Source organism: Phocoena sinus, chromosome 4, assembly GCF_008692025.1.
Source record: "Phocoena sinus isolate mPhoSin1 chromosome 4, mPhoSin1.pri, whole genome shotgun sequence".
In the NCBI taxonomy this organism is placed as follows: Eukaryota; Metazoa; Chordata; class Mammalia; order Artiodactyla; family Phocoenidae; genus Phocoena; species Phocoena sinus.
In genome coordinates this window covers 116,277,388-116,421,566 of record NC_045766.1, presented here as the reverse complement: position 1 = coordinate 116,421,566, position 144,179 = coordinate 116,277,388, and the positions used below count along the sequence as shown (strand labels likewise).

Below are 144,179 nucleotides of genomic sequence, written 5' to 3'. Positions count from 1 at the left end.
CCACCTGCTTCTCTTGGGGAAATCAGAATTCATTAGCGTATAGGGTTATTACTCTTTGACAGGAGCTGGTGGGCTGGCAAGAAAGTCTACTTTTCCCATCACAATGAGCTGAGGTTGCTTCTGCTTCTTCTTCGTTGCATTCTCATGGGGGGATAAAATCTGTTTTCCCTGAGAACCATAATTTTATTACAGTAATATACTGGGGGGCCTGCAATGTGCAGTCTCTCATCTAACTTCAATGATTCCTGAAGTGCCCTTTTTTTTTTTTTTTTTTTTTGCGGTACGCGGGCCTCTCACTGCTGTTAACCAACAAAGACATACTCTATAGCACGGGGAACTATACTCAATATTTTGTAATAACCTATAAAGGAAAAGAATCTAAAAAAGATTCTTACATATATATTCTTTAGTTATATACATAACTAAATATAACTGAATCACTGTGCTGTGCACCTAAAACGAACACATTGTAAATCAACTATATTTCAATCAAAAAAAAGAATTATGTGCCAAAAATACTAAATTATTCGTATTAGTACTTTGATAAAAGTATGCTTTCTGAGTTTTTTGTTTAGTAGTGGCATACAGTATTACATTTCTCTAGCCACTCTCTCTTCTGGCCAACAGTTCGTTTGTGGGATCTCTGATCTAGATGACAGGTAGATTTTGTATCTGTGTAGTCAAGTATTGAAGTAGCATTGTGTACTCATTAAGGCATCAGGCATAAAATTCCAGTTTTACCACTTACTAGTTATGTGACCTTAGGCAAGAATTTGACTGCTCTGTGCCTCAGTTTATTCATGTGTAAATTGAAGACAAATAACTGTATAAACCTCACGGGATTGTCGGGAGGATTAAATGAATTACTCCATGTAAAGCATTTGGAAGTGTGCTTGATAATCCATAAGTGTTCTGCCATTATTATTTCGCAAGTGTGTTAAATCAAGAAATTAGAAAAGCTATAAAAGTCTTGTCATTCTTAGTAACTTGCTTTAACCACCTGGGCTCAAACTAGCTATATTGACTAACATTTCTCTTTGTGGTGTGATCTACTCGATAATTTAGGAGACTTCTTCATGTGATTTTTCTCCACATGTTTGTAATCAGGTGTAGAGGCAGGATGGAGGACCTCATAGGTGGCAGGACTCCTTCACATGGGTGATGGTTTGTTATCCAGCACACAAACTTCCTCCTTGTTTTGAGAACAGAGCTGAAAGCTGGGTATACATTTTTTCATCTCTCTGGTGGCTTTTCAGTGCACTGCAAAATTAGCCCACTTTATTAAATTTGAAGCATCGTAAGCATCCTCTTTCCAGATGTCTATTAGAATTTTTTTAAAGGGAAATTCTGTGAATTTCCCTTTCTTTTTTTGAACACCTGTGGGAACTTCATTGAGGCCTAAGAGGTTAAGAAATGTCCAGACATAAGCTCATTCAGTTTGGATGTGGCATTCTTGGAATCACAGTATTTTGATATTAGTTAAAATAATTTTAGTTATGCAAGTGAATTATCTTTATTCTTGCAAGAGAATGAGTTGAATAAAATAGAAACTGGGTTAGCTTATTTGAATAAGAAGTTATATGTATGTATGTATATGTGTGTGTGTTTGTATTTATGTTCAATTCTTACCTCATTATCAGAATTCCATGTAATCATTAATGAATAATCAATCTAATCAGAAGTAACATCTGTAAGTATCTTCAGTGTGTTTGGAATCATGTAAGGATTTTATAAAGGCTAGCTCATTTAATCTTCAAAATTAGGAAAATCATGGAATCCAACAGGATCCTGAGAGCAGCGGTCATTGATGGTGGATATTTGAGAGAAGAGCCACTTGTAATTCTTTTTTGACTCTAAAAGAGTGTCTGGTACATAACGGATGCTCAATAAATGTTTGTTGAATGAACTATAAATCTATGAATGAATGAATTATATGATTCTAAAGAATACATTAGAATGAAAAATATGACTAACATTTAACCAAGGTAAAGCACTGTATGTATGACCCTAGACACGTCAATTTACCATCTGGGACTTCAATTTATTCATTTGCAAATCAAAGGTCAGATCTCATCAGCTCTTCAGTCTTAAAAATTCACCATGGAATTTACACCATCATTTACTGTCAGTCATTATTCTCTGTGCAGAAATACCTTTCACATTTCCATTAGCTGGTCAACAACAACTCCTGACATATTTTTCACTTCATTTTTCCTTTTGACTTTGTGATTTGAAAGTAAGATTTAAAAACGAATAACACAAGAAACAGGCACATATTAGACTCAATCCCAAAGGACAGTCAACTGTAACCACTGCATGAGAATAGAAATATGGCAGTTGGTATCCAAAATTTCTCTATTCTTTTAAATGGCACCTTCTCTCTCTTCATTTCTAATTGTTTTTAAATTTTCCTTAATTTGACCTAGTTTCATAGTTATGTGAAAATGCTTTGCTCCTAGAGCCTACTGTCATCTACTTGAAAAATAACATAGGTTGGACATATTCTTCAGTTTCTACTGGCCCATTTATAATAATTTGTCTACATTTCATATTTTTTTATTTTCCTAAAAATTGCCAGGGTTAACAATTAAATTAAGCCACAAACTCCCTAGTGAATGAAAGGTAAGACTAATGATTAGTGCTTGACTTAGGGGATAATAAAGGCTAACAGGAGCAAGTTTTAGCTGGTATTGATGGCAAGTGTCAAATTAATGGACTAGACAGAATGATTTCACTGACTCTCTGAAATGGTATTTTCCTTTCGTAGTTCAGAGTATCACACGCGCACACGCACACCCACACACACACACACAGACAGACACACACACATAGATATAGTTCTAAAAATAAAGCTATGTCTAGTCCTTCTTGACTTGCCCCTCCAGAAATAAAGAACCTAGGGTCTGAACTCCAAAGTACATGACAGTCTGCTTATGTAAGCAGACTGCTTGGTACAAGAAGTACTAAAAATTGCTCAACCAGTTCAGTAGTCATCTACAATTAAGCAACACCCAGGGAACAGAAGTCTTATTCTTATAAGTGGATGCTGCCCTATTTGAGTAATCCCTTTCCTTCATATAATCACACCTGAGACTGAATTTCGTGTGCTTGACTCTCCCTACCCTCTTGTAGGAAGAAGGTTACCTAAGGAGAACTACATTAACTCTTTCATCTTAATAAGGATTCGAAAGAAGTTTTAGCTCAAAATCTTTTTCAAAGTATTCATTACCAGAAAACTCTTTAATAAAAGATCCCCAAACCTAAGCTGACTCATTACAAGCAAATGTTGGATGTCCCGGATTCCAGTAAAATAGAACAAAGTAGGTAGTCCCTAGAGAATGTTGTGACAAAGTATGTTCTAAAAATAACCAGTCTCCATCTATGGTCTTATGAAATTCTTTCAAGTCTTGGTCCAGATGTCTCTAAACCTCAGCTCAGAAGCTAATTGTGTCCCTTTCACTACAATCAGTAACTACACATATTTAACCAGTTTTGGTCCAACATCTGATTTTATTAACTTAGCTAAGGCTTCACCCAGCTGAAGCCAGAGGTGGTGCTTGACTAATATGCCCTCCGCCCCAATTCAAGCACTTGGGGCTCAACTGCACATAAGTTTTGTGTCATCTGGAATTAAATCTCTTTGGTAGCAAAAAGCAATGAATTATTGATACAATAAGTGGATTCGAAAAGTACTATGATTCAAATGATAACAAATACAAAAGATATCTAATGTTTCCTATCTTTCTTATTTCAAATCCATCTTCTGTACTGCTTAACTCCGGACCAGACACCTTTCCTCTTTATACTCAAAAGAGGTAGAATTATTTTGAAGAGTGCAAGATTCACAATCCAAAGAAATTTATCTAAACTCACATAACAAATTAATGAGACTCATGACAATGGATTCTGATTATTGAGACATAACTGGCCCAAACTGCATAGATTATGGGAACATGGAGTTTGCTCCTTCCTAGCTACATTCCAAATACGTGTGACAGGAAAATGCTACTACAAAGGTGGGTGGCCATCCCCTTTCCTGATGACCCTCACAAAGCTTGTGTGTCCTCTGATTGTGGTGAAAAGGATACAGTTAGCTTCCGGACTCAGGTTTGGAGACTTCTAGACCAGACTGAAAAAATTTCATGAAAAGACCATGGATAGAGATTGATTATTTTTAGGACCCCTGATGACAAAGCACAGAGAATCGAAGGAGTGATCAATCTAACCATTAAGTCCTCAAAGTCTGTTGATATCCCAGTTCACCTCAGGGCTTGGTTCGTGACTCCCACATTTTTACCTTCACCCCCACATCTCTTCTATAAGACGTTGTCCTCTAGGTGATCCACAGGCATCTTAACTTGGCAAAACTTGTTTCTCAAGTTGGGGACTGATTATTTCAGTACATGGGTTTTCAGTTCTACCCAACAACGTGAAATAGGTAATTCAAATTGTCTTTGAAGTTAAATCTTGATAAAAACACAATAAGGGTTTGAGAAAGGTCCCCCTCAGTTACTATGTAGGGGAAAGCTTCTCCTGAATTTTACAGTGCTCAGACTAATACTGTCAACTATTGGAATAATAAAACCAGCTTTGAGTAACATCTGCAAAAAGAATACTGAATCACTATGCTGTATACTTGAAACCAATGTAATATTGTAAGTCAACCATACTTTAATTAAAAAAAAAAACTTCCCTTTTTCTGATTTTTGTTCACCACTCCTTCCAGCCTTTGCTTTTCTCACTACGTGGAATACTGGTCTCAATGTCCTTAACTACACAAATTCCTACCTCGCCAGACAAAACCCTTCAGAACATGCTCTGTTGCCTATCATATAGTAGGTGTTCAAGAAACACTGAACATCAAAAACATAAATGGTTTTTGAATGAAGGAGTGGATGAATGAGAAAGAGAATCTGAAGAGTTCTTAAAGGCGCCTGGAAGCAGTTTAAGCTCTTTCGAGGATGGTGGAAAACGTGGCAACATATTTCTCCTGCCAGAGTATAAGGGGTTTTACATAGCATCAGCGGCTCTGAAGAAAAAGGTCAGATGAATCACAGGTGTATTTCAACACACTTAGGGTATTGTAATAGGCTACTTTCCATCTTTCTTAAAGAAAGGTAATGTAATTAACATACTCTGGTATGTGTCTCTCCCCCTGGTCTTGGTGGGTTGAAGGGGGATATAAACTTGAGGCTACAAGGATTTAATTACAGGTTTTTGTTTAAAAGACTTGCTCACTAACTGTCACGGACTTACAATAAGGTAAACATTTATCAAAGTTACAAAGACAAAGAGAGGAAAAAGTAAAAACTAGAAGCAAGATTCTACTAAATAAATTACTAAAATACAGTCATTTTACTAGGAAAAGGCAAAATGAACTGCATTTGGATTATACTCAAAGATAAACTATACTTGAATTCTCTGATTTCTTGGGGTAGTATTATTTTATTTTACTTTTTATTTTATTTTACAGGAAGTTTCTCATTTTGAGAATGCAAAACCAGAAAGAAAGTAAGTCAAATTTACTTTGAAAACTTTATGTTCTCTTAGTTCTACCATGTTGAATGGACTATTTTAGTGGGTTTCCTGTCAAAGTGCTTTTTTAAAAATCGTCATGTACAAATCTAAGTATGCTTTACCCTGCTAACATTTATGTTTATGCTGATGCTTAGGAAACTTGTGTTGTGACATTCCTGTAGACAGGGATGTGAAAATTAAATTTTCAGAAGAAACATGTGTCTAAACTAGGCTCAGATTAAAGTGGAAGCCTACTCGAAAACATGTTTCTATCGGTGAACTATTAATCTTTTGGAGTTCTTCTAATCCAAATAAAAATGTGTTTGCAAAGAGATTTGGGTTATTTAGGTCAGGCTTGGCTTTATATCCAGCACATCAAGCTGCCAGAGGACGTGACACACACATGTTGCATAAGGTAATGGGATTTTTAACTAATAAGCAGGAAATACATAGCAGCCGGAAGTTGGTTTATGGGGAAATTTCCAGATTGGTTGCTGATGATACAGAAGAACAGCTTCCTTGCACTCTGGAATGGTCTGAGACAAAATTGTTAACATGTGAAGTTCTTTCTGGATGTAGTCTTTTTTGACAGCTCTTGCCTCTCCTCCTCCCCCAACTACTTCCTCCCACAAAACACTTTGTGCTTTCATAGTCTTTCCTTCCTTTCCTGCTCAAAGCTTTCTCCCAGTAAGGATATAAAATGCAGCCATAGTAAGTAGATAATTTCATGATTAACAGTTTAGAGCACCTGCCAGGCAAGGGTAGTTGCATTTTAGTCAGTTACCTACTTAAACTACATCAGTGGCATTTTAAGCATGAATGGGAGTAAAGAGGGTTTTTTTTAGCAGGGTTCTTCTCAGTCTTAAAAATCGCCCTACCTATGTAGCTGTTTATTCTATCCATGGATAAGGAACTCACTAATCCCAAATCAAATACTTAAACAAAATTACAGCCATTGGCTGACGATTGATGCTTCTACAGATTAGATGATACCTAAACATGGAGGGGCAGAAGGAATTAGGAATCCTTAATTATTAGGATTAATTAAGGATTAGGAATTAGGAATCTTCAAACATAAGCCAAATCAATTAACACGCTCCTCGGATTCCAACCAGTTAAAGTTGAAGACTTTCTTGAGTTCCTCAATTCTTTTGTCCATCACTCCCCTGAAGGGAATAACCTCTCCTGTCGTTATGCACCTACTTCACTTTATAATATTATAAGTAGCTTTATTGGGAACACCTGTTACTTCCCAAGAGTTGTCCTGAATGAGCATTTTGTGTTAAAAATTAAAACAAACCAAAATAGAATGGTTAAGAAAAAAAGAAACATTATATATGTAAGTTTTTGCTTACAGCCCTGAGCTTAAAAAAAAAGGTGAATAATGGAAAACACTCCAGCTCTAACAAAATTATTTACATGTACACTATGTGTGTGTGTTCACCCAATGTGTAAACTGATTAACATAATCAAGTATCAATTTATAGTCAATCTTATTTCATCTCTACCCATCTGACTCCCCACTCCCACCCCCCTCACTGGGTTTTGTTTAAAGCATATCAATTTCATGTTCCAGAATATCATTAAGAAACAAGAATTGGTTTTTTTAAACATAACCACAACACCACAGCTGTACTAGAACAAAATAAGAAAAATAACCTAATATCACCAAGTATACAGTCAGTATTAAAATGTCTCTGATAGCCTCAAGAGCTTTTTTGACAGTAGCTAGTTTATTTGAATCACGATCCAAAGAAGATCCATGTGATGCATTTTGTTCATGTTTCTTAATTTATAGGTTTTTCTCCCCATTTATTTGCTGAAGAAGCTGGATTATTCGTTCTGAGGAATTTTCCATATTTTTTAATTTTACTGATTGCATCCTTGTGTGTGTGTGTGTGTGTGTGTGTGTGTGTGTGTATGTGTATGTGTGTGTTTGTGTGTGTTTTAAACATGTGTTCTCTCTTCTGTTTCCTGTAAATTTTTAGTTAGATCTCCAGGCTTGATAAGATTCAAGTTTGATTATCTATCTATATATATTTTAAAAGTAGGTCATCAGTGACTGTATATTTCCTGTTGCATTACATTGGAAGCTCATATATCTGGTTGTCTCTATTTTTACAACTGTGAAGTTGCTTTGTGGGTTCAGATGGTATCAGACTGATCCATCCAGCACTAAGTTGCCCATCGGCCTTTCAATTAAAAACTTTAACAGCAACTGGTAATTATTGCCCCGATTTATTGTTTCATTAGGGATTGTACAATAGTTATATTCAATTTGCAATGTTCTTTCTGTATTTATTGAATAGAATTATTTGAAAAAGAACTTTCCCATATGAACTATTTGATTACCTTGAGATGCATTCATGTAGAAATGGCCTACCTTTTTTTTTTTTTTTTTTTGCAGGGGTAGGGGTGGTGAGATTCATGAAAGTTAGTTTCTTCATATTGCACGGAAATTTCCAGGCAATATGTATTAACTGTACTTTACCATCCAGAGTCAGGAAGATTCAGGCCCATATGTAGAACTTAGAATTTATTCCTGCTCTCCAGGACATTGCACACATGTCTAAGTGATCTAATTTCTGTTCACTTAAAATATAAATGATTAAATCTAGACTTAAATATTGGTTTCTTTTTTTTTTCTAGGTCAATCCAGAGATCTATGTCTGAAAGCAAAGTATTTGGTTAGTAATTCATAAGATTACTCATGCAAATGATATGTTCTCTTTCTCTAAGAGTGATTTTCTGCTGCTAATGCCATAAAGCAACAGAAAGTCATGGATGAAAGTCAAATTGATTTGTCTTTGAATTTTATAGAAGAAATTTAAAAAAAAGAAATGTGGTTCCATTCTAATTTTAAATGGCTAAGACAAATAAACCATTGATTTATTCAGAATAATTTCCTTTTATATTAAAAAAATAATTCTTTTTGGCTTATTGGCTGACTATCTTCCAATTTCCCAACTTTAGCTTGGAAGGTCCATGGTCAAGATGATCTCTTAGATATCTTTTCATATCTAGGAATCTAGGAATGAATAAAAAAGAAATAAAAAATGGTTGAATTATGAAAGACTTTCCTCAGCATTTCAAGCATCAGAGCTTTTCTTCAGTTTCTGTGGTTACAGTACCCATAGTAATAATAGGGGCACTTGGCTTGATTTGTATTTTAATTTTAAAGTAAATATCTAATTATTTTTAGAAAGATAATGGAAGATATCTCTCTTTCCTTTACAGAATACAGAAAAATAGAATGTTTTATACTAATTGTAAAACATTTGTAGTGACAAAACAACTGGATTATTCAGTTAATAATTCATTTTTTATGCACTTCATCAAACTTGGGGGTACCCTTTTTCCCCAGCAGCACCTAGAAGTTGGATGCTCAAATCCCCTTTTTCCTTTTTTCAAAACCAGGTTCCTGGATAGGGTATGAAAAGCACACTCAGGCCGAAGTGATGATCATCTGTGGATGCATCTACCAAGGGCATCTGCATTTTAATTGGGTCTGATATTCTTCCAGTGGCAACATCTCCAGGGGCTGAGTCCCATCTCATTAGTCAAGGCCCTGTGGGCAGTAGCTGCTAAATATTTTGAATACTAGCCCTGATTTGAATAGTGCATGATCTGAAATAAAAGGAAGTAGTCACTCTTTTATTTTCCACTTATATATGCCCTTCTCATAGCACATTCATTTTGTGCACATAGGACGCTAGGTGTGTCCATGCTAAAATAATTCTTGATGATCACCTGCCTTCTCTGTAGTCAAATATGAGAGCAAACACTGACTTTAAAAACAGCACAGCAGGGCTTCCCTGGTGGCACAGTGGTTGAGAATCCGCCTGCCGATGCAGGGGACACGGGTTCGAGCCCTGGTCCAGGAAGATCCCATATGCCGCAGAGCAACTAAGCCCGTGTGCTACAACTACTGAAGTCCGGGCGCCTAGAGCCCGTGCTCTGCAACAAGAGAAGCCAGCACACCGCAATGAAGACAAAATACAGCCAAAAATAAATAAATAAATTTAAAAAAAAAAAAAAAAAAAAAACAGCACAGCATGCTGAGTTTGTGTGATGCTTTTGTCGCATTATTTAAAATTTGCTTTATCAGTGGTGTGATACATCATGTGGGATGATTAGTCCTCAGTAAACAGATTAGAATGGATTCCAGTTCTTTATTCTGGTGCAGTTCACTTCTTTACAACATGTCTAGACCCTGCTCCACGTGTTAAAAGGACAAGTCTGGGAAAATCATGGTTCTCGCAGTCAAGGATCTTAAGCGTTTCTTGAAACAACTCAATGTTCTCTCTACACGCTTAACCATTTTGTTAAAAACAGTGGAGAGGGCTTCCCTGGTGGCGCAGTGGTTGAGAGTCCGCCTGCCGATGTAGGGGACACGGGTTCGTGCCCCGTTCCGGGAAGATCCCACAATGCCACGGAGCGGCTGGGCCTGTGAGCCATGGCCGCTGAGCCTGCGCGTCCGGGGCCTGTGCTCCGCAACGGTAGAGGCCACAACAGTGAGAGGCCCGCGTACCGAAAAAAAAAAAAAAGAAAACCCAACAGTGAAGAATGTGGAGGGTGGAGCTACTTTAATTGATGTATAAAAAATAAGTGGTTATTAATTCAAGAAAAATACTCCAAAGAATAATGTAATCAAAAGCTATCAAGAGGTATTTCAGTAGCAACCTTCTACCATCTATGCTTGAATGCTTATGTAGTTTATGGAAATAAATGAGAGCCCACAGAACATCTGGGAGTGTCCATCAGGGACCAGAACTCCCCAGAACCGACCACAATGCTTTCTTTTTTGTACGAACTCATGTACTCTGCATCGGCAGGCGGACTCTCAACCACTACGCCACCAGGGAAGCCCCGCAATGCTTTCTTAACATATTACTTACCAAGTTACAACCGTGTGCTGAACTTGTTTTGATATCAAATTTCTTACACAGATGTTACCGTGAATTCTTCTAACCAGTCTTCTGCTTTGCTTTAGAGGGAAAAACTGTGAATGACACAACTTGGCAGGAACCCAGCAAGCCTGAGAATGATTCCCACATCAGAAGACTCTGTCAGCTAAAAGGTAATTGCTAAATTTAGTTCAGCTGACTTTGCATTTTCCCAGAGCAGTTTAAAGGGCAGGTAAGAAAAATTTACATCTTTCTTCATTAAAATAAGCAGTGCACTGTGGTCTACTTAAAAAGGAAAAACTAATAGAATAGAATGTATATATTCTTAATAGAATATATACGTGTGTGTGTGTGTGTGTGTGTGTGTGTGTGTGTAGATACACACAGACATGCAGAAAGGAAGTAGAATGTAATTAAGTTGCCTGTTGAAGCAAAGAATCAGTTGCAAAAATATTTGAAAGTCTTTAATGTCTAAAAGAATGCAAAAATATATTAACAGTTGTGATTTTTGGGTTTTCCTTAAGAATTTAAGAGAAATAAACTTGACTATTAATGCAAAATTATGTCATTTTATGATTTAAAAAAATCCCAAGAAAAGCAAATTAGCAGTCAGGCATAGGAAAATGTATTAATAATGAAAGACTTCATAATTAAAATTACTTAACTTTGGGAAGGTAATGAATAAAACAGAAAGTCGTAAGAGTTCAGAAAGATGAACAAGAACATAAAAAGTTGATCTGCTTGGTATTCTCCTTCCAATGTTAGTGGAACAAGAAATAATCGCTCATATTAGTTATTGATTATTTAAGAGTTTCTGATTTTTAATTTTAAAAGATTTTTTAATATTTGGGGACAAAGGGAATTATAATGTATTTTTGTAGTCAGGAATTTAATGGTTTGATTATACACTCTGTTCAGATTTTGCCTTTTGAGCTCCATGAAGGAGCTCATAGATTTACAAAGTAATTATTTATGAAAATAATCATTTTCCTTTGAAATATATCAATTTTATCCAAGATTGAATAATGTTTTGGTAAATAGTTTTAACTTAATTTTTAAATATTCACAGGTTTCTCCATTATAAATAAATAAATAGGTGAAACATTTTGGGATTATTTTAGATATTTTCTTTTAATTATAGGAAATCTTTTATTAATATTGTGTTTTGATTGGATTCTGTCTTCACCTCATGAATGCTAGCTGTATTCATTGACACCTCAGTTAATCAAACATTCATCCACCCATCCATTCATTCATCCATCTCTTTAATAAGCACGTGTTAGTTTTAGATTATTGTACATTAATCTGTGAATAAAGAAGGTATAACTATATTACAGATTATTTTTAGTCATAAATTTTGCCATAAAACTCTTCAAGTATTCTATTTTCTTTAACATCCTTTTTGTAAAATGCTGTGGGTTTTGTTTTTGTTTTAAATTTAGCAGTAATAGGTAAGTAATTCTATTATAGCTACACTGACAAAGCAGCAAAAAATCTTGGCCTGAGTTGAAGTGCTTCTGATTAGTGATCTTTTCATTGTCAGAGAACAAAAAAGAAAGCCTTTAAAGAAGACTTTTCAGCTTTGATATTTCTCAGATTTTTAAGCACCCCTGTGTTCAGTCTGTGTATGTGTGTGAGTGTGTGTGTGTGTGTGTGTGTGTGTGTGCATGTGTGCCTAAGAAGTTCAGCTGACATTTCAGCAGTACCAGCTGAGTCACAGGACAGTTCTTAGGGATTAATGCTGTGCTAGAAGGAGTTGATGGCCTGAGACCAAGGCTGTCGGTTCCATTGTAAATTGAAGGGAGAAATTTAGTGGGAGAGGGAGAGCCACAAGCTGTGGACTTGAATTTTATAGGTGTAGTAGTTTCCTTTGGAAGGCTCAGAGTATTTCTAAGCAATCTGTGCCCTACATACCAACCTATAATATTTCTTTCTCAATTTAAACGCTACAATTTAGCTGTTAATTGCATAATTACTCAAGAGTGGTTTACTGGGCTTGAGGATAGGCAGACTGTGAAGTTTACTGAGGTGAAGATAGGTAGGTGCATTGTTGTTATCATCCACAGACCGTGTTTTTATTGAACACTAATGATGAAATTGTAAAGACCATCTTTCAATAAAACGGAAGAAAACATATAGGGAAATGATAGGAGTGACATAAACTCCTAAAGAATCTATTACATACTTCAAGAACAAAAAAAGTCCATTCCTCTCAATTTCAATATCAAAATGGTATTTCCACATGACACAAGTTATATTAACAGCAATTCAGTCCTGAAGAGTATTGAGCCTGATGAAAGAAACTTCCACAGGCTGTATTTAGCCAAGGATTTGTGCCTGGTATTTTAATCCATAAAGATATTCACATACCCCAATAACATGATTATGTTATGTTGCTTAAGACAAATTTTATCACAATAGTTGAGAGCCAGAAGCATTTTTAGTTTATGTAGTCCATTTCCTTCTTCTAAGAATACTTTCATCTAAATCTACATCTGTGATACTGAGACTACATCTGTAAAATACATGTAGCCTACATTGAGTGCTCAGGACTTTACAACTGAAAGATTGGCATAATTTAGGTATCAAGGGATATTAATCTATAATTCGTGTTAATTGTTTTGTTTTTAGCATTCTAAACAGGCAGAATATTCATAATATTCATTTTAGTAAAATTAAAATCGATTTAAAAAATCTTTAAATTTATTTTGGCCTTGGTTTTATGGGGGGGAAAAAAGCCTGAAAAGAATAAACTTTGAAATCTATGAATTGGAATTTACCCAAGATCAAGTTATGATTTAAGTAAAGATATTTTCAAGAACAGGGTTTTCCTTATTTTATACCAGAAAGTACAAAGAATAAAAACAAAGCAAAATTTAAAAAATGGTAAAGACAAAACGCACTTGGAGATTTAGAGATTTTTTTCAAATGGTGTTACTCTGATAGACTATTCCATGAAACAGAAAATATGTGAAAATAATTGACTATGTTTGTAAAGGATATAAGGGGCTGGATACATTCAGGAAACACGGTTAGTGATGGAAGGAAAATTAACTCTACTCATGCTGCTGCAAAATTATTTTTAAAATGAATCCTCTTTACATATGACTTTGATGAGATTCATTATAAAAACCACATTGGTAAAGACTTTAGGACCTTCCAGTTTAACACTGGAGTTACCATTAGTTTGAAATATTCCTTCTTGAATTCTAGTCAGTACCATTATTTGGCCAGCCTTTTCAGAGTAAGCATAAGCATATAAATATTTCAGTTTAACTTCTCGAGATCTTGTTCAGTCTTCTTCTTTACTGGCTTGATACCCTCATTTTCAAGATGGTGAATGTATAGAGTCACAGGTGCATTTACCGTTCTGCTTAATTTTCAGGGGCCACAATTTGATTGAGACATTATTTCCCAAGAGCATGTACTTTAACTCTGTTTAGACTGGACTACATGAGGAAGGACAGAGAGAAGTCTGATCTCACACCAGAATGTCTGCTTGTGATGCGGGAATAAACTTCCTAAGCAAAGGCTGCTTCTTGCCACAGCAGGCCTCTTTTATTTCTAAGGAAGCCTTTCTGAATAGAATGACAAGAGCACTCTGAGTTTTAGTGTTTTATACAAATGAATCTTGGTATCCCTTCAATCCTTTAGGAGAGTTCGTACTAGAATTATAGTTACCTGAGTATGGTCCGAAGTCTAATTTCCATTAGAATCACCTAGAAGCTGATTAGAGATATTGGTTTTTTAATCAAATCCCATTTTTTTTTCTGCATCTGAAGGGCGGGTGGAGTCTGAACGCTTATGCTGGAAGATACATTCTTATGTACACTGTCTTTTGTGACCCGCTGATGTAGTTCATGCATGTACAGATAATCTGTTGCTACAACAAACCACCCCGAAACGTAATGACATAAAGCAAAATGTTATTCGGCTCATGGATTTTGCCAGTCAGAGATTCAGTCAGGGTAGTGCTTCACGACGTCTGAGGCTTCCTCTAGGAAGACTTGAATGACTGAGGAAGACTTAAATGTCTGGTGGCTGGAGTCATCTAGAGGTTTCTTCACTCACGTGTCTGGTACTTGTCTGGGTTAACTTCAGGTTGGGCTCAGCTGGGGCTGTCAACTGGAGAACTAAAATGTGGCCTCTCCATGTAATTTGAGCTTTTCCCAGGCTAAAGCCTGGGTTTCAGGAGGGAAAGACATGAGAGGGAGCTTCACACATCACACAAGGAAGTGTCTTGAGAGTGAGTATCACAAGAGACCCAGGTAGAAGCTGCCAGCCTTCTTCTGACCCAGACTTAGAGGTCACAACACATCACTTCCACTGCATTCTCCTGTGACAAGCAAATCACTATGGCCAGTTCATTTCAGCAGAAGGAGAATTAAACTCCATTTCTTGGTGGAGGAGTGCTAAGGGCACGTTGCAGAAGAACATGTGCTATGGGAGATATTGTTGTGGCTGTCTTTGGAAAATATAACCTGCATATTGCCTAATTCAACTATTGCCTTTGTTGCTGCTTCAGACCAAATTGCTCCTATCTTTATAAATGTTTTTGGCAGGGTAACATTTGGGAGGTTAGAAATAAATGAAATGTATAAGATTACAAAACAAAGAGTTAATCTTCATAAAATGCTATTTTCCTGGTGTCCCTTTCTTCGTCCAAAACCCTCATAAATCTCCCATTTTTTAAGCAGAGGCCACAAATGGGTAGTTTTAGAAATAAAGTTATTTTGAGAAAAAGCTTGTTTAGGCCGTACAGTATTTTAAAAATCAAGAAATTTTACCTTAAACTTCATATATTTATACTCTGTTGAGAAACATGAGGGACATTGCCAATCCTGGGTCCAAAGTCTAAGGTGATTTCTGTTGAGAGAGCTGAGAACAATGGCTGCCCGTTAGCAATGGCGGACGGATCTTCACCTCACCACAGATCTCCCAATGTCTCCTTGACAAAATTCACTTCATTGAGTTAAATTACTTATTTGCCTTCTGTAGATGTTTATATTTGCAGCACTGGTCTCGTGGGTTATGTCCACATTCCTCCACCTGGCACTCAAGGTCCATTGCCATTTGGCCTTACTCACCCACCCAGGCTCACCTCCTCTTGTGCAATATCTAGAACTGCCCTCTGACGTGACCAATCTCAATTTCTACATTTAATTAAACATGTTCCACTTATTCCACACTATAGGCTGGTGTTCACAGCATTGCTGCTGTATCTGTAACTTTTCCTTTTCTTCTGCCTTTCCAAACAATCTCCATTCTTCAAGCTTCCACTGAGGCCCTGCATCTTCTGGGAGTACTCTGGGTCCTGGTGCTCTCTTCCCACCGTAGTGTATGAATCACTCATTCTACTGCCTTGCACTGTTATGTACGTGATATAAATGCATTGTGCACATCCTTCACTCTGTGGCTTCCAGATTCGAGAGTACAGGAGTCTATTTCACTGGTGTTTTCCTGAGCCCAAAAGAGTAATCATAGAGGGAGCTTTCCAAAATTCAGTTTCGAGGGATCAAAAAAAAAAAGAAAAGAGATGAAAAGGAATATAGGAACAGAGGAAAGAATTTTTTTTTTCTAAGTACAGAAAATAAATTTTTTAAAAAAGTGTAAAATCTCTGTTTCTATCATTCTGACTGTGTGATGGCAGATCTTTCTTCAAAGAACCATCACAAAACCAGCTCATTTTAAAATTTCAGCATTTTCTGGAGCCCTGTAGTGTGGTGACTCTGATGTGAAATATTAACTAAGTGGTGTAAATAATTCTGAGACTGAGCTGTGAATTTAATAGATCTTTTAACCATAGCTATAATGGGGATGGGGGGATAAACCTGCTTCTGTTTTTCACTATGCGTGGAAGGTAGGCCTTGCCTCTTCCTTCCTCCCCCTCAGAATACAAGAATGAGGAATAGTGGAAACTTGAAGTAGTAGTAGTGACTGGGGGAGTGAAGGTGAAAGAAAAAGTCATTGGCCTGGAGGCCAGGTGATTTCTGTGGGTCTCAGTATCCTCATCTGTAAACTACGGGGCTTGGAGTAAGTGATCCATGAAGTCCTGTCTTCGCGCACTGTGTATGTCAGATTTATATAAATGGAGCCCCTTTTACAGGGCCTGAAAGGGAAATGCTGCTATCTTTTGAAAAGGTTTCATTTAGCTGCAAGCAAACGGATGACACACTCCAAAGCTTTTACCAAAGCAGGCAGAGAAGAATTTCAACATAAATAATTCATGTTGAGAAGACATAAGCTAATGAAGCTCAAAATGCCAGGGATGGAAAGCTCGGTTTAACAGAAACAAGTGAGGTGATAACATTACCTCATAGCATTTTGGAGTTAGAAGTGGTTTAGTAGCTCAGACGCTACTCTTCTATAAGTGGGAAGGAAACTGAGTCCCAGAAAAGTTCCATGGCTTACTCAAGGACACAGCTGGTCAGAGGCATTCTTTTTTTTTTTGTTAAATTTCTATTTTACTTTGATTGGTTTCTTATAAGAACAGTGTATCTTTAAGAAAGTAAACGTTCATGGTCTAGTCAATATAAGGCCTTAATAGACTAAAGAAAAGTATTTAGGTATTCACTTTCACTTAAACTTCTTAAGTTTTGTAATTTCTGATAATCTCTGTGTAACACTTACCTCTTTTCATAGATCTAAATGAAGATGATTTTCTTTTGAGTAATAATAGACATACTCTTCAAGGAAGAAAACTCCAAGGCATTTCTTATCAGGTAATGTAAATAATCAACATTTACACGGTGTTTTGTGAAAATCATCTTGTTATTGATGTGTACGTAGTGTACAATACTTAGCCTTGTAGCTATTTTGTATTTAGTTACTGCAGGCTGTTTTGTAATTCATATGCTTATGTCTCTGTGAATTGGAATATAAATGAAAAAATTAAATGATGACGAGTTAATAAACCATTTTGATTATGCAAAACATCATGCTCTATAGCCTTTTGATAAGTAACTCTGAACTTGGTAAATTAATATACTGGGATTTTCTCTGGCAAAACCTGTGCTAAGTGTTTAGAACTATCTGGCAATCTTCAGTGAGGGGCATGTCCCTCACGTTTTATGCTTGATGTAAAAACATATACTGTGATTTCTGACATAGCCCTTTAAAACTTGCATTAATTAGCCCAGGAGTTCAAGCAATTAAGAATGTCTGAACCTTGGGCCTCCCTAATAATAACAACATAGCATTAATTAACAGCCAAATAATTGCTATTCACCCTGTAACAAAAAATCATATATGAGTCAATAGGGCCAACTCAGTCATCATACTGATTTTTGATATTTTTCTGACAGCCATAAGGTTCTCTTTAATCATTCTGATGGTTTTATTAGAAAATTCAGAACTGACCTTCCTCAGCACAGTAGATTGATCAATAGGCAGATGGTATGTAGCATATGAATTATGAGGGGTTGATTTGGTGAGGAAAGGGAACTCAAATTCCTAAATCCAGCCTGATTTCTGAGGCTGTCGGAGGTCCTCCGATGAGTTAGACAGTGGACCATAACTTTTGATCAAGCACAGTTCCTGCTGGCTGCTCTGATGCCGCCGGAGTTATAGAACTATGCTCCCGAGAGAGGGCTGCTGCACCAGCTTGCACTTTGCCGGGAAGTCTGTCAACCAATGGGTTCTCCTGCAGTGTACGGTTGAGAGCTCTGAAAACAGACAGAGCTCTGCTGGAGTCTTAGTTTGGCCCTCGTAGCTATATGACCTTGGGCAATTTACTTAATCTCTCGATGCCTCAGTTTTCATCATCTGTAAAATCAATCTATAAAGAACCTATATCTCATGGCTGTCATGAGGATTAAGTGAAATACTTCATTAAAGCACTTAGCCTCATGGCTGGCATTTAAGAGATGTTTTTAAAAATCTAGTTGTTGCTATAGAGCCTCGTCTCTTCTCTTTCCTCTTCCTTCTCCTCTTACTCTTTGCAAGAATTTAATGACCCTTTCACGAGCACAGCTGACAGATTATCTCTGAAACATGCAGTTTCATCCTCCCAAATTTAGATGAGCTTAAGTGAAACACTGTCTGATAGCAAGGAAAAAATAACAGCTGGTTTATAGTAAGAGCTCCCCTGACATGTTTTGTGCCCAGAGGAATTCTTCTTTAGGTCTTTAGTAGAAAAATAGAACTATCTCTTAGAAATAAGAAAATGATATAGAACATTCTTAGACTAAAGGGTTAAAGGTAAATCTTTAACACCAAACTTTCTGTACAGTTTAATTGGCTAAGAAATGATTCTTCTAGAATGGTAACCATTCAAATGTACTATGTAGTTTATCACTAAAGATTAGTTGAGGGAATTCATACCCAGTGACAGACAGGCGGGAGCTATCTAATCTAGAAATCTTCATTTGAGAGTTGGGAGGTGGTCTTATCTATCTTTAATATCCCTCTTCTTATTCACAGTAGGCATTCAGTTGAACTTAGTTAATTTAGAAACGCTTTTTCTGTATGACAGAATACTTCAGTGTAACAGAGTATTATTAAATATTAAGCAGCGCTATGAAAATTATTAATATATTAACTCCTTGTGACTGAGGAAAAGAAAAGTAGAAGCAGTTTACCCTTTGAGAGATGAAGGAGAGAGGGAACCATTCTCTGGTGTGGAGGGGAAACTGGCCCTTTGGTGGAATCCATAAGAATGGACTTTGGCACAGACTGTGGCCTCTCATCATGTGAGCAAATGACTTACCAGAGCATTGTTTCTCCAAGTGTGGCCTGGGGACCATCTATATCAGAATAACTTAGGGTATTTGTTTAAAATGCAGATTTCTGGGCCACACCCTGGTCCAACTGGATTATCATGTCTGAGGTCCAGGAATCAGTATTTTTATGTGAGTTTTCAGAGGAGGCTCAGTACATGAACCATGAGACTCGGGGAACCAGATAGTTGATGAGAACTTGTCTGCAGACTTGATGTCTCACCTTATTTTCACTTTACAAGCCCCAACTAGGTTCAGGTCTGGTCTGGGAAGAGAGCAGCCTCCTGGAAAAACCAAAGTTGAGAGTTGTTCCATATTACAGGAATGATATGCATTCATTACAGAACTTTTTAGAACTACATAAAAGTAGAAAGGATCAAAATACTGAATAATATCTTAAAAGGGTGAATATATTCATATCACTGGCAATTTTACTGAATATCATTAACATGGGATAAAGTTCATAAGATGTAAAACATATTATAGTTATTATTACCCTAGGACCATGCCTACAAAATATATTTTGGACAATACAAACATTCAGAAAAAAAGATTTAAACATGAATTGAATTTCCAGCCAGAATACATTCAACCAGACATGTTTCCTTCATGTTCTCAAACTGAGAAGATGATCTCAGAAGTAAAAGAAAGTACAAGAAACCAAGTGGCCGGAGTGGGGGAAGATATTTATGGAATGCTTTCTCCGATACTGCCTTTACTCCGTGAATATTTTTGTCTACTTGGCCTGGGATTAGTTTGTTGGAGGACCAGGCTTGCAGGAGAAGTGCTCAAGGGGAGAGTTTGAAGCAAAGCCAGCTGCCTGGTACTGTGATCATTATAACGACCATAAAGAACGTCTTGCGGCAACTTGACTCCCAGCCTTGATTTTTGTATCCTTGTTCTTGTTTGTTCTTTTCCTGCAGCATTCAGTTGATGGCTCAAACCTTTTGTAGCATATTGAAAAGGGTATAAAATATGCAGTAATACGGACTTTGGGCTAATATATTTTCAAAAATGTTTCATGCCTCATTTCTCATGTAAATTCTTTGGTTGCATGCGGCCTTCAGAGCACCATTCATATTCACGATGTAGAAGAGGGCTAACATTTATTACTTTCAGTGCTAGTGGTTTTCAGCACTGTCAAGTACCTCCAGCCAGGAATGCACCAAAACATTTTCTCCCTGAGCAACTTCCGTGGAAAAAGTGTTGCTGAATTTTTTAAATATTAAAATAAATATTTATATTTATACACAATATATTTATAAAATATATAAATATATTTATAATATATTTACATATAAATATATAATAAAATTTTATTATATATATTTGCATGTAAATATATGTTTATATTTTTATAAAAATATATGTACATTCCCCAAAACCTTAGGTTCCCTAAGGTTAGAGTGTTAGATCACTCCATACGCTTTCAATCAATTTCTTTCTTTCTTTCGCGGTACGTGGGCCTCTCACTGCTGTGGCCTCTCCCGTTGCGGAGCACAGGCTCCGGACGCTCAGGCTCAGTGGCCGTGGATCACAGGTGCAGCCGCTCCCGGGCACTCGGGATCTTCCCGGACCGGGGCATGAACCCGTGTCCCCTGCATCGGCAGGCGGACTCTCAGCCACTGTGCCACCAGGGAAGCCCCCAATCAATCTCTTTCTTGATGTTCTTTTCTATGGCAACTGTAAGGATAAGTATTTGAATCGTCAGCCTCCCCTGCAGTTAGGGGTGGTCATGAAACCCAATTCTGGCCAATGAGATGTAGTCAGAAATGCCTGGGGAGGGCTTTCTTTTTTGAAAAAAAATAAAGCAAATCTTCATGAGGAGAAAGCTTTGTCCTTTGCCCTTCTCCCTCCCTGGAGCTGGAACTTGATATCTGGTAAGTTAGCAGCTATCTGGCAACCCTCAGGGCAAAAGGCACATGTTAAGGATGGTGAAGCAGGCAAATGTGTGGAGCTTTATTCATCATTGACGTTCTTGAGTAACTGCATCAGCATTGGACCACCTATGTCTGGACTTCTTATTGTGTGGAAATATAAGCCCCATACTTGTTTAAGCCACTATTGTTAGGTTTTCTGTTCCTCAAAGCTGAATGTATTCCTAACTGATATACTTTATTTTTAAAATGGTTACTTCTGCTAATACTGAATCCTAATTGGTTTAAGATATTAGACCCAAACTGTGCTCACAGAGTTGGATGATGTCTAGAATCAGCTCTGACTGTACAATCTAGACTAGCCTCCTTCAATTCTCAAGCAGTGTAATCACCATCTAGAGTTGGGAGTTAGTCATTTAGTCTGTAAGATGAAAATTAGATTAATAACAAAAAATCTATGGACTACATACAGTTCATTGGCTATATATATACTTAAAACTGTATCCAGTACAGCACAGCATTGTTGGGAAAGGTGTGTATATTAGATCAAAGCAGAATTGCTTTTTGGTGAGCTTAACTGAGGTCATGACACCAAGTGACTAGGGAAGAGCTTTAAGGTTATGCTGTGATCCTCTTGTTAACAAGCAGCAGAGGGAGGTCCCTCATTAGGTTTCATCAGACAACTTTTCTGTGGTTCTAAGCAAAGTTGTGAACAAACCATAAGGCAGGAAAAAAGAAAAAGAGGCCAAAATGACAGATTATTTAAATAGCTCCTGAAAGTGTCAACTAAAAAATAGTCCTTACATGTGATGTGATCACTTAAAGATGAACTAATGATGTTGTGCATTGTTCTTATTTTCAAGTACTTTCTTCTCCATTATATAACTTTAGCTACTATATTATCTGTTGCTGCATAACAAATTACCCCTAAATTTAAGGGCTTAAAACAGCAAACATTTATTATGCCACAGTTTCTGTGAGTTAGGAGTTTGGCAGTGGTAAAGCTGGGTGATTCTAGCTCAGGGTCTCTCATGAAGTTGGAATTAAGATGGCATCTGAAAGCTGCCTAAGCTGAAGGAACTGCTTCCAAACTCCCTCTCGTGGCCGCAGTCAGGAGGCCTCAGCTCCTTGTGGGAGGAGCTGTTTGGAGGCATCGGTCTCTCACCATGTTGGACTTCGCATGGGGCTGCTTGAGTGGCCTCACAGCATGGAATCTGGCTTCTCCCAGAGTGAGTTGTCTAAGACACAGAGTAAGAAGGAAACCAAAATGCCTTCTAAGATCTAGTCTCAGAAGTCATATACCATCATTTCCAGCTTATTTTTTATCTGTTAAAGGCAAGTTATTAAATCCAGCTCATACTAAGGGGAGGGGCCTTATGACCCATCTTTTGAAGAGAGCAGTATAAAACAATTTGTGGGTATATTTTAAAACCACCAGAGCTACCTAATAATATTTTGAGGCTACAGGTGGAGGTGGATTCCTGCATCCCAAGACCAATATTATAACTCATTTCACAAACAGAGAGAAGTAGAATTCTATTTGGTAGCTAGAATAGAATGTAACCTCTTTTATTTTTTTTTTAACTTTAAGACTTTAAAGAGTGGCTTTAATTGGTATTAAGAAAACATTGAATGTTTTGTAATGTACATTTTTGTCTCTGGTGAAATGAAGTTAAAATCAGACTAGATCTTATTTCAGTATCCAAAGTTATACTCTATCTATGTATCTATCTATATTCCCTTTTAAAGCAAGGAAAAGAGCTTAAGCAACCTTCATTTTAACTTTTAGTTTATTCACAGAAAAGGAAATGGCTGGTAGTAACAAATGAATTTTATGAATGAGCTGTGTTATCTAGCCAGGTTCTAATTCTAAATATCTGTGGGCATTTTCACCTCTTGATCATCTAAGAGGTTGATAGGAATTATTTGGGTATTTCTCAGTATTATTCTCATTTTTAAAAATTAATTAATTTATTTATTTTTGGCTGCGTTGGGTCTTCATTGCTACATACAGCTTTCTCTAGTTGCAGTGAGCAGGGGCTACTCTTCATTGTGGTGCGTGGGCATCTCATTGTGGCGTCTTATTGTGGAGCATTGCCTCTAGGCACGAGGGCTTCAGTAAGTGTGGCTCGCGGACTCTAGAGCACAGGCCCAGTAGCTGTGGCGCATGGGCTCAGCCGCTCCACGCATGTGGATCTTCCCGGACCAGGGCTCGAACCCGTGTCACCTGCATTGGCAGGCGGATTCCTAACCACTGCACCACCAGGGAAGTTCCAGTATTATTCTCATTTTTAAAAGAATTATATAATTTAAAAAATGACTAGCAAACATATTCTGGTAGCTTAAACTGTGCCAAACTAGTTGATATCTTTAAAAGGGAACACAAGCCTGAAAATGTGGGCCTAATTCTTTAAAAATCCACATGCTACACTCAATGGCAAAATAAAATCCAGTCACTCAGTACTAGTTTCCATCACTTCAGCTACTCTGTCAGTTTCTACATTTTGCCTCTTGGCTTTGGTCTAGAACTTGTGGGACTTCTGCCTAGCTTTGGTTACTATAAAGTAACCAAACTTGCTTTACCTTTATATGAGTCATAACTCTTGACTTTGGAATTGTTTAAACTCTCTGTGCCTCAATTTCATTATGTGTAAAATGATGCTAAGAAAAACTTCTTATGATTGTTATAAATATTAAACGAAGCAGTGTATGTATACTACCCCTAGAAGATATTCAATGAACGTTTATGTCCTTTCCCTAAACTCTTCTTAATCCCATTTTAAGACTTCTCCTCAGAATAAAAGTTGAAATTCGTGTCTGTTTTCTATTATAAACTCCATCCAGTGCCTTTTGCTGTAGGCTTGTGGTGCCCTGGGTAGAAACCGTGTTTAATGCCAGGTACTTGGATTTTTCAAAAGAGTAGAAGTTGACAGTAAGGACCTTACATTGACAGGAACCAAACATAATAAAAATATCCTGTGCTATTGATGCAGGAAGGGGAACCTCTTCCAGGGCCCAAGGGTGAGCTCTTGTCTAACACTCAGAAATGAATTGCCTGAGGAGACACACGTGCTGACAAAACAAGAGACTTTATTGGGAAGGGGCGCCTGGGCAGAGAACAGCAGGGTAAGGAACCCAGGAGAACTCTGCCACATGGCTTGCAGTCTCAGGTTTTACGGTAGTTGGGTTAGTTTACTGGTTGTCTCTGGCCAATCACTCTGACCCAAGGTCCTTCCTGGTGGCGTGAGCATCACTCAGCCAAGATGGATTCCAGTGAGAGGGATTCTGGGAAGTTGGTAGGACATATGGACTAGAGTCTCCTCTCTCCTTTTGACCTTTCCCGAATTCTTCCCGTTGGTGGTAGCTTGTTCCCCATTCCTTACCAGGACCTCCTGTTGTAAGATAACGCATGCAAGTGGTTACTACGGTGCCTGGCCAGGGCGGGCGGTTTCAGTCCCCTAACACTATGAGGCCAGATATGACCCAACTCCAAATGTATATTTAGTTTGAGTTTAAACTCCATCAGAGTTTCAAAGAGGGATAGCCATTATGTACCCAATGATGGAGGGCATTAAGGGAAGAAGGAATAGACGGCTTCATAAACCATTTTTCTGACCCTAACTTTCTTTCTACCAAACTTCTTCTGGGCTTTGGACCTTGTGTTGGGACTTGAGTAAGTGAGGGATGGGGAGTGAATTCACTATACACATAATATATATATATACTATATGTACATACATCCACATACGTATTCATCTTTGTATACATGTACGTAATGATCAAGTTACCGATGAAACATTAATCACTGTACTTTGATAATGTGATAATTTTGGTTGAGGAAATGAATCCTTTCCCAGTTAGTTATTCTGGTATCTTTGTACAGTTTTGTTTTTGTTTGTTTTAAAGAATCTCAACATCAATCTTCTTTTCTTTTTCTACTATTAAAAAGGGTGACATTTGAATGTTGAAGTTCTTCTCACTCCCAAGACATATTAAGCCTCCTGTATCATATTTAAGTGGTTTCTCCATCTCTTTCCCAATAATTTTAATGCCATGAGCATTGTTTTCTATAGTTCTTTGTTACATTTGTTTTCAGCTGGCACATGGAAGTGTTTTTAGAGAACATAAAAAGACTTGTCCTTATTGAGAAAGTTCCTGACCCAAGAGAAGCATTTCCTTCAAAGAAGGATGAGTTTTTAATGTAAAAAAACTTTCCCTAAAATTTAGCAATTTCTCCTGAGACATGGAAAATTTTTTAGTGTTATAAAGTATATCACCTTTGTGTGCCGACCCTCTCTTATGACATTGAAATCCTCAGATCACGTCAACCACCTTCCTTTCCTTGTTGAGCTATTGCTAAACAGAGGTTCAGGGAAAGGACATGTTTTAGCAGGTATGGAAAAATTTCCAGGACACTCATGTACAGCAGCAAGTCTTGTAGTATTATGGGCTTGAATAGACTGTAAATCCTCTTTGCAGTTCTTTTTCCAGATTGGCTTTTGGGAACACTATAAGCTAAATTATATAACTTTCTTTGATTATTATTTCCCAAGATGTAATATAAATTTGCAGAGTCTGTGGCAAATAACCATCTATAACAGATCATTTTCTTTATGTAGGTACAAATATAATAGTTTCAAGATATCTCCATTTATGGCCTGCTCTTCCCAAAGATAATTAACATGTTAACATCTAAGTTTCTATAGTTTTCTTCTCAACAGTACTTTTTTGTCAAAGGAATGATAGCTATGCTAGGTAGGAAGACGTGATGGAAAGGTACTATTTAAATATTACTTCTATTCCCTGAAAGATTACTGTACCCTACCTTTGCTGTTTCCCATGCCTTCTGAGTTTTTAATGACTAGTTAAAATATCAAAGAGCTGTGGGGAAAAAAACAACTGAATCTCAATGAATACTAGAAGGACTTCCCCGATGAAAATAAGGCTATGCGTTTGGGAAGACTAAGAGATAACTTAATTAGAACAGAATCAAAAGAACTGGATCAAAGGACCTGGAGCTACCACTGACTGTGTTCTTAGGCTATGAAATTCATATTTCTGTGTCTCAGTTTTCTCACCGTTAAGTTGTTGGACTAGATGAATACAAAGACTTTTTCAAATGCTAATAATCAGTGATTAATAGTAGCTCATTCCCACTTTTTCCTTGATACTCTTCTGAGGTCCAAGAGTTTATATAAGGTAGCGAAAGGGATACATATATAATGTAATGTCCCTAAACTTATTTGAGCAGCAATGCATTCCTATGATCCAGCTCCTCATTTTGCAGACATATAGGGAAGTGAAGTGGCTTGCTCAAGTGCACGTGTCTAGTCACAAAGCAGAGCATCACAGCAGAGCAGTCACTTGTCTGCAGTCCAAGGCTGGTTCTATTAAACCAGGTTTTCCTGACACTTTTCATTTATTTATTGTGTATGTTAAATTATAACTCCTAGATACAAAGGTTGTATTTTTTCTATGTAATTTACTATACCCATAGCTCCTTATAGTGTTAGGAATCCAACAGGTGCTTAAAAAAAATTAATTAATTTGTATACTGGCTCTTAAATTTCTTATCATTCACATTTTTTGGTCAGCTAGAGACTGTACCCCCCCCACCAAAAGAAATGTGCTTATGAACTGTTCCAGAAACTTCTTCAAAATTTCAAAGCAGAGGATATTACATGGAAGTAGGAAAGATATTGCTTCTGCAGCCTTTCCCCTTAAACCAACACAACCTCATTTGCATCTCTGACTTGTGTAATCCTGGCAGCTTCCAGATGGCTTGGCAGTGTCTCCACGTTAAAAGATAGACCGCAACCTACGGGTCAATGAGCAAAGAGCAGTCTTGGCTACTCATACAGAAATGGGGAGAGATGGCTGTGAACTTGTAACTTCCTTGCGTCTTGGAAAATAGAGCCTAGGTGACACATTATTCCAAGACCAGAATTATGCACCCCAAAATCTGCTTGAGAGGGAGAAGAAGGAGCCAGAAATCTGTTAGAACTTGAGTGGGTGATTTGTATTTATCTAGTGGGATAAGCCTGTTACACAAAGGGCTTTATTAGACATGCTAAATTACATTGCTTAGCTATTTGAATGCCTGCTAATCCTCTAGGCAAATGCATTTCCTTTCCGCACCTTACTTGGTGCAGTCTTTCCTGTGAATAACCATCACATTTTATTTGTATTTCTCATATGACACACATTCACCTTTTCCTCCAAATGTATTTTTCACCAACTGTTCAGTTCCCATCTATTTATTGAGCATGTTAGAGACCAGGGTTGAGATGTGCAAAACAGCTCTGGAACCCCAAAGAGCTCACCTTTCAGGGGAAGGGACAGACACAGAAACTTAGGTGACTGTTTTCTAAAATCACTCATATTAAGCAATGAGCATCACAAGGCAGACAAAATATCTTATTCTCTTTTGCGTCTCCCAGAGGTTAGGTGCTCAGGAAATATGTGTTGAATGAATCAGTAAATATCTTATAAGGCTTCTAGGAGAATATATTCTATTTCATTAATTAGTGTATGCACCTGCCTATTCAATGACTTTTTTTTATTGTGCCAACCCTATTTTAAGTGCTGATACAGTCTTCATTTCATTTCAATTTCTATCACAAAAATAATACATTTTGTAATTATAATTATGTAAGTATATTTAACATCAACATGGCAAGTTTTCCACCAGTTATTTCTTCAATCAATATTTCTTTTGTGTAAATGAATTATTTCCAAATTGTCTTTTTAGCTAGTTGTAGTTCCAAAGAAAGCAGTGAAATAAACCTCTGAGATGAAACTTGTTTGCATTGATTGATTCTAGTTCATAAGCCTCTTGGTTTTATTACTGTCCATTGAGTTACTAAATGTTAATTGATCATTGTGACCTTACAAATTATCTTTTTAGAGTATGTTTTAGGTCATAAATAGAGAGTAATCACTTTCACGTGAAAGAGAATGGAGATACAGTTTTGGCAGAAATAGATTTGATTAAAACAAACCTATATTCTTAATACATTTTTTAAATTATATAATTTCTCCCAATTATAGAAGTAATATGTCTTCATTGTAGAAAACTTGGAAAATGCCGAGTATATAAAGAAGAAAGAAGGCACTTAGAAGGGTGTTTATACAAATTTGCATTCTGATTTTCCACTTAACAGTGTATTGTGTGCATTAAAAAAATCATTTCTAAAGCCCTAAGAATTGGCAAAATTTGAGTAAATATGTGAAAAGTCATAAGACTATGAGGTTCAGAGAAATTGTCAATGCAAAATACATGAAACTACTTGAGGTTTCACTTCAGGGTGTTCATTAAAGCTTCCTTTTAAAATAAACCAAGATAATAACTTTTTAAAAACCTCTATTTCCTCTGTTGAAGAAATTATGTGCTATAGATGTCAGGTGATCTGGTTTTTTCTATTTGAATACTTGCTAAAGAGATCACTAGGAGGAAAAGTTTTCTAAATCAGAAATTAAGAACAAAAAAAGAACAAAGGGAAATTATTTTACTTCATTCAAGGTCTATCATGTTACTTTCCAACTTCCTTTTCATTAGTAGCATAAAGAGATCGCAGTTCATACAGTTAGATGACTTGGATTTACTTAGTCTCCATAAGCCTCAGTTTCTCCTGTGTAAAAGGAAGGGGATAAAATTAGAAGAGATTTAAATTCCCTGGTAGTGAAATACATATATGAAAGAGAACACATGTATAAATATATGTGATATTAAATATTCATATGTATTATATATAAAGACATATATAAAAGAAGATATATATTATATATTATATTATATTATATATATATATGAAGATAGGCCTATAAATCTATATACCTGATAATTATCCTCTATATTAGAGAACCCGTATTTAACTTATAAATCAAAACTCTGAGTTTGGTTGGTCTTAATTTGACCATCAATACCAGATAACTAGTAACTAGATAATTAGTTGGTTCCTAAAAATCTTGTGAGAAAGAATATTGGATTAAAAGTCAGAATACTTGGGCTTCCCTGGTGGAGCAGTGGTTGAGAGTCCGCCTGCCGATGCAGGGGACACGGGTTCGTGCCCCGGTCCGGGAAGATCCCACATGCCGCAGAGCGGCTGGGCCCGTGAGCCACAGCCACTGAGCCTGTGCGTCCGGAGCCTGTGCTCCGCAACGGGAGAGGCCACAACAGTGAGCGGCCCGCGTACCGAAAAAAAAAAAAAAGTCAAAAACTTGGTTCTCATCCTAGCTCTGTTATTAATGAATTATCTTTCCCTGGATAAGCCACTTATCTTCTCTGGGTTTTCTCTTTTTTTAAATAGGGTGGTAGACTAGAAGTCCAGTAATTTCCATCCTGGCTCATAAAATATGATTGTAGGACTAATCCAGTTCAATAATTCATTGGTGCTATTTTCTAAAAATTGTTCTATCATCCTAATAGTCAAGCAAAGTGTCAGAAAATGAGGTGTATTTAATCCAACACTTGTAACAAAATTTTTACATTATTTAAGGAATGTAAGCCAAGTGAACTAAAAGATATGCACATTTACATATAAAAATATAGTATATAAATATTAAAATATATTATGAAAATATTAAATTTATATTCACATATAATTACCATTTTGTTGAAGGAAAACAATAAGTAAGCAAAATACAATAATTTTTAAATTTCCTCTCATTTCTCAATTCCTAATCCTGTTTTTTGCATCATTACATTTTGAAGAAATAGATAGATTTTACCAAATCAAGTCCTCATCCATTTATTCATTCATTCATTTCATATTACTTATTTATTTATTTATTTATTTTGCGGTACACGGGCCTCTCACTGCTGTGGTCTCTCCCGTTGCGGAGCACAGGCTCCGGACGCGCAGGCTCAGCGGCCATGGCTCACCGGCCCAGCCGCTCTGTGGCATGTGGGATCTTCCCGGACCGGGGCACGAACCCGCGTCCCCTGCATCGGCAGGTGGACTCTCAACCACTGCGCCACCAGGGAAGCCCTCATATTATTATTTTAACTAATTCATATGGAGTACTAACTGTCAACAATGTTACAGATACTAAGGATACTGCATGATACCTATATAGAAGGGTATGGTTCCTACCTTCCTTCAGTTTAGAGCCTATTGGAGAAGAAAGACATTTAACCAATGATGACACAAAAATGTAAATCTGAAATTGCAGTGAAAGACAAGACTGTAAAAGAATGCAGACCTAATTTGGAGTTGGGAGTCAGGAACGATCTGCCTGAAAAAAATGACATTAGGCTGAGGCTCCAGGGGTGAGTAGGAAGCAATTAACCAGGTCAAGAGAATGAGAATAAGCATTCCAGGCAGACGGAGCAGCATATACAAAAACCCTGAGGAAGGAGAATTACAGAGATTAGGAAACTAGAGGCCTGCACCTGGTGAGCCAGTGGGGACCCTAGAGAAGTGGGCCTTATGGACCCAATTAAGTTTTGGATTTTATTAAAAGAATACTTGGGATTTCTGCAGTCATTTAAGAGATAGTAATATCACCAGATTTACATCTTTCAAAGAGAGCTCTAACCTTATATTACAAATCAACTAAAGGAGTACAAAAACTAAAAGAAAACCAATTGGGGACTTGGCAATAGTTTCAATGAAAGAAAATTAAACTAGGGTGATAACAATGGAAATGGTAAAAAAGAAACAGCTTCAAGACACATATTGGAGAATAGAACAAACTCGGTAATGGGATAAATATAAGTAAACAAAAGAGAGGTAAATGGCAAAGGTGATAATCTGATTTATGGGATATGCAGGAGGGTGGATGAAGATGGCATTCAGTGAGTTGAAGAAGACCAGATGAGAAACATGTTTGGGAGCGGGGCGGCTAGAGGTCACTCTTGATCAGGCTTATAAATCATTTTAAATAGACAGTTGGAGAGGTGAGTCTGAAGCTCTGAAGAAAGCCTTAGAGAAATAAATTGGAAATCATCAGCATATAAGTGGTATTAAAAGCTGTGTGTGTGTATGTGTGTGTGTGTCTCTGTGTGTGTGTGTGTCTCTGTGTGTGTGTGTGTAGATGAGAAAAAAAATGATGGCAATGTTATATAAAGGCCCAGAGCTAGTTCTAAAGGAATTTAAGCATTTAATTTTGAGAGAAAAGGAGGTGCCAGCATATAGGAGTTAGAGAAAAAACAGCCAAAAATGGTGAAAGGAAAAAAACAGGAACATATAGTCACAGAAGCCAAGAAAAGAAAGTATTTCCTAAAGGTCATCATGGTCAATATTGCTGAATATCAAGTAGTAATGGAGTTTGTGGAGTTCATTGGACCACAAAAGCAATTTAAATGGAATAGTAGAGACAAAAACTGATTGATGAGTACATGAGATGGGTTGAAAGGATGAGAAATTAAAAAGATTAAATTAAAGGAAACATACACAGTTAGCTTTTTTGAGAAGCATGCCTGGGAAAGGGAGTAGAAAGAGTGGTAAATAAAAGATTGTGAATTAAAGATGGATGAGATCAGAGCACGTTTGAAGGCTATTGGGAAAAGTCCTTTAAAAAGGAAGATGATCAAAATTCAATGAAGAGGGAAGACGAATAAAAATATAAGCCAAGTTGTGTCACTCCTCTGATTAGAATAAAATATATATTCCTCAGCCTGCTTTAAAAAATCTTCCTTGAAGACTCCTAGTTAAATCTCCGGCCTCATTTCATGCCACTCTTCCCTTCTTTCTCTTCCTTAGGTATACAGTAAGAATTCTCCCGAGAATTCCAGGTTTAGAACCTTTGCACAGGTTGTATCCTCTTCCAGGAATTCTCTTCCCTCTGCAATTTGCCTAGCTCGCTCTTTTCCATCAAAGTTTCAGCTGAAATGTTCTTCCTGACCATCCACTGAATCCAAAACGATCTCCAAATTTTCATATGTCTGGTTCCTTCTTGTCATTCAAGCCTCAGTTTCAGTACCCTCAGTGAAACCCTTCTGATAACCTAATGTAAATTAGTAACTCCCCCATTCCCTTGCCATCACCCTGTGAATTCTTAGCACAGCACTTCTTATGCCACATTTTATTGTTCATGTGCTTGTTTATATGTTAATGGTATGTCACTTCTCTCTAGAATGTAGACTATGAAAGCAGGGATCTCATCTTACTTGCTCAATGCCGTATTCCCAGAAAGTGTGATAGTGTTTGGCATATAGTAGGTGCTCAATAAAAGTTTGTTGATTGGTTGAATGGTAAGTTTAATTTACAGGTCGTTCTTCTTAGAAAATATCTAGAAATTAAAAGGCACATTACGGAAATTTTAATCAAATTCAGTCTAAATATACAGGTAACAGATTAGAGGATTGTAGTGAATAACACTATTATTTAAAAATATTCTAGAAGATTTATTTTTAATAGAAAATCTTAGTGATTCTATACCTCTTATAATAATATTAACTCTAATTTTCATGCATCAGGTATATACAATCTAATAGCAAGAGAAAGTTTTCCAGAAGTACTTTGCTATTAAAAAGTAGCCAGCCTAATATAAACAATTTACTATGAGTAATCCATTTGGTAGATAAAACATAAGTATGAAGCCAAGAGTATATTTACATTCAGCAAGCATTTATTAAGCCATGCAAAATCCTAGGCATATCGGATTCAAAAATGAATAAAATGCAATAGACTGATCTCTAATAATTCAAATATGAGTAAGTGAATAAAGATATAAAAGTTAACAATACTGTGTCTTAAAAAGGCTGTAATAGGGCTTCCCTGGTGGTGCAGTGGTTGAGAGTCCGAACGGGAGAGGCCACAGCAGTGAGAGGCCCGCGTACCGCAAAAAAAAAAAAAAAAAGGCTATAATAGAGTGTGAACAAAATAATGCGGGGCCAGTTTGTTTTACCACCTCTGGGCCATGGAACCACACATTTGAATTTAGACACTATTCAAAAGTTTCCATTCCTCCTAGGGGTAAATGGTTAATAAGAAATTCAGTTACCCTGGATCTAACATCTTTCCCCAAATCAAGTGAAAGTCTTTTTCACAAAGAAGGGGGAAAGAGAAGGTTATTTTTCTGCCAGTGTTTCAATGGAGCAATTAAGCTTTGTAAGATGAAGAGGTTGCCATAAGAAAAGAAGCACAACAACAAAAAATACTGTGCTCAATGGTTGTGCAATGCCAGCTCATTATTTCTGGCAGGGGCTAAAGATTAGAAAATCACTCTTCTTGAGTTGTACTAGACCTGTAAAGCTGAGTAACTCAGAAAGTACTGAAAAGGAATACTGGGGAAAATAATACAAAAATAAATAGCAATAGAAATCGTGGTAAGCTAAGCATGACCTTTGGAAAAAGAGGAAAATTTTGCATATCTAAGAAAATCTCATCACAGTCCTCTCTGTAAGATTAAAATGATTTCAGTATTTTTCCATTTATTTAATGCAAGCAGGTATGGCTCGCTCTGACAAAACATCCCATTTCTTATTTAGGTATTATTATGCAGACAGAACATCAAGTTTATGTTGGTTGTTCAAAGTCATTCTTAAAGACCAAGAATAAGAGCTAAATATAATAATTAGAGACGTTTGCATGCCAGAGATCCTTTTCTTCCAAATATTTCTTTGGGCTTACAGTCTCTGTCAAAGGATTGGGAAGCACTATTATAAATATGTCTCATTCAAACTTTAATGAGGAAGCAAATCATTCACCTTTTAAAAATTGCAGCATCTATTTTGATGTCATTTATCAGCTGTTCGATGAAAGAATGAGGCAGAAGCAGGCAGAGAAGTATTTCTGAATCCTGAGTTTTCTGAATGAAAAAGAAGTATTCCTCTATGCATAATTTCTTATCTTGTTAATACAACAGAATACAGCTGTCTTACCAATTAGTATAACATTTAGCACATAAAGTATTAATTTCCAAAATATTTTGAAATCTTTAAGAGAATAATATCTTAAAAATAATAGGTAAAAGCAATATAAATACAAATTTGTCAACATTAAGCTAGCGAGAAATATTTCTGTATCTTCCAAAATAGCCTTTGAGTTATTAAAGCAATGTTAATTTTTTATCGATTTTTTTTTTTTTTTGCCACAATAAACCAATGACTAAATACTAATGACTATGTACTAAAACATAACATAGAATGTTGTGGCTGTGTTTTTGCTTTTCTCAGTGTGTATCTTTTAGAAAGCAAGAGACTATTTAAAGAAAAGTATATTGTTTGAAAATATTTTATACTTGAAATAAAATGCTGTTTTACCAGAAGTTTCCAAAAGGAAAATAAAGAAAATTGTATTCTGCTTTTTTTTTTTTTAACACTATCAGTCTATTCTAACACACGCAAGTAGCAACTTTCAATTTCTGGCTCCATCTACGTTATGTTGCAAAGGATTTTTTCCTGTCCACCATTTCACCTTGAGCAGGGGTGCCTCATTTATAGATTGCTCTGGATTCAATCCATTTTGCTGCATTTTGAAGTAAAAAGAAAAAAAATGGTTAAAAATTGCTCCGTCTTGTTATGACTGGCCAGCTGTAATATACTTTACAAATTTGAACCTGCAAAAGGTGGTGTGTTTTCAAGTTATTGCTTAAATTGTCTCAGGCTACAGGTCAAGGTCATATTATTTAATTTTCCTACGTTTATGATCTCGACACATTTTATATTTAATTTTTTGTGGAGAATGATTTGTCTTTACCCCGAGCTGTGTTTGTGCTAGGCCATAAAATCAGGTGATGACCCCGTGGAATCCGTGGGCACCTTAAAGAGACTACAGAAACTGGTTTGGACCAAGAAAGCCAGGGTGCCAAGTCTGAATGAGATGAAACCTACATCAATAAATCTCCGTAAGTAAGAACTCAAAGAGATGATAAAAACGTTTTGAGGAAGAATTGGGGTAGCATATATTAATGAAGGACATTTTGATAAGGCCTTAAAGTAATCATTAAACGTTGAGTATTTTGGGGGCTTTTTGCCAAGTTATTTGTGAAACAAGTATCTTACACTGTTCCTGAATTTCATCCATGACATTCCCTTTCCCCTTTCCTTCAGAACCAGACTCAGAGGAAGAGTAAGAGAAAGCTATGGGTAAAGCTCAACAAGAAAATAAGGGTCAACATTGTCCACTGTTCCCATTCCTTGGCCATAGAAAACAGTATGATTCAGTTTTGATGTGAGTGCAGCTAATTGGCAGATTGTGATATGCAACTTTGATTTTCATTTATTTACAAGAATGCGCTATTAATCATAATCTTTTGTTTATACCAGCTAAGCATTTGAACTTAAATAGATTCGACCATATGGCACAATTTACTAAGGGTAATATATGTTTCTATTTTCTATAAATGTTTTATATACTAACAGAAATTTCATCAGACCCTACACTATATGCAAATATAGGTCTCACTAATCAACTTTATAGGACCAAAGATGTACCTTTTTCTTTTGTTTTCTCAGTCTTGTTCTTACTTTTCCAAAATATTTCACCATGAGACATACCACATGCGTAAATCTCTGCAGATTGATACTAAAATAGAGAATTTTAGGATACCAAAAGAATTTCCAAAAATCTCTACTGAGATTTCATTCTTTTAAGTAAGGCAAAGATTTCATGTGCTTCTTTATGATACTCTCTTATACACGTGACCTCAAAAATTAAAAATATTTAAGAATAGAAACATACCATATCATGCTTATAACATGTGGAGAATTTTTCTTAATTTGTATTTTTTCTACAGTGTCTTTCAGTACACTATTTGCGTGTGGCTTCCAGTTATTCCAGTCAAACTGGCTTTAATCATTATATATGCCTTCAAAAAATTTTAGGTAAATCTGTTTTTACAAAAGCAGTCACTTAATATATCAAAGATTTACCCTTTAAAGAAATGCTATTGTAAAACTATTTTGTGAAATTATATGACTTCCTGGTTTAGCCTGTGATGTTCATTCATTTCTATTATATAAAGGGAATTATAATAGTCATAATTTCTACATGTGAAAAATTATTAGACAGACTTACCCCTTATTTTTCTTTACCATTCAGAAGATGAAGATGAAACATTGATTTCTTGTATGAAATTAGCCAAATCCCAAGAAAAGAGAGTTAATAATGTTAGTACAAGGAGGAAGGAAGAAATGGAGATTAGGTTGGATTCTACTTCTGCATCACTGGTTAGACCCAGTACTTCAACTGGATGCAGCTTGGCCAAAATATTATCCCACAGTGGAGGTGAAGTTCAGATGTGGAAAAGCTGGAAGCCTTTCCCAGAAAACCGGCTGTGGACATATGTTGATTTCCAAATTGACCGGGTTGGACCCTGGGACAACTGTTTCCACTGCACTCACCACCCACATCTCAAGTCTTCTTGTACAGATATGGATCTCCCACACTCATGGGTAAGTTTGTAAACTACGGAAATGTATCATCTTATCTGGTTGTGTGTACTAGCTGGAAAGAAACAGATAACAAACGTACTATTCAGTCAAATTTATGAGTCTTTGGAAAGTTACCAGAGCTAGAGCTGTCTTTCCAAAAAGCAATGCAGCTCTTGTGACTTCTGCTATCATGTTACTATTAGACATGTTCCTTGTGTTTGAATAAACTACCGTATAATATTTTCCAGGGGTTTCTTTTTAACTAAAGGAAGACAATGGATGTTGATTCAGATCAAGAAGATGTGCGTTGAATTGTCTAAATTATTGCTGTTGTCTTGCAGTTTCAGTGACAAATAATAGCTAATTTAAATGAGCATTTTCTTTGTGCATGCTATTCTTCTAAGCACTTCACATGTATCATTTCATTTAAATTTCACAACAACCCTATAATGTAGGAAGTGTTATTCTACTATTAATTCCTTCCTATTTTACAATTGAGAAAAATGAGGTACAAAAAAGTAACAGGTACAACATCACAGATCTAATAAGAAATGGAGCCAAGATCTAGAAACTAGACTAGGGATCCTGATTTAAGCTAATACATTATAGTGTTTTCCATATACTAAGCTAGGTCCTAAGGCTATATGGTGCAAGAGAAAGACTATGGATTTGGAGTTAGACAAATCTGGGCTTGAATCCAACCTCTGCTATTTGTTTAGCTTGGGCAAATTATTGAACTTTTTAGTTTCAATTTTCTCAATAGTAAAATGGAAATAGTAATATTAAACTCATGAGGTAATTGACAAACTAAAATTAAATAACACAAATATTCTAAGATTTAAAAGTGTCTAACTTTTTTCAACTTGAACATAAGTTACTTATCTGCCTGGTATATTATTGTTTCCTTTAAAAACATTACCCTATCCCTTCAGACTCAGATCAAATACTTTGTCCTCTAGAAAGTCTTCCTGGGTCATGCCAGACAGGAAGTTCCTTCCTTTGAACTTCTAGATCACTTAAGGGCATTATTCTTTCATTGTATAGGCATCAAATATATATTGGTGTCGCTGTGTGCCAGTACAATATTAGACTGGGGACGCAGAGCTAAACAATACATGCACTGCTCCTGTCTTCATGGAGCTTACCACACTCCACACTGTAGTGGGATGAGTTGGATATTAGTTTATTTGCTATAAGTAATTCATCTTTGTATCCACCGTAGTCTCTAGAATATTATAGGCACTCAATAAATATTTGAGTAAAATTTGCTGACTAAATGAATGGAGTTTTAGAAACCAATGGACTTTGTTACCATAGATCTAGATAAAACTTTTCTTCTCATTCTTCTAACTGTCCCTATATTAATGCAATCATACATAAACTCAGTTATTATGTGTGTGTGAGTGTTTATGAATGCGTGTATTGATTTTGGTATATATACATAGTAATGTTTTTCTTTTTTATTTAGGTAGTTTTGCCTATTTTAGTACATAGCTAAATGATTAAGTAAGGAGTTTTTATCTGCAGAAGGTCAAACATATCTGCAGAGTGCTCAGAATTTCAGATGATAGTGTTCAGCATTTGTGAACAGGAAAACCTCAGTGGATTTGGAGAGAAGGTTCAAGAACATGTTAGAGTTAAATTGGTTTGGTAAACTTAATGAGACCCCTTGCACTCAGGGATTTGAGACATAGAGTGAAAGAAGTTGGATGAGTGCAAATTATTATTTTTATATTCTACACATATATGCCATAATAATAGCAAGTAAAAAATCTAGCTTCATTTTAACATAGCTGGTATTTTTTTTCTGTAGTAATTACAAGGCTATTATTTGGGTTATACTTTAACTGTCATTCTAGGCAAGATACAGAAGGCAGATAGTGTTGAGGGAAAAGTCTTCTCAAATGAGTGTTACTTACTATCAATGACAGGTAGTCAGCAGTGACATTTTTGCAATTTTATAGGGTAAAAGTGTGACCAGATTTGTTTCTAAATGTACCTACATATACAGATACATTGGAGCTGGGCCTACACCCCACATTTTTGGGGAAATAAAACCAATCCACGAATTAGTTTCTCGATGTCAGAAATTTCAGCAATAGTGGATTGCAGTGTTTTTGATCCCATCATTAAATCAGACTTTTGAGGTGGCCTGAAGGTGACTTGTCTTCCAGACAGTCCTTATTCACCCAGGTACACCTCCCTGCTAGCCAACTTCAGGCTCACACTCTCAAAGCTGGTTCTTATAGAGCTGGGTGTAATGCCAACGCTGACATCACTAGCAAAGTGAGATTGGGCAAACTCCTTACCCTCTTTAATGCGCAAATTCCAATTCTGTATTGGTTTCAGGCCCTACTCATCTCTTTTCCTCCAAGTGATTCTTTGCATACTGAAAATACCCATTTGTAAAACAAGGTTATCAAGGTCTGCTGTGCAAAGGCTGTTGGGAAGATTAAATGAAATCACGTCAGGACTCAGTTGATAGTAGGTAATATTTATACCTAAATCAAAGGGTCAAGAGGCTTGTACTGGGCTTGGAAATGAGCAACATTTTACTCAGTTGAGATACCATAAACAAATTGAATCCAGACAGGGAAATGTATTATTTGTGAAGGACTCTTCACAGAAGTCAACAAGGGGAGAATGAGACACACATAGATTTTTAACATGCAGTTTAGTTGTGTATAAGGTCTATGGGATCTGAGGAGTGGGGAGAGATATGTGATTACAGACTTGATATAAATTGAGAAAGGCAAAAGATGAAATTTATGAAAGTGTAAATTTCACAAGAGAGCTGTGAAAGGAAAAACTACTTAGGGATGTCAATCTTTTCTAACATCCAAGATGAGTGGTGTTGAGAATTTCAGATGCATCTTAAGAAAGGTAATAGTGGAGGTAACCAAAAATAATATTTGTAGCCAAGTGTTTACAATCAACTTACAAGGAGAGTGATTGAAGGGTATTTATGAAATCCTGCGTGCTGAAAGCTTGAAACATCATAACAAAAAAGAGGAAAGTGAGCCATAGACTTAGTTGGGAATAAGGGCAAGAAAGAATAAATTTGTGTGTTGCAAAGGAGATGAGGTCTTCCTTTAAGGTAATATTAAAAGAGTAGCTAATATATTTTTCAAAATCTCGGATACTTTTTTTCAGATTTATAAGAAGAATAAATAGCTTATCAGATTAAGAAATGGAAGTAATCTTGACATGAAAATGGGGAATAAATATCCCTTTTTCCCTTCAAATGTCTAAAATGTTCCAGAATCTATTTTATAAAAATAGTGTGATATATTTAAAAATGATAGTAACAAAATCTCTTTCAGAAAGAAGGAAAGTCAAAGGCCTGAAAGAACAAAACAGAGACTCATGTACAGAAGGATTCAAATGCAGCATAGATAGAAAAATTATAATAATGAGAAACCAAATTACATAAAAGTCAAAGAAAAATGAGTGAAGTTTATATACCAAATCTCAAGGTGAGAAAATAAACAAAGCTCTACTTAAAGCATCTTAAAATGCATAAGAAGAGGATGATAAGAGTGGAGCTGAAAGGTCTTATTGGAGTATTATGTGAACCCATCAAAATTGCACCAAAAGAGAAAGTGTGGAGAATGGAAGATTTTTTTACAGAACTGTTTCAGTGAGAGGAACAGGATGTGTGTTAAATTAACCAAGAAATAAAGGAACAAAGATTTTACAGTTAACCTTTCCATTCAAATGGGAGTAGTGGATGCTCTAATTATTGACATAGAAAAATGTTCTTGGGTCCTACAGCCCCACTGCTAAGTGGTTTCAGAGTTTTAATACCTGTCCCCCCAAAACTACTGATCTATGGGAGAGAGGTGACAAAACCAGGATAAGCTATTTGTGCCTATCTTCTACTTTGTCTTTCTATTCTCAACCTTGGCAATCTCTCCCAGTATCTCTGACCCTAGTCTAGTCTACTTCCTTCAATCAACATGACATGTCATTACCAGATTAATTTACTTGACTAATCTACTTGATAAATGCTACCTGAATAATGATTCTGAAGCTCCGAATCATTAGTGTTACCGCTCCCCTTACAAACTTTTAAGCATCTCCCCAACACCTACAGGTTCAAAAGCAAACTCATTCACCTATTCTGCATTCTAACTAGATTCTCACCAGTCTCTTTCACACACACTCTGCTATAAGCACAGTGATACCATCCTTTTGCCAAACACAATGATTTGTTTCCCATCTTCATAGCTTTGTTTATACTATTTTCTCATTTAGAACTTCCTTTCTTCTCTACCTGTTTGATGAATAGTATGGAAGGTTAAAATACATATGGATGAGTAAGAATTCATGTGGTACACTTTGAAGAAAAAAATGTGTGAAAAGGAATGAGGATTGAGAGGACCAGTAAAAAGAGAGTAAGGAGGCACGTGGTTTAGAAAAAATGCAAAATTAATTTCATAGGCTGTATTATCATTTTCTTTGTACATTAGTGATGTTAGATTTCTGACAAAAGTCTCTGTGCCCCACTGATGGGCATATTTTTACTGGCCCAGTGAATAACACATACCAAGAAGACTGCTTCCATATCCACGCAGAGGAAGACAGGCTATGAACCATCAATGCCTGATTCCTCATAGTTTAATGGCCTTGTATGCAACTCTAACAGCAAAAGCTATTTGTTAGAACAGCTTTAAACTTGTATCTGCTTACCTTGGAATTACGGCGGTATGGAAGGAGAACAGGTTTTAATGAATGGATCTGGACAACCTGTGAAAAGGAAGGCAGAGTAAATGATAATCTGGACTGAGAAATGCAGAAGGAAAAATAGGAAAATGTGATAGAAAAATACCAAAAGATATTTATTTATTACAATCTGCATGGAAATTAATTAACTTAAGAATCAAGATTCTAAAAATAATTTAAGGTCCTAAATGAACAAGAACAAATAATTAATTATGAGTATTTTACATGACACATTTTTAATTATAGCCAATAATATTTGATGGAAGGAAAATTAACATTTACCCAAGAGAAGAATTTGAAAAATAGGAGATGCTGCAACAGCTTATTCATTCATTCATTTATTCATTCATCCATTTATTCACTCATTAGCAAACTCATGTCAAGTGCCTCCTAAGCCACTTAGGCTATGAATATGTATGTGGGAGGAAGAATCTACCGTTTCATATTTATAATGAGAGTTTATGGGGTCTTATGAAAAAAGGTAAAAAGGAAAAACAAATAATCACAATCCTCAATATAAAAATTCACTAAGATGGGAAACATATTGTGATACTTGTATATAAAATAATCCTGGAGAAGATCTGGCCAGATGTGCAAACACATTTACATTAAAAAAGAGAAGTTGGGCTTCCCTGGTGGCGCAGGGGTTAAGAATCTGCCTGTCAATGCAGGGGACATGGGTTTGAGCCCTGGTCCAGGAAGATCCCACATGCCACAGAGCAACTAAGCCCATTCACCACAACTACCGAGCCCACACGCCTAGAGCCCGTGCTCCGCAACAAAGAGTAGCCCCCACTCACTGCAACTAGAGAAAGCCCACGCACAGCAACAAAAACCCAACACAGCCAAAAATAAATAAAATAAATTAATTTTTAAAAATTCAAAATTTTAAAAAATAAAGTTATGGAAGAAACATTTAAATTATGAGACGTTATAATAATGCAAGATATCAGATTTATGGAAATTATTTAGGTTGAGTTTGAGGAGAGTAATTTGGAAATGTTTATGAAATGTTTAAATGTATTTTTCTAATAAAATCTTGTATAATAAATATAAAGAAAAAAATGAGAAAATGTAATTACTCTGTAAGTGTGAAGTCTTATTCTAGAAGTCCAGGATAACTAGAGATACTATTAAATTAGACTTTTGAAGCAGGACAATGTAGAATGCAAAAGAATCAAATTATTTGGGTTAATATTTGGCTTTTCCCAGTTCCACAAACCTCATGAATATAAGTGAAAATAACAGACCTGTGGTCTAGTTCTAGAACTGTTACAGAAACCAAGAATCCCTCTTTTTCATGAATTGCCCTAAGGGTTTTGTCCCACTTTTCTCTTTGTTTTGTTGTTGTTTTTTCTCTGTGCTTATTTACGCAAGTGCATCAAATTAAGGAGAAAGTTGAATTGGTACTCCCCCAAATAAAATCTTTCTAAAGTCTTCATAAAATATTTGTAATTTAGAATAGCTCTTGTGATAATGATATAGGACCAATGATAATCAATTATAACTACATTTTGGCTTCTACAAGAAAGTTGAAATTTGCTTCTTTGGATCCTCAAATAGACAAAGGAGGACAACGAACGTCAATCTGAAGGGGACCCAGTTATGCTCATTGAACATGGGAGACCTCAAGTGCCTCCTTACTGAGAACCTAACTCTATTGCGTGGTTCGGAAGAATAAAGCAAATCACTAATACTGGACATTGGACTTTGGGAAGAGAGAGGCCTAAATATTAGAACATTTTATATAATGAGCCTTGGAGAATGCCCCAAGTATTGGTAGAATTTCTTTTGTGGCAGAGAAGCAAGCTCAAAATTCAAATATTGCTAAGCAAGCTAAAGACAAAGTCATATTTTGAGTGTGCAGAATAGTCTGTCAGAAGCTATGTTATACATCAAAGGAGCACAGGTTGGAGCCAGGAGAGCCAGTTGTGAGCTCAACTCTGTCACTTACTGGGATCTCTCTGGGTCAGGATGCTTAATCTCCATGGCCTGCTGCCTCCTCATCTTTAGAAAGAGGGAGAGCTATCAATGATATTTAAGACTCCTTTTTATCTTCAGTATTTGGGCTATGAGGGTACACCAAGGAAGATAAGGCCTATGTGCAGAAAGAGATTAGTACATAAAGATTTTCTTTCAGCTTTTTCAAAGCAGCTCTCTTCTCACTTTTCAGATGCCCATTGTTGACCTGGTTTCTTTCTTTTTTTTTTTTTTTTGCGGTACGCGGGCCTCTCACTGCCGTGGCCTCTCCCGTTGCGGAGCACAGGCTCCGGACACGCAGGCTCAGCGGCCATGGCTCACGGGCCCAGCCGCTCCGCGGCATGTGGGATCCTCCCGGACCAGGGCACGAACCCGTGTCCCCTGCATTGGCAGTAGGACTCTCAACCACTGCGCCACCAGGGAAGCCCCTCTTTTTTTTTACATAAGCTATTTTAGGTTTGGATTTTTATTTTTTATTCTTGTTCCTGACCAACTACACTTCCTCTGTCCTGGCTACTTCCTCATGTTCTGAACCAGCAACTATGTATGTGAATACAGACTTCACCTGGGATACAACCAGGTTCTCCTGACCATGAAAACTTCTTCATGAACCAAAATGTCTATATTTCCATTCTCAGGAACTAAGAAGGTTTCTGCCACTCAAGAAGAACTATTTTTTAAAATCCTGTTGAATGCCATCTCAGAGGACAAAATCTTGCTTTGACTAATGGGCGGGTGAAGTTTAAGTAGAATTGTAGAGGGTGGCAGAAGAGCAGGGGCCGTGCAGTATAAAGAGTGCTGGGCTGGAGTGAGACATCCTCTTCTGCCACCATCACCCATCTCTCTCTCTCTCTCTCTCTCTCTCTCTCTCTCTCTCTCTCACACACACACACACACACACACACACACTAGGTGGCACCTTTGAGATCTTGTGCTGATCATGCAGACACGTCGATACAACGACAGTCATAATCTCCATTGACTTAGCAGTTGATTATATTTCAGGTGCTTTTATATATGCTATCTTTGTGTTATGATTCAGTTAGGTGGTATTATTATTCCCATTTTAATGGTAAAAGAGATTAAATAATTTATGTAATGTAACAGTAGATTGCAGGACTAGATTTTAAACCCAAATCAGTAAGAGTCCGACGTTTTCCTGCAAAGAGCATGACTTTGTAACTTTCGAGATTAGGCTAGTAATGTATCTATACTTTCTCATCTGTGAAAAATGAAGACGTTAGTTCCCAACTTTCAGGATAAAATGAAATGATGCATTTGAAAGTGCCAATTCAAGATAGGGGCTTAATCACTTAATAAATAGAGTCCCTGCCTTTGAGATGCAATATACCTTTTCCCACATTTCATTTTATACTGGCGCTGTGAACTAGGCAAAACATCACTGCCATCTTACAGATGGAGAAATTGAGGCACATGAAGGTTAAGTGAATTACCTGAGGTCCCACAGCAGATGATGGCAGAGATGGTACTGAACATAAACCTCCTAACTCTCAGTCCAGGCCTTTCCTATCACAAAGTTATCTTTAAATTGTTCAGCAGAAAGAAAAATAAACATGGTGGCAAAGAGGAGCTGTACATGGTGGAAACTAAGAGTACTGAAGCCGAAGAAGCCTAGATTTGAACTGTAACCTCACTGCTTACTGTCTGTGTATTGCTAAGTTACGTGAATTCTTTGAGTTTCAGTTTCTTATCTATATAGGCATAATGAAGATTTCTTTGTGGAGTTCTTGTAAAAATTGGAGGCAAAATGTTTAACTATACCTGACACACAGTTGGAACATAATGAAGAAGAGCTACTATTTCTGGTGATGATTAGTACTATTTAATTACAAGTTTTAATTATGTGTTTATAATTATTTACCTTTCATGCAGTGAAAAACAGCATTATGTCTACGATACGTCAGGTATTGCTCTGGGCTGTGGGACCACAAAGATGCCACACCTGATGTCAGAGTCTCACCATCAATAATTCTCAGCAGTTTTGTATCATATGAGATAATGTTGTAGTAAATGTACATTTACTAGTTTTCACTAATTTTTAAGATTTATAAGTATAGTTTGCCCAATTTTCTCCCTATAGATAAGAAAGCCAGAACTGCCTAGTTTGGGTAGAGTGAAACCCCGCTTATAGCTTCTCGGAGGTGCCCTGGTGACCCCATGCTTGTGAATCTCTGAGACATGCAGACAAAAAGAAGGTGGGGTTCATGGTACACATACTGGACTCCCCATTGCCCTTTTCTGACTTTCCAAAGTATCACCGTATCAGCAGTGTCTTACATATGTAAAACAATTTTAGCTTTTTAAAACTCCTTTCATATATTTTGTCATAGCCATATCACATATGCAGGTCATGATATTTTATTTTAGAGTCAGAAGATAACTCTCAGTCATAACACACCTTTTTCATAAGAGAATGAAAAATGAAGGAAAGAAATTCATGTCCCCTTTCCTTCCTATGAAATTGTAAAGCAACTGGTTGAATTCACCCTTAAAGCCCTTATGAATATTCAGTGTAAGATCTTTATACATCTCATGGTTCCCAGCTATTAAACACAACCACACTGATGAATAATTAGATTAGAAATATGGCCCTTTTTGCAGTTCACCTCAAGCCCAACCCAAACTGAAGCCCACATCTCACCCACTGAAAGGGATTTTTAGCCAGGGTGCAAAATGGATTAAAGTCAGGAACTCACTTATTTATTCACTCAACAATTTGTTTTGAAGTATTTGCATTGTTCCAGGTAAGGAAGATACAATGTTGAGCAGGACAAACACTGCCAGCCTCATAATCCAATCAGAAACAAAACTAGAGATTACCACACAAATAAAAATGAAATGGTAACTTTGATGAGAGCTATGAGAGCCACATGGCTCTATGGAAGCCTATATAGGTAGATTTGATCCAGCTGGGGAGTCAGGATACACTTTCAGGGGTGATGATGATTGAGCTTAAATCTGATGTAAAAAGCAGGAGGTAACTAGCCAAAAGGAGGGAGGACGAGAGTCAGCGTGGCGGGGAGAGAGAGCAAGAAGATGTGGCACAGGTAAGTACAGATGCGGTACAAGAAAAGCAAGGAGATGAGGCACAAGGGAGGATCACACCACTTACGGCCTCATAGGTTATGCTAAATTTTGTTGTTCATCTCCTAGAAACAAGGGGAAGCTATGCAAGAAGTGGTTTAAGCTAATGGCTTGTGTTTTTTGTTTGTTTGTTTCTTGTTTAGATGCTTAAGTTTTTATTTTGAGAAGAGTGCTTTCCATACAGTGATGAAAACAGATTGGAAGAGAAAAATAGATGCAAGATGATGGTGACTTGAACGGTAGTGGTAGAAAAAGAAGAGAAGAACAGTTCTCAGGCTCGTAGACTTAGGTCCCCAGTATACACATTTCTCCAAAGGAAAGAGATGTCAGTTTTGAAAGCCATCTTTGGTCATGCAAACCAAAAAGGCTCTTTCACTTTAGGACATATGGTCACAGATGACGACGGGGAAGTGATACAATGACATGACTGTACATTCCAAATCTGTCCTTTCATTTTTAAAACTTAGAAGCTCATAGCCACCACAACGGCTTAACGGAATCATTACCAACGGATAAGGAAATTTCATCCATTTGCCCCCTCTGACTCCACTTGGACATAGGCCATGGTTTCTACAAAGAGTGGCTTGGAGCCATGCAAGGTTTCAAGGGAAATTGGCCTTTCAGAGGGGCATAGGAATAGATAATGCATATTGCCACCATAAAAATCTCTAATGAATATTAAGGGTGGCTTTCATTTGTGGTGATTGAAATGAACCCATAAATTCTGTCTCTAGGGTGTGGGAATTTTTTTCCTCCCTGTGGAGAGATTTAATGGATTTGTGGCATTCTGGATGATTTGGCAAGAAATCAGAGGTACCTACGCAGTCACCCACAAAGGGCACTTAGTTTCTTGCATGGGATAGTCACCACCACAAAACATTTTCGGTAAGAACCCAGAATGATTGATGCAAGCCACCGTAAGTCATGACAAGGTGTCAACTGAAAAACTAGAAAAAGAAGTGGTTAAAGACACCACAGCAGCATTGAAAACAAATTTGACTTTTAGAGAAGGGTTATTTCCTTTTGGAAAAAAGTTAGGCCTGCCACCTGCAAGAAATTTAGATCAGTTGTTTGTGGTGAGGGCCATCATATTTTGAGGCCACTGAGACCTCCTACTGCTCTCTGTATTGAGTAGATTAAACTGTTCCCACAGAGTGATAAATATATCACAAAGAGCCATAACAGGAATACAGTAAGTTGTAGCAGTTAATGGTACAATTTCCAGTTAAAACAATATTCTTAGGGTTTCGTTCGCCAGTCCCCATTTTATGTGTGCTATTTTTTGATAAGTTAATTTTTCACATTTGCAGAATCAATATCTTTCAAAGCTTTATAAAGAGTGAAAAGAATTAGAGGAAAGAGTTCTGGGGATCTTTGCAAGCTGTGTGGGCCTGGGTTAACAGAACACACTCTGAAAAGTGCAAAAATAATCTGTGAAAACAGCAGATAAAGATTCGTATTAAAAATATCATCAGCTCTAAATTTTCTGTACACATGGAAAGAAAATGGGGAAATAACCCAAAGCAGCAATTACCCAAAAAGCATTCAGATTTTACGATGGAAAGTGGCAGAGAATCTCTATTCAGAGCAAATAACTTTTTAATGCTCTTTAATGCTAGACTTTCAATTATTGAAGTAAAAAGGTAATTTTATTCTGTTGGAGGAGTGTATTCCTTTGTGGAATAAATCTGTGATCCTACTTTTTTATCCCATGAGGTAAGGCATTATGAAAGAAATTAACCCAAAAGTCCTGCATTCTATTTATATGAAGGATTTATGACTGTAATTTAAGACACCAGATTCCTCTCTGACGTGGGATAACAAAGCTTGGTTCAGTGGGGAAATTTTTCTGAGTGTAGACTGGCTTCTCGATTAGGATTCCCTTGGATGGGAAACTTCTTCGTTTGTGAAGATTCTGAGTTGGAGGATAAGCCAGATGGTATAGGTTGCGATTTCTTCAGCTGTAAAACAAATAGGTAAGACTAGGTAACCACTAAGATCTCGTCCAGGATAAATATTCATGAATCAACTTTGTGAAAGAATAAATAGCAGTTGTGAATTATATTAAGCCATCATCTAGGGAATAGGACCTGATTCCCATGAAAATATTCCCAAACTCAGAGCCTTATATTTTAATATGTAGAATGGTGAACACCTTTTATTTATTTTTACCCAATTTTAAAATAAATAGGCAGGAAGAAATGTGTAGTGCTCTTCTAACTTGTATGTCTTGCCATTGCATGCTTACTAGAACTCAATGCTCCTTGGATGTGAAAACTTGAGATACTTCTATTTAGGAGTGGGGCTTAGGGAACTCATTCTAGATGAGAATTAGAGAGTTTGGAAGCCTGAAGATTTGAAGGAGAGAAAAGACATTGAAAGAAAGAATCACAGTATGTCTGATGATTCCAAATAAAACAATCTGCCTTAAAATCTGGCTAGAGTATTATGTTTTAAAACTATTTCTCTGTGTGTGGTTTCATGAACCAACTACGTCAGAATCACCTACGGTATTTGTTACCAAGGTCTGCCCACTCCAGATTGCTGAATCAGAATTTCTAGGTTGAACATTCTTTGACAAACTCTTCAGATGATATTTTTATGTTCACCAAAGTTTGAGAATCATCTCTGCATAGAAGAAAAGAATTCCCTGATTTTTCAATTTCACCTTCACCAATCCAGGAAGTCTTTCTGAGAAGCTCTCATATGTATATCACTTTCAGAAGTTATTTAATCTCATAAACACGACAATAAACACGACAATCCCAAAAAGTAGATAATTCAATTTTCCAAATGAGGTAATAGGCCTCTGAAGGTTGAGGAAGTTGCCCAAGCCCTGTTACAGGGCCAAGCTGGGATTTTAAAGTCTTCCAAGTCCCATACCTATAAGATAGTCAAGTCACTTTAGGGATCTCACACTGAGAACACAGCAAAGGAAAGCACTGGGCAGCCCTTGGGAATTCTCAGTACTAAAGACTCCTGTGATCAGCCTATATGGAAGTGTACAGAGCCCTTAGTGGGTGCCACTGATATATCCCCAGAAATAGTATTGTGCTTTCCAAACTGATTTGGTTGAAACTCCTATCAGAGAGTGTTTGGGACTTTTGGTAAATCACAGAGTAGAAAAAACCCTCTGGACAGAGGGTATAAACAATGACCAGGCCAATTATGTATCTTCCAGATTTTACAAAATGCTTTTGAATATAAATAGCTCTTATGATAATACTTATGTTTTTTAAGTCACTTTCTAAATACAATCTGATTTTCTAACTGGGTTATTGGTTGTTTTCTTTGTGAGCTTAATATGCAAGCTGGGTAAAAACCATCACCTTACTCACTGGTGAAACTTTCCCCAATTTATGGGTGACTTTCATTTTTTATGCTCCCATTTCTCACTGTCTCTTCTGCCACACTTCCTTAATACAGATGTTTTAGTGGATTGCCTTCCTATTGTTCTAGTGGCATGGAACTCTCTGCCAACATTCCTCTATGACCTAAGGCCCTTAACACAGTGTTCTACCCTATCGCTGAGGAACAAAAATCATTCCCTCTGTCAGAGAGTCAAAGAAAATGTCCAATTTTGCTAATTACAGAGCCCATTTACTTTAGTAAGAGTTTCCAATATCATTTGGTCATGATCAATTAAATCCTGAGATGTTTGAAACCAAGTTGATAGGTTTGAATGGGATCTTGAGGTGGTATGTGTGTGTGTATGTGTGTGTGTGTGTGTGTGTGTGTGTGTGTGTGTTTCTTTGCATCATATAACACTAACATAACTCAAAAAGAAAGGTTTCATTGATTCACCATAAGCCAACCTTCCTCTGCCGTTACCTTTATTCTAAACCACTTTTAAGTGGCATTATATGGTGTAGCCATATATAATGCAATATGTATTTTTTTCTTATGTTCCTTTAAATGTCAGAATAGGTTTGAGAAATAAAAATCATTGGTGTGAAATGGTAACAAAGCTGATACTTTTGAAATATTTATGTTAAAAGGCTTTTGAAATTGAATGCTTAGGTTTCTGTAATGTGCTTTTCCTGACAGTCCGTAACCCTTGGATATCCTTATTCACCGCAATTAGCAAATTTGATGCCTGTATTTATTATGCATTAATTCAGTTCAGAGGGAAGTGGGAAAGAGTCTCCCTTGAATAAAATACAGCTGAATTTAAATTCAGCCAAAGGAACCACAGCCCAAATGGGTTACTGCCAAAGAGTTGTCAAGCACATTCTGGTCTTTGGTATCCAGGCAAATTGTTAGAAGAGTGAGCTTATGTCTTTACCAGTAAACAGAACTAACTAGAAATTCAGTCTGCATGTATGGAATTGGAAGTGAATAAGCTGTGATATGTCCCTGTTCTTTCCACTGTCTAGATTTCTGCCCTCTCTCCACCCCACTGGCAAATGTACATTAGCTTGCCTTTTAAAGCAAAACCTATCAATCTCCAACATTTAGTAAACCCTAGCATCCACAGAATATTTTTGCATTTTTCGTATGGCTAGCATTGTACTCACCATGACGTTTAGAAGTTTATGCAGCACAGTATAAGGGGAAGGCCATTAGACTTTAAAGGAAGAAATCCTGAGTTTAAATTTGGAATCCATGGCATACACAGTCACATTACTGTCTGGGTCCCAGTTGTTTCTTCGGTGTAGCGGGAAAAATATAGCCTTTCTCCCAGACTTATCATTAAGATGGTAAGAGATGTTTTATGTAAAGGTGCTTAGCTCCCTGCCTGGCATATTGATGGTGACCAAGAACCCCAGGAACCAAAGTTAAAAGGGAACAAATACATTTTTAGAAAGTTGTATCTCAAGACCAGGGTGGCAATTATAGATGCAGGTGTAAATGAAGCATTTTGTTAAGTTCATTGACCTACTTTTGAACTTTACTACTGACTCTTAACTTTTCAGTATTGCTCCCAGAGTAAATGTTAACTTTATCAACAGAGGATGAATCGTTGAAATATTTTCAGTACATTTTCAAGGACTTCTATATGGTATACAGAAATCAAAATGTGTTTTCTTCTCAGCTTTACATGTTCTGTGGTGTGTCCCTTTTGTTTTTCTCCCTATCACCTCTGCTCAATTTCAGTTACCTCCTCAGTCCTTTTTCCATTCTTTCAAAGCCTGCATGCTGTCTGGTAAGTATGTGTTTGCTACAACTTCTCCTACTGGGTTGATTTTGAGTTACCCTTCTCTGCCCTCAATTTCCTTCTCTGACTTCTCCTGAAATATACTCCTTTGGGGTCTTAGGAGGAAGTGACAGTGTAGTGAGGCCTTGGAAAAGAACTACAAAATAGAGAGTGAGAAAAGGGACTAGAGCAGAAGAAGGGGAGGTGGCCCATTCTCTAGCCACAAAACCAAGGTTTGCATGTACAGCTGACTGCTAAAGAAATGAGTGGGGTTGCTTTTGGCTTGCTGTGTTCTTCCTTAATTTGTTTGTGAGTTTTATTCTACATGAAAGGTTTGGCTGTGTAGTATAGTGAAGTCAGCCCTGAGATCAATTCTTGGCCATTTGTTACCTTTCTGACTTTAGGTGAGGTAGCTGTTTTGTGCCTCAGTTTCTTCTTTGTAAAATAGGAGACAATAACACTTTATACGTTGTTAAGAGGATTGAGATGTAATGCTCTACAGCAGCATTATCAATAAATGTTTGTTCATTTTCCTCTTCCAAAAATCTATCTTCTTCTTGTCTCATTCTATACTTTAATAACAAACTAGACTGAATATATGAGTATGCAAAATGTTGGCTTTTAAACTCTAAACTGTATCCATATAACTCTTCTTTCAAGTCAATATTTTGGAGACATCCAAGTTTCTCTCTTAGATGATCTGATCTGAAATCAATTGCATGGGTTCAGAACTAGTCATCTTCTTCTTTCTAAAGTGCAAATAATATATGCAAAGTGGCAATTTTTAAAATGAAGATAATTTCCAATGCTAGGCAACACAGTAGGAAGTAAAATATGGTGTTTGGAAGAAGGAACGAAAAAATGAATGAATGCCAGTGGGTATGTATACTTAACTCAGCTTCCCATGTGGACATAGGATATTTTGGGTTTACTTTTTGTTACCACTCTGAATTGTGCCTGTATTACTTGTTCAGTCTTTTCCTATTTAGGTAGTTCTACCGCTATGGGTGCTGATACATGTGTCAATCACAGAGAGACAAGGCACTCCTCTATCAATATCCATGTTCACAACTGCTCCCAAATATTTTATATCTGTTCTTTCCTGTTTTGCAGGGTAAGAAACTGTCATACAATACCATTTAAGGCCTCCAACCTCTCTAAAATGTCATTTTGTAGGAACAACTAATCGAAAACCCCTGTTGTTTGTGTACCCATGGCTTAATAAGTAGGGAGGAAGGTCACATGACAATAGTTCCGCACTACATTTTCATGACAAATGACAAATGAAGAGGCCAGTGCTGTCCTTAGATCCAGTACTGCCCTTAGCTGTTTCCTTAAATCAACATTCTTCTTCTCTCTCAGCCTTAACTTTCCCAAGTGAATTTTATGATTTTACATATGTGTCCAAGACATCTGAATATTAACTTGTGTTCACAAGTTTTTCATGTTTATGTAGAGTCTTAATAATCTCACTGATTTTTAAATGTATTGTACTCTGTGCTTCATGTTTTTAAAAACAGAAGTGACATTAAATTGCTTCTTCAATATAATACAATTAGAAACATAATTTACATTTTGGGTTATGTCATATAATTAATATTTTTGTAACATTGTCAGTTATGGTATTCAGTAAATGAGATGAAAGATATATGGAGATGTGTTTTATATTCATTAAATTATTTACTCATATATGCAAGTATGACATGTTGTGTCTCAGGAGGTTGAAAACAGCTAAAGAGTATGTAGCCTTAGAAGTATAAGTGTCATAGGTTGAATGCCACCTACTTCAATTGGAGAAAAGTCATTTTCTTGCATCAAAGCTGCCAATTATCACAGTTCATGATATTTCTAGGAAATACCCTTAACAGAAATAACAGCTGTAATCCAGTTTCCTTAGTATTGGATCTAGTGATAGTATGTTTCTTAACAAGTTTTTTACTTGTACAGGAATAGACATTTCAAGATGTGCATATAAACCAGATTCTGCAACTAAGATAAAGAGCAAGGGAAACAATTTTGGGAACCTAAATGGCTTGCTACTGGAAAATTAATTTTGTTCATTTCAGGGTTCTAAGATTTTTTAACTGAATTTTTAAATCAGTATCAAAATACCAATATCAACATCATTTCAAATGTCCATATTATTGTATTAGTACTGTCAGTCTTCATTGTGACATTTCCATCACTAAATAAAGTGATCTGGTAGGACTGAATTTCAAAGTATGCCCTTTTCTTTATCCAGGTAATGTTATGCAGACAGGAGAGCTCTAATATAATGTTTTGGGCCAAACTGAGAGAAGGAGAAGGGTGATCCTTTTTGTTTGTTTCATAGGTGAGGAGGTACTGAGGAACTATATTGGTCAATAAGTTTCGGAAATGTTGCAGATTCTCTCCATTCCCCATCTCTAATCTGTGCTCCACATTTCAGCCAGAACCCATTCTGTAACACACAAATCTGGTCGCGTTGCTCTCTTGCTTCAGTAGTTTCCAACCCATATAAATTATGATCCCATTACATTCAAATCTACACTATTTAACATGTTGTATCAGTTTCCTAAGGCTACCATGATAAAGTACGCACCCTGGGTAGCTTAAAACAACAGATATTTATTATCTCACAGTTCTGGAGGTTAGAAGTCCAAAATCAAGGTGTTGACAGGGCCATGATGTCTCAGAAGCCTTTACAGAAGGATTTTTCCTTTTTTCTTCCAGCTTCTGGTAGCTCCAGGTTTTCCATGGCTTGTGGCAGCATAACTCCAATTTGTGCTTCCATCTTCACATGGCTATCCTCTCCCTGTGAGTTTCTATGTAGACTTTCCTTTGTGCATGTGTGTGTCCAAATTCCCTCTTCTTTTAAGGACACCTGTCATGTTAGATTAAGTGGTCACTTTAATCAAGGATGACCTCAGTTGAACTAATTATGTCTGAAACAACCCTATTTCCAAATAAGGTCACATTCTGAAGTACTGGGGGTTAGAACCTCAACATAGCTTTTTGGAGGGATACGATTCAATCCATAACACATGGCCTCCATATCCTTCATAGTCTGGCCTTAAGCCATCTGCCAGACCCATCATCCGTCTTTCTCCTCATTTCCACACCACTTGCTCTGGGGAATTACTCCTCACTCCCAGACCATACCAAACACTCTCATGCCTCTTGCCCTCATATACTCTTCTTGCTGGAATCCCCCTGCACTTCCCCTTGTCTGCCTGGTAAATTCCTATTTGCTCATTATTACATCAAGTACTCCTGAGAGTTTTACTTCCTTAGGTAAAATTTTTCCTTATTTCTTCAGACAAATTAACAATGTGCCCTCTATGCCTTCCTGCTCATACACCCTGGGTTGATACAAAACACATTAAGTGAATTGTCACTCTATTGGTCTGTCTTCTCACTAAACTGTAAACTCTTAGATGGCAGTGCCCATGCCTCTCCATCTTTGGAAACCTGGTAGAGTGCCAGGCCCACAGTAGACATTCAAGACATATTTGTTAAACAAATAAGATAAGGCCCCACTTCCATATCTTGGAATACAACGAGAATGATGAGAAGAGTCGAGAAGTAATATTTTACGCCTGTGGGGCATTCAAGTCCCACTTAGTCTTCTCTGTGTTTGTTTGCGAGAGGGCTTTTGCCAAATCTATCTCTCCAGGGCAAAACAGTGTGTCACAGGAAAGGCGTTAAAGCATATTAAGGGTTGCTACACTCATGATGGCCAGAGGTGTGATGGCTTAAAGACTAGCAACAGATTTCTACAGTTTCCAAATTGGTACCATCTCCAGGTGGATTGTATTCACCTGCTGATTGTCAGCGGAGGAGATGACCTTTGCTGGCTGAAATAAAGAAGTTGGCTCTGCATGAAGAATATGACATACTGACTGATTGTGCTAAGAGCTAGAAAAAAAAAATACACATTTTCCCCTAAGTATTTATCATCTTGTAAAGAAAGTTTATTTTCTCTTTCAAAGGAGAAGTGTTAGTTTTCTAAAGTGTCATCTCCACAACGATGAGTTAACAAATTCAAGTCAAGCTTTAATATTTAGAGAATTATGGGGCCAGCATTTTAGTGGAGATGGGACCAATATAATTTCTTTCAATAGGAAAGAAGATATTTCACTCCAGTGAATGCTTTGCAGGAAAGCTCCTAGGCTCAAAATTAGATGTCCTAGAATCAGGAGCCGAGTTGGTAGAAGAGGAAATTAGGTCTCCCATGTGCATAACATCAGGATAAACACGTTATTGGAAAGCTGTTATGGTAAAAACTTATGTTAAAAGATGTTCAGCCTTAAGAAAAAATGTGATATAAATCAATAATAGATCATACAGATGGCCAACAAACACATGAAAGGATGCTCAACATCACTCATCATTAGAGAAATGCAAATCAAAACTACAATGAGGACTTTCCTGGTGGCGCAGTGGGTGAGAGTCCGCCTGCCGATGCAGGCGACACGGGCTCGTGCCCCAATCCGGTAAGATCCCACATGCCGCAGAGCAGCTGGGCCCGTGAGCCATGGCCGCTGAGCCTGCGTGTACGGAGCCTGTGCTCCGCAATCGGAGAGGCCACAACAGTGAGAGGCCCATGTATCGAAAAAAAAAAAAACAAAACTAAAAATAGAACTACCATATGATGCAGCAATCGCACTACTGGGCATATACCCTGAGAAAACCATAATTCAAAAAGAGTCATGTACCACAATGTTCATTGCAGCTCTATTGACAATAGCCAGGACATGGAAGAAACCTAAGTGTCCATCAACAGATGAATGGATAAAGAAGTTATGGCACATATATACAATGGAATATTACTCAGCCATAAAAAGAAACGAAATTGAGTTATTTGTAGTGAGGTGGATGGACCTAGAGTCTGTCATACAGAGTGAAGTAAGTCAGAAAGAGAAAAACAAATACCATATGCTAACACATATATATGGAATCTAAAAAAAAAAAAAATGGCAGGACAGGAATAAAGACACAGATGTAGAGAATGGACTTGAGGACATGGGGAGGTGGAAGGGGAAGCTGGGGCGAAGTGAGAGATTAGCATTGACATATACACACTACCAAATGTAAAATAGATAGCTAGCGGGAAGCAGCCGCATAGCACAGGGAGATCAGCTCAGTGCTTTGTGACCACCTAGAGGGGTGGGATAGGAAGGGTGGGAGGGAGACGCGAGAGGGAGGGGATATGGGGATATATGTATACATATAGCTGATTCACTTTGTTATACAGCAGAAACTAACACAACATTGTAAAGCAATTATACTCCAATAAAGATGTTTAAAAAAATAATAGATCTTTATCTTCATTAGCAAGGTATGTTGACATATCTCACTGATTTCTCCATAAAAGAGAGTTTTTTGAAAGCGGTTTATAGTCTGTGTGTTTCAAAATTTTTGCAAGATTTTTTTCTGATAATGTCTAGTTAAACAGTTATTCTGCCTGCCATAATCCTTTCTGGTTTTGAGGGGTACTAATTCTGAGATTTCGATCCTGATACTTGTTAATCCAAAGAAATGGCCGAAACTGCACAAACCTATAGAATTGAGTTATTCATTTATTCAACAAACACTTCCTGACCTCTCCCTGTGCCGGGCACTGTGCTAGTGCTAGCAATAGGGGTGGCCTCTACCTTCTAGGTAACCGAGACAAACAAACAAACAAACAAATAAAAGCAGTTAAAAAAAAGGTCAAGCACCTACGTGTATTTAGTTGGAGAAGGCCCTCTGTGGAGGTGACATGGAGGCTGATGCTTTAAGAATGACAAGGAGCCAGTCACGTGAAAGGGAAGGGAAGAGCACTTCAAACAAAAGAGAGGGCTTGACTAAAAGCCCAAGACACAAAAGAACTGAACAGTGTCCAAGCACAGAGCGAAGACCAGCATGACTGGATCAGGGAAAGAAAGGAGAGTGGCCCACACAGGCAAAGGCCAGGCCTTCCTGGTCATGAGGAAGTATGGAGTTTGTTTTCAAAGTGCAATTACAAATCCACAGTTAAATGCTTATCACCAAATCTAAGTGAAAGCAGAACTGAAGTCTTCTGTAGAAATTTCCCCTGGTTGGTGGCTGAGGATAAACAGCATATTCAAATATCATTATAGCATGTGACAATGAGAGAACAGCAGGTTAAACTAGCCATGGCATATGTACCAGCATTGGAAATCAGAGGCTAGACGTGTTCCCAAGAAGTTGGATCACACTGTGACCACAATGTAGAGTGAAAGTAGGACTTGAAAGCCTAGGAATCTAATGCTTTTCTACTATGTATTTGAAGGAGAGGGGATAAAACTAGCATTTGTTAAGATCTTCTATGTATCAGGAATTTTATATAAATTGTTTGATTTAATCCCAACAATAATCACACAAGGAAATACTGTTTTCCCCTTTTACCAATGAGGCAATTGAAAGTTGGAGAGGTCAAATGTTGGGCCCAAGTTTATGTAGTTTGACTGAACTCAAACTTATGTCAGTCTTCCAAAGTCCACACACTCTCATCACATCACAGGGCCTCCACGGAAGGGTGACATGAGAAAAAGCAGACCCCAAGCCAGGCTTGCTCAGCAGACGACTAGTAACCAGAGCGTGTAACTGCTGCAGTGGCTGCTTTGAGGGTCTAGAATCCCATGCCCTTGAAAATAAAACAGGGAGTCCTATTTCCTTCCAAATAGATGTTAGGTTTCAATTAATCAGTTTCCTTAGGCTGCTGGGCACGGATGTTAACTTGGCTATTTGATTCACCACACTACTTGATTGACAAAGAAAAAACAGATTTTCCTTTCATTTCTCACAAGTATAGCTGCAAAAGTTATGGAAAGTTTTCATATTCGAGAAAAAGATAGAATTGAATTGTGGGTAACATACTTGTAAAATCCTGTAAATGATCACTTGATTTCTCCTTTCCCAGAAATGACAAATACAAATGCTTTAAAATTAGAATGCAGAAGAATTCTCAAGAAGAAGGGTTTCTGAGGACCTGTGTCTTGCTGTGGTTTCACACTTTATGTGGAAACCTCAGTTTGTATGTGTTGGGTTGGGGTGGGCAATGTGTACCTATTTATATCATATGTGGTCTCCTAAGAAGTTCTTCCATTACTCTTTGTATTAAAAGGTAAAGATGGAATTCCATATAAATGAACACATATATACATGCATATATACACATTTATACATACATATAAATACATATATATGCATACATATGATTTAAGTGTATGTATGTATGAAACTGTGAAATTTGATTTTGCTGTGTACATTTTTACATTAAAAACCTTCACTACAATCATATTCTATTCATTTCTTTTGTAATTAAACTGATATGCAATTAAATTATTCCATCTTAATTACAAAGTTGAAGGGATGAAGGTCCCATAAGCGGTTTTGATTAAGTAATAGGCTATACAGTTACTATCTCATACAGCTTTAGCATAGTTTCAAATGTTAAGGTATGAAAAATAATCTGGTCACTCTTGAATCTGCTATAAATTTTTCTGATGAGTGAAGGTAGAAAGGAAATAGAAATAATTTTGTACTTCCTGTATAAGAATAGCTTCCTGAGGAAGCTCATATATATCTCTCCAGTAGTATTTTATTAATACATTTTTCTTCAACAGGTAAAGAGAGGAAATCATGGTCTATTGATCAGCGTAGTCTACCTTCCTCTTGTGCTTCTGGGGAAAGAAGTACGAATTAAGCAGGGGATTTTTTATGGCTTTAGAAGTATTTTAAAGCCTACATTTTTTAATGGAATGAAAGATTTTTAAAATTCTATAGTGCTTTACAATTTCCAAAAGTTTCACCCACTCATTGCTCCTCTCCCTGCTGGTAATCACTAGTTTGTTCTCTATATCTGTGAGTCTGCTTCTTTTTTGTTTTATTGACTAATCTGTTGTACTTTTTAGATTCCACATATAAGTGATATCATGCAGTATTTGTCTTCCTCCATCTGACTTATTTCACTTAACATAATGTGCTCCAAGTCCATCCTTGTTGCTGCAATTGGCAAAATTTCATTCTTTTTTATGGCTGAGTAGTATCCCATTGGGTATACATAGCATACCGTCTTTATCCATTCATCTGTTGATGGACATTTAGGTTGCTTCTATACCTTGGCAATTGTAAATAATGTTGCTCTGAACATTGGGGTACATGTATCTTTTCAAATTAGTGTTTTTGTTTTTTTCAGATACATACCCAGGAGTGGGATTGCTGGGTCATATGGTGGTTCTATTTTTAGTTTTTTGAGAAACCTCCTACAGTTTTCCACAGAGGCGGCACCAGTTTATATTCCCACCAGCAGTGTATGAGTGTTCCCTTTTCTCAACATCCTCTCCAATATTTTTTACTTGTGTTCTTTTTGATGATAGCCATTCTGACAGGTGTGAGGTGATATCTCATTGTAGTTTTGATTTGCGCTTCCCTGATGATTAGTGAAGTTGAGCATTTTTCATGTGCCTGTTGGCTATCTATATTTCCTCTTGGGAAAAATGTCTATTCAGCTCTTCTGCCCATTTTTTTAACTGGGTAGTTTGGGTTTTTTGATGTTGAGTTGTATGAGCTGCTCATATATGTTGGATATTAACCCTTTATCAGTCATATTATTTTCAAATAGCTTCTCCCATTCAGGTTGTGTTTTTGTTTTGTTGAGGATTTCCTTTGCTGTGCAAAAGCTTTTAAGTTTAATTAGGTCCCATTTGTTTACTTTTGCTTTTGTTTCCTTTACTCTAGGAGACAGACCCCCCCCCAAAAATAATGCTGCAATTCATGTCAAAGATTGTTTTGCCTATGTTTTCCTCTAGGAGTTTGTAGTATCCAGTATTTCATTTAGGCCTTTAATCCATTTTGAGTTTATTTTTGTATATAGTATTAAAGAATGTTCTAATTTTGTTCTTTTACATGTAGCTGTCCAGTTTTCCCAACACCACTTATTGAAAAGGCTGTTTTTTCTCCATTATATATTCTTGCCTCCTTTGTCATCGATTGACTGACCATAAGTGTATGGGTTTATTTCTGGGCTCTCTATTCTTTTCCATTGATCTATGTGTCTGTTTTTGTGCCAGTACCATACTGTTTTGCTTACTGTAGCTTTATAATACAGTCTGAAGTCAGGGCGCATGATTCTTCCAGCTTCATTCTTCTTTCTCAAGATTGTTTTGGCTATTCGGGGTCTTTTGTGTTCCCATACAAATTTTTAAATTATTTGTTCTAGTCTTGTGAAAAATACCATTGATATTTTGATAGGAATTGTATTGAACCTGCAGATTGTCTTCGGTAGTATGGTCATTTTTAACAATATTAATTCTTCCAATCCAAGAACATGGTATATCTTTCCATCTGTTTTTGTCATCTTCAATTTCTTTCATCAGTGTCTTATAGTTTTCCAAGTATGGGTCTTTAACCTCCTTAGGTAGATTTATTTCCAGGATTTTATCCTTTTTGATGCAATGGTAAATGGAATTGTTTCCTTAATTTCTCTTTCTGATAGTTCATTGTTACTGTATAGAAATGCAACAGATTTCTGCATGTTAATTTTGTATCCTACAACTTTACCAAATTCATTGATGAGCTCTAGCAGTTTTCTGGTAGTGTCTTTAGGATTTTTTATGTAAAGTATCAAGTCATCTGCAAAAAGAGACAGTTTTACTTCTTCCTTTACAATTTGGATTCCTTTTATTTCTTTTTCTTCTCTGATTGCTGGGGCTAGGACTGGCAAAACTATGTTGAATAAAAGTGGCAAGAGTGGACATCCTTGTCTTGTACCTGATCTTAGAGAAAAAAACAAAGGATTTTAATTGTACATGTATTATGGTCCGATAAAAATTAATTTAAAAATGTTTTTATGCAAAGTTAGTTCAATTTGTTCAGTCAGTATTGTACTATGAACAGAATTTCCTTTTAGCCTAATGAGACATAATTCAGGAGGTACTGGATTATATTCTTAGTTTAAAAATTACTTTGAAAATTTTTAATAAAAACATTTCTTATTGTTTTAGACTATCTATAAAGAATGAAAAGGTAAGCTATTTTCACAGGATACTGTATTTTGTGCTTGTGAGAAGAATCTGAAAATGTGGAGAGAACACAATTACTTAAATGTGAAAATGGATTTCTATTGAAAAGCTTCATATTTTTACCTGCCTTCTTCCTACTGTGTCATACCAGTAGCCATGTCCTATGTTAATCTTAAAAATTATAAGGTTGGAGTGGTAATAATAGAGATCAGTTTTATGTAATCTGCTACATGGTTCATGTAATTAGGAGTTTAGCAAATAAGATAAAGAACACAAATGTTTTAAAGGGCAGAATTAAAGAAGAGAGTTGGAGGTGATAAAAATGTGAATAGTTGGCAAAGCTAGACTTTGCTTAAATGTAGCATATCATCTATATACATTTACCAAAAAGATGCAAACCCACAAATACAAAGACATTTGGTAAAAGGATAGAAGAAATGCCAACTAATGTTTGGGATGATGGAAGGTGAATGGAGGATTGGAGCAAGGCAATCTCAGAACCTGCAGAAAAGGATGCTGCAATGAAGTGAGTTAGTGTGCACCAGAGTCCCTCAGAGCCCCAGCATTTGAAGCCTACAAGGAAACTAACTTGCTCCTTCACAGCCCATCCAGGACATGGGAGGATTATTACCTGCAGAACTTAAATGATCTCAGAGAACAGAATTTCAGAAGCTGCCATTTAGGGTTCTCCTGATAAAAAGGCTTCTTGCTGCCTGATCACTTAACAAGACCACCCATTTACACAGAGCTTCCAGTCAGGATTTTTATACCATGCTCTTAGTGATGTATCAACAACCAAAAATCACTAGACATTTTAAGAAAGCCTCAAAGATGAAAGACAGTGGTCAAAGCAAACAGTGGTCAAAGAAATCAGAAAGAGACAAAAACAACAAAAGGAACAGAAGGAAATTATAAAAATGGTAATTAATAACCTCAGATATATCAGAGAACTTATTCCATTTATATTTTAGTTCTTAGTGTTTTAGTACACGCCAGGCACTTTTCTACTAACTTTATAAAGAGTGTCTTTAATCCTCAGAGCAATTCCTTTGAGGTAGGCACTACTATCATGTCCATTTTATAGGAAGGCTACGTAACTAGCCAAGGACATCTTAGCAAATGGCAGAGCCAGGATTTGAACCCAGGTAATCAGCTTAAAGTCCACCCTCTTAACCATTACATTTTACCTCCTTTCCAAGAATTAGAATAGAATGTTCTCAAAACCTCACTTTTCTTTAGTTAGTTTTTAAAATATATTGCTATTAAAATATACCCTTGAAGTAGAAGCTAAGACCTCAAAAATAACCTGTACCCATCTACACTAACCCCCCATTCCATCCCCTGACTCTCTGCACCCAAGTAAATCATTACACTAAAAGCTATGTTCTTCACTCCTTTATTTTTTATACTGTGTATGTATTTTTCTAAAGAGCATCATGCTATATGCAATTCTTCTGTGAAATGTTCTTTTTGCTTAATATTGTATTTCCAATATTCATCCATATCGTTGCATGTTAATTGATTTCCTTAATTGTTACTCCTGTATTTAAAAAAAAGAACAAAGTGTTATGAAAGGAAACAATAAGAAGTTTTACAAAACAAAAAAATTTTTTTATAAATTTATTTTTGGCTGCATTGGGTCTTCGTTGCTGCACACGGGCTTTCTCTAGTTGCAGCGAGCGGGGGTTACCCTTCATTGTGGTGTGCGGTCTTCTCATTGCTGTGGCTTCTCTTGTTGCGGAGCACGGGCTCTAGGCACATGGCCTTCAGTAGTTGTGTCATGCGGGCTCAGTAGTTGTGGCTCGTGAGCTCTAGAGTGCAGGTTCAGTAGTTGTGGCACACGGGCTTAGTTGCTCCACGACAGGTGGGATCTTCCTGGACCAGGGTTCAAACCTGTGTCCCCTGCATTGGCGGGCAGATTCTTAACCACTGTACCACCAAGGAAGTCCCAAAACGAAATATTATATTTATTAGAATAATTAGTGGAAAAATGATGGAATTTCCTAGAAAGTTAAAAGAAAAAATGAAGAAGGGGAAGGAGAAGGGGAAGAAGAACAAGGAGGAAAAGAAGAAGGAGGAGGAGGAGGAGGGGGAGGAGAAGAAGAAAACAGAAAAATATAATACAATGAACATATCAGTTGGGGTGTCTACCACTGTACTAATAAGATTTCCAGAAAAAGAGAACAGAGAAAGAGATGAAGAATTTATTAAAGAAACAGACCTTAAGGTTGTGTGTTTCCAGTTTGAAGAGCCATTGAGAGAGCAGTGCAGGGAAAGAAAAATTAAACTATATCAGGACACAATATGACATTTTAGGACATACCAAGGATAAAAGGAATATATATATATATATATATTTTTTTTTTCTTTCTCTCCAATATCATTTGTCTTCTCAACAAAAACTTTGGAAGCTAGAAGACAATGGAGAGGCTGTCTAAATTCTGCAGAAGAATAAAGTTAGAATTCCAAGTCTCGATAGCATTCAAATGTTAAGGATCTACAAGGTCCTAAAACATTTCCATTAGGGAGATGTGTTTCTGCAAATGAAAGAATAGACAAAAAAGATAATGTGAGATTCAGGTCAAAGAGGATCCAAACCAAGAGGTGATTGAAAATTTCCATTTAAGCCTCAGTACTGCATACTTAGAGATTAATCACACCCCACTGAAACAAGGAAAAAATAAATTTGAAATATTTGAGCATTTAAAATTATAAGTACGGTGACTGAACTTAAATGTTCAAAAAAAAAATCAGTTGATAAATTTGTTGGGGGCATTTATTTGGGATATGTTAGCAATTATGAACTCCAAAGATAAACAGCAAGGGAACACAAAGCAATAAACATAATTTTACTTATCCATGAACAATATTTATAAAATAATAATAAGTAATGATTTAACTAAATAATTATAAGAGAGTAGGGAAGTGAAAGGAGTACAAAATCCTCAAGGACAAAAACAGGAATCAATAGACAACGTCTAATACATAAATCAAGAAAGTGTGGGCCTATCATGTAGAAAAATGAATTTAACCAATGAGAAAAATGGTTTTAATACTGGATGGATAAAACAAAGAATTGAAATAAGAAGTCTGGGTGTATAAACGGATGTCACAGGGAGCTGCTGTTTTTTAAGTTTTTAGGGTAAACATTTCAGTTTTTACAAGATGTTAAATGACATTTAGAAGTGTAAAAGGGAAACATATTATAGAAATGAGAAGATTATAACTATAATTTGAGTGTGACATTGAGGTAAGCAAAGATTGTAAGATTAAAAGTCAAAGGTTAAGAGAATAATAAATATTTTTTAGAAACATAAATTGAGGAGCTATAGCCCCAGATCAAGGAGAAAATAGAATATACTTATGGTAGTAACTTCAGAGATAATATCAATTCATAGATGGATGCTTTATCAAAAGCCATCAGCAGGGAACTTCAGAACCTAGGGAATTTCATAGCATGTAGACAAATCTAATCTGTGCTCCAACCCTGATTTTTATAAGTGTGAGATTAGAAAAAATGATTTTAAAGATTGCATTGAGAGGATCTGGACTCTTTACTTAGAGTCACAACAAGGTAGCCTGGGTGGGAGAAGAAAATTGAAGAGGTAGCAGTTTTGTCCATGTGGTACTGAGTCTTAATTAAAGAATAGGGTTCTAGATAGTTACACACTTACTGGTTTGATATTTTTATACACACCTACTGATTGAAACACTCTTTCCAACCAGTAGCTCAGCATTACCCTCCCTCTCCCCAGTCTTTACCATTCCTGACCTTAACCCCCAAATAAATCACTCCCATTTTATGTCAGGTCCTTAGGCATAACTATGGTATAGAGTGATGTTTATGAGCTGAGATTTTTGGATTGAACCTTGACTCCACCACTTCCTAACTGTGCAAACTGGGCACATTACCTAACCTCACCTGGAAGTTGAGGATGACAATGTTAGTACCAGCTTATGGAGATTTTTTTGAGGATTACATGGGAAATACAAATAAAGTACAATGCAAGGCATATAATAAGCACTCAGAATTAATAGTCATCATTATTATTATTAACTTTGAGAATAAGAAGAAGTCATGAATATTAAATTTTTAATCATAAATGTATGAAATTTTGTTTTATCATTACTTATTATGGCAACTTAGAAAATATATATTTATAATTTGTTGAAATAATCTGAGTAATTTGCATATATTTTAAACTTAGATCCCCTAATTGTTTTAGTCAGTGATGAACTGGTACGCCTCATTTTTTGTTTACTAAGTCTTCTCTTATGTTGTTTTCAAACATCTTGCCATGCATAGATGTGATCTAAGAAGTTCTTCCTCTGTTTCAAAAGAGTTTCTTCCTGTATGATTCTTTAGGTTCACCATTCATCTTAGACTGTTGGTCCTTTTTATTTATCTCAATTCTCTGTTTCTTCTACAACTAAGATAGTGAGGTAATGTGCCACATTATCTCTTTAGAAATTTAAATAAGAAATAATGTCACAAGGCCAGGTTCTCTCCCAAGAGGCTTCCCAAGATATCTAGGGCCTCACCAGCAGCTCTCCTCTAACAGAAGCATAATGTTTGCAGCACACCAAGAGTGGATCCTTTTTGGGATACACTCTGATTAACCACCATAGTATTTTTAAAATTTACAGTGAGGAATAGCAATTGCAGAGTTTCTGGGACTTGTTGTCCCTATGAACAATGCATTCTCTTTCTGCTGACAGGAATTAATCTGTGATTTGAATTTGGATAGCAAACTATCAATAAATATTTATTGGACTGCTGAAACAACTCTTTTATGTCTCACTTTACTTTCTCATAAAATACACCCCAATAGCTGTCATTTGTTTGCAATTTCTTTAAAATGTTGCCTTACCCACTAGGATGCAGAAATTGTAACCGACATATATGCCACGAAGTCCCAGCCTTTTTTCACCTTGCCTGTGTTAAGACCATTAAGGTAATGTGTGAAAACAAAGCAATGAGACTTTGCTCTTTTGCAATTTCCCTGTTTGAGAACATGTCTTAAGCAACATGGGGCTTCGTGGTTCCATCATGACAGGGAATTTGTGTGCTCAATACTGACTTTCTACCTCATTCCTGTTCTATATACCTTTGACTTTAGAATTTGTTATATCACTCTGGGTCACTCATTTAATATCTTGATAGCACCAGACTTCCAAAAAATAGGAGATAATCGATCACAGCATTTGCTACTCTGTCACCTGAGATTTTTTGAGGACGAATATGTTTAATACAGATTGTAATAGCACCTCAAATGTCATACCTTCTTTTAATCTCTGGAAAACATTTTTCTCGAGTAGAAGAGAAAGTTGGAAAATTGCTTTTCCCATCTTTAATTCTGAGGGAAAAAATTTCCAGCTTTATTTACATTTTAAATATTTCTTACAGTATTAATGATGGTAAAAGTGCCTAGAGATCATAAATTGAGATTTTTCTACAAGCCGCTTGAGTGCAATACTTTTAAAAACTGCATATAGTCCAGCTGTGGTCACCATGAATGTGAGTGTTCTCTATTCTTTACTTGTGATTATAGAAATACAATCTATAGCAAACATTATCCCAAACATAACTGTTTGAAATCCATGAACATTTCTAGACATAAAACATTTCTTAAATAAGTACATTCTTTATTAGCATTTCCTTTTATTCTCACCAAAACCCTAACATGTGATAAGCACATTATCATTCCCATGTTATTGCCTGAAGTCCACAATTGAATTAAATTTCTACTCACAGGTGAAGAAATGGGGCCACAGAGGTTGCAAATGTTTCAGTTAAGAAATACTTTTTTTCATGACTTTCAATTTCTGAAGAAATGAAAAAAATTTTACTTAGATCACTGCCGTAACTTAAGCCCCAACAGAAAGTCTGAAAGGAAGCATACTTCTAGGGAATTACCCAACCTCAGAGTCCTCAGGTTTTTCAGTGTTACCTTCTGTGTCATTATTTTGAAAATACCAGCCTGATAATTCTTGAAAAATATAATTCTGCTCTTAATATCCAGTAGAAGAAGCATATTAACCATAATCTTGACAAGTGTATTCCTTCAATTCTGCTATAGAACATAAACTATTTTTTAGCTAGTCAGGAGGCTCGATATATTGTCAGACAGCACATAACAGACGCTCAATTTAATATTCATTAAATGAATCAGTGAAATTTGGAAACTAGAACTGGGTTTCGGAGAGTAGGGTCTTAGAGGCATGAGGAAAGACTGAGAAATAGAGTCAGCTGATTTGTAGAGAAGCTGCTGGTTAAGAATATGGTACCACTGTTTTTCACCCCAGGGGTTTTATAAACAAAATCTAAGTTGATTTCCTTTACAAGCCGGTTTTAATAGAAGTGGAATTTCAGACATTTTACAAGTCTCCCTTTGGTAAATCACTAATTAATAAGAAATCTTGAACTTCTTGCTTTTACTTCCTATGTTGGTTTTGACATTATAATAAAAATGTTAAACCCTTTAGTTTGATAGAGAAAGTCTTTCTAAGCCTTATTAGCTCTCGTCCAGGCCCGTTAAATAAAGACTTGGGATACTTCATTTGAAGGTACCATTGATCCATTGGATCACCGCTCTAACAGCAATTATCAGCATATGACAAAGAAGTTTGTAGCCGAAGGACATCTGGTTAATTGAGGGACTGTTTAATTGATTTCCATATTAATCAGAACTTTACAAAAGTAACAATATGCATAATCATTTAATTCTGGATTCATATTCCTATTTATATGAATTTCATCCATACTCTATTTTTTTAATGTGCATACATGCTTTAAATAGGATTAGTATTGTTTAAAGTCTAGTTTATTATGTCTTCCAATAAAGTTTACCTAGGAATGCAAAATTGACTACCTTGAGTATTCTCTTCATTTTTAAATACTAAAAAGCTCACATATCAAGTTTTGTTTCATTTCTTGGCTCAGATGTTTTCTTCCCTCTACCTGTGGAATGTGTTATAGATTTTTATTTTTGTATCAACTGAAAAAATGCGCTTTATTTGGAAATCTTCATGGCCCTTGTAAACACAGGCATGTCAAAGTGTGAGATTTAGGAATCTACCTCGTAGAATACAGCAGGAACAGAACGTTAAAGAGTTACCAAAGAATTACCGTAAAAAAAAATACAAAAAAAACTTCACCCGTGTATATGTGAAGTCATATCCTGACCAAAAGAGGAAGTGGCAGGTTACTAGGCTCAAACTTATCTGTGGCTCTACATCATAGATAACATACTGCTGACCGTCTTCAGTTGTTTCTGTAACAACAGAAAGTGCACTCACTCGGAGTAGTCTGAATTCAAAATGCTGAAGAGAAAACCATCCAATGTTTCAGAGAAGGAGAAACATCAAAAACCAAAGGTAAGGTAATTTCATACATAGTCGGGCAAAACCAACATGCTTAATAGAATACACACGCACATACATTGTTCTTATCTCTCAATCATAAATCAATTCAACCATAGGGTTGAATCCCTCATGGCAAATATGGAAAAAATTGAATTGCCAAGTTAAGTTTAGGTGTTAAATACCTGACAATTATTGTCTCTGTAATTTTATCTTATAGGGCATATTTATTATTTACATCTGTAACTGAACTTTGAGCTTGTATTGTCAACTTCATGGAAATCATTTTGGTGGTCTCTTTTTGAAAGGCTGATATTATGAAATCTTGGTGTACATTTTTAATAACTATAAAGGTGTCAAGGTCTATTTAACAATCTACCAAGTGCATTTTATCTCTTGCATTCTCAGCTCTTCATTATATATTTAATTATGAGGTTGTAAAATGGAGATGTTTTGATTAAATATTTAATTTTTTTCATTTTTTCAGACTAAAATATGATAGCTTGTTGTAGAGGTTATTTTTTCTACTCTCTCTCTCTTGAACTAACTCCACTACTAGAGAGAGGACTGGGTTGTGTTTGGGAAACATCAAAACCCCATAAATTTATAGATTTGACAAATTGGTTCTATTTGAAATGTTACCCTATTCTTTGTATTGAAAATAATTACTACTTAAAAAGTAGGATATGAGATAACAAAGTTTAGATTCAATTGTAGAACTATAAATTAGTTTCATTAATAACATAAAAGAAAATATCTGTGAAATACTGGTGTCAGAGAAGTTTTCCAAAACCTGTATATTTTTTGAGTTTCTTAGGTAAATAACAATTTAAATCTGCTTGTGAATAAACAATAACTGAGTTCAGGTGTCTTTTTAGAGGACTGATTTATTATCAATTATTGACCTTTATTTGCTAGGCACCATTCAGAGAGAAGGGAGTTGGAAATTGATTGTGAACTTTTGAACTGTTGTGACATTGAACAATGGTCTGTGTTTTATAACTCTTTGCAAGTTACCACACAACCTCTCTGAATAAAACTGAAAATAAATGATTGCCAGTCTTTGGAAACTAAGAATAAACGATTTTCAATATTAATTCTTTCTGACACAAAAATCTTATAAAGGGTAGGCAAACATCTCTAGTTAAAAATACAGCTGGGGGCTTCCCTGGTGGTGCAGTGGTTGAGAGTCTGCCTGCCGATGCGGGGGACAAGGGTTCGTGCCCCGGTCTGGGAAGATCCCACATGCCACGGAGTGGCTGGGTCCGTGAGCCATGGCCGCTGAGCCTGCGCGTCCGGAGCCTGTGCTCTGCAACAGGAGAGGCCACAACAGTGAGAGGCCCGCGTACCTCTCACTGGTAACAAGGTAACATTCAAGGTAACATTTGAAAATTCAAGGTAACATTTCCCAAAGAATACAACAAAGTTTTTAAAAGCATTACTTACCTTTCTGTTCAAGATTATTTTTACATACAATTTGCTTGATTAAACACAACCAATATTGAGTTGACCGTAGTAAGTTTTAAGGAGATCACAAAAATTAATATGAAGCAGTGGTTTCCCTCCAAGTATTTAAAATTTAAAGTTAGAGTATCTCATAAGAACTCTTATGTAGTGAACTACTATCATATTTATGTCATTGAACAATTTTCAAAATGATACTTTAGTCTATGATCATCATTTGCCTTAATTGTAAGAACTATTGTAATAGAAGTGGTATATTGTTCATCTTATTGACTTACTTATTCATAAATGTAAAAATATATTTGATAAAATATACATCTGGGAACAAAATATATCACAGAAAATAGTCACACTGGAAACATTAACTTTTGCTGTGAATGAATTCCTGTTTCCTTTAGATGGATGGTTTCATTTTATATGAATTTAAAGAGCTATGTGAATGTATATTCACATGTTCATAACTTCCAGATCAACTAAATCCTTTCCTTTTAATATGGAGGTGATATTTTTCCAATTATTATACTTATGTGTTAGAAACAACTTTAATTCACATTTATTTTACTGGGTAATTTTCTTTGTGTATTTTATGGAAAAAGAGCCAAATCCCTAAGAGATGGCAGAGATTCCTACAAATAAATGGCTAGTAGAGTGAGGACTGCAAATCCCTTCATCTACTAGAAGGGAACATAGGGCCTGTTTCTAGAAAGATAGAATAGGACCATCAAGAAATCAGTCTGAAATGTAGGGAATCACTGTCTACACTAATTGACTACATATCAGACAATCATTCACATCTCTTGACCTGGAAACATACATTCCTTGTGCTATACTCTTTCAAAATTTCTGAGAGAGATTTCCTTGCTTTTTAACTGTAAATGCTAAAGTAGGTAAGAAACAACAACATTAAAAATGAGGTGACTATTATTTAGTCATGCAGCTCATGTTAACTTCTGTGGGTTGTAGTTCAGGTGACCTAATACCCAATTCAAATGGTGAGTGAATATTATAACTAATGTTATTCCTTAAATAAAAGTTACAAAACTGTTCATTTGAAAAGTAAATAAATGGAGAAGGACTTTGTTATTAGTATTTTTAAATATGTCCTGTGGTTGTGAGAAAGTTCAAAACATTCATGGCTATAAAATGTAGCAATAGATATTATAAGTCTGTATACAAAATAATTTATTATTTTCTTATATTCACAAGACTTATCAATAAACATATCCATGAATCAAAAAAAAATCAGAACCCATTAAAATATCATTTTACCATCTATAATTTATTAATATGTTTTCTTCTTCACCTTTTATTCTCCTCTGTTTCTCCATTTTTGGTATGGGTTCTTTCCTTCAAATAGCTCATAAATAGGACAAATAGCATTCATATTTATTATAAGAGATTCATAGTGTAGGTTAAAAAGGAGAGACCAGAAATATTCCATAAGGGAAACTGTTATAATTCATGTCTCAGAACTCTCTATGGCGTATTAGTAAATTCCAAATTAAGAAAGATATTTGATAAATTTCTTTTTGATAAATGATTAAGTATTCTACATTTAGATTAGTCAATCAAAAATAGCCTTTCTTAACATACTTGCAAGGTACTGTACTTTCCTTTTTGAATTTTGTTTTCACCTTGTCATCACTAGTGCCCACTACTGATTGTGAATTAAAAAAAATAAGCATATCTAGTATGCAGAGTTCAAAAGATATGATCTCATTACACTCAATAAATCTTTAAATTATAGAACATAATTTTCCTTAACTCTTTTTCCAACTAAAATGTTTTAGTTTGCTATATTCATTGTGAGGTTATGATGTACCAGTGGCTGTGTTTAGAGCTTTTTGTACATTAATTTATTTAATATTTGTAACATTTCTGTGAGAGAATAACTTTTATTTAGCCTTATAGATGAGAAGGCATAGAGAAGGTTAATGAACTTAAGCAAAGATGCACAGATAAAAAATAAAACTCTGTTGTGTGAAATACATATGTCAATTTCCGGCACTCCTGTTCTTAATTATTATGCCACCGTTACAAGCATAGGGACCGTAGATATTATTTCTATTTCTGTCTTAATCACCAGCTAAATTTTAAGGAAAACTGGGAGAGCATATTTTTAAGAGCCTCTCTCTGTCAGGTGGAAAGGAATTTAGAGGTCCTCCATTCCTGTCTCTGACTAAATGCCAGAATTCCACCTATTAAATCCCTCCAGGTGTCCATCCAAGCTTTAAAACTTAAAATTGTAAAACAACAATAAGAACAACTTTATTAGCATTCAAATGTTCAAATTGTCAAAAAAATCATGACCTAGTATTGAGATAGCTAAAAGCATGTATTTCCCTCCTAAATCTAGTATAACACCTTTAATGTAGTAAGCTCTTAATAAGTATTTGGAAAGTGAATGAAGTTTCTTGATTCTACTGTATGCAACCAGGTTCAAGTATGAATACTGACTAGTACTATGTATTTTCATTATTCTTGGTAGCAAGGCTGTTAGTGTGTACATAAGAAAGTTTGTATGCATGTGTGTGAATACAATTGTAAATCATTTCTAAGTTTTATTTTAAGAAAAACTCCAATAAAGCAAATGTTGTGCAAGAATCCCTAGAGAGTTCCATTGTTACATAACAAGTAGACCATTGCTCCAGGTTAGGGAATATGGTAGAAACTTCAAAAATAGAAAAGGAATAGACACCACAAATGAAGCTCTGCTCCTGTAATTAGAACAAGTTGACCTTTATTTGGCTGGGATTAATGATCTGTGTTAATAATTCTTAACTCAGGTTTTTCTTTGAGTAAAGGAGTTTCAAATACCACTGTTATTTTAAAGGGAAACACTGATATAATGGCAGCTCTGGAAATAGTTTTTTCTTTTTACCATTTTTTAAAATCTAAAGTGCATACTAAATGAGACACCATTAGTGTCACAGATGCTAATTTTCACTAGCAATGACTGAAGTGGCATTCTTTCCCATTTGCATTTGATCCTAGCAATGATGAGAGGTGATGAGTTGATTATGAGTTGTTTTCACTGCACTGCCCGCTGTGCAAATTTATGCTCCTAGACAAGGATGACACATAGTTGTGGCATTTAAGAGCTTTCTTCATTGCTTTTCCTATCAAGACTGTTAAGATACATTTTTAACTCTTATCTAACAAGGTATAAGAAAAGAGATGAAGTATTTATATGAACCAGTGCTTACTTTAGGCCAAATACTTGCACAAGGGGTTTATGGAACTCCCTCCGGCACCTAATTTACAGAAAACAGCACTGTAGCTGTGAAAAATTTTGTCCGAGATATCATGGCTAGCAAAAAAATTGAGTTGAGATTATTTGGGGCGGCTTTTCTTCTTCTAAACCTGTGGGTTTCCCCCCTGCTACTTCTTTTTGCGTCATCATCTGGGGTATAATTTTCAGACTTTAATTTATGTTTATGTTCTTCAGTTGAATGTTTTGGCTTTTCAAACAAAGTGATTCCAAGTAAGGTATGTGATATACAATGTAAGTAATATTTTGAATCCACTTTTCCCATTAGAAAAATGGTGGGTATAAATAAATGTTTATCTTTACTTTGGGTTATTACCCCCACCCCGTGCCTCTAAAAAATCTCTCTAAAGGTTCTCTTCACTTCTGTATTTAGTTAGTATTTGTGTCATATTTGTTTTCCAAGAAATATTTAAAGTAAATTATAATGCAAACCTAAAGACAAATAACATAAGTCAGAAGAAAATGGAGTATAGACCACAGTAAAAAGTATTACAGGGCCACCAAGTTTGAGTTGAATATGGATCTAAGTATTGCTACTCATTGTGGTCCTACAGACTAGCAACACTGGCATTCCAGGAGTTTGTTAGAAATGCAGATTCTCTGGCCTACCCCAGGCCTATTAACTCAGAATATACATTGTAGTGAGATACCTAGGAGCTCTGTGAGCACTTTAAAGTTTGGAAATGATTTCTACATTGACGGCTCTCAACCTAGGTTGCACATTTGAATCACTGAAGAGCTTTAAGAAATACTGATGATTGGGTTCCTTCTTCAATATTCTAATTTACCTAATGTAGAATGTACCTGAGCATCAACAACGTTTAAAGTTTCCCAATCTGGAGATATTTTTTTCTACTAATCTCTTCAAAGAACTTAAAAGTTAATTCACTCCTCCCTTCCTTCATTCTTCAAAGCAATAGATATCTACTGAGCACTTACTATGAACAATATAGACCATATGCTGGGAATACAGTGGTGAATAAAACAAAGACCCCTGGCCTCATAGGATTTACATTTACTGGGGGTGACAGACAATAAACAAGATGAATATGTTAAATACAGAGTAGGCTAAGTGATGGTAAGTGTTAAGAAGAAAAGGAAGAATACGAATACAAAGAACCAGGGAAGACTTGGTGAGAATGGGACATTTAAAAAGGGACCTGAAGGGAATGAAGGGCTGGCCGTGAGATTGGCTGAGGAAATCTTACCCCAGGCCCAGGGATGAGCAAGACCAAAAGCCCTTTTTTTTTTTAATTAATTTTTATTACAGCAGAGTTGCTTTACAATATTGTGTTAGTTTCTGCTGTACAGCAAAGTGAATCAGTTACATGTATATATATAGCCCCTCTGTTTTGGATTTCCTTCCCATTTAGTTCACCACAGAGCATTGAGTAGAGTTCTCTGAGCTATACAGTAGGTTCTCATTAGTTATCTATTTTATACATAGTAGTGTATATATGGAGTGTCCCTGGTGTGTTTGAGAAACAATGGATCAGCATACACAAGGGGAAGGGCAGTCACAAAGAGCTGGATGTAGAGGGCCTTCTAGGTCATTATAAGGATTTGAGCTAGTGTTAAAAGACTTTGAGAAGGGAAGAGAAGGATCTGGCTTATATTTAGTGGGTTTATTCTTGCTTTTGTGTTTCAAATACACTGAAGAAAGTGAGGGAGGAAGCAGGGAAAAGAGACCCTTTAGGAAGATATTACAGAAACTAGGAAAGAGATAATGGTGGCTCAGACAAAGGAAGTGACAGGTGGATGTTGAGAAGATGTTGAATTTGGGATTTATTTGTGCATACTGTATACATTTGGATATATAAGAAAGGAACTTACCACATGGGCTGTAAAGGTGGTAAAGAGAAAGGCTGCCCCTGCTCTGCACTGTTCTTGCTTCCAGCTGGTACTCACACTTCAAGGAGAAATGCCCTCATCCCTCTGCTCCCAGCCACCAGAAAATTACCCCCATACTGATATGCCACTTCCCAAAAGTTTCTACCTCTTTCTTCAAAATACAATTTTCTATTGGATTTAATTTTCATTTCTGGGGTACCTTGAATCAGAATAGATGAACTAATAATTTGCTTATTTCGCCTTGTTGAATTGTTTGAAAGAGGTAAATAATTTTAGCCTTGAAAAATTATCTTCAAACAAAGTACCAATTCACTCTAGCCATCCCATTTTATAGAACATGAATCTGTAATCAAGTTTTATTTCAAGCAAGTAGCAAAGGGTTAGTACCAAATAGACGGCTATATCTGAAAAAAACACAGTGCCCAGATGATACATAGAAAGTTCTGGAGACAAATGGTTGAGAGAAATGACAGAAGTGTAGACTACCCTTGTAAATGTGGGTATTACATCCTATAGGAAGGTATAAAGTCATTACCTTGACTACCAATGCACTGGATTTGTTAAAAATCAATTTAATGACACACTTATCTCTTTAAACTTTCCTTACCTTGCTTAGGAGATAAATGGCTTCATTATCCCTACAGATTGTGTGGTTTCTTTTTAATAATGGAATTAAGTCCATACTCTACATAGCTGTGTTTCCAAATTTAGCATTCCCAAACTGATCCATTTCTCTTCCTTTCTAGTGTTAAGGACTTAGGTGAACTTTTGGAAACAAGACATTCATAATTAGCTTCTTAGTAGAGAACAAAAATGTTCTCCATTCTGAATTGATTAATAAGAATAGAAGAGGGTTTTAAGCTGTCTCTGGTGGTAGACAAAATGATTCTTCTATAGATAGAGAGCCATTTGTCAACACAGCTGGCCATGTCCCCTTTCTCCCCTCACTTAAAGAGTTTTGGAAGTTTTCACCTAAGTCTGTATTAGTTTTCTAGGGCTTCTGTAACAACATACCATAGACTCAGTGGCTTAGAGAACAGAAATTTATTTTCTCACAGTTCTGGTGTTTGGAAGTCCAAGATCAAGATGCAGCAGAATTGGTTTCCTTTGAGGGCCATAGGGAAGGATCTGTCTAGGCTTCTTTCTGGATGGCAGTTGGCCACTGCTTGCTGCCCTTTAACTTGGTTGTCCCTCTGTGCACATAACCTGGTGTCTCTCTTTGTGTATCCAAATCTCAGATTTCAGTGGCTCTGACCACTCTCATTCTTTTTCCTGTTTGTGCCTCTCTTACCCTAGAATACCTTTGCCCATTTTTCTCAATTCATGAACTTATTTTTTAATACCTCACTGAACTCTCATTCCCTCAAGAAAGCCTCCACCAGTTAACCCAAGGCAGTGCAATTAGAGAGCATTCTGGCAGAGCAGGAGGAAATATGAACTAAAGTCTTATAGGTTGGGTTTGAGGTCTTATTTTGATATTTCTTAACTATGAGATGTTGAACATTTTGTTAAACATCTTTTGAGTTTCTTGTGCTTATCTGAAGAAGGAGATATGTTAAGGCACATCACATAGGATTGATGTGAGAATTAAGTTAATTACCATATGTAAATTCCCTAGCACATGGTACATGTTTGATTAATAATCTCTCCCTCCTTTCTAGTTTAATAGTACTTGTTCAATACCTCTATTGTTTCTTTTAGCATAGTTTATTCTAATATGTCCTCCCAAATGGAGTTACCATCAAGAACAGGGGATGCATCTAATTCATATTTGTATCCCTGCAATTTTGGGGGGGGAACAAAGGGTATTGAACTCTGTCTAACTTTCAGACTCCATGTGCCCTCTATTACACTTTGGCTACCATCAAAAATATTTATAATGTGGAACATAGTCGTGATTCCTCAACATATGCACAATACTTGTGTAATGACTAATGGATAATATAAGTCATCTAAAGTAGTACTCTACTCCGAGACATAGTTTGTAAATGTGTCACTGATAAAGATCTGGACAACACCCACATAAAACAAAGTAACCATTCTTAGAATGTAATGAGACAAAACAATGATCAAAAATTGTAATGTAATCTGTCTGAAGGAAAAAAAAAAGCATTTGCAAAGAGTTGCTTTCAGAGCGGTTAGAAAGGAGGTGGAGAGTAGAAATTTGCCATTGAGTCTGCAGAACAATCTGTATCAACAAAAGCAAATATTCCATTAGGTTCAGCAGACTTGCTCACTTAGGTGAACTAAGTTCAGGCTATTATAACTTCATGTCTCTAGCCTTTAATACAACCTAATTCACTTTTCTGTGACTCTACTATACTAATCAAACAAACTTCCAGCGATGACTTTGCATCCCATGTCTCTAGGGGAGACATTTCTTTGATCAGTCAACAAGAATATGCATTCTTCTTGGCAGATGAATTTCTCATACCTAACCGATACTTGGTATTGCCATTTTTGGTAGCCTAACAGTTTAGTTTATGAGTCAGTCCCCCTTGGAGTTGTTTAGTTCTGCAGGCTTGAAAAATAAAGTTCTTGTACCTGTCAATGTGAGGGCTTGACATTGGACATGGAGACCCAACTAAGGAACTGGCTTCTTGGAAAGACTGGCTTAAGTTGCCACCCAACCCCACCTTTTCTCTATATTCATAAAATAAAGACAGCTAAACAATGAAGTTTGTTTTCTATGCTTTTCATTATTTTAACAATTTAAATTCCTGGAATAAGATTCAAGACAGATTTACCTTATATCAATATCATAATATATAGTGATATGACATTGGTCTGAATATTTGATTAAAATTTTTTCTGAATATTCACATGGTGTTAGCTAGGCAACTTTGATTTTTTAATTAACAGTAATAATAAATAATTTGATACATAAATTTTGTAATGCTTATGGGTATATATTCTTTATACTGTGAGTTATTATACAACCATCATCTTTTCTAAACTAAGCCATCTACAAATTTCAAATTACTTTAAGCTTATGAATATCTCACTATAATTATTTACCAATTTTAAAGTACCCGTTACCAATGAAACAAAGGTTCATAATTTTAAAAATAAAATTCCTTCAAAGATAAATGTTCTACAATTATCAGACATAAATTGTAGGTTTAGGAATTGTCATAAACTGAGTTCATTTCTACCACTACTATTACATTTCAAACCACTATTAACTCCTCAATAGACTAAAATATTTTTAGAGCCAAATCCAAATACAATGAAAGGAAAATAGATGTAATTGACAATGAAGACCCAAACATCTCTTCCAAATATCCTAGCATGAACTTACAACTATTTTTTTTCTACTTATTCTTTCCTTGTTCAGGATTACATACTGTATATTTGCCCCACATAAACATGTCTGTTCTTACTAAGAAAAAATAGTTTAAATTCCTAAGCATAGTGTCAGCGGGTGCTGCCTGAGATGGGAATGTTTATAAGCTTTATGATATTAACTGCAGCACTCAACCTCAGGTGGCATAAAACATGCAAAAAAGAACTTTCTGTCAGTTTTATTATTTCTAAAAAGGTTCCCCTTGAAGCAGAAGAGTGACCTTGCTCTGCTGAGCTGACATATGCCACTGGATTAATGGTCGAGCTCTGCTGGAGGGAAGCTCACAGAAACATTACAATTCCAGAAGCTGGGCTGGCGGTGACCATTAATCAGGGGGACCAAAATCATGCATCAAACACACTCATTTAAAAGTAGTAAAAATGACTTTAAAAAAAACCTTTTTGAGAATTAGCTTGTTGTTCGTCATTACCTGTGTTCAAGGAGATCACTGCATGACTGGAATATCTCTTGGGGAGAACGTTAGAGGTCATTACGTACCCAGAGGCCAAGTGAATATGGTGGACATTGCAGACTAATGGAGGTAAAGGAGAGATTTTGTTCCAGAGAATCTGATGGGAAAGTGTATTAAATGGATTCTATTTTCCCAACTTTATTTTCACTCCTTTATTTAACTAAGATTTCAAAGCAATGGGTACTATGAATGCTGGCCTCTTTGTGAAGATTTTATTTTATTTTTAAAACTGGAGTAATTGGATTTAGTGGTAGAAACATTTGACTGGTAAACTTGGTTAGGAAATTTCTCAGGATCCTAAAGTTTGAGTCAACATACTCAACTACTAAGTACGTGAATAAGTATCTTCATGGACTTAAAGGTACTGTACATTCTTCCACCACATGTCAACTAAGAAAAAATTTTCAAGACTTTTTCTCTTTCTGATTACTGAAAAGGAGAAAAGGCTTAAATCTAAAACCCTGAAAGAGAATGTTCAGTTTAATTTAGATGATAAAAAGTTACTCTTGCTTTTTACAAATCTCTTTGATGATGGAGTTGAATAAGCATAACCTCTCCTTCATTTCTTCAATAGTTTGCCTTTTAGATTAATGATACTATGCATAATACATATGATATAATTTCATTAGTAGGTAGAACAAATAGTAGATTATGGCCTTTACTGAGAAAACCAGGACATTGATCATTAAGATTATGATCAATGTAGTAAGGCCTGCTATGATTACTACTTCAAAGTCATTCTTCTCCTAAATGACTGCTGCCTTCCTTAACCATGATATTCAATATTATCTTCTTTTGTTATCCATATGCTGCTCTGGAGAATTATTTATGCAGACTTATTTATTTGTTTTTGAAGATTATAGGATTAAAATAGTTGACAATGTCGTGACTATAGTTAAAATCTTATTGAATATTTGACTATAAGTAGAAAAAATCTAATATGTACACAATAGAAAGTTAATTTCTAAATTTATGGGAGGATTATACATATTTCTTGTAACTGGAAATCTGAATCATCCGTTTTTCATACTGCGTTCTCTCTACCAAGGTGCCTAGAAAACAAAATTAGTAATGGAAATTTGCTCACAGAAATTACTTATCATTGAATAGGTATGGTAAATGCATAAAGTACGTTACCTGTAATTCTTCATTCCCCTCCCCACCATCTTCCCTAAAACACAGACCATCTTGTGTAACCTTGGTGGACATGGTTAATCATGATCTCTAACTCTAAGCCCGAAAGTGGCATTGGAACGCTTTTCAACACAGCTCTCCATGAAGGTCTTAACAACCCATCCATGCTGGTGCAAAGAATTGAAAAGTTCCGCTTATTCTGGTTTTGAAAGATAGTCCATCCAGACAATGGGAAACCTTAGTGATATATTCTTGTGAATACACAACACTTTTCTAGTGCCCCCAAATGATTATGTTCACTAGAAACAATCTTTCTTTCTCTCCCTTGAAGAGTTCGGGAGATAATTTTTTTTTTTTTTTTTTTTTTTTTGCGGTACTCGGGCCTCTCACTGCTGTGGCCTCTCCCGTTCCGGAGCACAGGCTCCGGACGTGCAGGCTCAGCGGCCATGGCTCACGGGCCCAGCCGCTCCACAGCATGTGCTATCTTCCCGGACCGGGGCACGAACCCGTGTCCCCTGCATCGGCAGGCGGACTCTCAACCACTGCGCCACCAGGGAAGCCCCGGGAGACAATTATTAAGACACATTTTTTTGTCATCCAGTGCTCCTTTTAATACACAGTGTGTGGTTCATTGTCTTTTTATTATTTTAATCATCATTTTAGCAATTATCCTCTTTAGATTTGGCAATTTCTAAGTAGTCCCTCAGCTAATAACTACACAATCTCTTACAGTAAATAATTTTTGAAGATGCTTAAGCAAATTCAAATTGTATTGATTTCAGCTAATTTCATGTCCAAAACCTGTGATCATTTTACTGTCTTTCTTTAGACTATCAATAATATAGATATAGACATATGCATACAAAATGCCTTTCATGTATTAAGTAGTCAGTACAAGTATAAATAATGATGAATATAAATTTCCAAGCTGACATCTAGTATACATTTTTAATTTATTGTGTGTGTAAATATAATCTGCTGTTAGGAATTGCTTCTGTATTTGTATACCATTCATCTGAATATGGCTCTATTTAGCTCTTATAGATTGGAATTCTGTGATTGATGCCACCAATAGAGTGTAAATTCCTCCAGGATGGATTCTTATTCATACAGACAGCCCTGATCCCAAGCACAAAGTTTAGCCATAGAAACCCCTTAGTATATTTACACTGAATTGCATAATGTAAAACATTATGCTCCTTAAGTAAACATCAGCAAATTGTTTTCTTTGACTATAACGTGACTAAGTTATAATTTTCTTTTGTGTAACTGTGAAATGTATGGTTTTTGTCATTTAACTTGAAGAGAAATGTGTGGGATTTGTCATCTGTTGTGATTTTCCCAAGGCTCCCAACTATAGGATTTTTTCTATAGGCCTACATCACTTAAGATCAGGGGCAATCAATGTGTGCTAAAATGATGAGGTGTCGGCAAGTGGTCTCATAGACAAGGTAGGACTTGATCCTGCCCTTGAAGAATGGGCTGGATTTGAGTAGGAGGAAGAAGAGTGGAAGAACTTTCCTTGAGAGAAAAACAGCGTGAGCAACAGCTTAGAAACATAAATGAGTGTGTCCACACTGGCCAGCAAGAAGTGTCAGAAGTTCTGCTTAATCAGATTGACTAGCATTACCTGAATCCATGGGGAATCATGAATGTGCAGCATGCTAAGTTTGGACTTCATTTTGTTAACTAAAGAAGAGCCACTTAAACTCTCTGAGCCTCAGTTTTCCTCATCTGTAAACTGAAGGAATCAATAACCATCTCAGAGGGGGGTTGTATTTGTTTAATGAAATAATTATAGATAAATCGCTCGGCATAAAGCAAGCTCTCAGGGACCAAGAAACCAATGTGGAGCAAGCTTTACATTTTGAGAAGATGAATGGAATGATGAGAATTGGTATTTTAGGGAAAGGAGTCCAGTGTTGTGACATCTTTAGATGATTGGAGAGGCAAAAATTTGGGAACTAAAGAGCTGAAAGTTGTTATTTCGTTGACTCAGGAATGGGGTTGTAAGCACATAGTTGCATAGCGGTAATGAAGATAAATGCCTACAACAGAGATGTGAGAAAAGAATTGAGCAGATGTGAAGGCTGAAAGAATGTGTGTGTGGTAAATATATTACATTTTGCATTATGTGTCCAAACTCCCCAAAGACAGCAGTGAGCAAATACCGATTTCCAACAGTGCAGGTGGAAGGTTCAGAAGGCATGATCAAAACAGATCCTCAGGGGTAAGAGGCCATAAGCAGAGAGAGATTTTTGTTGGCATATAGCCTTCCAGCCTGAAGGCAGGCCGAGAAGCTACTGTAAATTAGAGAAGCTGTAAAAGTGGGTTCCCTAAGGGAATTCTGGAAGATTTCAAGGAAGGATGGTATAATGAAACAATTCCAGGAGGATCAAGAGGGACATACTTCTTTAGTTAAGTAGTTAGAAAAAGAGAGAGAAGGAATAGAAAGAAGGAATAATAATAATACAGGAGTGAGTAAGCAAGCAGAAGTTTTACAATAGGAAAAACAAGAAGCTGAGAGGTTCAAGATAGCCTGATCATGGTCACATTTTTTAAAGTTTTGCATTTCCTTTTTATTCTATAGGATTTTGTAAGAGTTGATACCTAGTAATATCAAGTGACTGAACTTTGGTTGCAATATGCTTTTTACCTGAAAAAAAGATATTTAAGACATATCAGTATTATTTAATTTAAAAATTCTTTTCAGCTAAAATAGAATATCTTAACTTTTATTCAATTCCTAAAAGTGCAGCATACTTATAGTCAGTGAATGCAATGTAAATCATGAGATATGGTAATAAGTAAGTAATGCAGCAGTGCAATTGAGAATTCTCAATGTTTCAATCTTTTTCACTCATAAAACTTATTTTTGTTACATTAAATAGGCTGATACAAATAAACGCTTTTACAGGTATGGCTCATTCTGCATTGATTTTTTTTTAGTTCTAGTTTTCTTTCCTTTAGGTAATTTTCTTTGAGGTAGTTTCAATTTACAGAAAACATCTCTTGGCACATCAACTTCTGAAAGGAAAGCTTTAGCACGGAAATTTTGACACAACTTTTTAAAACACTGTGGTGGAGTCAGAATCTGCACTTCCTTTAGATAGCGTGCAGTTGATAAGAAAGATACTGAACCAGAGAGATCGAGTAGACTAACTTTTGCTCTAAGAGTCCAGATGTACATTAAAAATATTTAGAGCATTGATACATATTTGAGTACCGAGTTGCCTTTACCCAAGGTTGAAATGTTAGTGTTGAAGGCCTTGTTTCACACGCTGCTTGTCTTTCAGCCTTCAGCTCCCTGACGCCCAAACAACTGTCTTCCATCAGCGCCACACGATAGTGTAATTATTTAACACTGAGGCAATCCTCACAGATTATTTTAAGTGAGTTAAATTTGTTTCACACTCGTCAAAAGATCTCAGCACCTGAGTGAGTTAGAACAATTAAATCCTCAACTGCTTTTGGATAAAGGCTGACAAGCTTATTGAGATTTAGTATACCATTATTACAGAATATTCATACAAGCACGTGCTGAAACAGAATTCTGAACTTTAAGAGCATATTACCAATGAAGGCTCTATGTGCAATATTTAGATGATGTGAGAACTCATTGGCAGAGTGTGTGTGATTTTTAATTTGCCAGTATATTTCAAAATACTGCAGATGTCTGACTCATATATGCAAATTTTTCTTTGAAATAGACTGTGAAATTTTCCACCGATGCCTTAACCAAATATTGTCATGCTGGAGATAAGATTTTACTTGAAGATCCCAGAAGCCGGAGAGTGGTTAAAAAATGAAAATAAGGGTTCAATTCTTTTGGTTTTAGTCAAAAGGTTGATTTACATTCCAAAAAAAAAAAAAAGAGACTCCCTAATTCTCCTTCATGTTGATAAATTTAGGATGGTCATTGTTTTAAGAAACCTACTCAGTTCTATTCTATATATCATGCTAACTTTACATATTTTTCATCTCGCTTAAATAGCAAGTTTCTTTGAAAATGGAAAGCAGGATCAAAACTTTGTAATGCAATGGCATAGTGGAGAGTACAGCAGGGTGGAGAATTGAAAAAAAAAAGGGGGGGGGATTTTTTTGCAAGTTTTTGTTCCTATAACAGTTTCCTCATTGAGAGGGACTATATGATTTCCAAGAATCCTGCTAGCTTTATATAATGAATAGACATTCTGTAATAATTAGAATTATACAAAACTAGAGAAGAAATGTGACGAACAAAAAAGAATCCTTTCTTAAGTTCTTTGCATTGCGTAGGGACACACACACACAAATGAGTTCAAACAACCCAAATGCCACTTATTCAGCCCTATTTTTGTGGAAGCCAAGTAGGCTATGTGGAAGAGGGTAACTGTACCACATAATCAGATAGTCTTCAAAAGGTAGTCTAGTAAAATACATTTATATCGGAAAGTTAGTTGTACTAAAATAAATTTAGAAAGCAAAACTTTATTTTCTCCTTAAATACATCCATACCTCTAAACAACCATGACCTAAGTAATGTTAATGATATCCTTAAAAATTAGTTCCTTAGAAAGTTGTGCAACCATTTACCCTTTTTTTTTTAAGACTATTTTTTTAAGAACAGCTTCAGGATCACAGCAAGATTGAGGAAGGTACAATTTTCCCATATGCATCCCCCTGCCCTACACCTTATTAACTCTTTGTAAATTATTTTTAACTTTTATATAGGTACATTTGGTTCTTTTTTTAACCCAACATTTTATTATGGAAAATTTCAAGCATATGTAAACTCAGAGTGTAGTACAATCTACCCCATATATCCATCACCCAGTTAATCATTAAATAACGTCCAGTCATGTCTCCTTTATGCCCACATACTTCCTGCCCTCACTAGATTATTTTGAATTACAAATGAAAAATAACAATACTTCCTCAATATTATCATTTAGCTACTTATTTAAAAATTTCCTCAGTTGTCTCCTGGATGTGTTTTGCTGCAGTTTGATCTATATCTAAATAAGATCTATATCTAAATAAGATATCTAAATAAGATCTATATCTAAATAGATAAATAATATCTATATCTAAATAAGATCTATGGATTTTACAGTATTTATTTAGTTGATACAACTCTTAAAGATTCTCAATTTATACTTTCCCTCTCTTATTTCTTTCTGTTGATTAGTGGAAGAAACCAGGTTATTTGTCCTGTAAATGTTCTCATTGTCTAAAATTTTCTGGTTGACTTCATCTTTTTGATGTCATATAACATGCTCCTCTGTCTCTGTATTTTTTGTAATCTGGTAGTTAGATACAGAAGCTTGGTGTGATTGCGGGTTTCTTTTTAAAAGAATATTTCATTGGTGATATTAGGTGCTTCCGTTATGAAGCCCATATTCTGGTTCATTCTTTTTTGTGATTTGAGTAGCCATTGATGATTGTTGCCTAGATCCATTATTGCATTAGGGACTTACAAAATGGTACTTTTGTAATTTCATCACTTAATTGATTAGCTAGAATATATACACACATATACATGGAAAGAAAAATTTTCCTTTATTAAATATTTAGTTACTCTAAAATATGTTTTATACAAGAAGAACAGATTAAATGTTTGTTTTTCCCTTTATTTGCCAGTTTTCATAATATGGCTGTAACATTTCCAAAGGTGACGACTGATATTTTTCTTCTTAGTGTCATTATGAACTCATGAATTTTGATATATTAGTTGTATTTCAATGTAGCTCAGTTATTATTCTTCCTTTTACTAAAATTGTCCCATACTTGGATACAATTTACCCTAGTGACAATCTTTTAATATGGCCCTTGTGTTGTTTTAGCATGGCCCTAGTAGTCTTTGAAAGCTTACCTACTTTATGGTATGAAAAAATGAAAAATTTGAGAATATAGACTGAGAATTTTGACTTCAAATGTCATTAACATCATTACTTATATTCATTGTCTCAACATTCGCATTTATATATATCGATATCATTAACAATGGTGTGAATACTGAAAACAGGTTAAAATTTAAATTTTTTTCCTTCCAGTTTTATTGATATATAATTGGCATACGGTACTATATAAGTTTAACATGCACCGCGTAATGATCTGACTTACATCCATCACGAAATTATTATCACACTAAGTTTAGTGAACATTCATCATCTCATATAGATATAAGATAAAATAAAGATTAAAAAAATCTTTTCCTTGTGATGGGAACTCTTAGGATTTACTCTTTTAACAATCATATATAACATACAGCAGTATTAATTATATTTATCATGCTGTACATTACATCCCTAGTACTTACTTATCTTACAACTGGAAGTTTGTACCTTTTGACTACCTTCATCCAATCCCCCTCTCTCTACCCCCTGAATCTAGTAACCACCATCTGATCTCTTTTTCTGAGTTTGTTTTTGAAGTATAATTGACCTACAACACTACATTAATTCCTGGGGCACAACATAATGATTTGATCTTTCTACATATTTCAAAATGACCAAAATGCTGTCTAGTTACCATTTGTCACCATACAATGATATTATATTATTATTCCTATATTCCCCAATTTCATACCTGTGACTCATTTATTTTTCAGTTGGAAGTCTGTATCTCTTAATCTTCCTCACTTATTTCTCTCATCCCCCGACCCCTCCCCTCTGGCAATCACCTGTTTGTTCTCTGTATGTATGACTGTTTCTGTTTTATTACGTTTGTTCATTTGTTTGCCCTTTTCAGATTCCACATACAAGTGAAATCATACAGTATTTGTCTTTCTCTGTTTGACTTATTTCAGTTAACAAAATACTGTCTAGGTCCATTCACGTTGTTGCAAATGGCAAGATTTTGTTCCTTTTTGTTCATTGTGTGTGGGGCGTGTGTGTGTGTGTGTGTGTGTGTGTGTGTGTGTGTGTATTTGTATACAACAACTTTTTATCCATTCATTTATTGATGTGCACTTAGGTTGCTTCCATAGCTTGGTTATCGTAAATAATGCTGCAATGAACAAAGGGGGGGCAAGTATCTTTTTGAATTAGTGTGCTTTTTTTTTTCTTTGCATTAATACCCAAGAGTGAAATTGCTGGATTGTATGGTAGTTTTATTTTTTAATTTTTTGAGGAACCTCCATTCTGTTCTCCATTGTGGCTACACCAGTTTACATTCCCACCAAGAGTGTACAAAAGTTCCCTTTTCTCCCCATCCTTGCCAACACTTGTTATTTGCTGTCTTTTGATAATAGTCATTTGACAGGTGTGAGGTGATATTGTGGTTTAGATTTGCATTTCCCTGATGATTAGTGAGGCTGAGCATCTTTTCATGTTCCTGTTGGCCACCTGTATGTTTTCTTTGGAAAAATGTCTACTCAAGGCCTCTGCCCATTTTTTGATTGGGTTGTTTGTTTTTTTTTTTTCTTTTTTTGATGCTGAGTTGTATGAGTTTTTTATATTTTTTGTATATTTCTGATATTAATCCCTATTTGGATATATCATTTGCAAATACCTCCTCCTATTCAGTAGGCAGCCTTTTTGTTTTGTTGATAATTCCCTTTGCTGTGCAAAAGCTTTTTAGTTTGATGTAGTCCCATTTATTTATTTTTGCTTTTGTTTCCCTTGCAGGAGGAGACATATCCAAAAAATATATTGCTAAGATCAATGTCAAAGAACCTACTGCTTATGACTTTGTCTAGGAGTTTTATGGTTTCAGGATTAAATTTAAGTCTTTAATCCATTTTGACTCTATTTTCTTATGTGGTGTGAGAAAGTAATCCACTCTGATTCTTTTGTTTGTAGCTTTCCAGTTTTCCAACACCATTTGTTGAAGAAGCTGTCTTTTCTCTATTGTGTATTCTTGTCTCCTTTGCTATAGATTGACTATATAAGTGTGGTATATTTCTGGGCTCTCTATTCTGTTCCATTAAACTACGTGTCTGTTCTTGTGTCAGTACCGTACTGTTTTGATTATTGTAGCTGTGTAGTATAGTTTCAAATCAGGGAATGTGGTAACTACAGCTTTGTTCTTCTTTCTCAAGATTGCTTTGGCTATTCAAGGTCTTTTGTGTTTCTATACAAATTTTAGAGTTATTTGTGAATTCATACAATTCTGTGAAAAATGCCTTTTGTATTTTGATAGGGATTGCGCTGAATCCATAGATTGCTTTGGCTAATGTGGTCATTTTTACAATATTAACTCTTCCAATCCATGAGCATGGTATATGTTTCTATTTGTTAGTGTCATCTTCAATTTCTTTCATGAGTGACATAGTTTTCTGAGTACATGTCTTTTACCTCCTCCTTAGTTAGATTTATTCCTAGGTAATTTTTTTGGATGCAATTGTAAATGGGATTGGAAAACAGGTTAAAATTTGTCTTTTTTTTTTTTTTGGTCCTTCAAACTATCAAATTACTGTCTTTTTTTTTAATTGTTTAAAATAATTCCTCTCTCTAAGCCACCAATTCAATATGAAATTAGACTCATTATTTTTATTTGGAATTGTTAAGGATTGCTTTTATTTAATTTTGTTTATAAATATTTTTTTAAGTTACATGGTTTTAAAGTCAAATTTATAAAACAAGGCATATTCAGAGACGTGTGTTTTCTGTCCCTTTTACTTTGCTTCTTTTACCCCATTTCTCCAAGAAGGAAAATATATTTTTGCCTGTATTGAGACACATACATGTATTTCCACCCTTAGACAAAAGGCAGTCTATTATGTACACAATTATCTACTTGTCTTTTTTCACGTACACTGTCCTGGAGATAATTCCATAGCAGATAGTTATATTTCAGTGTTTTTGCAGATGCACACATTTCTATTGTTTGAATTTACCATAAATTATTCAATCAGTCTTCTCTTGATGAACATTGGGATTTATAGCTTTACAATATTATAAAAGATTTACATTGAATGTGGATGAGTAAATCAATTTATATTCAAGTGTATCTCTGACATAGACGTCTAGAAATGAAATTTCTGGGTCAAAGGGCATATACATGTAATTTTGCTAGTTTTTCCAAATTACCTTCCACAGGTGTGCCATTTTACAAACACATATCTAATTGCATAAGGAAAGACTGTATAGATTTATAGTTAAAGACTAAATATAATCTAATGTCAACAAAAACAAAGAATTATCTAAAATATAAATTGCATTTTTATTTAAGTTACTCTTTTGTCGATAGCTATTTGTTTAGATAATAGCTCTGTCTTGATGGGAGTTCTGTCACAAAATAGTATTTGCTAAACCTAATCCATTACAATTATACAGTGCAAAATTATCAATATTGAAATACAGTCTTATTTATAAAGGACTATCATCTATGAAACCAGCTTACCTCCACGTGATTCACCTTTTCACTGGAAACTTAACAGCAGTAGAAATTACACATTTGTTCACTGTCCATATCTCATAGTAGACATTAGCCCTTTTTCATTAAGCCATAACCTATACATTATGAAACCATCTCAGAAAGTCACTAACTTTTTGACTAGAGAATACTGAAATTTTAAAAACGTTATTTTAAATACTTAGATTTGCTTCTAAAGGGTGTCTTAGGACAGATTGGTATTTTACTCCTCTGGCTTAAAACTGTTGAGTGATTCATAATGAGATGACTGACAAAACCCAAAGTAATAGTCCTGAAAACCACTACTCCATTATCTGCTTCTCTTTATTGACATAGTGAGGGGAGAATTAATTTTAAAAGGTGGTGACTATTGATTAGTTAATGGCAGAAGATACTGTAGAGAAACGCTGAAGTGAGCCTATTCATGCCGGGCAACACGACCGATTATCCAGTGGTGGATATCATGCTGTAACCCTCATTAATATTTAGTAGGCAGGACATAGGCTGGTTGTAGACTACAAAATAGCCCTAAGCATAGGCTCCAATAGGCCATAAGAATGTTTCAAGTAGATAAAAGAGTAACAGATTTCCCTGTGTTCAGATAGTTTATAAGCAACACAAGAATACACTCAATTCCCTTTTGTGATTTCTGGGCAATGATGGCCTGGCAGAAATGCCTACTAGGCAAGTAGAAATGATTACTGCTCTGGGAAATCACTCTAAGTTAGTAAGCCCTGCGTGAGAACCAGAGTGGTTCTCAGTTTCAGTCCTTCTTTTTCTCTCCCCTCGCCACAAGCTGAAGGGCTTCTTCATCAGGGGTAGCAAGTCAGTGAAAGGCATTATTTGTGTTTAACACAGCCATTATCCTTGGGGTGATGTTCTGTATCACACTGTCTATCAAGCTAACCCCTTGTCACGTGTCAGGATCTTTTTATTTCAACTGATTTAAAAGTGAAACAAGGAGTTTTAAAGATCAGTAGTAGGGAGATATGAGAATAAAAATGCTTGTAAAGACTAAGAGCATTTGAAGCCGACTTGAACTAAAATGGTCTGTGACTTTTAAAGGACAATACAAAGTTTTATAGATTACTGACTCCCATTTTTAACTTTTCAAATTACCAGGTTATTTTTCAGTACCACCAGCTTATTTTGAAAATATTATAAGCTTGAAATGAGATAAAGTTCTTAAGATAACATATTCTTGGGATATGTGGGTATATAAAGTCTGTAACATCCGATATCCACCATCCCAAACAATGTATAAAATTAAATAGTGAGAAAATATCAATTTTGTGACTCAAAGACTCTAAAAATTTTTGAAAGTGTGTTTAGGAGAATCATTTACTTTGCAGTATATCAGGAATTGCTTGTAATTACCTGCCTAGAATGAGTTACATAGGAATAAAAATTTAGCCTTGTAGGCAAGAAGTATCCAAGAGAATAAGTCTTCTATTAACATACTGAGCTTTTTCTTAAAACGAGTGAATGAAATTGACCCAGGGGTTTCACTGTAATTCCATGTTAAATGTGGAAAAATTCATTTTCCTCCCAACCTGTGTACACCTAAATGTGCTTTTCAATTTATTAATAGGCCTGTGTATGTGCCTTCTCATTCTGACTTCTAGTAGAGAGTTTCAAATTATCAGGAGTTAGCAACAGGAAATGCATTTGTGTTCATTTTTATTTTTTGATAAATATGATCTTTATGAGGCACAATTGTGGATCTACTCAAATGCTTGTTTTTGTCTGTTTTGTTGTTTTTTTATTAGTTGGTTGGTTGTTTAGTAATACATGCCATTCTCAAGAGCAAAAGTAACACTATAAATTAAAAATAATTTAATAGATTTTTCTCCAAGGTGCTTAACACTGTAACATAAACATATGAAGACATTTTATGAACTGTAAATATTACAGTGTTAATAATAGTTACACCTTCAGCGCCTTTAGATAGTCCAGAGAGATTTTTTAATCCTGTATTTGCAAGAGACTGATGCTTACTGAACCATAATCTAATCTATTTAGCAGTTTTATCAGTGAAAGTCACAAATCCTAAATTTCCTTTCCTTTTTCTTTCCTATTTTATAGCGCAGCAGCAGTTTGGGGAATTTTGACCGTTTTCGGAATAATTCCGTATCAAAACCAGATGATTCAACTGGGGTTAGTATTCTATTCCATTTTAATGAGTGTTATACAAACACATTATGAAAAATTATGAAGCCAATGTAGTTTTTACAAATTACAGTAAGAAAAAGAAATACATTTAAAAATCATAACATTGCATACATTTTTGTGATAAATGAACAATTATTTAGTATCTAGTACCATGCTGGATATTAAGAGTAAAAAGCTATCTAAGAAAACTAACAGATGTTTGGGAAGGCAGAACATCAACTTACAAAGAGATTTACAATTTAAAGTAACACAGACGATCCCAAATTTTCTGAGCATTTCCACTATAAAACAACATATATGTTAAATTTCATGTAAGTTGTAATTGCTTTAATTTAGGAAATGATTAAATGGCTTAATTGGAAATTAGTTAAGGAGAGCATAGGCTGCTCATTTGCATTCTCATACTTCTGTACACTTTGAAATGTCTCAGTGGTGACCACTCCATACACATTTGCAAACCATGAACACTTTGAATGTAGCTTAAGAAAAGCTTCCCCTAAAATTATTTACATCATCATCATCATCATCATCATCACTACATTTAATTGAGCACTTACCAGGAAGTAAGCACAGCACTAAACACTTTACCTACCTGTAAGTAGGAACTATTATTATTTTTATTTTATCACTGAAGAAATATGTTTGAATAAAATTACTTCTAAATTATACAGGTCATAAATGACAAAGGCAGGATGCAACATCGTGTCCAAAGTTTGCTATTTGTTATACTATCTCATAAACCACGGACCAACTGTGATAAGTGATTCATGAAATGTAAAACAACTAATAAAATAGAGAGGAGGGATGTACATTGAGAAAAGCAAAAATATATGCTTATCATTGAACCTGAGTTATCTATTCATGTGATAGATTTGTTTTAGATCAATAGGCTTTAGATCTTATGCACTTCTTAATTATTCATTCTATATATTGCATCTTTATTTTTTGTTTTTTTTATAAAGAATTCTTTTTATCATATCTGACTCTCAGAATACCTTTCAGATTCCTATAACCATCTACCTATAATAACTTTAAATATGTTGATTTCAGCAATGGATATTCTAGACAAAAAAAAGTAGAAAGAAAATGACATCTATTATTACTTTATAAATACCTCCATTAGTGCATACATATGCATGTGTATATATAATATATCCCCTTTTATACATATATTACATATATCCCTTTTTATTCACCTATATATTTATGTATATATAAACTTATGGATAAACTTGTATACATGCATGAATATACATTGATAAACTTGTATATAGCTATATGGTCTATCAACATTTACACAGTTGTAAATAATACAATGCAGTATGTGTATACAAATAGTGAGAAGCCCTATATAATTTTTTTATCATGAGTGATTTCTTGTTGATCTTTTTTTAAAATTTTTATTTTATATTGGAGTATAGTTGATTAAGAATATTGTGTTAGTTTCAGGTGTACAGCAAAATGATTCAGTTATACATATACAGGTATCTATTATTTTTCAAATTCTTTTCCCATTTAGGTTATTACAGAGTATTGAGTAGAGTTCCCTGTGCTATACAGTAGGTCCCTGTTGGTTATCTATTTTAAATATAGCTGTGTGTATATGTCAATCTCAAACTCCCATACTGTATAAACCTTCAGCTTTCCATAATCATACATAGATATATTTACTGATATCAAGTTTATAATTCTAGAGTTAACCTATAAAAGTTGCTCAGGTTCATTCAAATTCATTGATTAGCAATGGTGGCCTAGCAATTTGTGAAAGAACTTAGTGAACCTGATAAAGTAGTTTGCACATTTTTTAGCAAACCATCATTCATTCATTCAGTAAATGTGTATTGAGCACCTACTCTATGACAGGATCTCCCTTAGGCACTCAGAAAGTACTGTTACAATACAGGTGAAAATCCTTACTTCATGAAGCCTAGAGTCTAGGAGGAGACAGACTAAAAAAACAACAAAACCCATAAATAAATATCTAAATAAAATTGTGATTCAGGCTATGAAAGAGAACAGCACAGAAAAGTGTTGAAGTTAAAAATATGCTTAGATAGCTTCTTCAAAGCTTTTGTAAAGGAAGATAGAAAAACCTGAAATTAAAAATATTTATAGTACTCTTTTCTGAAATTTGGGTAATGGTAAGTTAACACAGATAGTAATAAACTAATATACTTTCTTATTTATTTTAGTTTGTAATTTTACAGTGAAGATAAAGAACATTGAAGTAGAGAAAAGAGAGAAGAAGAGGGAGTGTGGACAAATGGCAATGTTTTTCATTGCTTTATTGTTTTGTTTTTTGTAAATAATTCTAACTAGGTACATGAAGGGGAATGCATAAATGAAAGTGGAGAACAAAACAAAACTTCAAATAATGGAAGAAGTTTAGGTAAAAAAATGAGAGCTATTTCCTGGACAATGAAGAAAAAAGTGGGTAAAAAGTATATCAAAGCTCTTTCTGAAGAAAAGGTAAGTGTCCTCTGTTAATCACTTGTGTTTTTCTGTTAATATTTTTCTAGGTAGTTTAGAAATATTTGGCAGTTTATGAAGGCCTTCAATGTATTTTCTCCCTCACTAATTGTGCCCAGAAGTTGGGCGGAAGAAAGCATTATCACATTCTCATAGAGGAAATTGAGGCTTAGAAAGATCACACATGTAGTATGTGAAGAACATATGTCATTTATGTTGTAACAAACAGTAGTACATCACTTCTTTTCATTACCAAATGATATTCCATTTTATAGATAAGCCTCATTTTATTCATCCTTTCATCAATTGATGAATATTTGGTTGTTTCCACTTTGGGATTATTTTAAATCATGCTGAATGAATGATTCAGCATGATTTAAAATATGGATATGAATATCTGTGTTCAAATTTTTATGTGGAAGTATTCTTTCGTTTCTCTTGGTTATCTGGTAACTCTGTCTGATACTTTGAGAAACTGGCAAACTATTTCCCAAAGAAGTTGCATCATTTTACATTCCCACTAGCAATGTGTGAGAGTTCCAGTTTCTCCACATGCTTGCTAACACTTGTTATTGTATGATTTTTGATGCTACCCATCAAAATGGGTGTGAAATATATTCTCATTATAGTTTTGATTTCCACTTCCCTGATGACTAATGATGTTGAGAATATTTTCATGTGGCCATTTGCATATCTTTTTTCAAAAAGTGTTTATACAAATCTTTTACCTGCTTTTTAATTGGGTTGTATTTTTATTGTTGCTTTTAAGCTTTTTTAAAAAATATCTTATGGATACAGATCCTTTATGAGATATACGATTTGCGACATGATATATTTTCTCCCGTTTATGGATAGTATTTTCATTTTCTTGATGTTGTCATTTACAGAACAAATGGTTATAATTTTGATGTAGTCCAATTTATTTTTTCTTTCATCATTTGTGCTTTTAGTATTGTATTTAAGAAACCATTGCTTAATCTAGGGTTACAAAGATTTACTCCAATGTTTTCTTCTAAGAGTTTTATAGTTGTAGCTCTTAAATTTTGGTGTATGATCCATTAATTTTTCTACATGGTGTGTGCTAGGAGTCCAACTTCATTCATTTGAATGTGGATTTCAATTGTCCCAGCACTACTTGTTGAAAAGACAATTATTTCTCCATTGCATTGTCTTGGCATCCTTGCTGAAAAATCAATTGATCATAAATATATGGTCAGAAATATATGGATCATAAATATATGGATTTAGTTACGGACTCTCAATTCTATTCCATTGATCTATATGTCTTACAGCTATTTTCTTATTAATGCATTTCAATAGTATCTGTCCCCAGTACTCCATTAAAACAGTTGTCACAGTCAGTATTAACCTCTATGTTGCCAAATCGAATGGTCACTTTTCTTTCTTCTTACATGACTTTTCAGCTGTACCTGATGCAAGTGATGATTTCATTACATATGAAACATTCTTTTTTCTTGGTTTCTTTGGGCATTCTTCTGGCTTTCCTTCTTTCTCAAAGTTTCCTTTCTTAGCTCTGCTTTCTTTCCTGTCCTTCTACATATTGAGTCTTCCTGAGGCTTGTTTCTAGATGTTCTACTAGTTTAGTCTCTCTTCCTAAGTGATCTCATCTTGTCTCATGACTTTTTCACAATTATATCTCTAGCTATGATCTCTCTCTTTTTAAAAAAAAGTTATTTATTTTATTTATTTATCTTTGGCTGTGTTGGGTCTTCGTTGCTGTGCGTGGGCTTTCTCTAGTTACATTGAGCAGGGGCTACTCTTCATTGTGGTGTGCAGGCTTCTCATTGTGGTGGCTTCTCTTGTTGTGGAGCATAGGCTCTAGGCCCGTGGGCTTCAGTAGTTGTGGAGCATAGGCTTAGTTGCTCCGCGGCATGTGGGATCTTCCCGGACCAGGGCTCGAACCTGTGCCCCCTGCACTGCCAGGCAGATTCCTAACCACTGCACCACCAGGGAAGTCCCATATGATCTCTTTACTTATCTGTTATACTTATACAACCAACTACTTATTTGATATTATCACTTAGATGCATAATAGATAACTGGAACCTAATATATCTAAAATGGAATTATTGATTCTCTAAGCTCTACAGAAAGTTTGTTTCTTGTTCAGTCTTCCAAGTAGAAATAGACAACACTGTCATAACTGTAGATGCTGGAAAGAAAGGAGAGGGGGGAGAGAGAGACAGAGACAGAGAGAGAAGAAAGCCTACAAGTCACTCAAAATTCCTTCTTTTTCTCACTTTTCACACCAATTCATCAGCATATCCTCTTGGTACTAACTCCAAAGTATACCTAAAACCCTTAACTTCTCCATGTAAATTATTCCTGCTTTAGACTAAATAAACAAACTCTCTTGCCTAGATTACTTAATTGGTTTCCTTTCTTCCACTCCTTCCTCCATAAAACCGATTCTCCACATGAAAGCCAGAAAGATTTTTGAAAAGTCAGATTCAGAACACATCACTCCCTTGGTTAAAGTGTTACAGTACCAAAATGCATTCCCTTACTATGATGTGTTCATTCCAGTCCTCTGAGAAGTAGACCCCCAAGAAGGGAATAGACACACCAAAGACTTACTGGAGAAAATGCCTGTGAAGGATAAAAAAGAGAAAGAAAAAATGAGCAAGGAAATCCTTCAGACTACAGTGCAAGTCTGACACCTGTAAAAGGAGAGGAAGAAAGAAGGAGGATCATTCAAGTCTCAGGCTTCAACACTGTTCTAAGAAAACTTTGGCCAGATTGATGAGAAGTCCTTGAACCAAAAGTTTCCATTAGAGAAGCCCCACATCCCACCAGAATGGACTCAAATGGTAGCCCCACTGCTTAAGTCATTGGAACATGGCTTCCTTGCAAACACAGTGATCGATACAGAAGGCTAGTAGTTGGGGCTGTCAGTAAAGAAGGGTCCCGCAGCAAGAGATCTGAGTGCACATTTCCATGGTTACTGAAAGTGCTCTATAAAGCCCTTCCTGAGCTGACTCCAGTCTTCTTCTCTGAGCTCACATCCTAATGCTCTCCTTGCTCTCACTCAGCTCCAGCTACCCTGGCCTTGTTGTTTTCCTCTGCATAACCCAAGCTAATTCTGAGTTTAGTTATTTTGTTCTTGCTATTTCTTTTGCTTGGAAAACTGTCTCCAAATCTTCATATAAGTCACATCTTCTTATCATTCAGGTCAAGAATTCAAAGACTCTATTACCTTATGGAGGAGGTCTTTGGAGGCTATTCCCTCTAAATCAGTCAACCTTCCTTCAACCCTAACCCGAGTAACTAATCCTCTCACATCACCCAGTTTTATTTCCTTCATAGCACTTATTATTCTCTGAAATTGTCTTGCTCACTTTGTTTACACAAACCTCCCCAAACACTACAAACACACACACACACACACACACACACACGTGCACACACACCCTGACAAACTAAAATGTACCTCATTTAAGATAGGACCCTGTATATTGTTTCCCATGATATCTCCAGTTCCCCAAACAATGCCAGGTACTTAGAAGGTGTTCTACAAACTTGTGTTGAATAACTGAACAAATGAATAAAAGAATGGATAAAAGCAGAGAATCAAACTGAGCATATATCGTATGTATAGTCTGAATTTTTATCAATGTTTAGAAATGCTCAAAAATGAGGAATATTGAATTATATTTTGATGAATATTAAGAAATTCATAGGCTTTGTTGAAACTATATAAACATGGAAAACATTTGAGATGTTTTCAAGCAGATGTAATTTTTTTTGAAATTGTCTGTCTTTCCTAATTTTATGCAAGATGTGCTTTTCACTTGACTAGGTGGCAAGCACCATATGAGATTTGTAAAGCTTCTTAGATAAGCTTTGCTTTAGAATTGCAAAGTGTGTATGTTTTATTCATATCTAGTGGTCTGGTAGGGTGCAAATAACTGACACGAAGCGACTATGCAGAGTTTAAACTTGTAATATCAGATCTCAAAGGATTAGTAATGGTGGTAAATAGATGATAAGGAGAACATGAAGAAATAAAAGTGCTTTAACAGATAAAGCACAGATGTTAATAAATCTAGCATTTCTGATTAAATAGTCTTGATACGATATTCATCCTAACTACAAAAATAAACTTTATAATTTCAGTTAAATTCCAAAATGTGGGCTGTTTCATCTAAAGGATTTTTCCCACTATACCATAAAATGTTATGCTTGAAATTGAGCTAAAGATTCATGACACTCATATTTTATGCTGATGTATTCCTAAGTATTTTATTGCTAAAATATGTCTTCTTTGTTAAATCAATGCACACAGTGAAAGTCTCCAAGGAAATCAGTTCTTTGCATTTAACCTCTGATATGATTTTCTGAAGGATGGGGAAGATGGAGAGGATGCCTTACCTTATCGGAACAGTGATCCCACGATTGGAACCCATACAGAGAAGAGCTCCCTCAAAGTCAGTGACTCCATGGACAGTCTCTACAGTGGGCAGAGCTCATCAAGTAAGGCTATAAAATAAGTGACAAGAGTCTAGATGGGAGATCTGGGTTAAGTTAATTAAAAACAACAGATTTATTTCTCTTTGGCTTGTTTGTCAAAATTTCACCAATGTTCCAACTACTTGATAAGAGAAATAGTGAAAATGTAGGATGTGTTGAATCTATAGCAATGCTATTGTCTAAAATAATACATAATATATTAGAATTATGGATTATTTTGAAACTTTTAGCACTGTGGTCAGCAAGGCTCTTGGGGATATGCCTCCAAAAGATTATATTGCACGATTAAATCAGAATCCCTACAATAAAGTGTGCTGGGGAGAACTAGCATTATTTTGAGTCCAAATTTTTTAAATGACTTGAAGTATTCAGGAAACTAAAATCCTGTTTTCTCTTTTTCCTTCCTTTTCTCTCCCCCTCTATGTACTTCTTCCTTTCCTTTTCTCTTCCTTTCTTTCTTCCTTCCCTCTCTCCCTACCTCCTACCTCATTCCCCTCCTTCCTTTCTTTCTTCCTTTTTTCTTTCTTTTGTTTTCTTTCATTTTTTCTTTATTCCTTCCCTGTCCTGCCCTCTGTCATGTTTTCCTTCCTTTCCTTTCCTCTTTATCCTGAAGTATTCTGAAAAGAGCAGGACATCTGCATCAGTTCTAACGTTTACTTTTTAGGTTTCCATTCAGCATTAGCCAGTAAAGAGTGAAGTAGTATGTAAATACTAAATAGTAGGAATATCACCAATTAGTGACAAAAAGGAATCAGCATGTGTTCTTAAGAATTTTCTAAAAACATCGTTTCTACCAAAGAAGTCACTCAGGCTTCAGTCACATGTCCTGCTACAATATTTGAATGAAACTACTGATACTACAAGGTGCCTTATAATTTTTTTATATGCACACTGTTACTCATCCCTCTAATCTTTTCAGGGCTTTTAAATGTTTTGCAAAGTTTATTTTCCATTTCATTTAAAATCAACTGCTTCTGTTATCTGAAGATGGATCACAAAGACCAGCTGCTGCAAATATCCTGAATTTTATTCCTACTTTCCTACTGGTTGTAGAACAGTTATTTTGTGAAGAAAAAGCTAATACAGAAGCATTTGAGGGATATATTTTTGCATGTGTGAAATTCAGATTTTATTAGTATTCATTTCTGCTGGAAGTTTTAAAATTCAAAATTGTAATGCCAAATATGGGTAGAATTTTATAACTTGAATATACAATGAAAAGCCAGGGACTGGAGTGGTCATGGAAGGGAGGGTGTGAGGAGATGGGGATCTACTTAGCTGTTATCATAAACAACTTAATTTCTGTGACTAGACGCAACTCATCTTTCTTTTACACCAGTCCATATTTAAAAAAAACAAAAAATGGAGAATTGCTAAGGATCTTTCTCTTATTTCTATACTTATTTGAAAGAATGGCAGAGATACTGGGGCTGTTCCCTCATGAAGCAGAGCACTGAAAGGCCACAGTGAAGGAAAAAAATGAGGTGACAAGTGAGAGCAGTAGGGAGACTCAGAGTTACTTCCACTGAGAGCCATTCTTGCCCCCAGGCAGGCAGGAAAAATGGAATCTCTTTTTTTCCCCCCTTGAGGTTCAAAATCAGAAAGGAAGAGGACCAGAGAGCAAGGATTTGGAGCAGTTTAAAAAGCCCAGTTTAGAACAATTTTGAACAGTTTAGGAGTACAGACATTGGAACACACTTCCTCTTTCCCTGACACTCACACAACAAGCAAAAATGCTACCTTTTATACACAGAGATGTTGCCTCAAAATGGCTTTTGGTACACAGTAGGAAGTCTGAGACACTATTTTTGCTACATTGTGATAAGTTGTAGGGAAGCTTGTGGTCTTATGCTTTGATCATTCCTGATCAATAGCACACAAAGATCAAACTGTCACTATAGGTTTCTGCCTCTGTTTACACGTACAAAATTAATTATCTGGTTTGTACAGGGAATTAAGTCTCTACTGTCTGCCTCTTTAGCAAGTATCCAATGCTCAAAGCACTGTGCTACTGGATCAGACGAAAGAGACTGAAGTTAGAGTGTTTGGTTTGGTGGTAGAGGAAAGAATGATCAGGTTGACTGGAGAAAGATCAGAAATGGCTCAGAGGACAGAAGTCACTGGTGGAAAATGACTGGGAGGCAGAAACAGGGATCGGTCATTTAGGACTGCCTCAGGAGGCTGGCATCCAATGCTTCAGCATTATTCCTGCTTAGTTATGTCCAGGTGATGGTTCAGAATGCTATGAACCTTCAGTGAGAACTGTTAACCTCTGCTTTGCCTATATCAGGTGGAATAACAAGCTGTTCAGACGGTCCAAGTAACCGGGACAGCTTTCGACTCGATGATGACGGCCCCTACTCCGGACCATTCTGTGGCCGTGCCCGCGTACATACCAGTTTCACACCGAGCCCTTATGACACTGACTCCCTCAAAATCAAGGTGTGTGCACATCATATCCGCATTCTGTATGGTTTGTCTAGAGCTGGATGTATGATCTTTTTCAGGAAGTGCAAGTATGGGGAACTAGGGGGTGAGTGCATTCTTCCCAATAGGAGAACTGGGGACTGGTGTACTACGGCAGGAGTTCAAACAAAACATGAGAGGTAGGGTAGGGGGATCAGTGTTTTGAGGCTATTTGCAAAAGTTGCATTATGTAGATAATGTAGAATCAGAGCTTATTCGGGAAGAAGGAATTGTCTACATTTTTCTGAAAATCAAAATCCTCACAAGTTGCTGGAGGTGCCCAGTTCTACCTGAAGCCAAGGAGAGGGAGAGAAAATGGAAATATCAGGCAAGAGCCCAGCAGAGCAAACTCTTTGGGAACCTGACTTGGCCAGGCAACTTCAATACTTGAGTCAATACTTGCAAATGCCATGAGTAACCTGACAACTTTCTCTCTGTGATATTCCCTCCTGAATTCCCTTTTTTTATTCTTATCCTCTTCGTTCATTTTCTTTTGCTGTGAGGGCTTCACAACACAAAGGTTGCACCACCATTTGTGCTGCCTAAGGGGACATTTGTGGAGCTCGAGTAGGACAAAATAAGGAATCCCACAGACACACTGGGTGTTGAATACTGTTGCTGACCATCCTGGGTCTTATCCGAAATGAAATTGGATTTTTGCTTGTGATCTGTGAGCTTCCCTCTAATGTATATTTTTTTTACAAGTTTAAAGGATAATAAGAAGGATGTAGCATAGGACTGCCATACTTTGAAACTTCCCCTAGAGTTTCTGGGGATTTTCTAGGTCTGCTTAGCTGATCCCATCTAGCCTAGGATTTGATTCCCTATAGTTAAAGACAGGAAAAACTAGGTGAACAGCTCATAGGGTCTGAAGGGCAAACTATCATGAATTGGAAAGACCAGATCTTTTAATCACATTGAATTCTACTATTACAAGTAAAATCCATGTTTTAGATGGAAGAATACACATTCACAGAGCAGCAGAAAAAAATATTTTTAGTAGCAGACTTAATGCTTTCTTTGAGGGTAGACCCTTAAAATGGCAAAAATATCAGAATCTATAATGTCATCTCTGAGGTAGAAAGCTGTAAGTCTCAACGGAGTAACTATGACCCAAATGTAGACACTATATTTGCATAGAAATCAACTTTCTTTACAAAAAAATACCCTGTGGAGTTTTCTACTCTTACCAATAGCTCCTGCAGTCTTACTCTTAGATGTGAATAAAGAGAAAGACCAACTGGTTTGTCTATCCCAATGCATTTCATTCATACTTCAATCCAAACTTTGCTGTGGAGCTCAATCTAAGTGTTAAATAAGTAATTAGTAATTAATTATTAATTAATCTAGGATAATTAGCTTAATTTATCCTTAGTGCATAAATACTTTTGTTACATATTTGCTATGTACAAAGTTCTGAACATTTTCATTATTTTAGATGGATACAATACTTGAGGTGGATTTATTTCACACTGTAGATGAATTTTTCAGATGAACTAGAAGCACAGACAGAGTCATAGACTTGTCTTTCTTCCCCTTCCTTACTTGGGACCCCCTCCAGGAATGATAGCTTGAGCTTTGCTACATATATATTGTTTTGACAGGGTAAATAAAAAGAGCATTACTTTTGAGTTCAAACAACTTAGGCTTGAGTTCTGGTTCTGTCACTAACTTCCTGTAAGCTCTTGGGAAATTATTTAATGCTTGCATTTCTTTTTCTGTAATATTTACAGTAATAATGACACCTCACATATATATCTAAGAGGTGTGTTGTGGGCATAAAATGACTTAATGAATTCAAAAGTGTTTTGTAAACTATAGGATACTCTACAAATATAAGTTGATAAGTTGATATGATACCAAAAACATAAACACATCATCAAATACATTTAGGAGCCTTTCTTCAAGTATGTTGGGGTTTTTTTCAATATTACTAGTAAATAGTTTCCTTAAACTTTTAAAAGAAATTTCCTCTTAGATTTATTTTTAACTCTAAACCCCCTTAGTGTAATGCCCTCATTATTCTAATTTTCAATGATTCCATTCTTTCTACCAATTGTCATGGACACCAGAGTTCTCTGAAATCTAATTTGTATATTTCTTTGTCTTTAGAAAGGAGATATCATAGACATTATCTGCAAAACGCCAATGGGGATGTGGACAGGAATGTTGAACAATAAGGTGGGAAACTTCAAATTTATTTATGTGGATGTCATCTCAGAAGAAGAAGCCCCCAAGAAAATAAAGGCACACAGAAGGAGTGGAAAGGAAAAACCTAAGACTCTGCAGGAGTTCTTAGAGAGGATTCACCTTCAGGTTAGCAAACCTATGGCCTGTTTGATTTTGGTGGCATACGGATGGAGTAATTGAGAATGGGTCAGTGTTTGTTTAGTTAAAAAATACATGACTTACAGAAAGGGAAAATCTGTTTTCCAAAAACAGTTTATATATACCCTTTATTACTTTTATTATGCAAGGACAGGTCTTGATATAACATCCTTTGGACTAAACTCTAATGGTACTTAGCAGTTGCAGTAGAGATTAGGTTGAGAAAGTGCAGTGAAAAATGAAATATACTTGGGAGAATAAAAGTCCAGAGAAAACATGTAATGAGAATGATAAAGAGAATATAAAGAGTGAAGGTAAAGATTCAGAGAATTGAAAGGAGAAATGAAAAGAAAATTATATTTTCTATAGAGCAGAGATCAAAAGCAAGTCAAGAGAAGATAACTAAATTAATTGTTTTTAAAGTAATTTGTTAGGAAACAGCGATCATTAAGCCCTCATAATGATTGTGTTAAGAAAACTGTGTTGTCTTTATTTAAAATCCAATTATTTTCTTGTTAACATTAGAAAACTTTTTATGAAATATCTATGTTGTTAAATGGCATGTACATACAATATGCCTAGCCTCACTCAATTTACTGTTTTGCAATCCATTTCTAAAATTAACACAGCAGTACTTTGATAGTTTTCAAAATTCATCAAGACAATAGCCAATTAATCTTTCCTTAACTGGTTTTCCTGAATTATCTAGTTGCATTCTTGCCTGTAGACACATTACATAGGCCTTTCAATATTACTATTGGTGTCCCCCAAATGGGGTACTCCTTGGAGGAAGCACAAGTTTGAATCCTGCTTCAGCTACTTGTTTGTTCTGTGACCTATGAAAAAAACCAAGGTCTAAGGAAGTGAAATACCTTACTCAAGAATCCACAGTTAGTTACATCAGGATGGGAATTTTTTTTTTTTTTTTCTGTTCTAACACAGTGCTCCTTCTAGGATATATCACTTTTAACAAGAGTTGAGTTGCTACTCCTTCTTTCCCTTTTTTAAAAATAAATAAAGGGCTAGTAATAAGTTCTTTCTGATTACTTAAAACTTTTATACCTCCTCTTACTCAATTTTAGTAACTAAAATAAGGATATTGAAATTATGATCAAGTGAAATGGGAGGAATATCTGAGAAAGTTGAAAAGCATTCAAATTTACTTTGCATTTCTATTGTTAGAGAGAAGTTACATAAATAACATAACAGACTTTGAAATCAGAAGCCTATGAATTTTAAACTAATTTATATTGATGCAAATGATGGACAAAATATACATGATAAGAAATGGAAACAATACTTTTCCCAACCACAGTGCTTTCATGCTTAATGAAAGCTTTTAAATAAATAGAAAGTCTGAGATTCCTTAGGTTTCTATAATGCCTTTCAACCAAAATGCTAAGTATACTTTTTTATATAAATTGGGTCTATTTCAAATTCATTTTTTAACCTACTCCAAGAAGTTAATAAGAGTAGATGATTTTGCAACCAAGCAAACAAGAAAAGATATAGATCCAGAAATATTGTTATAATATACTGTATTAGAGGCCTTTTATTGACAGACTTAATAACATACTAGCTTTGTCAATTTCACTATTTGAGAAGTGAAAAACTGCCAAATGGGATGAATGATCCAGGTATTTAATTGATCCATGATTTAGCATTGTATAGCTTAAGGTAGTCATTTCTTCTTTACATTTGTCCTTCCAGAAGGTGAGAACTGTACAACATACTGTTTAAATGTCCCCAAGTTCATATGTGGAAAACTAGTACAAATAAAATAAAGTTAAGCAAAAGTTCTGTTGGCACCTTTGGTTTTCATGCATGCCTACACTTTTTTTTTTTTAATCTAAAGAGAACTAAAAATAAAATATTTGAATCTATTTTATATTATGCATATTTTTTCTTCCCCACAGGAATACACCTCAACACTTTTGCTCAATGGTTACGAGACCCTAGAAGATTTAAAGGATATAAAAGAGAGTCATCTCATTGAATTAAACATTAAAAATCCAGAAAATAGGATGAGGTTACTATCAGCTGCTGAAAATCTTCTTGATGAAGAAAGTAAGTACGCACACCTACTCTTCTCCCTAGCTGAGAATCACAGTTTAATGTAAACAGTAAGATCATTAAAAACAAAGCCCCAGTTTTATTTACTGAGAATCATGTAAAGCATTCTTTCCAATAAAATAAGTATTTTCTTATACATTTGGAAACAACAACTCTGGTCAAATATATCATTAGAAAGAGGGCCTTTTTTTCCTTACTGGATTCAGGAAACAAAAGGGCTTTTCTGGGTACCTCATTTAAATTCTGCAGAGCTATTAATTTACACACAAGTGGATGTCCACATTCCCCAAAACTGAGGGAGTTAGAAACAAATATTTAGTGACAGCATGAGCCATTAGCGAGAAATGTCATATGAAACTTCTGTAGAACAGCACAGAGCATCACTCTGAGCTAATGAGCCTTCGCTCCACACAAGAAAATTCGTTTCATTACCATAGAGTCACATCTTGTAAGTGTTTACAGTATTCTTTCAAAATGCTATAATAGCTTGCAAAAATATTCAGCACTTACTTTTATTATCTGAGATGGTTCTTTGTATTTGTAAGTATAAACTAAAGATGGAGTAACACATGTAGATTCCCTTGAATATTGGCTACGCTAACTGGATTTGTAAAGATGGGATAGCTTTTGTTTTTCCAACTGCCCAATCTGAGCATTCTTCTTATTAAATCTGGCCAGGCTCCCAAAACTCTGAGCTCAGGGAGTGCCAAACTCTGCAAGGAGTATTTTGTTAGAAAAAAGGGGGGAAGGTGTCTAATTTTAAAGGAGAAAAAGAACTTAGATCATCTAATCCAACCTTCTCTTTCACAAGTAATATTAATAATAATCATTAATTATCCTTTGAACATGTTCTCTGACTAAAACTTTGAGCCAAGATCTTTACATTTATTTTCTTCTTTAATGCTCTCCACAACTCTGTGAGCTAGTATCATCCCTATTTTTATAATGAGAAATTGAGAAGATAAGCAACTTGTCCAAGCTCAAGCACTTAGTGAATTAGAAAGCTAGGACCAGTGTTTGTGACGCTATGTTATACTTTCTTACACAGCCCAGACTGAGAGTAAAGAGGAAAGTTCTATTTAGGACCCAGGTCTCCTGACTGTCCCTTCGTGAGCTTTTCTATATCCTCCCTCATATGCCTCACAAAATGGCATAGTTGAACTGCACATGTGTATTATACACTGGCCTTTTATCTAGTGAGAATCAATTTACTTTTTTAGAAACTGTACCTTACTTAATCCTTACTTACTGTCTTGAGTTTGCATAGATCCTCATCCTGTTCAAAGAGTTTTCACATGCATCACTAATTTGACACCCGCAGAATTGATTTCATCCTTTGGCCTAGGAGTTTGTATGCATTCTTTGAAGTTGTGGAGGCTAGGAGATGCAGAAGAGAGAGGAATCGGGTCACAGAGGCAGACACAGGTCAAACTTAAGAAAGTAGCCTATTTACTCAAAAGTACAAGCCAAAACAAAACTGATCAGTGTAAACTGGTATAGCAATATCTTCAAAGGAAATGAGGCAGTTTCTTTCACATCTCATCATTTCAGAACATGGATCCTCACTAAGCAATATTACGCTAAGAAATGGATTCTGTAGATTTCTTGTAATTGATAATTTTCAGTGTCATTGTCAATGCTCTCCGAAATAAGTTGATGCTGAAGTAGAGGGAGGAAGAAGAGTATTTTTTGAGCACTTGTAAATAATTGCTTTTCGTCTACAATAACATCCATGTAGGTATTTTGCCCATTTTATAGATGAGAACATATTTCAGAGATGAATTTCAAAGAGGCCAAACAGCTAGATTAGTAGCAGAGTTGGAGTTTTAATCAAAGGCAGTCTACTCTAAAAATCCAAGTTCTTTCTTCCACACATACAAACTAGTAAATATGAATAGAACAGTGACTATTTGAAAATTCAAGTTTTCTACTGCTTGGTCAATTTTCCCAAGAGCTTCAGTTCAGTTTTCCATCCCAGAAAGTGGAAGTTAATATTTAAGTGAGAACGGAAACTTTGCGACAGCACGACGCCCTGAAAGGTGAAAGGCTACTGTGGCCTCATTGAAACAAGATTTGTGAATGAAGGGGCCTGAGAGCCATGGGAAACAGGGCTTTCAGCCAGACAAGTGTGCTCAGCAGAGACCCACAGAAGGAAGCTCAGTCCAGTGCCAAAGGCATGGGCCACTGAAGGCCTCCCTCATCACCCATCTACTTTCCATGTTAACAAAAGAATAACTTATGGATGATACCATATTAGAGCTAGGTGTAATTTTAAAAACCGTCTGACCCAAATTCTTCCTATACAAGATGGGGAAACTAAAACTAAAGTAGATAAGTAGCCTTCTCAAGGTCACGTACCTAGAACCCAGTCTCCTAAATCTATTAGAAATACATTCTGCTACGCCCTGGTCTCTGAAAACAAAAGACAGTATCTCCAAAGCATGATGTGACTTTCCGTGTTTGACCTAAAAAAGTAAAAATTCCCTGAATTATTTCTCTTTATAAAACTTCAGAAAACAGTACTTGAAGGTCACTAGAGGTTGATCATTTAATAATATCCAGTAATGTACAAACATACCCACACTGAGTCAAATTCTGGGAGATGAAAGATGGACAAAATGTAGATTCGACCAGTGTTTGTTGTCAACATACAACCCTGAGATTTTTCTTCCTTTAATCTTACCGGTCTAAAGTAGTATTAGAATATACATGTCAAAAAGATGCATATTGCATGTTAGGCTATTCTGACTGAAAGCTATTTATCTTATATGAAACTGCTTTGCTCAAGGAATAAAGAAGAATGACTTCTATTTGTTGATAAGATGGTGAGTCCTGATGATTCGGCACCATGCTTCTGCATGCTTATTTTTATCTATTCTCTACTCTGTGAATCATATCATCTACAACCATGCTAAAGATTAAATGCACAACCTTCGTGTACCTTGAATGATAAAGACCTTGAACGTATGGTTGTATAAAACTGAGACGTTATGAAAAACAAAGGCATGTCATAGTCATAGGTTAAAAATAGTTAGCTTTTTGTGCGTGTTTAAGAATGGGGTGTGCAAATTGGCCAGGATTTTATGTATGCATTTTATTTTGATCACTGAATAACGTCAGTTTGGGGGAATGTCAATAAATTCCTAGTTTAGAATTTCATTGCTTCTTAGGTTGGAAACTGGAAAGTTTTGCTTTGCTTATCATTCAATATAAAAATTGAGCAGAGTGGGCCCCTGTTTTGAGGGCAGGAGTTAAAGCTTTGAGATTAGGTAGAAAAGGCCACAAGCTCCATGTGAGCCTTTAATACATCTAGAGGGACCAAGAGGATGGGGGATGGAACAGGGACAAACAGAAATCTAAGACTTAGAGCAAGCAATTTCCCTGTTCTCTTAGGCCAAAATAGATAGCATTGTACCCACTCTGACCTTGAAAATGTTAACCGGATTAAACTTTTTTAGGTCACTACTTGACAGGAGGTAAAGTTGCTTCTCCAAGAAGCTGACAGTAGGGCTGGCGAGTGGTGTTAGGGCTGTTCACAGTATTACCTCTGGAGTAGAATAACGACTTTGGGTTCTGCAATCCCAGGCAAGACCAGTACAGAGATATTCTGAATTTGTTCTCAAGTTGCATTAGAACTCAGCAGAATTAGGCTACTGGCTCCTTCAGCTGGGAATCTAGACGAGGTTAGAAGAAGAAGAAAAATTAGGGTGAAGTACTCAGCTCTTGAAGGAGCAAAAGAGCAGAATCTGTTATTTTGTGCACATTAGATTTTCTCTATCTTCTGAATTTTAAAATTGTTTGTTTACTTTGAGTAAATATTCCCAGCAAGGAAAAAAGAGAATAGAGAATATATGTGTGTGTGTTTTTCCATAAACAGAACCTTCAAAATCCCTTTGCCTTGCTGAGAAATGGCTCTTTAAAGTAATAAGATAGGTAACTGCTGTTTATAGTTAAACAGCTCTTTTTATTCTGAACTTGTTTCTCTTTTCATACATTTAGAAGCACTTTGATGTGTCTTAAAAGTGTGTCTATGAGAATGTGTACTATCGTCCTTGGGGAAAACAGGTGATGGAAATATCTTGTTTTCCCCATAACAGAGGGATAATTAAAATTTAAATTGGAAACCAAAAACAACTTAGTAACAGAATAAACAGACTATACTAGAATCTGTCTGTAACGTATTGGAGGTTACTACCTGCAACCTTTGTTTGCAGTGTTCAGTGAGGAGGAAGGGGGAGGGTGGGTTGTGTGCCAGGCTGTCAGCACCAGCTGTGGTCACAGCAGCCCCTCATTGCTCAGCTATCCCCAGTTGTGTCTTCCTGCCTGCCTCCCTGCCCCAAACGATACAGGGCAAATGGCAAGGCCCAGCCAGGAGCCTGGAACATGAGCTGCCAGCAGGGGAGGCTTGTAGCTATGCCAAGCAGCAGTCCAGCAGTTGGCCTGACAGTGTGCCAGGGTAGCCTGGTGCATTAGCCCCTGACATGCATGCCTGGCGTTTCCAACCCACTTGCCGTATGATTTGGATCTAGATTCAAGAAATGTGGGGCCTTTAAGAAAATATATGCTAACTATCCACAGAGACGGAGAAAGCACCCAGGCATTTTACATTCATGTATTTATAAATATGCATTTAATATCTATTTCTAGTCATAGAAATTTTGCTTTATGAAATTTACTTTCTTCAGATTTTTTTGGTTTTACCCCCTAAGATTGAAATTATGTTAGATGCCATATTCTGTATAATACAAAGAACAATAAAATGAAATAGAAACATTTTGTACTTCAACCAGAGAACAATCTCCAGAGGAAAGAGTTCATAGAATTTTCACCTCAGTCACTTATAATGTCTGTACATGTAGGGCATTCCTGTACTTGTTTTTATATTGCACTGTGATTGTGTACTAGGCATGGCTTTGTAGTGTTTACCCTGGCCAAACAAGACCGAATTCTCTATTACCATGTACCTTCCCAAAGCCCCTAGCACCACACTTTGCATAGAGTGGATGGTAACAGATGCTTGTAGAATGCATACATGTTGAATGAGGGAGTGAAGAGATCTGCAAATAGAGAGCAAAACTTTTTTCTGTGTATAAAACTTAAAGTCCCCTTCAATCCCACTTTACACACAAAAGTTTTTGTAACGGGCAGGTGGGTGTTGATATGTGTTGTCAAGATTCGTTTTATGTATACGCTAACCATGTGTGCATGTGAGTGTGCAAGTGTGTAAATGAGTACACCTCTAGAAGGAGATAATGTAAAAACTGTCAAAGTTTAAAATGTGCATACTTTTTTATGCAGAAACTCCAGTTTTAGGAATTTGATTAATTTCTACAAATGCATAAAAACACTAGCTAAACTACGAGGAGTTTCATTAAAAACTAAAACCAATGTGAACTTCCATCAGTAATTAATTTGTTATAAATAAGTTGAGATATATGTGAACAGTAAAATAGTAGGAAAATATTAGGAGAATGAAATGCCTACTGACATGAAGATGTCCGAAACATATTAAATGATAAAAGCAAATTGTAGATCAGTAATATGCAAGGTAATGTTATTTTTGCCAAATAATAATACATTTTAAAATAATGAAGTTAGGTTATTTTTTCACCATGTGAAGTAAACAGGATTGATTTAACCTGTAAGAAATACGATATTGATTTTCCAAGGTCCCTAATTTAGCAATAGAATAATAGCCTTTAATATTATTTGGTCATTATCAAAATAGTCCAATGTGACAGCAACTCAACCACGGGTAAACATTTCCTGGGACCAAAGCCTCTCATGGAACTGTGTGCTTGAGTGAAGTGGCAGCCTAACGGTGCTGTCCCTGTCAGTGCTGAGTGATTGGATCTTGAGTGAGTGTGCCTCTACCCTACTGAAGGAGCCAGCAGAGTGGCGTGGAAGTTGTTGTGAGTGTAAGTGAAAAGAGGTACATCTCATTAGAGAGGAGACTACGATGCTAGGATGCAAAGAGACATCTGCAAACAGGGAGAGTCAGTTCAACTCCATATTCTCTCATGGCCTCGGGAAGACAGCAACTGGTTGGTTTCCCGTGAAGACATTCCTATTTTCAGTTTGTTCTTGTTGCTTTTCCAAAAGGTGGGTAGGTATTCAAATGAAATAAATACCAAATCGTCACTAAATAGAAAATTAAAATATTCAGGTAATTTAAGGACAGAGAGAATAAGAAATAATTAAGAGTTACACCATGTTGCCTACTGAATGTTCCTCCATGGACAATGCTACCTCTGGACAAATAAATATAGCCATAGTTATCTGGAGAGTGCTTGAGTTTTGGTTTGAGTGACTCATGTGGAGCTACCAATGAGGATGAGATTTTGAGCCATCCTAAGATGTGCTTTAAGCCTGTTTTTTCCTCTTTGGAGGTGGTACCAGGCTAGAGAACAAGAGGAGGATAATACAAAGACCCAAGAGGTACCGTCATTTGAATTTCAACAAATTTCTTACTTGATCTTCTTTAGTCCATATTTCCTTTAATTAATCTAAACATTACATTCTTTTTATTAAACACATTGTTTATGGAGCACTTTCATTGGCCAGCTATTTTCCAGTGCCCTCCGGATTGCATTATTTTATAATATTGTACTTGGCCTAAAGAACAGAGGCTTCATACCTAAGGAAAACAAGATAGTAAAGTCAAAATCTGGAATATTTGGGTAAAGAAAACTGGGAAAGTCAAGCAAAAACTAGTAGTTTACATTTTTTTAATTAAATCTTTAACTTTCTAATACGTGAATATAGGACAGATTTTTCTCCTTAGGGCATGAGAACTTTTTCCCAGCAATAGGAATCTAGTTTGATTTCCTTAAAGCTTTCTTCACGTTTAGTATAATTGAGATTGCCTATACTTAATTAATTAAATGTCACAACTCGATATTTATTTTATGAATAATTATATTAGCTCTCTTATGTTCTAATCACCATGCCACTTTTTATCTCCATTGATGACTATCTTATGTTGAACCATGGGCTTTATACAATTCCATAACAATTTTGGTAAGAAATAAAGTATTTTAGTATTCAAATTAGTTCTTTATGACAAAATACCTCCTAAATAATTTTTTGTTAACATAATTTTTTTATTACATAAAGTACAGAACTGTTTGGGGCTGCTTTCTGTACTCCTATTATGCCTGCTGTTAGCTGGTAGCAATAAGATATACCCTTTTTCAAGTTATTTACTAATTCTCCAATATACCCAGATTTTTTTAAATGTACAGCTTTGGGGATATTTGCAAACCATTCAGGGGCTTTATTAAAAATGGTACCATTTTATTTTTTTTTGTACTTTATTAAAATAAAATATAAAATGTATATGATCCAGAAATATAGAGGAACTCTATCTAAAATTTTAACACTTTCATTTGTGAATTATATGATATCTCTAAGTTTTTACATAATTTTAATAATAGAAAAATTATATATAATAATTTTTAAACTTAACATATTATCAGAAATATTTTGGTATAAAAAGATGCACTCATATACCCTACGGCAAGTCTGTAATTTTGTAGGCAAACTGTTTCTTATTCCAATGTATTACTTGCCTGGTTAGCTCAGATGATTGGACCATGGGACAAAATCGATGAAGGTTATAGTTTCAATTTCTAGGTAGGTCAGTTAGCTTTACTTGGCTTCATGGCCACATGAAGGGACTAAATGACTTAGAAAGAACATGTGGAGGTATTAGTGTGAATTCATCTCCTCTGCTGGAAAAACCACGCATAGCAGAAGACCTAGGTTTGTGCCAATCCCGGTCATTAGCGTCAAGATGAAAAAAAAAAAACAAGAAGAGGACAATCTTGACCCTCCAAATACAAAAACTGAATGCTAGATAGCTTTCATTTCCATAATATAATTTGCTGACCTGCCTTCTCTTTTTATAGTTACAGTTGAGGGGCTCCAGCCAATCACCTGCCTGAAATTACTGCAAGCCCAGTAGGAAGCTTTTGAGGAGGCGTAGTCATGTTTTCATTTCATTAGGAAATCATTTAGCAAATTACTGCTGTTCTGTAAATTACTGTGCTGCATAACTTTCATACTGAGCAATTATTTCATTTTTCCGTAAAAATTGCAGATGAAAGGTTTCTACAATAAATAACCTGTATTGAAAACAAACCATTCCTAGAATTTGGAGAATGTGATACAGCATTTCTCAGGTGGAAATAAAAACAAATATATCGTTTACTTTGTTACTCTTTGAGGTGAATGTATAGTGGCTTCTGAGGATGAAATCACAAACTAAGTATCTAGTTTTTGAAAGGAAAAGAGCTAATTTTGGAAATCAGAGTTCTTTAAACCTAAGTTTTACATCTTGAAGAGAGCCCCACCATCAGTAATCAACCTAAACAGAACACGGTGTTGGGAGTAGTTTTCATTAAGCCAAGTCCAAATGTTTAGGATGTCAGTCTGTGGGTAGGAACTCAGTTCTTTCAATTTTGTGTTGAGGCAATGGGCCCAAATATAAACTGAGGAAATACAGCCTTATCCCCACAGCCATTCTGACTAACAGAACCACATTCCAAATATGGAGATCACTGCTGATATGGCAAGAAGCATTGCAAAAAGACTGATTCCTCTGGCCTTTTCCGGAAACACTTGGCTAATGGAACACAGGGCTGGCTCTTTCATTTCAGTGGCAGTAAGACCGAAAAGCAAAGGAAGAGGAGAAAGCTTTTCCTTAAAGAATGAGGTCCCATTTCAGTGCTGCCTTTTCATAAAAGAAGGGCTTGGAAACAAAAATGAATGACTCATAAAGACTAGTCAATATTAAGTAGATGCCCCCAAACCTGAAGGTCATTATAACTAATAAAGAGAAAATGCTTCATGATAGCTAACATTTTAAAATAACAATCACAATAGGTGTATATTAAGTTAAAGGTCCTTATACTAGAACTAGTTAAAACATCACTAGACTTAAATTTGTGCTACTTGAGTCCACAGTTAAATAAAGTTGTGACAAATGTGGAGAAGATTAAGAAGAATGGCATAAATGTGGTTTCATCGTTGCAAATGAAAACTTTGAGGAAAAGGTTAAAAGAACTGTTATGATTCATTTTGAAAATGAGTGGACTAAGAAATTTTTATCATTTTTTCCAACCTTTCTCAACTTGTGTTTCTCATATAAACCACATAATACAGAAAATAATTTAAGTGACTCAATTCCTCCATGAAAGGTACATAACTAGTACCATTGTAGATACATTGATAAGAACTTAATTCATTATGTACAAGGATGCTGAGGCACCAGGGCTTAATTCTCTCTTGTAATAGAGGTTGATAACAATTGAATACACAGTGGACCATAAACTAATGTTGGCAAGATATCTGAAGCCTAGAAAATGCATTTAAAAGCAGGAGATGTGTAGACAAGATAAAGGGTAGATTTCCAAAAGATAAATTACTTAAGAGTCTATTGAGGAAAATTATACAATTACACAATTTCCTTCTTCCGAAGATTTTGAAGTTTGGATTTACTTTATTCTCACTGGAAGGGGATGAAGTGCATAGCCTCTGAAGGCAGAGGTCTTAATCCACCCTGAAATGTATGTTCTTCCAATGTAAGGCTATTCAAATGTCCAAAGTGGAGAAGCCCCAAGGTTAGAAGGGGAAATAGCAAAACATGCTGATGCAGCTGAGAGGTGATAGCCTAAGATCCATCTCCTTTCCTTGAAACCCATCTCATGATACAGAGAAACATGTGTTTACTGGTGTCAGGCAATGCAAAGAAGGAAACTTCACATTGAAAATGAGAACACTGATGCTTAATATTCTTGAAGAGAGTAAAACTAGGGCTGCTTAGGTTCTTTAGAAATATCTTTCGTTACATCGCTAATGTTATTTTTTTCTCTAAAAAGATAATGCCTGTTGAATCCAGAATACTGCCTTGATGACACAGAATTACCACTCTGAATATAAATAATTGTTATTCAGAACTATAAACAAAGAAGTAGCAGACAAACTATAAAGGGCAGATTCAATGGACATAGAGTTTCTATCTAAAAGCAACCTGGGGAATTCCCTGGTGGTTCAGTGGTTAGGACTCGGTGTGGTACTTTCACTGCCATGGCCCGGGTTCAATCCTTGGTGGGGGAAATAATATCCCGCAAGCCATGTGGCACAGCCAAAAAATTTTAGAAAATAAAAGCAGCTTGGTTTCTATGTCTACTTTTCTGATGAATGCAAACACAGGAAAACTCTGGATACTCTTAAGTTTTATTAGTTAAATTCTAGGTTATTGAAATCCTATTGTACATTGTTGCCCATAGTGACTTTTTATTCATTAATCCACATTATCATGATTCTAGAACTGTTCGAGAAGATCACTACTGACTTGGATTGTACATTTAAACTACAAATGACTTCTTCTAATGTTACTTTAAGGAGTATTTGGACAAGGCATCAGTCACACTGTGGATGCAATCTGCTTTCTTTGGCAACTTGTTATTAATGTAAAATGAGAGTCCATATTGATCTTCACTTATGTAAGCCATTCACATGAACTCCGTGAAACTGCAAGTGAGCAACAAAGGGAAAACTTTGTCTTCTAAGAAAACAGTGGTTTGAATATTTGAGTTCAAACTACTCTTTTATAGTAAACAAACATATTGTTTACTTACAGAATTTTCAATTGTAATGAAGTCAAGTTTGGAACAGTTAAAATAGCTCAAAGATGAATGAGTATATGAACAAAACTTTTCTTGGCTTTGCCTAACTGCTGCCCTCTTTTCCATTTACAGCTATTCAGGAGGAAGAAAATGAATCCGTGTCCCTATTCTTAAGCCCAGACATCTCCTTAAATAAGTCACAGTTAGATGACTGCCCAAGGGACTCTGGTTGTTATATCTCATCAGAAAATTCAGATAATGGTAAAGAAGATCTGGAGTCTGAAAATCTGTCCAACATGGTACAGAAGATTACTATCACAGAGCCAAGCGACTGAATACATATTATCAACTCTACATCTACAAATGTGTTCTATTTTAACTCTTCTTGAGCTATCAATAAAAGATCAAAAAGGAGAGGAAGGGAAGTATTTGCAGATACAACCTGAAGTTAAAATGTTTTAATAGGAATGATTGTACATAAAAGCTCATATCTCTAATGTTCCCAATTATTGTAAATAATATGTATATTTATCATTTTAATGCTACGTGTTTAATATTTCACTTACCTGTATCAGAAAAAGGATAGTGTAAGTTTTTGGTATGTGCGACATAGCCTTATTTGGCTTTATTTTATAAGTGCAAAATGATTCTGCAAAAAAAAAAAAAACTTCCTTTTTTTATACCTGCCAGTTTTGAATTTGTGTATATTGTTGAATGAATAGTAACAGAGTGTGTGTCTGTTTAACTAATTGTCCAAGCAAAGTGTGAGTTAATACTGGATACATTTTATCCTTATCCACAGTGGAGTTTTAGTAATTATTTTTTGTTGATTTCTTCACTGTTATCTGTATGAAAGTATAGATAATGATATATTGTCAATTCTGATTTAGTAAAACTAATTTTAATAATTGTACAGATTTTTCATCTTTAAGTGTAAATATTTTTAATTTTGAAATACCCTAATTTTAATAATAAAAAGAACTATGTGCATTTGGTATTTTCCAGACTAGTGTTACTTAAAGTATATTCATCTTAGAACTTTAGACAAAATATCTCCTATCAGACGAGGTTTTATAGTCAGTTCTCACACACACACACACACACACATATATATATATATATATATATATACAATTTCCAAATCAATTACCTCACCTCAGTCTCTCTCCTGAACCCCAGATCTGTGTTATCCAACTTCCTAAATACTTGTATGTATTAGCTCAGGCTGCCATAACAAAACACCATAGACTGAGTGGCTTAAACAATAGAAATTTATTTCTCACAGTTTCAGAAGACAGAAGTCCAAGATCAAGTTGCCAGCATGGTTGGGTTCTGGTCAGACCTCTCTTCCTGGCTTGCAGATAGCCTCCAACATGGCAGAGAGAGACAGCAAGCTCTCTGGTGTTTCTTCTTATAAGGGCATTAATCCCATCATGAGGTCCCCACCCTCATGACCTAATCTAAACCTAATTATCTTCCAAAGACCCCATCTCCAAATACCATATGCTGGGGTTTAGAGCTTCAACATCTGAATTTAAGGGGATGGGGGGAGGCACAATTCAGTCCACTGCACTCTAGGAAGCTTCAACTCAACTTACCTAAATTCTTGATTTTCTCTGCAAATTTGTCTCTCTTGTTTTATTGCCAATCTACCTCTCTCTTTAATAGTACCAACTTCTTGCCAGTTACCCAAAGCAGAAAATAATTTCTTGCTTCATCTCACATGTATCCTTTTCATATAGATTCAATAAGTAATCAAGCCCTATGGATCCTACCTCTAGAAATGCTTTCATATTCATGGCTTTCTATATATTCCCATAGTTGCTGTCTTGCTTTGGAACCTCATAATCTCATGTGTGAAATGATGCAATAATTTTCCAACTGACTTCTATTCTGTCAATGCCTTACCTTCTAATCCATCTTCCACATGATCTCCAGAAAGAGCTTCTAATACAAAATTAAATCACACACTTCCCAGCCTAAAATTTTCTGATGGCTTTTCATTGTCTTTAGTATAATATTTAAACCCTCAGGGATATAGAAAATCCTTCCCAACAATTTTTAACCTACTCTATGAGTCATACCTTTCCTCTCCCACTCTCACTCTACATTCTCCAGCCAAAATAATCTACTTGCAATGCCCTGAATTCACTATTCCCTTGGCAACTTTTCTTATGTTACTTGTTTTCCTGGAGTGGCTCCTGCTATTTTCTATATCCAGAAGCCACCCTCTGTTTTCTGTCTTGAGACTCACCACCAAAGTCACTTAACTCTGTGAAGCCTTCCATGATTCCCTTTGGTGTTCCCCTCTTTGTGTTTCCATAGCAACTTGTACCTCTGTTGATTACAACACTTATCACGTTACACTTTATTTATTATGACACTTGCCCTTACATGAGACTGTAATCTCCTTGTGACAGAGATTATTTTGTTTAGTCTTTTTAATCTCTGGTGTAATACCAGGTACAGAGTGGGCATTTAGGAATTGTTTGCTGGAGGGCATTAAATATAACAATTATTCCCATACAACACATTCCATATTTATGTTTAAATCAATCTACTCAATCTATAGGTAAATGCCTTCCAAAGTGACCTAAAAGTTTTTTTAAATAAATAAAACATAACGCCTTAGGAAAAATCAGGAAACACAAAGTGTTATTTTAAATTCTTGGGGACAATATTACACTGTTAATCTCTATCATATTTTTCCAGATCCATGAGAGTTAATCCCAGATGTAGTGCCCAGGTCAGGAGTAAAGCACATGTCTCTTTCTGTTCTTCTCTCTCCACAGCAGGAAATCATGTTTCAATTTCAAATTTCCAACATGCTGGCTCCATCATGGCCCCACTCCTGGTAGGACTACTACCTCAAAGAGATTATTCTAGGGCCTCCTTGGACACAGCACAACCACTGACCATAATTTTTAAACTTTAATCAACCTGCTGCCTCAGGGAGGTCAAGGGAGTATAGCTTCTTTATGAAGATGCCCGGAAATTGTAGGTTGGGAAGCATATAAGGAACTTCCTGATTGTAAAATGGTGGATATCACCTGTGAAACATACTCAGCCACAACTTCAATCCCTTCAAAATGAAGGTACCAATCAAGAATTTAGGGAAATACTTTTGAGCAGAAGTGCTGCAGAGGCCTTGAGGAGACTGAAGCAGAGGAAGAGAACTTGGATTCATGCAAAGAGAGAAGAAAGGAGGAAAGTGAAGACAACTTGAGGTTGCAGTTGCTGGTAGGATGGCCCCATCATAGAGCACAGCACCGAAAAGGACACTCTAGCAGAAATACATGTTGGGAGCACTGCTGCCTTTACTTTACCTACTCAATCCCTGCAGCTCTAGCCTCACTTTCCTTAGGTTTTTCTCTTGACCATGGAAAGCTGGATAAAGAGGAGTGGAAAGGCAATAAATAGGTCATCCAAGGTTGTGAGGTAGTTGAGAGACTTAGACCTTCCACTGTTAGCTGGGAGAGAGACACGAGTCTGAGTCTTTTAAGAGTAGATGTGAAGATGGTTCAAGGATTGACATTTTATTGTTTACCAGATGATTACACTGGCTTAGGCCGAAACCTGGTGAGAGAACCAGTCTCACTCATTTATTTAATCACTCAACAATATTTAGACATGGAATATATATGCTGCCCAAGACTATGCCATAAAAACCCTTTGGATCAGATAATCTGCATCACAATCTCGCCACAGCCTCTCCATTGGAACCAGCTGAGTCTCTCAGTTTAGAAAGGTTGTAAAACCATTCTGGAATGCAGTGATTATTCTGATCCCAGGGATAGCCTATATTTACAGATTCAAGTTTGTTGTGACAGTATGCACGGTTAGAGAAATTTCATTTCAGGTAAATAGATAAAATCTTTATAATACTTTATTGATAAGAGCAAAAAGTAGATGATTTAAATTCTGGTTTCCTCCCCCCCGCCCCCACCATTCTATTGCTGATATAAATAGGCATGTATCTTCACCCTGAAGTATTTTATCAGAAGCTTTTTTAAATCAATTAAATTGTAAAAAGAATTCATTAAGAAATAAAATAACTTTTGAAACTTCTAAAATGACAGCGAGCTAAAAATTTTCAGCTTTTAGACACTGTCCAATTCTCTGAGGTTACAGCCAAGTGCCTTGCAACTTCCTGAGTGAGACCAAATTGATGACATTTCATGTTGAGAAACTTCCGTTACAGGCGTAAGTTCTGAGAAAAATAATATGATGAAATTTTAGATACTTCATCACCCCACACACACAACCACTTCCATCTCCCCACCACCGATAAAGAAAATTGTATAACCCATCAGCATGCAGACTTCAAGTACTCTTTCATAAAAGTGGGAAGTCATGCTAAAATTATGTAAAGGTTGAAAGCAAAATGAATAGGGACTAAATACAGGCAAAAGAACAGCAGTTTCTAAATTTGACCAGGTTTTTTGGCTATGGAAATAAGGCAGAAGTAACCCTCACTTTATGCTACCGCCTATCTTACTACTGAATTCATCTCATCACACCCAGTGTTGACCTAAACACATTGACCGGAGATCCTGGTTTGAGGACTGTGTGACTTTGGGTAGGTCACTTATTCTCTGAGCTTAGCTTTTTCCCTCTACAAAATCTATATAATTATAGTACTAATATTCCACGTTATCTTGTCAATTAAATGAGATAATGTGTTCAAAGCACCAGCACAATGCATGCAGTATGTGCATAAAAACTGATATCTGAACATAAAATCAAAGCAGTGCACATGCTACCATAATACTGGCATGGTTTTGTAGTGATATGAAATTCTTCAGACACAAATGCCAGAGGGCTAAGACAAATGTGCTGTCCAGCTGCAATGAGAGAGAGTCAGCTGATTTAACAGACCTTTACAGATTCATGACCATTTTGTCATGACAGACTATTTCTTTGTTTACTCCTGGCAGTTTAGGGAGAGGATATATTGTATTTAGCTCTGACTCCTCACTCTTGGAACATGATAGGGATAATCATTTTTGAAGAATAAATGATTAAGTATATAAATGAATGTCTATATTAAAATAAATAAAAGGTTTGGGGTTATTACTGCACCTTAGGCCCTGGTCTTTACAGTATAGAGTCACAGCCGAGTGTGCTATAGCCAACAAAGAAGCCCTTAGGAAGATACCCTAAATGTAAGATTTAAATATTTGCAAAGTTTATGGGCATCTGAGCAAATGATCTATCATGGGAAATCAAAGAGCAAAGAGAGGCTACCAGGGAAATATGAGCTTTCCATTACTCCCCCTTTCCTACTCCATCACGCAAACTTCTCACATACACAAAGTATCAGTGCGTCTGTGTGATATTACAAATTAAGAAGCCAAGACAAAAGAACCTAAAAAACGTAACATTAGTATGTTCAGAGATTTTTTTTTTTGACCTCTGGGGGCCCCGGTGAGCCTGAGTGCAAAGCACCATGTCCTCACAGGGATGAGGTGAAATCCTGATGCATAGGCTAAAGGCATGGTTTTCCTCTCTGAGTTCTTGGGCACTAGGCCAAGTGAATGGGCAGGAATCATTCCATTTGCAGAGTAAAATGGGGTGAAAAGCACTTCTGGCACACTTTGTCCATATAAATTATACTTGTTTGCAATTCATCAACTCCTTCTCTCCTTTATATCCATATGTAATGTAAAGGATCGTCTTTCTCTGAAGCTCCATAATGATGCACAGTTCAAAAATGTGATAGAATCAGCTAAAAGAGAGCAGATGGAAGCCTTTTTTCCCCAATATGCATATTCATAAAAAAAAAGTAGAGAACTCAACAAAAGGAGATACAGAAGTACTTGTACCCGGGGGCTGCAGAGACTTATGTATAATAGTAAGTTGGTTTCTGCCACTATTCATTCTTGAAACCTTTACTCATTCATTCCTGCAGTAATCATTGAAAATGCTCTGGGAAAAAGTCTGTCTCTCTATATAACACCAAATATATTTCCCTTTGGATTTTTATTGTACCTTAGAATCCACGATTCAGGAAGAAATGGTTAAATATTTTACTAGACAAATATAATTAGAAGGCAAACTATGGAAAGGGGGAGGGGCAAGGCGAGCTTAGAACTGGGAGGAAGTGTGACTTTGACTCTTATACTTGTTTGCAATTCATCAACTCCTTCTATGTGTAAGAACTCTAAAGCCTTTGGGGGCGACCCATCAAAATCAAGAGGCTTATCTGTCAGCCTCCAAATCAACAGCAGATGAATTCAAGCAAGAGAGTCTTGGGCTGGGGAAGGAAGGCATGGACCAATTTGTCAGCTGTGTGTGCAAACTTAGAGTCCTGCTTCAGCACAGGCCTGGGATGCCTGGTTCCCTGGAGCAGGGGTTGTCCCTAGCCTTTTCTCCAAGAGATCTCGAAATATCTAGGAGGGTAGTGGTACTGGAGGAGAAAGCTCTGGTCTGGAAGGAATCTTGGCCCTTGATATTACATATCCATCTTCATAGCAGCAAAGGAGGGACCCTGGACACATCACCAACCCTCTGATCAAACCCTGGCCGGGCCGGCCCCTTGGTCGCCACAGAGTCCACACTGGACGAGGACATCGCAATGGTCGAGGCGCTGCAGAACCAGCTGCCCTGGTTAGAGAACGTGTGGCTCTGGGTCAACTTTCTGGCTTTTTTCCGTTCTACTTCCCTGCGGCCTACTAGGCCTCTCGCTGGGTGGGCATTGCAGAGCTCTGGATCAGCCTCATCACCAAGTGGCTTGACCTTGTCTTCATGTGGTTTCTGTTCAGAGGCAAGCCCTTTCGGTGGGTCCATGTGTCTGGGTACTACAGCCAGGCTCCAGCCCAGGTTCACCAGTTCCCCTCTTCTTGTGAAACTGGTCTAGGCAGCCCTTCCAGACACTGTAAGATCACAGGAGCAGCTCTCTGGCCCATAATGACGGCCATCTTTTCCCAGGTGGCCACTTGGACCTACAGCCACTGGGTGAGAGTGATACCTAGCTTGGCTTATTGCACCTTCCTGCTGGCGGTTGGTTTGTCCCAGGTCTTCCTCTCACCACATTTCCTTCACCAGGTGTTGGCTGGCCTAATAACTGGTGTTGTCCTGGGCTGGCTGATGACCACACCCCCAGGTGCCCAGAGAGCGGGAGCTAAGCTTCTATGGGTTGAGCTCGCTGGCCCTCTTGCTGGGTGCCAGCCTCATCTGTTGGACTCTCTTTACACTGGGCCTGGATCTTTCTTGGTCCATCAACCTGGCGTCTAAGTGGTGTGAGCGGCCTGAGTGAGTACACTTGGACAGCCGGCCCTTTGCCTCCCTGAGCCATGACTCAGGGGCTGCCCTGGGTCTGGGCATCACCGTGCACTCTCCCTGCTATGCCCAGGTACAGAGGGCATACCTGGGATACAGCCTGAAGCTAGCCTGCCTTGTGCTGTCCACGGGGCTGCTGGGCCCCCTGGACTGGCTGGGCTACCCCCTCAGATCAGCCTTTTCTACATCTTCAATTTCCTCAAGCACACCCTCTGGCCATGCCTGGTCCTGGCCCTCGTGCCCTGGCTGGTGCACACATTCAGTGCCCAGGAAGCACCACCCATCCGCTCTTCCTACTCTAGGTGCCTCCTACTGCCACTCTCCTTCTCACAAAGCCCACACTCCATGACCTCCACAATCTGGGAGGCAGCCCCATCCCCTTCCAGCCCCCAACAGGCCCCTCTCATCTTGAATTTTCTACTTTTCCCACCACCTGGTCTCAGGCCCAAATAAGGGCCTTCTCTCTCCCAGGAAGGCTGGTCTTCCTCCTGCCTTTCCTCCCAAGTCCCCAAAGAGCAAAGGCAACAGTAAGACCAGTGGTTCCTATAATACTGTGAGGGGCTGAGAAGAGCCCTAATAAAGGCTTTCCACAGCTCTGGAAAAAAAAAAACAGAAGAAGACAAACTATGTAAAAAAGTGAAGACTTCCGTGTTCCTTTAGCAGTACGGATTACAGATATTTAAAAGCACACTGTTATACCAAACTGTATAGTAATATTCAGAATAAAGTTCAGAATAATGAACTGTCTGGATGGCATTTAGCTATGTGGTTTTTCTCCCCTAGGTACTTTTTTTTTTAATTGGGGTATAGTTATTTTACAATGTTGTGTTAGTTTCTACTGTACAGCGAAGTTGAGTTCCTCATGCTATACAGCAAGTTCTCATTAGCTATCTATTTTATACATATTAGTGTATATATGTTAATCTCAATCTCCCAGTTCCTACCACCCCTCCTTTTCCCCCATGGTGTCCATACACTTGTTCTCTACATTTGTGTCTCTATTTCTGCCTTGCAAACCAGTTCAGAATCTAGCTAGGTGGGTTTTTAAAAAAAATATCTGATTACTCAGAGGCTAAGGTAGTTAATGCTTTTGTACTGAGGAAGCAGCATTGCTACTAGAAATTTTGTTAAGATAATGAAGATAGTATCAGGTGATATTGTGAAAGAAACTAGCCATAAAAGAAGTGCTTTAAAAAAAAGAAACATAAGAAAAACATAAAAAGAGTGGTTATGAATTTTGGTCAGATAACTAAAGAAGTGGTATTCATACTAAAATTAGATGTTTCTGACTTCCCGTGTCACCCTCACTCTCCACATGTGAATCCCCAGTATCCACTCAGGGAAGCTAACCTGTATGGATCACATTCTTGACCTGTGCCTTTAGGTTCCTGTTAGCCTCAATGAATGGAAAGTCCCATCAGGAGACTGAAGGGAGAGAGGGGAGTGAAGTCACGGTATTTGTTTTCTCCATGAGATCACCTTGTGCTGGTGGTCCCCCCTGAATCAACGGTCCCCCAAAGGTGGCTTTCTGTAATGACTCTCTTTCCTTCAAATTCTGATAACTGCTCCTTTCTCTTGTCTCCTGAGGCATATATTTACTAACAGCTCTGTGGCTGTTAACTCTCACTACCTACACAGCCCTTAATGGTTCCCCTACATTTGTAATTAGTCCCTTTATAAATAAGCCTTCCTTGAATTATCCTAATTTTATTGTGCCATCTGTCTCCTGTTGGGAGCTGGACTAGTGCACTGATCCACCACAATTGCTCATGACCTCCAGTTACTTAGGTCACGTTCTTGAGTCCAATGAGCACTGCTCTGTTATTGCAGTGCAACCGCATTTACACAGTCACAGGTCACTTCTATCTATTTCAGGACCAACCTCCATCCCTGCTGACAATCAAATAACTTCAGGGTAAAGCATTTCCACTAACATTACCAAAACTCATGCCCTTTACTCTTTCAATTCCTCATTCATCTGTTTCATGGGGCCCACCCACATATGTCTCCTTTTCCCAAGCAACTAAGAAACCTTGGAATTGGGGTGACTGGCAAAACATAAATGGAGATTTTCATGGTGAAGTTCAGGCCAACCTAACTGCAAGGAACTCATATTCTATTCTTTTCTAACAACTGAGCCCACAGTCCATTTTGCTATGAAACATAGTGTCATTTCTATTAGGACAATATACCATCTACCAACATTAACGTCCATCCACCAACTATGTAACAGAATAGAATGAAGCTAGCGCATATTTTCACTGCTTGCTACCTAATCAGAAGTATCTGACATTAATATAATTTTTGTTTTTTTAATAAACATGATGGCACATAGCTACTGGAACTTTACTAGCAACTTTTCATTGCTAAAATTCTTTAAGTTATATTTCATCTACAATATCATTCACTAACATGGGTCTCGCATACACAAAGCCTAAGGCCTCAATCTCTGAAGAGAGTTATTGTAAAATATGGATGCCCAGATAATTTGCATGATTAATGAAAATATGTTTTAGAATATTAAACATTTAAGATGTTAGCATTTAGTAGGCTTTCAGACAGAAGTTAAAAGACTATTAGAATGACTGATGAATTGCTACAGTACATTAGCCCTCAGAACAGGGAACGTGCTAGAGGACATTTATGTAACTTCTTTGCACTCTTTTTTTTTTTTTCTTCCTTTTTTCCCCCCCTCCAACTAAGCTGTCCTTTTGTGACCTTGGTTCGGTTGTAAATGACCAAGCATACAACTTTGCAAAATTCTGAAGACTTAAAAATTTCATGGAAAGCTATTGACAGGGAGAAAGAAAGCAATTGTATTAGCCAGGGCTTTGTACATGATATCTGTCATGGTAGGAGATGAATAAAATGTGTTGAAGGAATAAAACCTCTTTTTCATGGTTCAGAGGGTCTTACCTCAACACAGTGGAAAAAATGAAATAGAGAATTCCTCCCTGGTTAGTGACAAGGTCACTGACAGTTCAGCTGTCCATAACGAGGGAATGTAGACACACTTATTCTTTCCATTTGTTAGGAACTGTGTTTCCTAATGAAACTCCACATGCTGATGTCTTTCTAGAGCCTTTTATCTTTGATTGCTGCAGAGTTTATCAGTGCTTATTTGGTCATTTATTTCCTCCTCTTGTTATGTTTACCGATGAAATATACCAGAAAGGACTGTCAAGGAGGTGGGTAAAAAGTAAAAAGTAAAATACCATTGAAAAGGTAGGACCACAAGAAATACCAAAATAAATTCTAGAGGTAGGTGCAATAACCTGCTTAACTGCCTTGCTTTGGGGGAGACAATTAACATTAACTTATGTGAGGTATTATCATGAAGTTATGAGCTCCCTTTCTGAGCTCTACTTGCCAAAGCCTGCTTCTTTAGGCAGCATTTTCCTTAAAATGTTATTTAGTTTACAGTTCTCCAACACTCACTTATACAGCACCCTCGTTTCTGTGTCGGTGAGCATAGAGAAATGTACACTATTATACATCAATTGGAATCCCACTACATAGTCATTAATGCAAAAGTGAACAGGGAAAAAGTAGCAATCTGAATAATTGCCCCCAAAGACAGAAGATTGTAATCCATGGGACCTTGTAAATGTTATCTTATTTGGGAAAAGGGTCTTTGCAAACATGATTAAGTTAAGGATCTCAAGTTAGGGAGACTATCCTAGATTATCTGGGTGGGCCCTAAATGCAATCACAAGTGTCCTTATAAGGGAGAAGAAGAAGGAGATTTGACATGCAAAGAAGAGAAGGCAATGTGAAGACACAGCACAGATTTGAAGATGTTGGCTTTGATGTTTGGAGCGATGTCTTCATAAGCCAAGGAATGCTAGCAGCTACCCGAAGCTGGAAGAGGCAAGGAATGGATTCTCCTCTAGATCCTCCAAAGGAAGTGTGACCCTGCAGACATGCTTTGGATTTTGGTCCAGTGATACTGGTCCTGGACTTTTGCCCTAGACAACTAGGAGAGAATAAATTTCTGTTGTTTTACATTATGGATGTTATGTTAGTTATAGCCACAGGAAACTAATACTAATACAGTAAGGCTGAACTAAACCATGTTCAGCCTTAAACAAAAGCATAGTGACCCCTACTCATGCTCATTACTAGTAGAGCATGGGAACAATTATATTATTAGCAGCAAGTTTAATGCAAAAGTATATCAACATACATATCCTTTGAAAACTATATATACAGTATTCTTCTTTATTTGTACATGTGTTGTGTGAATGTATTCAAGCAAGCTTTTTTTGTTTTAAACAGGATAAAAATCTCCTTCAATAACATAATGAATTTCTGAATATGACAGTTAAGTACACACTATTTTTACCCTTAAGATGTTTAAGATTTCACTTAATAAGAGTATGCTTTCTTTCAACCCCACCTGGAAGAAACATAGCTGTTATGGGCTAAAGAGCATAGTTTAAAATGTTCTTGCAAAACAAAAAATCCTGATTTTGGTTTCATTAAGACCAAAATCTTCCCTTTAAGACTTGGAAATATTTATTTTGCTGAAAGAAAAATGATATTTTTATCACGATTTTCTTAGTTTCTTCATTAAATATTTATTGAACATGTTCTAGGTGCCTGGAAAACTCTTCTCAGCTCTGGGAATAGCAAGATGAATGGCAACAGCACCTGTTCTCAAGGAGTTAAGAGTTTAGTTGTGCTCCCTTGGCAAATGTGTAAATCAATAAATCCCTATGCAATGTGATATGCTAGAATGGCACTATAGGCAAGTGGCGTGGAAGCAGGATTCAAAAATAAATCCTTCATTTCAGAATCAAAGAATTCTATGAGCTTGAGAAGAGTTAAACTCTGCCTAGGTATATGCAGTAGAAAAATAATTTAACGCATTACGTTGGAAAAGTTTCTTATTCCTTATTTTGCTGCCAAATGCTTGGGTCATTCATGGTCAAAATCATATTCAAGGTTATAGTAGGACAAGATTCAGCATTTTCAGATTCTGGATAAACAGAATTAGCAAATTATAGTAATTTTCTCATGGTTTCAAAAACAACTACTTGTACAATAAGGTTGCTTAATTAAAAACCTACCCAACTGAAATGCCCATTTATCTGAAACAAACGCTTGTGCTATAGACATCAACCAACTCTTCACATGAGTAGCTAACAATAAACAATGGAATGATGCTCGATGAATATCAATTAAAACAAATTGCTCCCAATAAACTTTGTCCTAAAAAAAAAAAACACCCTGCATGGGCACATGTTCACACACACACACACACACACACACACACACACACACACACACAGCTTTGCCATTGTAATTTGCCTTCTTTAAGTTTAAGGTCAGTTAGCATTAACTGCATCTTAAAGATTGTACCTTCATTTTTTCATTGAGCCTAGTTTTAGTCTCTGGTAAGACATGAGTTTCAGGTAGGACCAGATACACAATAGAAGATGGCCAGAGTGCTTAGAATAATGGCCCAGGGTGAAATGAAAATGCAAGGCCCCTTTTACAAAATTATTAAGAATTTTAAGACAGCAATAAGAGAGCATTAACCTGAATATGGGGCCTTTGTGAGAGCAGAGCCCTGTGCAATAACACAGGTTACATGCCCGTAAAGCCCGCCCTGGTTTCAGGTATTCCTTATCAGTAGTCCCCATTTGCATTCTCCCAAGAACCATACTATAGATTATAAAAATGAAAATAATCTGCCTAAAAGTCACATTATGATCATATATTCTTTGCACTGGCCTATATTAACTATGAAGGCATTGTTGGGCACCCATTAAAATTCTATTATGGTCAAAGTTTTTCATGCTTACTTGATTTTGCTTTTCTCTGCTCTATCCAGCTTTACTCACATAATCTATGAGGCAGAGAAAATGCTATGTGTTCACCAAACTGTGTCTATTAGGCTCCTGGGCATATTATGAGCTCTCTTGCATTCAATCCAAGTAACCAGTTCTGGGCAAAGTTAAGACCTGGACCATAAGATCCTTCTTTGAGGTTCATGTCCTCCCCTCACTAGGTTTTCCTTACTCTTTCCTGTGCTTCCCCACCCCGTTATCTATATACCTGGAAGCAATGAACTCTTAATTATAGAACTCTGAATTGTGGAGACTACAGGAAAAGTCTGAACCCCTGAGTCATATTTGGAGAGAGCCATTCAGGAATGCTGCTTGTCCCAAGTTAGAGTACGACATAAAATTAAATTTTACTATCTTAAGCCACTTACATTCCCCTAATACTCTGTGTTTGAGAGTATAATAGTCTGAGGCAGGGAGCATAGGGCCCAGAGCAGTATCAAGCTCATGGAGTGATTCTGATCCATCTTTTTGAAAAACATCGCTAAATTCATCTTTTTTAGTGGACTATAAATCAGTGTGTTATTCGTGTTATCTTGTGAGATTGTTTTAGATTCTCATAATAGCATACATTTATAATTTTCAAAGCACTCTTTCCTATGTATTTTTAGAGAATTCTGGAACCTTTTAAAGACTTCAAAATCGATAGCAATGAATTATCAGGGATAGAATGACCAATGGCAACAATGACCCTTTGACAAACACCTCTGCAAATCTCATAAATCATCACCTGTCTGCTTGTAGGATTTACAGACCTCAAAAATTCAAATTGCCCAAGGAAATGTTTGATAGAAACCCTGGAATCGGGCTGAGTCTAAGAATCTGGTAACACTAGTCTTAGGAAACTCAGAGCCAGGTATTATTGGTAGGGACAAGAGCGCGGGCCAGAGTGCTTAGAATAATGGCAAGTGTTCTTTTCCCTTTGGCTGCAGAATGTCAGTATTTATGGGAAAAAGTCGATCAAGTACTTACTGGATCTGCTTAATCAAGCATAACTGTCACCATGTGACTGGCAGTTACTGGAAGCTCCTTGGAGAGACAGCGCCAGAACCAGTATGCGAAGATCTACCTATATTTTAGAGAGTAAAAGAAAAAATAAGTTTTCCTCAGCACAGGAAATCAACATTAAGCAACTTAAGAACACGCATTTTTGAAATGTGAGAGATTTGGGATCAGACTTAGTTTCAACACTTATTTGCATTCAGCTCTTAAGCATCTAAGCTCTAGCTTACTCCAATGTAGAAAGAGAGGTTAATGCCTCCATTGCAGAGTTGTAGCTTAAACAAGTAAGGCACCTAGCATGATTTCTGCAGCATTTTACCTCTGTCAGTTTCATTATTTGTATTAGTGATATTATTTTTAATAGTAATTATACTTTAAGAATGAAGAAACACCCTCATTGGGCACTCTCAAATTATACCATAAAGAATCCCCTTAACGTCCTTCCTGGCCTCTCTAAAGCATAGAAATGATTTCTCCCAGATGTTTTCTAGACACAGTGTCAAGCATTTATAATTACCCATTTCCCGACACAGCCAGACTTATATTCCAAACAAAGCTTCAATTGTCCAAACACTCAAAACTTGTAGGAAATAATAATTCATTAAATATTTATGAAATATTGAACTATCATATTCATACCAAGGGAGTTTAATGAGAGAAATTACATCCTTATCCTGAGTCTTAAAAAGGACTCTGGGGACCCTGATTTATATAGATTTTCATAGAGTGTCTCTTTTACACTGCCTTTATAAATGTTGTGTTTACTATGCTTTTAGAGGTCTAGGGTAGGTTTCCCTGAACAAAGCCCCCAAATTCTTCAAAACCTAGGCTAATTATTTAAATTTAAGGTTTATAAGTGCATTTCTGAGATATGAATCAGGCAGAATACAAACTTCTATTAATAAAAATCTACTATCTTTTGTCAATAATTAGGAAGCTGCCCACATTTTAATGTGTACTGAAATGTTGATAAAGAAAAAATTCAGTTATCCAACAAATCTGTTATTTTAGATGAATTAAAGTCATTTTAATCTTGAAATACCCTACACCTGCATAATATCACAGACTAACCTCTATGATATTATCTAAAAGACCTAAATATATCTTTTGATATAAAGGAAACAGAATAACGCATCTTTAGAGTAGTTAAATTATTATAAAAGAAAAATAGGTATTTCTACATTAAGCTTGCTTCATGAATTAGGAAATTCAATAAGTAAACTTACATTTGTTGCCTTTATGGTGAGCTTTGCAATGGGAATGTGTCTATTGCCTACATATAGCATTCCAGCAAATATTAATTGAGCACTTTCTAGACAAGTAAAACTCTATTAGACTCTTGGAATACAGAATCATAAGGTATGTGGTCTTTGCTCTCAATAAATCTGCAATCTAGCTGGGGAGGCAGGACAAATACCAAAGACTATAATAGCAACACCATCCTATAACAAAAGATGCATCATAGTGCCACAACAACAGGACAGAATAATAGCTGTAGAATTCAGAGAAGGAAGGCAGGCATCCCTAAAAGCTGTAAGATTGGGACACTTCTAAACTGAGACATTCTGCTTCTCAATTTATAGTTTCAGAGGGAAGGGGGAAACCACACAGAAATATATGGTATCTGGGTGGTCCCCACCTCTGCTGTGTTAAAACGATAAATTGAGAACCAGAATATATCAGTTTGTAATAAATATAATCATATACTAGATAAGTTATTTGTGAAGTAGCAACTACTTAGCTGTATATAATATTATTTATGGGAGGTATTGTCAATTAAAAATTGAATAACCATCAATTACACTAGTGTGGATTTCAGTTTACAACAGAATACCAAATGATTCATTTCTACATTCCCTTTTCATTAAGTTCCATGGAGAACTGTTTATTTTTCAGTGATTAAAAAGAAATCTGCAGCCTATACAATTTTTTTCCATAAGGTTTAAAAAATTATGTTGTATAACTTACTCAGTGATCAGTTATATGGCTTTATTAGATGGTAGGTGCTAGGGATACTTAGAGGCCCAAAATGCATTCCAGACCTTCAAGGACTTGTCAGCTAGGTGTCATATAGGTGTCCCAGTGGTTATAAGATTTCCCAAACCAAAAGGAGTCAATTCCATTCTAACCCTGACTCTATGAATATGGGGATGATGCTGATATACCCTTCTCTGACTTCAAATTCCCAAAATTTCCATTATCTGCAATAATACAAGACAGGTATGGGTAAAATCCTGGGAGAAAAGAGTTACTAAACATTAGTAACTTGTAACTTGAGTATCATAGATAACTATTTTCAAAAAATTATATATATGGCTTCCCTGGTGACTCAGTGGTTGAGGGTCCGCCTGCCGATGCAGGGTACATGGGTTCGTGCCCCGGTCCGGGAAGATCCCACATGCCGTGAAGTGGCTGGGCCCATGAGCCATGACCGCTGAGCCTGCGCGGTCCGGAGCCTGTGCTCTACAACGGGAGAGGCCACAACAGTGAGAGGCCCGCATACAGCAAAAAAAAAAAAAATTATATATAAAGTACTTTAATGCTGATGGTCAAGAGAATGGACTCCCGTTTTCAAGGAATCACAGATGTCACAGATGGAGGGGACCTGGAGAGGGTCTATCCAATGCATCACATTGTAGAAAAGATTTGAGGTCTAGAGGGGTGAAGAAATCTATCCATGGTGACACCTATTCACAAACAAGAAGAATTCAGGTTTGCACTGTGATCTTCTGGAATTAAGTCCAGGCTTTTTTCTTCATACCATGCTGCTCAACCCTACGTGAAACAGGATATTGGGCAAAGTTAGATATTTAACATAATATCGCTGGCTGAAGTTATGGCTCGTCAGTAAAAAGCAACTTCTCTCGTCCTTACGAATCCGCTGAAATTTGTGTTTCCTAAATAACATATGGTCCCTAAGTAGGAAGAAAATAGAATCACCAATCTAGGTAACATTGATCTTAGTAACAGCAAAATAAAAAACATCAACAATGTAATGTTTGCCTTTCAGAATCCTTATAAGTGTACCATACCAGAATAAGAGAATTTTTTGAGCCAGACGAGGCTTACGAATTTTCCCAGAACTTCATGTGAAATACTAGATCTACACCAGCCAATTTAGAGAAAAATCATACCTCCTATAAGGTGTTTTGAACACCATCAGAGCCTGTGAAACAACATTTTGATTAGCAAAGTGAAAATGAATGACAATTATTGGCAAAGAGCTGTGCCACAGTTTTAGTCAAACCAAGAACAATTGGTTGAAAAGAGGTGAAATGTCAAGAAGAAAGATTCATTCTACACACTGCATTCTGATTAGGTTCCTGGATCCCTGCATTTAAGACCCTTACTTTCCCCAGGATTCATCATGGCCCGGTGATAATTACAAAGGTATGGTAATCGAGGATCTTAAATCAAACATGCATAATAGATCTGCTGTCACTGCAAGAATCATTTCATTGCAAGCTGGCAGGGAAGGATGTGCTTGCCTTTCAACTGGCAGAGCCGGCCTCTTGGCTGGCACAGCAACCAGCTCTGCCTTAAATCTTCCTGAGCTATGCCCTGTTAGAGTAATTTGGCTAATTGAAAATGTCTGTCTTTGGAGACATTTTTCATAATATGAGTGTCATTTGCAGGTTGCTAAGGAAGATCTCTAGAGCTGCAGTGCCGCCTACAAAGCCCTCAGTGATTAAGGTCCCATCCAAAGAGTCCACTTAGGCAAGAGACCATCCAATGACTTGCCAGTCATCCTCTCTTGCCAAAAGACAAAAGTGAGTAAAGTGTCTTGAGTGGACATGTAGCCTCCAAGTAAAGCAGACAATGTTGATGAGGGATTCCCAGGCCACTCTGGACAGTTCCAGTTATCTCAAGAAGTAGTATGGAATTGGAATATCCCCAAAGGAAAATTTTCCAACCATCTTTGATTTTAAAAATAAATTTATTTACAGCCACTTGGGAGGCATAAGCAAGAGGAGGTAAAAATCAAAGCAGAGGGCTTCCCTGGTGGCGCAGTGGTTGAGAGTCCGCCTGCCGATGCAGGGGACGCGGGTTTGTGCCCCGGTCCGGGAAGATCCCACATGCCGCGGAGCGGCTGGGCCCGTGAGCCATGGCTGCTGAGCCTGCGCGTCTGGAGCCTGTGCTCCGCAACGGGAGAGGCCACAACAGTGAGAGGTCCGTGTACAGCAAAAAAAAAAAAAATCAAAGCAGCAATTCTTTCACAATTTAGGCAGAAACCACAGTTGAGACACTATGTGTTAAAAGTTGTATGGAAAATGATTTTTAATAAAATCACAATAAACATGGTATTGTTTTTCAATATTCTTATTTCCTCGTTATTTTATCTGCTTTCAATCACAGAGCCAATTTTCCTTAACCTTTAAAGCATTAATCTGCTAATAGAAAATGTGCAAGTTTTCGATTCTTTCCCTGAAATGAGAGGTTAAATTTCACACTATGTCTACCCAAATAAATTATACCAAAATATATCAGTGGATTTGACAAAACAAGCTGAGAGCATTGGTGGGAAAAAGAAATCAGTCTGTGAGCAAATAATTTTTGTTTTATTCTTCCTTTCCAGCTCAGCTCAGCCTTAATTGGCCTCCAGTTCCCCCTTTTCCTGTGTCTCTGAGTCCCTTATCTAATCCTGGTCTCATTATGCTCTGTTGGTCTCACCAATCCTCCTGCATCCAATGACTCACTCTTGCTTCCCCTCTTTACTTCTTCCCTGAACACTGTCTGGTTGATTTCAAGCCTCCCCTTCTTCTCCAAGTGGTTTATTGCTTCAAAATCTCCTCAACCATGAAAAACTAGCAGTTATAAACCCTTACAAACATTTCAGGCAGAACAGTCAATCTAGGAGCCCCCAAAACACAGACCTAATCTTTGGGATCTGATATCATGACAGATGTGCCTCTCCTCAAAATTCATTTCTAAGGGCTCTAAAATATGCCTTGGTAAGTGCTCTCTATTATATGCTTGGGATGAGTTCATCTGTTTAAAAGTATTCCCCAGCTGAGCAGAGCTATCTTCCAAAGTTTATTTGTAAATCAATCCTTTGGAATTCTAAATTTCTTTTCTAATGTAAACTATCTTATGCAGATTGGTTTAAGTTCCAGATCAATTTCGAATATCTATCTAGCCCACAAAGTATATGAAGAATAATACTAAACTAGAGCCAGAAGGGAGCTCGGAGCCGGAAGGGAGTACGGAGATTATATAATCCAACTCTTTTGCTTTATGGATGAGAAAACTGAAGCTAATATTTCCATTCCCATGTAGCATGCAAGAGACAAGTGGAACTCTTTACTACTGCCTGGCTTTATCTCAATTAATCCACACACAATCTTAAAAGACTGGTATTATTATCCATGTAAGGAAAGTGAAGCTAAGAGAACCAAGTAATTTGGCCAAGACACATAGCTAGTACCAGTAAATTGGAGCTGTGGTTTAATCTCAGTTTTCTCAGATTTTATGCATGTTCCAGTCCACTGTCCCTCGCCTATATTATCTTTCTTTCCCTTCACAGTCCAGTTTCTTCAGAGATGTTTAAACTTGCTTTCTCTTTTCAATCTCCCATTTATGGCACAACTTACTACAGTTAGGATTTTGCCCCACCACTGCACTGTAATTGCTCTAACAAAGATCACGGTGTCTTGTAGATCATTCAGATCAGTGATTTTCAATCCATTTTCTGAACTCTGTAGGCAGCATTCAATAGCTTTGACTATTCTCTTCCTGAAACTCTTTTGATTTATGTAAGTCCTATCCATCTCTGAACCATTTCTTATCTGCCTCATTCATAAGTTCCTCAGCCACTACTTGGTCTTGAATGCTTACGTTTTCTATAATCTTTCCCTTGATATTCTTTTCTCTAAAAATCAGTGGTTTCAACTTTCCTTGAACATTGGAAACTATCTATAAGGAGATTTAAAATTTCTAATAGAAAACACTTCTGAATGGCAGAGCACAGACCTATATAAATCCACTCCTCTATAAAAGCAAAGAGAATACTAGCAAAAATGGTCAAAATAAACTTTTTCAGAACTCTAGAAATTAATAAAAGGCTTTCAAAAACATGAGTTTAAAAAAAAAACAGATGAACTTTGTTAAAAACACCAAGATTTGTGGCATTTCAACCTGTTCTACTCCTACTACCCTTATCCACCAGTCTCTGTGGTAGCCTTCAAACCAAAAGCTACATTGTACAACTCAGGGGATACAGCCACTGTTTTATAATAACTAAAGGTGGAATATAACCTTTAAAATTGTGAATCATTATATTGTACACCTGAAACTTATATAATATTGTTCATCAACTATACCTCAACTTAAAGAAAACAAAAAACAGCTACATAACAATACTAACGGTGAAAACCAACAGCCAATGAGCAACTGGGAGGAACAGAATGAGTTTGGCATTCCCCCCAAATCCCATCCCTACAGAATTGTCACTGTTTACCTGTCTGGCGCCTCCATTCTCGGACATACTTTTATTTGACCTGAGTGACAGCTGAATCAAACCTAACTCAGCTCACTTAGTGTGAACAGCAATGTCTCTAAGGCACTTGTGAAAACAATCAATGCCAGTGGTTCAATAGTGCAGTTGCCTGAGGTAGCAATAACAGTTGGGTTAAATAAGAAACATACCAAAAAATTTAAAAAGAAAAGCTGGAGAATGAGATTCTCACATGGGATGTTGAAAATATACAACATATTTCCGGAAATCTCAAAGGTCACATGCATGTGCACAGGTGTGTACAGGCTCAGGAAAGACCTGAGAAGACCCTAATCTCACACCTGTGGATGACTTTGAGGCTCTGCATAAGCAGGAAATAAAGAATAAAGTAGAGTTTTAAACTGCTTACTGGAGTATTGAAATATTCAACCCCACACATACAAAGACCATCAGCAAAGTCATGAACATTTGTTGGTTTAATGCATTCAAGGAAATATCTGTCCAACCATTAGCTGACCACTAAGCCAACTGAGAAGAGATGTTGAGTGGTATATACAACAAAGAATTAAGGTACTACAGAATTAGTCCAGGAAACTCAATAAATAAACAAACATCCAAGGCAACAAAAAAACACTACCACCAAACAGCTACAAAAAAAAAAAAAAAAAGAGTGGAGAGAACTGATTTCCAGAATTGGAAACATCCTGTTTTTAAGAAAAAACAAACTATGAGACATGCAAACAAACAGGAAATTATGGCCCATACAAAGAAAAAATACCAGTCAATAGAAACTATCTCTGAGGAGTTCAAACATTAGACTTACTAGACAAAGATATTATATCAACAATTATAAACATGTTCAAAGAAATAAAAACATTTCCAAAGAATTAAAGGAGAATTTAAGAACCATGTCTCACTGAATAGAATATTAATAAAGGGAAATTATTTTCTTTTAAAGCCAAACAAAAATTCTGGAGTTGAAAAGTATAAAAAGTGAAATGAAAAACTATTAGAGGGATTTAATAGCAGATTTGAAATGGCAGAATTTTTGTTTGTTTGTTTTGTTTTGTTTTTAACATCTTTATTGGAGTATAATTGCTTTACAATGGTGTGTTAGTTTCTGCTTTATAACAAAGTGAATCAGCTATACATATACATGTGTTCCCATATCTCTTCCCTCTTGCGTCTCCTTCCCTCCCACCCTCCCTATCCCACCCCTCTAGGTGGTCACAAAACACCGAGCTGATCTCCCTGTGCTATGCGGCTGCTTCCCACTAGATATCTACTTTACATTTGGTAGTGTATATGTGTCCATGCCACTCTTTCACTTCGTCCCAGCTTACCCTCCCCCATCCCTGTGTCCTCAGGTCCATTCTCTACATCTGTATCTTTATTCCTGTCCTGCCCTGCCCCTAGGTTCCTCAGAACCTTTTTTTTTTTTTAGATTCCATATATACGTGTTAGCATACAGTATTTGTTTTTCTCTTTCTGACTTACTTCATTCTGTATGACAGACTCTAGGTCCATCCACCTCACTACAAATAACTCAGTTTCGTTTCTTTTTATTGCTGAGTGATATTCCATTGATTACATGTGTCACATCTTCTTTATCCATTCATCTCTCGATGGACAGTTAGGTTGCTTCCATGTCCCTGTTATTGTAAATAGAACTGCAATGAACATTGTGGTACATGACCATTTTTGAATTATGGTTTTCTCACTGTATATGCCCAGTAGTGGGATTGCTGGGTCATATGGTAGTTCTATTTTTAGTTTTCTAAGGAACCTCCATATTGTTCTCCATAGTGGGTATATCAATTTACATTCTCACCAAAGGTGCAAGAGGGTTCCCTTTTCTCCACACCCTCTCCAGCATTTATTGTTTGTAGATTTTTTGATGATGGCCATTCTGACTGGTGTGAGGTGATACTTCATTGTAGTTTTCATTTGCATTTTTCTAAAGATTAGTGATGTTGAGCATTCTTTCATGTGCTCTTGACCATCTGTATGTCTTCTTTGGAGAAAAGTCTATTTAGTTCTTCTGCCATTTTTGGATTGGGTTGTTTGGTTTTTTCTGATATTGAGCTGCAAGAGCTGCTTGTAAATTTTGGAGATTAATCATTTTTCAGTTGCTTCATTTGCAAATATTTTCTCCCATTCTGAGGGTTGTTTTGTCATCTTATTTATGGTTTCCTTTGCTGTGCAAAAGCTTTTAAGATTCGTTAGGTCCCATTGGTTTATTTTTGCTTTTATTTCCATTTCTCTAGGAGGTGGGTCAAAAAGGATCTTGCTGTGATTCATGTCATAGAGTGTTCTGCCTATGTTTTCCTCTAAGAGTTTTATAGTGTCTGGCCTTACATTTAGGTCTTTAATCCATCTTGAGTTTATTTTTTTATCTGGTGTTAGGGAGTGTTCTAATTTCATTCTTTTACATGTAGCTGTCCAGTTTTCCCAGCACCACTTATTGAAGAGGTTGTCTTTTCTCCATTGTATATTCTTGCCTCCTTTATCAAAAATAAGGTGACCATATGTGTATGGGTTTATCTCTGGGCTTTCTATCCTGTTCCATTGATCTGTATTTCTATTTTTGTGCCAGTACCATACTGTCCTGATTACTGTAGCTTTGTAGCTTTGTCTGAAGTCTGGGAGCCTGATTCCTCCAGCTCCGTTTTTATTTCTCAAGATTGCTTAGGCTATTCAGGCTCTTTTGTGTTTCCATACAAATTGGGAAATTTTTTGTTCTAGTTCTGTGAAAAATGCTATTGGTAGTTTGATAGGGATTGCATTGAATTTGTAGATTGTTTTGGGTACTATAGTCATTTTCACAGTGTTGATTCTTCCAGTCCAAGAACATGGTATATCTCTCCATCTATTGTATCATCTTTAATATCTTTCATCAGTGTCTTATAGTTTTCTGCATACAGGTCTTTTGTCTCCTTAGGTAAGTTTATTCCTAGGTATTTTATTCTTTTTGTTGCAATGGTAAATGGGAGTGTTTTCTTAATTTCTCTTTCAGATTTTTCATCATTAGTGTATAGGAATGCAAGAAATTTCTGTGCATTAAGTTTGTATCCTGCTACTTTACCAAATTCATTGATTAGCTCTAGTAGTTTTCTGGTAGCATCTTCAGGATTATCTATGTATAGTGTCATGTCACCTGCAAACAGTGACAGCTTTACTTCTTCTTTTCCGATTTGGATTCCTTTTATTTCTTTTTCTTCTCTGACTGCTGTGGCTAAAATTTCCAAAACTATGTTGAATAATAGTGGTGAGAGTGGGTGACCTTGTCATGTTCCTGATCTTAGAGGAAATGGTTTCAGTTTTTCAACATTGAGAAGGTTGGCTGTGGGTTTGTCATACATGACCTTTATTATGCTGAGGTAAGTTCCCTCGGTGCCTACTCTCTGGAGGGTTTTTATCATAAATGGGTGCTGAATTTTGTCGAAAGCTTTTTCTGCATCTGTTGAGACGATCATATGTTTTTTATCCTTGAATTTGTTAGTATAGTGTATCACATTGATTGATTTGCATATATTGAAGAATCCTTGCATTCCTGGGATAAACCTCACTTGATCATGGTGTATAATCGTTTTAATGTGCTGTTGGATTCTGTTTGTGAGTATGTTGTTGAACAGTTTTCCATCTATGTTCATCAGTGATATTGGCCTGTAGTTTTCTTTCTTTGTGACATCTTTGTCTGGCTTTGGTATCAGGATGATGGTGGCCTCGTAGAATGCGTTTGGGAGTGTTCCTCCCTCTGCTATATATTGGAAGAGTTTGAGAAGGATAGGTGTTAGCTCGTATCCAAATGTTTGATAGAATTCGCCTGTGAAGCCATCTAGTCCTGGGCTTTTGTTTGTTGGAAGATTTTTAATCACAATTTCAATTTTAGTGCTTGTGATTGGTCTGTTTATATTTTCTGTTTCTTCCTGGTTCAATCTCGGAGGTTGTGCTTTTCTAAGAATTGTCCATTTCTTCCAGGTTGTCCATTTTGTTGGCATATAGTTGCTTGTAGTAATCTCTCATGATACTTTGTATGCCTGCTGTGTCTGTTGTAAGTTCTCCTTTATCATTTCTAATTCTACTGATTTGAGTCTTCTTTTTTTTCTCATGAGTCTGGCTAATGGTTTATCAATTGTGTTTATCTTCTAAAGAACCAGATTTTAGTTTTATTGATCTTTGCTATTAATTTCTTTTCCATTTATTTCTGATCTGATCTTTATGATTTCTTTCCTTCTGTTATCTTTCGGGGTTTTCTGTTCTTTCTCTAATTGTTTTAGGTGTAAGGTTAGGTTGTTTATTTGAGACATTTCTTGTTTATTGAGGTAGGATTGTATTGCTTTAAACTTCCCTCTTAGAACTGATTTTGCTTCATTCCATGGATTTGGGTAGTCGTGTTTTCATTGTCATTTGTTTCTAGGTATTTTTTTATTTCCTCTTTGATTTCTTTAGTGATCTCTTGGTTATCTAGTAGTGTATTGTTTAGCCTTCATGTGTTTGTATTTTTTACAGATTTTTCCCTGTAATTGATACCTAGCCTCATAGCATTGTGGTCAGAAAAGATACTTCATATGATTTCAATTTTTTTAAATTTACCAAGGCTTGATTTGTGATGCAAGATATGATTTATCCTGGAGAATGTTCCATGAGCACTTGAGAAGAAAGTATTCTGTTGCTTTTGAATGGATTGTCCTATAAATATCAATTAAGTCTATCTTGTTTAATGTAACATTTAAAGCTTGTGTTTCCTTATTTATTTTCATTTTGGATAATTTGTCCATCAGTGAAATTGGGGTGTTAAAGTCCCCTACTATGATTGTGCTACTGTCGATTCCCCCTTTTATGGCTGTTAGCATTTGCCTTATGTATTGAGGTGTTCCTATGTTGGGTGCATAAATATTTACAGTTGTTATATCTTCTTCTTGAATTGATCCTTTGATCATTATGTAGTGTCCTTCTTTGTCTCTTGTAATAGTCTTTATTTTAAAGTCATTTTTTCTGATATGAGAATTGCTACTCCAGCTTTCTTCTGATTTCTATTTGCATGGAATATCTTTTTCCATCCCCTCACTTTCAGTTTGTATGTGTCCCTAGGTCTGAAGTGGGCCTCCTGTGGACAGCATATATATGGGTCTTGTTTTTATATCCATTCAGCCAGTCTATGTCTTTTCGTTGGAGCATTTAATGCCTTGATATTTAAGGTAGTTATTGATATGTATGATCCTATTACCATTTTCTCAATTGGTTTGGGTTTGTTATTGTAGGTCTTTTCCTTCTCTTGTGTTTCCTGCCTAGAGAAGTTCCTTATCATTTGTTGTAAAGCTGGTTTGGTGGTGCTGAATTCCCTTAGTTTTTCCTTGTCTGTAAAGTTTAATTTCTCCATCAAATCTTAATGAGATCCTTGCTGGTAGAGTAATCTTGGTTGGAGGTTTTTCCCTTTCATCACTTTAAATATGTCCTGCCATTCCCTTCTGGCTTGCAGAGTTTCTGCTAAAACAACAGCTGTTAACCTTATGGGGATTCCCTTGTATGTTATGTGTTGCTTTTCCCTTGCTGCTTTTAATATTTTTTCTTTGTATTTAATTTTTGATTGTTTGATTAATACGTGCCTTGGTGTGTTTCCCCTTGGATTTATCCTGTATGGGACTCTGTACTTCCTGGACTTGATTGACTATTTCCTTTCCCATATCTGGGAAGTTTTCAACTATAATTTCTTCAAATATTTTCTCAGTCCCTTTCTTTTTCTCTTCTTCTTCTGGGACACCTATAGTTCGAATGTTGGTGAGTTTAATGTTGTCCCAGAGGTCTCTGAGACTGTCCTCAATTCTTTTCATTCTTTTTTCTTTATTCTGCTCTGCAGTAGTCATTTCCAGTATTTTATCTTCCAGGTCACTTATCCCTTCCTCTGCCTCAGTTTTTCTGCTATTGATTCCTTCTAGAGAATTTTTAATTTCATTCATTGTGTTGTTCATCATTGTTTGTTTGGTCTTTAGTTCTTCTAGGTCCTTGTTAAAAGTTTGTTGCATTTTTCTCCATTCTATTTCCAAGATTTTGGATCATCTTTACTATCATTACTCTGAATATTTTTTCAGGTAGACTGCTTATTTGTTTTCATTTGTTTGGTGTCGTGGGTTTTTACCTTGCTCCTTCATTTGCTGTGTGTTTCTCTGTCTTCTCATTTTGTTTAACTTATTTTGTTTGGGGTCTCCTTTTCACAGGCTGCAGGTTTGTAGTTCCCATTGTTTTTGGTGTCTGCCCCCAGTGGCTAAGATTGGTTCAGTGGGTTGTGTAGGTTTCCTGGTGTAGGGGACTGGTGCCTGTGATCTGGTGGATGAGGCTGGGTCTTGTCGTTCTGGTGGGCAGGACCATGTCTGGTGGTGTGTTTCGGGGTGTCTGTGACCTTATTATTATTTTAGGCAGCCTCTCTTCTAATGGGTGGGGTTGTGTTCCTCTCTTGCTAGTTGTTTGGTATAGGGTGTCCAGCACTGTAGCTTGCTGGTCGTTGAATGGAGCTGGGTCTTAGCACTGAGATGGATAACTCTGGGAGAGCTTTTGCCTTTTGATATTACTTGGAGCCAGGAGGTCTCTGGTGCACCAACGTTCTGAACTCAGCTCTCCCACCTCAGAAACACAGGCCTGACAACTGCCTGAAGCACCAAGACCCTGTCAGTCACACGGCTCAGAAGAAAAGGGAGAATGAAGAAAGAAAGAAAGAAAGAAAGAAAGAAAGAAAGAAAGAAAGAAAGAAAGAAAGAAAGAAAGAAAGGAAGGAAGGAAGGAAGAAAGAAAGAAAGAAGGAAAGAAAGAAAGAGAAAGAAGGAAGGAAGGAAGGAAAAGAAAGTTATTAAAAAATAGAAAGTATTAAAAATAAAAAAAAAAGAAGACAGCAACCAAATCAAAAAACAAATTCACCAATAATAACAAGAGCTAAAAACCATACTTTAAAAAAAAATGACAGAACTCTAGGACAAATGATAAAAGCAAAGCTATACAGGCAAAATCACACAAAGTCCACCACCTCAATTTTGGGATGATTCATTGTCTGCTCAGGTATTCCACAGATGCATGGTACATCAAGTTGATTGTGGAGATTTAATCCACTGCTCCTGAGGCTGCTGGAAAAAAATTTCCCTTTCTCTTCTTTGTTCACACAGCTCCTGGGGTTCAGCTTTAGATTTGGCCCTGTCTCTGCGTGTAGATCGCCTGAGGGCGTCTGTTCTTGGCTCAGACAGGACAGGAATAAAGTAGCAGCTGATTAGGGGGTTCTGGCTCACTCAGGCCAGGAGAGGGATGAGGAGTACGGAATGCAGGGCGAGCCTGCAGTGGCAGAGGCCGGAGTGACGTTGCAACAGCCTGAGGTGCGCTGTGTGTTCTCCTGGGGAAGTTGTCCTTGGATCATGGGACCCTGGCAGTGGCGGGCTGTA

General features: G+C 36.4%; 2 protein-coding genes and 1 pseudogene across 2 annotated transcripts; all 3 read left to right on the top strand.

Annotated features, from left to right (window-relative positions):
• Positions 1-3,945: 3,945 nt before the first annotated feature.
• On the top strand, positions 3,946-35,040 carry LOC116752691 (putative uncharacterized protein ENSP00000383407). Its single transcript, XM_032629437.1, has 7 exons — positions 3,946-4,107; positions 5,474-5,511; positions 8,167-8,204; positions 10,511-10,597; positions 17,067-17,146; positions 34,686-34,812; positions 35,018-35,040. Exons 1-7 carry the CDS (start codon positions 3,946-3,948, stop codon positions 35,038-35,040), a joined length of 555 nt encoding a protein of 184 aa, XP_032485328.1.
• A 33,483-nt stretch (positions 35,041-68,523) lies between these two features.
• On the top strand, positions 68,524-117,152 carry SAMSN1 (SAM domain, SH3 domain and nuclear localization signals 1). The gene is made up of 8 exons (XM_032630444.1): positions 68,524-68,674; positions 91,622-91,693; positions 94,028-94,177; positions 98,542-98,671; positions 100,959-101,110; positions 103,247-103,450; positions 105,379-105,529; positions 116,299-117,152. Exons 1-8 carry the CDS (start codon positions 68,618-68,620, stop codon positions 116,499-116,501), a joined length of 1,119 nt encoding a protein of 372 aa, XP_032486335.1. The 5' UTR covers positions 68,524-68,617; the 3' UTR covers positions 116,502-117,152.
• Positions 117,153-119,997: 2,845 nt separating this feature from the next.
• LOC116752690 lies at positions 119,998-123,900 on the top strand (annotated as a pseudogene).
• The last annotated feature ends 20,279 nt before the right edge of the window (positions 123,901-144,179 follow it).

What these genes read in the sequence shown, in the direction of transcription:
- LOC116752691 (XM_032629437.1), top strand. Translation starts at nt 3,946, where the DNA reads ATGGGAACATGGAGTTTGCTCCTTCCTAGCTACATTCCAAATACGTGT. An exon ending in GTCTGAAAGCAAAGTATTTG is followed by an intron (nt 8,205 to 10,510) that starts GTTAGTAATTCA and finishes GCTTTGCTTTAG; the next exon opens with AGGGAAAAACTGTGAATGAC. An exon ending in ACCTACATCAATAAATCTCC is followed by an intron (nt 34,813 to 35,017) that starts GTAAGTAAGAAC and finishes CCTTTCCTTCAG; the next exon opens with AACCAGACTCAGAGGAAGAG.
- SAMSN1 (XM_032630444.1), top strand. Translation starts at nt 68,618, where the DNA reads ATGCTGAAGAGAAAACCATCCAATGTTTCAGAGAAGGAGAAACATCAA. An exon ending in AGAAACATCAAAAACCAAAG is followed by an intron (nt 68,675 to 91,621) that starts GTAAGGTAATTT and finishes CCTATTTTATAG; the next exon opens with CGCAGCAGCAGTTTGGGGAA. An exon ending in TAGAGAGGATTCACCTTCAG is followed by an intron (nt 103,451 to 105,378) that starts GTTAGCAAACCT and finishes TCTTCCCCACAG; the next exon opens with GAATACACCTCAACACTTTT.